Here is a 137,891-nt window from a genome sequence, read left to right as displayed (position 1 = left end):
CTCTGCCTGCTCATTGACCCCCCAAAACTCTTTTAGCCACCATAACAATTTATTCATCATTTCTTGTGAATGCCTTGCCTTTTCACACCTTCATGACCTTTCCCAAACCTAGAGTGCCTTTCTTCACCTGTGTGGCAAATTTCTTTGCATCTTTTAAGGCCAAGGTAAAATATCATCTCCTCTGTAAAAATCCTCCTTGATTTCCCAAGTCAGAACTATCCTCGTTCCATGAACTTTATGCATATTTTTATTATAATATTCATCACTTTGAATTGTGGTCATGGTCTGTCTCCTTCACAAAGTTGTAAGCTCCTCAAGAACTAGGACTATGTCCCATTCATTTTTGTACCCTCAGCATCTAAAAAAGTGCCTCATATCTAGGTACTTTAATTTTTTTAGGGGTTGTTGAAAGTCTCTCAAAGGGACTTCAGGGTCAGAAGGGTGCCTAGGATACTGTTTTTCAACTGTCAGTTCGTTGACCTGGGTAGGTTAACCAGTAATTTTGTGCCAGTTCGTGTAAGACTTAACCACCCTGATGTTGTATGAAGATTATACTCAACTGCGGACTGGCAGTTGAAAAACATTGGCCTAGGCTATCTTTTCTCCCAATTTGCTACTTAAAACACAGCAACTGTACTGATATATGCTACAACAGGGGTCCCCAAACTACGGCCCGTGGGCCGCATGCGGCTCCCTGAGGCCATTTATCCGGCCCCCACCGCACTTCCAGAAGAGGCACCTCTTTCATTGGTGGTCAGTGAGAGGAACATAGTTCCCATTGAAATACTGGTCAGTTTGTTGATTTAAATTTACTTATTCTTTATTTTCAATATTGTATTTGTTCCTGTTTTGTTTTTTTACTTTAAAATAAGATATGTGCAAGGCCCTGGCCGGTTGGCTCAGCAGTAGAGCATCGGCCTAGCGTGCGGAGGACCCGGGTTCGATTCCCGGCCAGGGCACACAGGAGAAGCGCCCATTTGCTTCTCCACCCCTCCGCCGCGCTTTCCTCTCTGTCTCTCTCTTCCCCTCCCGCAGCCAAGGCTCCATTGGAGCAAAGATGGCTCGGGCGCTGGGGATGGCTCTGTGGCCTCTGCCTCAGGCGCTAGAGTGGCTCTGGTCACAACATGGCGATGCCCAGGATGGGCAGAGCATCACCCCCTGGTGGGCAGAGCATCGTCCCTGGTGGGCGTGCCGGGTGGATCCCTGTCGGGCGCATGCGGGAGTCTGTCTGACTATCTCTCCCTGTTTCCAGCTTCAGAAAAATGAAAAAAAAAAAAGAAAAAAAAAAAAAAAAAGATATGTGCAGTGTGCATAGGGATTTGTTCATAGTTTTTTTTATAGTCCAGCCCTCCAACGGTCTGGACAGTGAACTGGCCCCCTGTGTAAAAAGTTTGGGGACCCCTGTGCTACAACATGGATGAAACTGGAAAACATTATGAGAAATAAAAGAAGTCAGTCACAAAAGACCACCTATTACATAAGTCTGTGTATATGAAATGTCCAGAATAGGCAAACCCATAGAGACATAAAGTTGATTAGGGGTTGAGAAGATTGAGGAGAAAAAGAGAGTGACCGCTAAGGGTTATTTTTTTTTTTGAGGTGATGAAAATATTCTAAAATTGATTGTGGTGAATGTTGCACAAGGTGTGAATACACTAAAAGGCCTTGATCTTTAGCCAAAATGATGAGAAGCAATTGTATTGTACACTTTAAATGGGTGAATTTTATGGTATGTGCATTGTATCTCAATAATACTGTTATTTTAAAAACAGCTCATCAACATCTCTCACCGATTCTAAGGGAAGCCTGGAATGTGCCCTGCGAAGGAGGAAGGTGGACACAGAGGGGTGAGTGTGGAGGGATATAGGCGGGAGTGTGGCTGTTGAGGGGGTTGGTCTGAGAAAAGAAGATTGTAAGTGGAAATCAGTTTGAGTCCTGATAATGGAATGGCCACAGAATATTTCAGAAGGAGGAGTTCTGGTGAAAACGGAAACCACTTCAATGAAATCAGATTTCAACAAAAAAGGCTGAGGTTAGCTTGAGAAGGAGACTTTACTTTAAAACTGGTGGCTCAGTGTGGTCTCCTCACTTAGCCTTGGAATCTAATTTATTTTCTTTTTCTTCCTTTCCAAGTGAGAGGAGGGGAGATAGACAGACTCCCACATGCACCCTGACGAGGTTCCACCTGGAAACCACTGTCTGGGGCCAATGCACTGACCATCTGGGGCCATGCTTGCAACTGAGCTATTTTTTTTTTTTTTTTGGTATTTTTCTGAAGTTGGAAATGGGGAGGCAGTCAGACAGACTCTCGCATGCACCCAACCAGGATCTACCTGGCATGACCACTAGGGGCCGATGCACTGCCCATCTGGGGCGTTGCTCTGTTGCAACCAGAGCCATTCTAGCGCCTGAGACAGAGGCCATAGAGCTACCCCCAGCGCCCAGGCCAACTTTGCTCCAATGGAGCCCTGGCTGCAGGAGGGGAAGAGAGAGACAGAGAGGAAGGAGGGGGGAGGGGTAGAGAAGCAGATGGGCGCCTCTCCTGTGTGCCCTGGCTGGGAATTGAACCCAGGACTCCTGCACGCCAGGCTGATGCTCTACCACTGAGCCAACTGGCCAGGGCCACAACTGAGCTATTTTTAGTGCCTGAGGCAAAGGCTTCATGAAGCCATCCTCAGTGCCCAGGGCCAATGCACTGGAACGAATTGAGCCATGACTGTGGGAGTAGGAGAGGGGGGGAGGGAGTGTAGGGGGAGAGGGAGAGGTGGAGAAGCAGATGATCTCTTCTCCTGTGTGCCCTGACCAGGATTGAAACTGGGACGTCCACACACTGGACCAACACTCTACCACTGAGGAACCAGCCAGGGTCGGCCTTGGAATCTTTTAAGAGGAAAGAACTATAATCTAGGTAGGGGTTGAAATTCTGATCCACTTACCCTAGACACCCAGAATCCCTGAACAAGGGCCCTCAAAGAAAGAGCTGTTCTCCTTTCCTTGGTTGAGCCCTGCTGAAAGGTCATATGTCATAGTGCTTGGTGTGTGCACTCTGGAGCCAGCTACCTGGGTACAAACCCTGGCTCTGGTACCTACTAGCTGCACTGGCTTGAGCAAATTACTCAATCTCTCTGTGCCTCCCTTCTTTCTACTGTATAATGGGGCCAATGATAATACCTTTCTCCTAGGATCTTTGTGAAGATTCAACCAGATAATATATGAAGAACTTAGCAGTGTCCAGTACATGGTGACCACTAGAAGGCAGTTTAGTGAGTGACAGGATAGTATTTAGAGCCATAAAACTGGTTGCTGGAGAAGTGGCTGACCCCTGCCAGCCCCGAGTGAGGTCTTCAATTCAGGGAAGAAGCAGTAGCTGGCTGGGGGTCGAAGTGGTGACTGGGAAATGCTCTGAAGAGAGCAGTGCCATTGCTCAACCACCAGTGGAGCTCATACTTCCTGCTTTCAGCGTGTGTAAGCCCTGATGCTAGAGCTGCTCATGTTGGAACAAGATCCTTCTTGGCCCCTGGGGGAGGAGGGGGGGAATACAGAGGTAGAGCCACAACTCAGTCTGGGCTGGGCCCCTTAGGTTCACATCATGCCTTTTTCTTCCTAGCAAATTCAGCTCCCACAAAACACCAATGCAATCCTGGGATGGAGGAGTGGAGGGGGAGCCATATAATTGTATGACAATTTACATGGCTTTGTAATAATAGTCACCATTTTTGTGCCTTTACTAGGTGCCAGGAGTAAGCTGAGACATGAATTCATGAATCCTTACAATAATCCTGGGAGGTAGATACTATTGTCTCTTTTACAGATGAGGAAACAGAGCCACAGAGATAGAGTTTTCCCCAAGTCACACAGCTAGTGCTAGAGCAAGGATTCTGGTCCAGGACACCTGACTCCAAAAATCCATGCTCTGAAACCACTGCATCATACCCAATAAGACAACATGCTAGATTATGGGGATTAAAACAGAATACTTTGGGTCTTCACCCTCCCAGGGCCCGTGCTCTAGGGAGCCTCTGATAGAAAGCCCAGGAGACCTTTCACCCCCAAACCCCACTCCGAAAACTGACTGTTCATGCAGAGAACACATACTGACATTTTGAATTTACTGAGCACTTCACATAAACTGGCCAATTGTCTCCAAAAGATATTCAATTAGGGTGCTTATCAGAAACACCTGAGGAGCTTTTCAAACCCACAAAGCCTGGCACCAGTCTTGGCCCTGAATCATAACGTCTGTGGGTGGAACACAGGCATGCATGGTTTTTTTGTTTGTTTGTTTGTTTTTTTTTAAATTTTTTTATTTATTCATTTTAGAGAGGAGAGGGAGAGACAGAGGGAGAGAGAGAGGAGAGACAGAAGCTGGAAGCATCAACTCCCATATGTGCCTTGACCAGGCAAGCCCAGGGTTTCGAACTGGCGACCTCAGCATTTCCAGGCCGACGCTTTATCCACTGCGCCACCACAGGTCAGGCGGCATGCATGTTTTTAAAAGTTTCTCAGGTGACCTGGTTAAGAAACAATGCCAAAACCCATTCACATAGCTGGGAAACTCCAATACTTTGGCATCTAGCTGTATTTGCCAGCCTGCCTTCTATACCCCAGTTCTTCAAAAGCTGATGTTTGGTTCAAAATAGATGCTCATGTCCAGCTTTAAATTCTGTGCCACCTGATCATAGAGGTAGCAATGGCAGGTCACGAGCTCTATAACCATTTTGAGAAAACAGCCCCAGAATCACACACAGCTAATGGGAAATTATGTTTCCTGTTCCCTGAATGCCACAGACTCAAGCTTTGGATCAACAACTTTCATTCATACAGGTGTTCTCCTTGGTTGAGGTCAGCCCAAGAAGTGTTGGGCGCAGAGTAAAGAGAATATGGTAAGGCGAACGCTAGAGGCCCACAGTGCAGTTGTCCAAGATGTGCCCTGCACTAACGCATCAGGCTGAGCAGGGAACTGGAATCTGACACCCAGCCCGCACACCACTTACCAGGCCATGGGCCCCTGGCTTACAGCAGGACCTGACCTACAACTCTCCTAGCCTCTACTTCCCAAAGCCCCAAAGTCCAGAGATGTAGCTGCATAAAAAACTCTGGAATACATGCCACTGTGGTCTTTTTCTACTTTTTATGTTCCCCAACACCCTCCCATATGAGCATCTGGGAAGAAACAATGTTTTCAGAAAAAATCACATTTTATTAATCATCTTTATTCAAAATTACAAAAATAGATATAAATAAAAATAGCAGAATTATTAAATAGTCAGTGTGCAGGAGTGGTTCTTACCCCACTCAGTGAGGATTGGATGAACTCATCTGGAAGGTCAGAAGGGTAACTGGCCAAGAAAGGGACATTTATGTGAAAGTGAAACTGAAGTTTTAATGCTGGTCATGGGCCATGCCCCAGAATGATACATTCATGGGCATCATTTCATGGGAGACACAAGAGGCCCCAGGAGTGTCCCATGACTTCTTCTGACAGCCCATTCTATGTGATATTACAGTTTAGAGTTTGGGGAAATATCTAGATTTACAGTCAGACACAGGAACGCCAGCTCTTACTCACACTGACTACTCACAGCCTGTGCACAAGTGTGCAAACATACACATGCATATATAATATATGCTGAAACATTCATGAAATGTCAGAGCCCTTCCCTCAAGTTATTAGTGTCCCTACTCCCCAAACTACTGTTCCCACATTGGCCAACCTCCCTCAAGAGACCTCAGTTCTGTTACACTTCCTAATTGGGAAATTATTCATTTCCCAACAATAGGCCTCATGAATGCCCACTGCTGGGGGAGCTGCCTCTTCTTTCCATGCATAGGAAATGCTATTTTTATCTCCAGGAGGCTTTAATCCAGAAAAAGTCAAACTACTGGTCAGTACCATTCTGATCAGGACCACCACTCCATCCTGGCCAGAGGGGATCTGGGCGTCCAGCACCCAGGCCTGTAACGGAGGATAAAGCTATTGTTGCTCACCATGGTGGGCAGCACAAGCAAAACCATCTCTGCAGAGCCTATCTTCCTCAGTCTCTTCCTTATTAGAGAGTGCAGATAGACCTACTGCAAAAACGATGGTCAGTGTGGGAGTGTTGAGTCTCCTCCCTTGGCTCCCTGGGGGCCCGCAGAGGGCTAGGCCATTCAGAGGGCTAAGCTAGTCTCTTCACCAGTGTTAGTGCGGATCCAGGACAGGAAGCGTGAGACCCTTGTGTAGACGCCTGGCTTGTACTTCATGGCGCATTCACGGCCCCAGCTCACAATCCCAGTCAGAGTTGGGCGGTCTTGGATAGAGCAGACCATGGGCCCTCCTGAGTCTCCCTGTTAAGCCAAAACACAAAAGGTGAGCCCTGGAAAACGTCAGGAGGGGGCCATTGGATCCTACCACCCAATCAGGCCCGAGAGAGAGCAGGGGGTTTCCCAGGGGCAAAGTCCTTAGCAATTCCCCATTTCCTACCACATCAAGTTCAAAATCTCTGCTTGGCTTTTAAAGCCCTATTATCTGCCACCATTCCATCTGCATTCTCAGACCCTGCCTCGTCTCCCATCCTGGCATATACTGTGCACATGCTCATTTTTGTTATCTTACAACTGAAATGCCCTCCTTTCTTCCCTCTGCCTCCTCAAATCCCTACTGAGTCACATTCTTTTTAAAGCAGGCATCCCCAAACTACGGCCCCGGCCCCGTGGGCCGCATGTGGCCCCCTGAGGCCATTTATCCGGCCCCCCGCTGCACTCCCGGAAGGGGCACCTCTTTCATTGGTGGTCAGTGAGAGGAGCACTATATGTGGCGGCCCTCCAACGGTCTGAGGGACAGTGAACTGGCCCCCTGTGTAAAAAGTTTGGGGACCTCTGCTTTAAAGCCTGCCCTTCGTGACCATCTAGTTGGCACTCACCTCCCTCTCCCAAACATCTGATCATTTATAATTCACACCACACCCTGAACACTGAGCTGTATTATTTTCTGTTGTTTCTTCTTAGTCCCCTCCTTCCCCTACTCTGAAGTGCTTAGCACAGAGATGGGCTGATGACAAATGTTTGGTAAAGATATAAGGATTGGTATAAACCTTCTAAAACTTGAGCTCTGATTCTGGCTTCTTGTGGCTTTGGCTGGAGAGAGGCTCCCCAAAGCTGGCAGAGACACACCCAGAAGTCCTGGAGAGATCTGGGCATAATGGAGCGAGATGCTTAGAACTCTCACCTGGCAAGAATCTGTTTTCCACTGTGGGTCAGCAGCACACAGCATTTTGGTGGTGACCTCAGAGCCGTAGTAGTGGGGCTGCTGACACTCCCTGTGGGAAATTAGCTTCACAACCGTCATTTTCAACTGCTCTGGGTAGAGATAATCAGCTAGGCGGAAGAAACATGGAGGAATTCACGTTAAGATATGTGTCTGTCCAGCCTTCCCACTGGGACTCTCCTGCCAGAAAGAGAACCGAAAAGTTTTCCTACCAGGGAAAGCCTCTATTCTTTTCCCTCCCAAATCCGAGTCTTTAGCCTAACTCTAGCTTTTCCTCCCACCTATTTACCTTTATGGTCCATTATTCCCTAAACAGTGCTCCCCACTCCACCCTGCGACCCATCTGCTACGTCCACAGTGCTCCTCAATCCAGGTGACAACACTCTCCCAGGACCCTCTCAGCTAGCCCCAAAGGTCACTTACTGACATTCTCTTTTCCAAAGCCAGTGATCTCACAGCTTGTGCCAAAACGAGCATCGCCATACATTGGGGGCAGGCAGATGGTCTGTATGGACCGGGATGGCTGCGCACACTGGCCTGAGTTGGAACTGATCTTCAGCAAGGCTAGTAGGGGAGGGGGAAGAGGTCAGAGGGGAAAAATCACCACGTGGTAATCATCTTGCCCTCCAAATGCTGAGGGAGCAGCTGTCTATCCCTAGGTTATTTAGGGTCAGAGGTCATCCTGGGAGGTGTGCTGGTAGGATGAAACAAGTCTCCCTTGTCCCATGCCTCATGGCTTTGTTCCTGCTGCTGACAAAGACTTGGACAGCCGGGGCTACTGCATACAGCCAAATGAGGTTTTTCCTACAAAAAGCCCTGGCTGAGGTAGCTGGGCTGAAATCCAGCCCAGTGCTCTCTCAAAGTCTATGTCCTGGGACAGAGTCTGCATCCAACAAAGGAAGGGGCATCCCAGCCCAAGCCATCTGTCCATAGGGCTACTGACACTCGGAGAAGGCTACCTGTTCGGAAATCAGGAAATATATAGGGGAGCACCAAGCCCTTCATATGTGTAGGTACTCTGAACCCTCCCCACTTCTCCCTTTTTTGTGTAAAGTAGGGTCTTCAAGTTCCCCTACAATTTCCATCTCCCACTTGAGTTTCTTTGAACACCCCTCTCTTGGCCAGCATCATGAGGGCAGAGTTTTCCACTCACCTATATCATTGTGGTGAGCAAGTGTATCAGCACTGTAGTCCTCATGCAAGATGAGTTTTTCCACTCCAAACTTCATCTCCCCGGGGGTTTTGGAGTTAAGCCTTGACCGACCCAAGTAGACAATGTAGTCCTCCTTCCTTTGGTGATTACTGTGGGAGAGGAGACCTGTCAGATAGTCTGATCTCATGATATGCTGTCACTTCCCCACCCCACCACAGTGACCTCAGAGCATGACTTGTCCTCAAGGTTATGGACTACATTGAAGGGCTGTGGGTAGAATGGAAGTGGAATCCTTTGCTGCGAAGGAAAAATGGATGGTTTGGGGTAGGGCAGGAGGGTCCAGGAGAAGTGATAGAGGAACGTACATGAAGCAGTGTGTGGCACTGACCACCCAGCAAGGACTGATGAGACTGCCACCACACTTATATGTGACAGAACCTCCACGATGTCTCCTGTAGATAGCTGCAAACCAAGGCTGGTTCTCAATGTCAGTGAATTCTCCCCCGATAATCTTAAAGCGGGGCCTCAGAGCCTTCTGACCACACTGAAACTCTGCTTTTTCAGGAGAATGAGGACTTTTTCCTGGAGGAGAGAGAGAAGGATGTCCTAGGAAGATAGGTAGGATAAACTGTTCCTCTCCTCATCCTCTGACCTCCCAGTTTTTGGGGGGCCAGACAGGCCTTTATCCTCATCCCTCCTGTGATGGAATATGGAAACATGTGATTTGTCCCCTTTTATCCACTATTCTAAACAGGTTGGTGACACTCACCAAAAGAGCAGTCACGCACAATGCACTCTTGGACAAGCTGCTTTAGGCCAACCTGCACATAGCACCAGGGCTTTTTCTGGTTGTCTGGGTTCCTGGCAACACAGAGAGTAGAGGGTTGTCATTTCAACACAAAATGTCTTTCCTGTGCCTTCTCTCCAAGAAAGACTCAAACAGAGGTCTTGCTTTTCTCATGTTAGAGCCAGCACTCTGGAAGCAGAAGGGAATGTTAACAAAGGCTTCTGTGAGGCCCTGGGGAAGGTCCTGCTGCCCGCCTCACCTGCAGTAATTGTGTTTCCCCAGGCCCAGCTGAAGAGCATCAGGTCTTTGGGCGTGGTATGTTTGCAGAAGGACATTGGCAGAGTGCCAGGCCAGGCAGGGCCGGCCCATGGAATCAGTGTTGGCCTTCCCTCGGTAAGAGTGACCATTTCCTTGATAGCAGGTTTTCGACATATCTGTGGAAGGATGTGAGGATGAGAGAATATCAGAAAGAGGAGGAGGTTCAGGCAGTTTTAGAGATCCTGCCAGGCCTCATGTGACTTCAGGCCTGGCAGAAGATACTAGAAAGGGTCCCCTTCCGTCCCACCTCACATTTGTGCAGCCACAGCTTTACAAGACAATGTGGGTTTATGTGTTTGACTGTGTGTATCATACCACATAGGGATAACTCCCCTACTCCACCTCTAGCTCCTAACCCCTTCCTGCTCTTGCATCCCACTCGGCTCTCCCTGCCCCCAAACCTCATGTGCCTCACCTCCCAGTTAAGAGTCAGGATCCCCATACCTATCTCACAGTGCTCTCCCTGGAATTTCTTTGGGCAGTTGCATCGCCGAATGTTGGAGAAGTACTTGTAAGACACACATGTACCTCCATTCAGACAGCCACAGTTTGCTGAAAAACACAAAGGTGGGGGTGGATAAGCAAGGAGAATGGGAAGAGGGAAGAGGGGAGGCAGCCCTGCCTCAGGGACAGGGCAGGGCTGCCTCCTAAGGCTTCTCCAACATATATGTGCAGCCAGATATTGTGCAAGGGGTAAATACTCACATGCACTAGACACTTGATGAGGGTCATGGCTGCCCTGGAAAAGACGGGGGAGGGGAAAAGTTCACCAAAGGTCCCATGCCCTTGGGACTCCAGGATATGGATAAACTGGTCCCAATCCCTAAACTCACCCCACCCTACAGCTCCCTCTCTCTTCACCCTGATCATATTTAACCAGCCCTCAAATGGACGATCATGGTTTCCAGAGAGGAGAAACGAATTGACTCAGCCAAGCTTCACATATCAGATGCCAGCAGGGTGGGGCGGCTCCAGTGGCTTCTTCCTTGCTTGCAAGTGCGAACTCCCTTGGTTCTCAAGGCCCCCACTGCCACACCTGTCCTATTTCCCTGGAAGGTCTGGCCCTGCTGTGGATGGAACCGGAGGACTCTATGTCCCTACGCAGCCCCTTCCTTTCCCGGCGCTGTTCAGGGGTCCTGCAAGCCCCCTCCCGCCGCCACAGGTCGAAGCAGGGAAGGAGCTCACTTTGCAGTTGCTCATGGTCAGGGCACAGAGGAGCAGGCACGCCAGCGAGACTCTCATGGTGACTATGCTGCGGCTCCAGACACCGGGCCTGTGAGGAAAGGAGAAGTCAGGGGGGAAAGCGGAGGAGCGAGAAGGCGAGCGGGCCAGTAGGTTACTGCAGTTCAGGGCAGAGCCCCTGGGTCATCTGCGAGGCTAGCCAGCGCTCGTCTCTCCTTCCTAGTATGCAGGGGTCTCGGCACAGCACGGACCTGCGCCCGCAGGGGGACGCGCGGCCGCTGCCCGAGAGGCAGCCGGGATCGGGGAGGGTAAGGCCGCAGGACTGGGGGGCGCGCAGCCGCCCGGCGCTCGGAGTGGCCCGCACTCACCTGCAGCTGCGGCGGGAGGGGCGCGGGGCCGGGGCGCTGCGGACAGGTTGACGCGTGGATACTCCGCGGGGTTCTGGGGCCAGAGGCTGCCCGCTGTGCGGCCGGCCCGCCGCGCGGGCCGTATATTAAGACCCGCCCAGGCCCCGCCCCGCCCGCCCGGCCCGGCCGAGCGGGGATCGCCGGGTCCACTCCCTTTCCCTCCTCTTCCCTGGGGCCCGCCGCGACCCGACCCGACCCGAGTGTTTCCACAGCTGTGGCTGAGAGTGAGGAGCTGCGCTGTCCCCGGCGGAGGGGACGAAAGGGGTCTGAGCGGCAATGCAGTGTACAGAGGTATCCAAACCTCCCGCCCTCCGCCCATTCGCCTGGCCTGCGCCCGCCCCTTGCAGCCCGCACCCACCCGCACGCCCAGTTGCGGAGAGGAGAGGCACTCCAGGACTCCTCGAGGCCCAGCTCTGATGCCTTCTCCAGGTCCCCTAAATCAACTCTAATCAACCTTTGCACCCTCGACCCCAACTGCCTAGGAGAGAAGACGAGACCCTGTGTCAGGCGCGCGGAGCCCAGTTCGCACAGATGTGGTGCTTATCTCAACGTGGAAACTCACGTGACACGTGCTCTCAGAACAGACGAAAAACCTACTAACCGGGGCTGCTTCTGTAGCTGGCTGTCCCCAAATCATCAACATAACCAGTGGGTAAGAGAAAGGGAGGCCCTGGCCGGTTACCCCAGTCGTTCAGGCGTCATTCTAAAAAAACAAGGTTGTGGGTTCATCCCAGTCAAGGCACATACAGGAAGCAACTAATGAATGCACGACTGAGTGGGACAACAAATAAATATTGCTACTTCCCTTCCCTCTCCCCTCTCTCTCCATTCCTCTCTCTGACTCCCTAAAAATGAATTTTAAAAAATTAAGTCCTGGCCCTGGCCGGTTGGCTCAGTGGTAGTGTGGCCGGGAGTGTGGAGGTCTGGGGTTCATTTCTGGTTAGTGCACACAGGAAAAGCGACCATCTGCTTCTTCACCCCTCCTTCTCTCTCTCTCTCTCTCTCTCTCTCTCTCTCTCTCTCTCTCTCTCCCCCCTTCCCACAGCCGTGGCTGAATTGGTTCCATCAAGTTGGCCTCAGGCACTGAGGATGGCTCCCTGGTCTCTGCCTCAGATGCTAAAAAATGGCTCCATTGAGCAATGGAGCAACCGCCGAAGATGGGAAGAGCATCGGCTTACTCGGTGAATCCTGGGTTGGCATGCGAGAGTCTGTCTCTCTGCCTCCCCTTCTCTCACTAAAATAAATAAATAAATAAATAAATAAGCCCTAGCCCACTAGCTCCTTTGGTTGGAGTGCCGTCTCAGAGCGAGGAGGTTACAGGTCGGATTCCCTGGTCGGGGCACATACTATCCCGGCACACACAGGAACAGCTCAATGTTTCTGTCTCACTTTCTCTCTTTTTGTCCTTTCTCTCTCTCTCAAAGAGAGAGAGAGAAAGAGAAAGAAAGAGACAGAGAGAGAGAGAAAGAAGGAAGGGAGGGAGGGAGAGAGGGAGGGAGGGAGGAAGGGACAAAGGTGAGATAATTGGTTACCACAGTAAGGGAGCTTGTAAGTAAGGGAGTAAGAGTGGTGATACAATGTTGTAGGATTGTAAGTACAAAGTCTTAGCGCACAAATTGTTGATGCTTGCCTTTCTTTCTTTCTTTCTTTTTTGTTTTGTTTTGTTTTGTTTTTGAGATAGACTAGAAGCATCAATTCACATTGCTTTAGTTGTTCATTGGTTGCTTCTCATACTTGTCTTGGGGAGGAAGAGGAGGCTGCAGTCCAGCCAGTTACCCCTTGCTCAGGCCAGGGACCTTGGGTTTTTGAATCGGAGACCTCAGCATCCAAGGTCAACCCTCTATCACTCTACTACCACTTGTCAGGTTGTTGGTGCTTTCTTTCGAAGCGTTGATGCGTCTTTCAGGAAGTTCCTATAATGAACAATCCATTTATTTGCCTGGGTCAGAATATAGTTAGTTAATAAAGACATTGGGCCTGACCTGTGGTGGCGCAGTGGATAAGGCGTTGACCTGGAAATGCTGAGGTCGCCAGTTCAAAACCCTGGGCTTGCCTGGTCAAGGCACATATGGGAGTTGATGCTTCCAGCTCCTCCCCCTTCTCTCTCTGTCTCTCTCTTCTCTCTGTCTCTCTCTCTCCTCTCTAAAAATGAATAAATAAAATAATAAAAAAAAGTTTTAAAAAAAAGACATTGGGCCTGACCTGTGGTGGCGCAGTGGATAAAGTGTCGACCTGGAAATGCTGAGGTCGCTGGTTCGAAACCCTGGGCTTACCTGGTCAAGGCACATATGGGAGTTGATGCTTCCAGCTCCTCCCCCTTCTCTCTCTCTGTCTCTCCTCTCTCTCTCTCTGTCTCTCCCTCTCCTCTCTAAAATGAATAAATAAAAAATAAATAAAATAAATAAAAAATTGTTTAAAAAAAAAAAGACATTGGATAGTAAGGTCTTATTAATGTAGATAATAAGCTGTAGAGGAGTAAGAAGTTCTGATTTCATCTCAGGATAGGAATTGGGGAACTGGAGGATAAGAATGAAAATATTTATTTTATACTGTTTAAGTTTTTGAAAACAAATCTTTGTATCATCCATTCCAAAAAAGATAATTACAGGCCCTGACCAGTTAGCTCAGTCACTTAAAAGTGTCGTCCGGAAACAACAAGGCTGTGGGGTTGGTTCCCCTGTCTGGGCACACACGGGAAGCAACCAATGAATGCACAGCGAGTGGAACAACAAATGAATGCTTCCCTTCCCCCTTTTCTCTCTCTCTCTCTCAAAAAAAAAAAAAAATCAATAAATAAATAAAACCCTGGCCAGATAGCTCAGTTGGTTGGAGCTCAATGTTCCTGTTTCTCTCTCCCAGCCCCTCTCAAAAAAGAAAATAAAAAGATAATTACAGACTTTTTTTTTTTTTTTGTATTTTTCTGAAGCTGGAAACGGGGAGGCAGTCAGACAGATTCCCTGACTCCCGCATGCACCCGACCAGGATCCACCTGGCACGCCCACCAGGGGGCGATGCTCTGCCCATCCCAGGCATCGCTCTGTTGCGACCAGAGCCACTCTAGCGCCTGGGGCAGAGGCCAAGGAGCCATCCCCAGCACCCGGGCCATCTTTTGCTCCACTGGAGCCCTGGCTGCGGGAGGGGAAGAGAGAGACAGAGAGGAAGGATAGGGGGAGGGGTGGAGAAGCAGATGGGCGCTTCTCCTGTGTGCCCTGGCCAGGAATCGAACCCGGGACTTCCGCACACCAGGCCGATGCTCTACCACTGAGCCAACCGGCCAGGGCCAATTACAGACTTTTAAATGCATATTTATTTAGTGTTCTACTTCATCACAGGACATTGTTTTTAATAAGATAAAAATAATTGCTTATCAAATAAGACCGACCTCCAGGAAAACTACCATGTAGCCTGGCTGGGTAGCTCAGTTGGCTAGAGTATTGTTCTGATATTGCTAAGGTTGTGCGTTCAATCCCTGGGCAGAGCATAAACAAGAGTCAACCGATGAATGTATAAATAAGTTCAACAAACTGAAATTTTTCTCTCTCTAAAATCAATAAAACTCAAAAAAAAAAAAAAGACTGACCATGTATAAAGGATTCAACATGCTCTTCTTGCCTAAGGGGAAGGCAAACAATTGTGTACACACACATATCCTTCAGGCGTACTTGAAGGACCATATGGTGGACTCTGAGGGTCGCTATTCCCTGACCCCTTCTCTTAGTGTTTAGAACCTGGGCTGGGGTCACTTGGATTTTAACCACTAAGACTTCCCCCTTGATGGGAAGGGAGAGGTCTGAGTCCCTATAACTAACAGGGGCCCAAGGCCAGACCCAAGTCTTGGTCCTTCTCCATGCCTAGGCCTACAGCATTTTGCTGCCTGGCAAACCTGGACCTTAAATCTGGGTCTACTGAAAGGGACAATAGGAGGAGGGCAGGGAGAGTGCCAGGAAGGTAGGAAGGAGGAAAGCCTCTTTGCTCTGTTCCAGCCAGAGGTCTCAGGATGCTGGCCTCTGCCTGGGGAAAGTGTAAGTGAACCATCCAGCTTTAGGGACGCAGGTGATCCATCGTCGTCCAAAGAGAGTTTTCCTGTGCTGGGCTATGTTGCCAGCCTCCCAGATGATGGACTGAGTCAGAAGTACTATAGATCTCAGAGCCGGCCTCACTACTTCCTCTAGAGGACTGTGACATGTTTTGTTTGGATTTAAAACCATTAATTGTAAATAAACGTGATCAAAATGTAAACAGAGATGTTGCAGCCTCAGGACTTACCCCGAAACTCCTAGGTTAGTTGTCAGGAAATTCCCAGCCTATTGTCATGATTCACAGATCTCCCCCAGCAGCTCTCATGACTCCAGATTACTTGGCTGGAGGCTGTCATGCTGATTTTTGAGAGAAGGGTGACCTCATTTCCTCCCCGACAAAGAGGCTTGGAGACCGTTATGTAGCATGACACCCCCCTCCCCCCTGCTTCCCTCTGCGGCCTCTTCACCTGGTTGAACAATGCTAGAGCCTCCACCTCTTCACACTGCTTCCTTCCTACTCTGTGATCTTTGGTGCTCTCTGACATCTCTGTGTCCATCTTTTGGTGCCCAGCCTGTGCTAGTCTTTCAAGTCTTTGAGGGCAGAGACATCTTAACTGCCTTTGTCTCTCTGTCAGCATTTGTGAATCCCTGTCCACCACATAAGGTGCTTTATTATGAATGAATCAGTGAACAAGTGGGAACAGAGAGCTTTGGGGCACCCTGGAAGTTTCCCTCCTCTTTGTTCTTTTTTTTATTTTTTATTGCCATAAAAAGTAGTGCTGGCATAGTTTCCACCTTGTGTTAAAAAGCGCTTTGAAACGAATCATTCCTCTTTAAACTCACGCTTGCCTGCCTGACCAGGCAGTGGCGCAGTGGATAAACTCACGCTTGCCTTACGATATAGTTGGGAATCATTATTCCCATTTTGCAAATGAGGGAAATGAGGTGGAGAGAAGACGTATAGTTGATGAGCGGCAAAACCCGTACTAGCACCCAGGTTTCCTGACCCTTGTTCCTGTGCTCTATACCTCACTTCCTCCATAAGAGAGGGATTTAAGACAGACTGCTGTGAAGAGAAGGGCCAGGTGATATTGCAGCTCAGGGGAGTCCTCCTGCTGGCTTTGTAAGTCTCCTTCCAGAAGCACTCCTCAGGCTATGGGCTCTGAGATTCTGGGAAGCCCTTGCTGTATGTATTATAACTTAGCTGCTTGCCTGAGTTCCAGGAACTAAATTGGCGTTCTAGGCTATCTGAAGTTTCTGTCAAGAGTGGGAATAAGGAACCGAATGCGTGTGATTTTATTCTGTTCCTCACTCCCAGAGTAAAGCCACCAGTCCCCTGCCTCTATGTCTCAGGGGTCCAGACCTCCTGAGTCAGATGTGACCATAGAGACTAACGGAGGGTCCCCCTTTCCTGCAGCTGCTCATAAGAGAACAGGCAAATGCCAGGTATTCAAAGAGGACCAGGATGTCCAAACTTAGCCCTGAGACTGTGTCCAGGAAACTGGGCCCCAAAGGGCTATTTTCTGATCAGCATGACCCAAAGGGAAGTTCATGCAAGTCACAGGATGTATTCCTGGGTTGCTAGACCAAGACTATTCAGCATGGTACTATAGAGTGCAATATCTAGCCTCTGCTCTGCCACATCTAAGCTGAATGGCCTTAGGCAAGACACTTTCTCTCTCTCTTTTTTTTTTTTTTTTTTTTTGTATTTTTCTGAAGCTGGAAACGGGGAGACAGTCAGACTCCCGCATGCGCCCGACCGGGATCCACCCGGCACGCCCACCAGGGGGCGATGCTCTGCCCCTCCGGAGCGTCGCTCTGTTGCGACCAGAGCCACTCTAGCGCCTGGGGCAGAGGCCATGGAGCCATCTCCAGTGCCCGGGCCATCTTTTGCTCCAATGGAGCCTCGGCTGCAGGAGGGGAAGAGAGAGACAGAGAGGAAGGAGAGGGGGAGGGGTGGAGAAGCAGATGGGCGCTTCTCCTGTGTGCCCTGGCCGGGAATCAAACCCAGGACTTCCGCACGCCAGGCTGACGCTCTACCACTGAGCCAACAGGCCAGTGGCCTCTCTCTCTTTTTAAAAAAACATTTATTGATTGAGATTTTTAGAGAGAAAGAGATAGAAACATTGATCTGTTTCTGTACATACCCTGAATGGGGATTGAACCCGTGACCTTTGTGCATTGGGACAACGCTCCAACCAACCAAGCTATCTGGCCAGGGTGAGATACATTCTCTCTCTCTCTCTCTCTCTCTCTCTCTCTCTCTCTCTCTCTTTACTGTGTGTGTGTGTGTGTGTGAGAGAGAGAGAGAGAGAGAGAGAGAGAAACAGGGAGAAAGATGAGAAGCATCAACTTGTCATTGCGTCACTTTAGTTGTTCAAGTTGTTCATTGATTGCTTTCTCATACATGCCTTGACTGGGTGGCTCCAGCTGAGTCAGTGACCCCTTGCTCAAGCCAACAACCTTGGACTTCAAGCCAGCAACCTTTGGGGTCAAGCCAGAAACTATGGGATCATGTGGATATTCCCATGCTCAAGCCAGTGGCCCCACATTTAAGCTGGATGAGCCCATGCTCAAGCTGGCAACCTCAGGGTTTTGAACCTGGGACTTCAGCATCCTAAGTCAAGGCTCTATCCACAGTGCCACCACCAGCCAGGCCATACTCTCTTGATCCCAGCTCCCCATATGCAAAATGAGGCAATGCCTGCCCTGCCTGTGCCTCACTTTGCAGATTAAATAAGATCAAACATTTCTCCATTCCTTTATTTACTCATTCAATATTCATCGTGGATCTACTATGTGCCCAGGACAGTTCTAGATGCTAGAGCTAGAAGGATGAACTTTATAAACTATAACTCCTACCTTGAGTGCCTGCCTGCCTTTCTGACTATGGCTGTACTGACCCTGAAGACTGGAGCTATCTTTGGAGTCTATCCCAGGATTCCAGTTAAGTGGGGAAGCTGTGTCCTTAGCAAATAGTTCCAGCAACTGGCCAGCTATGTGTGCTGCTTGCCCCCACAGCCTTAGTTCCTACTCTCTCCTTCTCCTCTCCCTTCTCTGTGGCTAGACACTCCTCTCTCTCCCTCCTACACTTGGGGCAGACAAACTTCTCTGCAATTCTAGGAAGGGGGGCACTGAAAAGATTCCTTGGGTCTGAGGACTCCTGTTTCCTGCAGGTTTAGTGCTGAGGGGGAAGATGCTGTTGTATGTAACTCATAGCAGGCACTAAAAGCCAGTACTTGGGCCTGTAACATGATAGGGAAGCTGTTGAAGCTACTAGCCTCCAGTGGCCTGTGGAAAGAGTGGGGCAGGGGAAGCCACATACTTGCTTCCTTACTCATGGCAAGCAAAGGGCCCAGCGCTGCACCCTGAGGTTATACTCTGTCTTAGCAGCATCATGAACAGAGGAGTCAAGTTGATCCCTCCAGCTTTAGCCTGTGCCCTCCTCCCCTTTCTCACTTTTCCTCCCTCACTGACTCTGACCCAATTCCTAGCCCCACCCAGGCCAGTCAGCTCAGACCTCTGCGTGAATATTGTGGGACTTGGCCAAATTTTTCTTTGTCCCTAACCTAAACCCAGTTACTTCCTAAGTCAGGAACTGACTACCCTAAAGGAGTGTTGGTCATGAATTTCCAGACTTTGGATTCTGAGTCCTCACCAGGAACCAAAGCTAGGCTCAGGCCCTAGAACTTTTGTTCAGAGCTCAGGTTTCCGTGTTGGATGGAATTGGCTGCTTAGCTGGAAACTGAAGGGGGCACCCAGGGACAAAGGGCTAGAATGGGAAACCAGAAACCGGAGGGTTTGCTGAAAACTGCCAAGAAGTCAAGGACATTTAAGGAAACGTATTTGGAGTCAGTGTTCTCAAAAATTTGTTCATAAGAAACCCAACATACCACTCATAGCCTATATGATGTATAATTTCATGTGCTCGTGGCTCTCCCAAGCTGACTTTACATGCTACTCTGTCTTTAAGGCAGGTGCAAGCACTTTTCTTTCCATTACACAGAGAGGAAAATAGAGGGCTAACAAGGGGAAGTGAATCATCTGCATTCATTCACTGAAAATGATGAGATTCAGAATTCACCAATTTTAAGGAACCTCATGACACATTTCCACTGTCTCTCTTCCTTTTCTGAATCCTCACTCCTCCCTTCCTGACCACCAGCAATCCCCACCCTCGGTCTCTTTGTCTTCCTACTTCCTACTTCCTACACCCCTTCTTTTCTCCAAGGAGTTATTTGTAGCAGTGTGATGAGGCAACCAGATCCTGGGAAGAGGTCAGTTTCCTTTTTGAAGGGACCATCGGAGGAAATAGATGGAAGTCTGTGGGAACAGGGAGCAGGGACACAGGAGAGAACCCCTGAGAGAGCTGTATGCTGAGTGAGTGGCAGGGACAGTATGTAGATAATCTAACCAGAACTTTCCTATTTACTTTGAGAGCAGTGGTGGTAGGAAGTGTGACAGGAACTACAGAAAAGAAAAACTCTTCTTCCCAAGGGGATATTATAATCTATCCCTTGTTAAAGATAGATAACAATAGCTGACTTGTATTTACTTTACATTCATTTTCTTTTTCAATCTCGCCAACAACCTTTAAGGAAGATACTATTAATATCACCATTTTATGGGTGAGAAAATTGAGGCTCACAGAGTTGAAGCAGTTTACCCAAGGCCACACTATAGGTTAATGGTAGAATTATGAATCAATCAGACCTAGCTGATTTCAGGGTTCGGAGAACTATCTCCAAGGCAGTACTGTATTCAGTCAGAAAGGTGGGGATACCTGTCCTTATACCTGAGAATCATCCTACTTCTAACTCATGGTGCTATCTCAAGGTAGCCCCAGCTGTCCAAGTCACATCTGTGTTGATTGCTGCCTACCCAGCTTGAGCCAGACTTTGCTTAAAATGTTCTTCCTTTTGCTTAATATAGCCAGCCACTGTTGTGTCTGCTGGGTCTAGTCAGAAAAGTGATCATTGGGTCTTCACATATCTGTGTGGATCCCTGCAACCATCAACAGCTAGTCTTCTTCCTCACAACCATGTTCACCCCTATTAACATGATGGCGATGCCCTAGGGTTCTTCCGTGAAGAAATAAAAATAGCACCTATTTATTGAGCATGCATTTTATTTGGCAGGCATTGGGTAACAGTATGCATCATCCTACTTAATCCTCAGTGAGGGAGATGCAATATTATCCCCACTCTATGGATAAAAAAACTGAGACCCTGAGGGATTAAGGCCACACAGCCAAGTTAATACCTGGTGGGTCAAACCCAGGTTTCTGACTCTAAATACTGTGTTGATAATCACTCTGAGAGTATTGTCACTTTATTTCTCCCTGAGGCGAATAAAAGTACCCTGTCAAGTAGATGCCAGAGTCTGTCACAAGAAATATTCCCCAATGTTATTTTTTCCAGCCTTATCTGATTATAGTAACCACCTGGTTTGAGGGTTTAAAGAAATACAGAATATCAGGTTACTTCCTTGGAAATTCTGATTAAGGCCAGGATGGGGCCTAGGAATCTGATCTCTAAGATGTATTCCAGAGGATTCTTACCACTAAACGAGTTTGAGGGAAATTCCAGCCGGTGCATATCTGGGGAGTCTTGGTTTATTTTTTCACCTGGCTATGCCCAATGAAATTACAAACTTTCTTTCTACTGGGGCTTCTACTCCACCCTCAATTTTGGGATGATAGCCAGAGGGTAACTCAGAAGTGGGAAAGGTCTGGGGCCAGAAGACCGACTTTTAGGCAGAATTTCCCAGACAGGGATGAATCAAGGAGGGATGTACACCTGAGAGCCTTGTGCCAACCCAGCCACCCAGAGGCAACTTTTCTAAAGAGTCTGTTTTCCAAAAGTTAATTGCTTCAGCATCTTTATACTTGTTCTTTTTTAAGATCCTAGCGATAGTTTTATTTTTAAAATGCCAAATGGATAGCTAATGGAGGGACTTTTCCATAGAGAGATAAAAGATCTTGGAAAACCAGATAACCCTCAAGTCATAGCAGTGAATGAGAAATTGGCTTCACAAGACCTCAGGAAAATTGGGAGACACTGAGTAGAGGTGAGAGCAAAGCAGAAGTGAGAGTACCTGTACTTACTAGTACCTTTCCATCCGCGATGCTTCCTCGCAGTCCCTGTGCTGGCCCCCTTCCAAGCTTCAAGAAGCTTTTCTCAAGATTGTTTTTCCCCTCAGGTCTCCTAGTTCCACCTGAATGGAACTGAGTTTCCTTAGCATTGTCCCTTTGCAAGGAGGGTGGAAACTACCTCCAACAACAATGACCCCAACAGTGCGTGGGATAACTACAGCATTTGCATGTTTAGTCAAGAAGCAATAGTGACATTCCCCCATGCACACTGTCCTCAGATGTACTGTATTCAGTCTGTGTCACTACAGTCAGCCTCTTCTGTTGGTAAAGAAAATTCTACCTCAAGTTCTTAAAATGAAATAATTGTGCTCAAACTTTTCATTGTACTCAACCTAAAAATTACTTCAAATATCTTGCACTGTGGTAGGCCCTGAGGGCATATAGAAGGACAGACATGATTCCTGATCTGAAGAAGTTTAAAATCTGCTAAGGAGCCTGACCTGTGGTGGCGCAGCGGATAAAGCCTCGACCTGAAATGCTGAGGTCGCTAGTTCGAAACCCTGGACTTGCCCAGTCAAGGCACATATGGGAGTTGCTGTTTCCTGCTCCTCCCCATTCTCTCTCTCTCTCTCCTAAAAATAAATCTGGTAAGGAAGACTAAAAGAATATACATGAAACAATTTTAAAATCCATTAAACAAGATGGCTACTTTAATAAAAGGCAAACAGAAAATAACAAGTGTCCGCCAGAATATGAACAAGTTGGAAGCCTTGTGCACTGTTGGCGGGAATGTAAAATGATGCAAACTGATGTGGAAAACAATATGTCAGTTTCTCAAAAAAAATTAAACAGACTATCAAATGATCCAACAATTCCACTTGTGTGCTTTACTCACTCTTCTAAAAGAACTGAAAGCAGAGTTTTGAAGATATATTTGCACACTCATCTTATAGCAACACTATTCACAATAGCCAAGAGGTGGAAGCAACCTATTTATCCATTGACAGGTAAATAGTGTAGGGCCAGTAGCCACGGCCACCATCACAGCCACTTGGCCCATGCAGGTTCGTATTTGATTTGGGCAGATTGTAATGAATCAATGGAGCCAAGAATGGTGAGCCATTTTCCTTTATTCTAGATCTGTACCGGCCAACGAGTAGAAACAAACACACGAGGCACCAAAACCCACTCACATGTTCCTCAGGTTCCACAACCAGGAGAATCTTTCCGGTCTTCCTAGAATCACAGGCCCACTGGTCTCAGCCACCTCCTTTCCCCATCTGCAGGCCTCCATTTTGGCTGCCCCCACCCCCTACAAACACGTGGCCTCTCTCCCCTGGAACAACTGGTCTCCTCCTCCTGTTCTAAAATGGCCTCCTAGCTCCTCCTTTTAAAACCTTTGGGTGCGAAAGCCCCTCCTCCAGCACATGTTAGCATAACCAAGCCTCTTCCCAAGCATGCAGGTAATTAACTGTATCAGCTGGCAATGGCCATTCACGTGGGCAGTGCCATCTTTAACAATCAAAGTGAGCAAAACCAAACAACACAAATTTTACAACTTACTTGCCCAACAAATAGCTAATCAAAATGTGGTATATACATAAAATGGAATATTATTCAATCTAAAAAGGAGGGAAATTTTGTCACATACTACAACATGGGTGAAACTGGAGGACATTGTGCTAAGTGAAATAAGCCAGTCACAAAAAAGCAAATACTGTATGATGCACATTTATCTTTAGATATAAAGGTATCCAAAGTATAGTTGTCCCTTTCTTATTCATGTTTCACTTTCTGCAGTTTCAGTTACATGTGGTCAACCATGGTCCAAAAATATTAAATGAAAAATTCCTGAAATAAACAATTCATAAAGTTTAAATTGTGTGCCATTCTGAGTAACATGACGAAATCTCATGCAGTCCATTCCATCCCACCTAGGTTAGGAATCATCCTTTTGTCTAGAGCAGTGGTAGTCAACCTGGTCCCTACCAGCTTTCATGGTGGGCGGTAGCAGAGCAACCAAAGTATAAATAAAAAGATTTAACCATAGTAAGTTGTTTTATAAAGATTTATTCTGCAAAACTTAGCAAAAATCTGACATAAAGTACTTGGTAAGTAATTATATGTTTTAACTTGCTGTGACTCTGCTTTATAAATTTTATAAAGTAAAATTACTTCCCTACTTTATAAATCACCATACCGTGGAACCAGTGGGTGGTTAGAAAATTTTACTACTAACAGAGATATAAAAGTGGGCGGTAGGTATAAAAAGGTTGACTCCCTGGTCTAGAGTCTCCACACTGTATATGCTACCTACCTGTTAGTGACTTAGTAGCCGTCTTGGTTATCAGATTGGCTGTCATGGTATCACAGTGCTTGTGTTCAAGTAACCCTTACAGTTAGGTCAGTATCAGCCTAATTTTACATTACAGTGTCTATGTCATTCACTTCATTCCATCTCATCATGTGGACACTGTGTCATCTCACATCATCACAAGAAGAAGAGTGAGTAAAATAGAGTAAGATATTTTGGGCTTGGGCCTGAAGGGGCTGGGGGGATGATAAACCCACCAGGGCTGGGTGCGTTAGTGGGAGGTGAAAATTGAAATAAGAGGGCACCAGAGGGGAAATGACAATGCAAAGGCAGAGATTAGGACTCCTACAATTGTCTTTGTTCCTATTCTTTGAGAGCTTTTGTTTTTACAGGTCATATGTTTTGCTTTACAAAGAGCTTTAGAAAATCCCATTAAAGGGCTGTACCATGAAATTTATATTTGAAGGCCAATAGCCTCATGAATTGGAATGGGAAGGCTGCTTGCTGGCAGAGAGCCCCACTGCTCAATCCCAGCGACACCTGTCACACACATAGGCCGTACCTCTGAGCATGAGCTGAGAGCTTCTTCCTGAAGAAGAGCTGACTGCCCACGGTGAGGACTGTGGTTTCAGAGTTAGAGAATGGAGCCCTGTTCCCTGTTTGGTTGCTGACTCCATCTGTGAGCCTTGGTGACTCACTTCCCTCTGTTGGCCTCTGTTTTCTCTTTTGTGGAATAAAGAACTTTTTTCCACCTGCTTTTGCAGAAGACAGAGCAGCTGAAGAGCCCTCGCCGGGTAGATCAGTTGGTTAGAGCATCGTCCTGATACAACAAATCAATGCTTCTCTCTCTCTCTCTCTCTCTTCCTCTCTCCAAAATTAAATAATAATAATTTAAAAAGAAAGAAGTGGCTAATGAATAAAATTTACCTCAGGCACCTTTAAGCAAAGGGGTAAGACCTGGGCTGAAGCAAAGCCCAGGACGCCTAAGGATATGGGGCCAGGTTCAACACACCGTGCTCTTGACATCAGAAATCTGAAGAGAGGATGTAAGTATTAAACAAAGTCAACAAATGTTGCTCCAGAGAGCCTGGGTTCTGGGAATATAAACAGGGAATGCTGACCAAAATTCCAGGTCTTCGAGTTTCCCTCATGGAGTCATGAGTCTCATGCAAGGGGTGAATCACCATACCCAGGATCCGGCTTAGAGAACTAAACCACTGAATAAGGACCTCAGCAAAGGAAGGACTAGAGAGGAAGCCTTGATTCAATTAGCTTGGGGATTGTAGCTAAAATATAAGCTGTTCCCCTAAGTCTTGATAAAAGACCAAGGAATAATTTCATCCAAGTCTCTGGATGCTGGTCTGGTTCTGCGGTCAGCAGCAGGTCAAAGCAATAAAGTTGGTCCCCATGGAGTCAGCACAGTTGTCTCTGGTCTGGAAAAATACATGGAAAAAGGAACTTAGAAGTTTGTAAATCTAAAGAAATTGAATTTGTATTTGTATTCTTTACAGAATCTGTATTACTTTTTAGTCCAATTCTCCATAAACAAAAGGTAGAAAGAAGGCTCTTTAGAGTCTGAGGGCCCAGAGAGCCCAGGAGAAAGCAGCATGTTGTCCGCTGATCAGCAGAGGTGGTTTCTCTGTCATGAGGAATGCCAGTCCTCAGAGCCAAGGGAGGAGCAGGCCCTGGAAACCTAGGACAGCTGGACTGTAGAACACGGAGATCTCACATACCACTTCAAACCCATTAAGATGGCTATTATAAAAAACTGGAAATAACAAGTATTAGTGTGGACGTGGAGAAATTGGAACCCTATCCATTGCTTGCTGATGAGAATGTAAAATGTTGCATCCACTGTGGAAGACAGTTTGGAAAATCCTCAAAAGTTAAATAGAACCAATACATGATTGAGCAGTTCCACTCCTAGTTATACACCCAAAACAACTGAAAGCAGAGACTCAAATAGATACTTGTACACCCATGTGCATAACAGCATTAATCACAATTGCCAAAAGGTAAAACAACCTAATTGGCCATTGACAGATGAATAGGTAAACAAAGTATGACATATGCATGCAATGGAATATTATTCAGCCTTAAAAAGGAATGAAATTTCGACCTGTGGTGGCACAGTGGATAAAGCGTCGACCTGGAAATGCTGAGGTCGCCAGTTCGAAACTCTGGGCTTGCCTGGTCAAGGCACATATGGGAGTTGATGCTTCCAGCTCCTCCCCCCTGTCTCTCTCTCTCCTCTCTCTCTTCTCTCTAAAAATGAATAAACTAAAAAAAAATTAAATTAAAAAAAATGAAATAAAATAAAAAAAAAAAACTTAAAAAAAAAAAAAAGGAATGAAATTTTGATACATGCTCCAACATGAATGGACCTTGAAAACATTGTGTTTAGTGAAATAAACCAGACAGAAAAGGCTACATATTGTGATCTTTATATGATTCCATTTATATAAGGTAGCTAAAATAGGCAAATTAATTCAGGCAGAAAGTAGAATAGAGATTACCAAGTGTTGAGGAGGAGGGGTTGGGGAATTATTAGGTTTTTTTGTTTGTTTTTTAAATAAATTTTTATTAATGGTAATGGGATGACATTAATAAATCAGGGTACATATATTCAAAGAAAACATGTCTAGGTTATTTTGTCATTAAATTATGTTGCATACCCCTCACCCAAAGTCAGATTGTCCTCCGCCACCCTCTATCTAGTTCTCTGTGCCCCTTGGTTTTTTTTTTTTTTAAGGTTTTATTTATTGATTTTTAGAGGGGGAGGGAGGAGTGGGAAGCACCAACTCGCACTTGCTTCTCTTATGTGCCTTGACTGGGCGAGCTCAAGGTCTTGAACTGGTGACCTCAGCATCCCAGGTCAACACCTTATCCACTGCACCACCACAGGTCAGGCAGGGGATTTATTGTTTAATGGATACAGAGTTTCTGTTTAGAATGATGAAGTTTTGGAAATAAATAATGGTGATGGTCACATAGCAATGTGAATGGATTTAATACCGCTGAACTGTACACTTAAAATAGTTTAAAAAGTAAATTTTATACTGTGTGTATTTTACCATAATAAATAAATAAATAATTTATAAAATGGTTAAAATGGTAAATGTTATGTATATTTTACCAGGAAATAATTGTCAAAAAAGGGGGGGCAGGTAGAAATTCCATAACACAGGATCTACTAGGCACTGAGAATGAGACTCAGAAACAAAGGACAGGAGAAGGTGGCAGCAAAGATATTCAAAGTCATGAGCTGAGATGGGGAAGGGGGCTGGGATGGAGACAGAGGAACCTATCTAGGAAGGAAAAGATAGTGTGAGAGTCAGAGGTGAAAGACAAGAGAAGTTAAGACTAAAATAGAGCCCTGTTAGGGAATAGGACTAAATATGGAGAAAGAAATGAAGATTGGTAGGTCTTATTTTTAAAATGAGTATAAAGTCTGGATCTTGCCTGACTGATGGTGACACAGTGGATAAAGCGTCAACCTGGAACAGTGAGGACCCAATTTGAAACTCTGAGGTCACTAGCTTGAGTGCAGGCTCACCAGCTTGAGCATAGGGTTGCCAGCTTGAGCGGGGGATAATTGACATGATCCCAAAGTCACTGGCTTGAACCCAAAGGTCGCTGGCCTGAAACCCAAGGTCACTGGCTTAAGCAAGGGTTCATTGGCTTGACTTGAGCTCCTGGGTCAAGGCACGTAGGAGAAGCAATCACTGAACAACTAAAGAGACACAACTACAACTTATTGCTTCTCTCTCCTTCCTCCACCACCCCTCAAAAATCAATAAAACTTTAAAGATTACTTTAAAAAATAAGTCTAAAGTCTGGAATGAGACAGAATAGGCTGAGGAAAATATAAAATTAAATAAAAATAAATAAAATGAATCTAGAGTCAGGATCTTGCCTGACTGGTGGTGGCACAGAGGATAAAGTGCTGACCTGGAACACTGAGGGCACCAGTTCAAAAACCTGGACTTGCCTCCTCAAGACGCACACAAGATGCAACTATGACGAGTTGATGCTTTTCACTCCTCTCCGCCTTTTTTCTCACTTTCTCTCTCTTGGTCTCTCTTCTCTCTAAAGTCAATAAAAAGCCTGACCTGTGGTGGTACAGTGGATAGAGTGTCGGCCTGGAACGCTGAGGTCACCAGTTCGAAACCCCGGGCTTGTCTGGTCAAGCACATGTGGGAGTTGATGCTTCCTGCTCCTCCCCCTTCTCTCCTTTTTGCTTTCTCTCTCTCTCCTCCTCTCTCTCTAAAAACGAATAAATAAAATCTAAAATATATATATATATATTTTGTTTGTTCGTTTTTTTTGTTTGTTTTTTGTTTTTTTCTGAAGCTGGAAACGGGGAGAGACAGTCAGACAGACTCCTGCATGCGCCCGACCGGGATCCACCCGGCACGCCCACCAGGGGGCAATGCTCTGCCCACCAGGGGGCGATGCTCTGCCCATCCTGGGCGTCGCCATATTGCGACCAGAGCCACTGTAGCACCTGAGGCAGAGGCCACAGAGCCATCCCCAGCGCCCGGGCCATCTTTGGTCCAATGGAGCCTTGGCTGCGGGAGGGGAAGAGAGAGACAGAGAGGAAAGTGCGGCGGAGGGGTGGAGAAGCAAATGGGCGCTTCTCCTGTGTGCCCTGGCCGGGAATCGAACCCGGGTCCTCCGCACGCTAGGCCGACGCTCTACCACCGAGCCAACCGGCCAGGGCTTGGTTGTTTTTTATGTGCCTTGACCGCAGGCCTTCAGCAGACCAAGTAACCCCTTGCTTAAGCCAGCGATGTTGGACTCAACTAGATGAGCCCTCGCTCAAGCTGGCGCCCTCGGGGTCTCGAACCTGGGTCTTCCGCATCCCAGTCCGACGCCCTATCCACTGCGCCACCGCCTGGTCAGGCTAAAATATATTTTTTTAAAGAAAAGAAAAAGTCACATATAACTGCCAAATTTAAAAATAAATAATTAAATAAATGAAATCTGGATCTTTTCTTTGGCAGGCACATGGGTTTCCATGTTTAATTGCCACAGAGCTTGTGGTAGGTGCTTCCAGAACCTTTGTCCACTCCTCAGTGGTCAGCTGGCAGTTGCTCCCTGAGGCTTCCTGTCTCCTTTTAGAGCTGAGAGACACCACAGTGAGTCAGTCCTACCAAGGCTTGACTCATTTTTGACCCAGTTTTGGTAATCAAGCACAATACTCTGGAATTTGGCACTATAGCTCAAAAGGTATGGTGGGAACATGCAAGACCCAGGCTCCTAGCTGTTTCCTGTCACCATCCCATTTCTTGGTAAAGGTTCAAGTGAACTGCATTTAAAGTCAGAGAGACTTGGGTTCAAATATTAACTTGTCTCTTACAAGTTGTGTGACCTTGGGCAAGTTATTTAAATGCTAAGCCATGGTTTCCTCATTTGTAAAATGGGGCTACATGAACCCTGGCCGGCTGGCTCAGTAGTAGAGCATCGGCCTAGAGTGCAGGAGTCCCGGGTTTGATTCCCGGCCAGGGCACACAGGAGAAGCGCCCATCTGCTTCTCCACCCCTCCCTCTCTCCTTCCTCTCTCTCTCTCTCTTCCCCTCCTGCAGCAGAGGCTCCATTGGAGCAAAGTTTGCCCGGGCACTGAGGATGGCTCTGTGGCCTTTGCCTCAGGCGCTAGAATAGCTCTGGTTGCAACAGAGCAACGCCCCAGATGGGCAGAGCATTGCCCCCTGGTGGGCATGCTGGGTGGATCCCAGTTGGGCGCATGCGGGAGTCTGTCTGACTGCCTCCCCATTTCCAACTTCAGAAAAAAGAAAAAAAAAAGGAAAAAAAAATAAATTTACCCTTTAATCCTAAAAAAATAAAATAAAATGGGGCTACAGAGCTCTGTAGCCTTGTGGGAGGAGGGGTTAGATGAGATAATGTATGAAATACCTCTTAGCATTTTTGTTTATCACAAAGAAATGGCCCAGTAAGGAAAGGCTATTATTATCACCACTGTTATTAGTATCCTGAAAGCTTTGATTATCTAGGATCACTTTGCCACAAAGACAATGGAGACCTAAATCTGTAGCTTCATAACACAGACTCCTGTAGTCCTGGACTTTTAGAGCAGCAAGATCTAAATCTGATCTGGACTCCCCAATTTACTAGCTGTGTGAGCTTGAGCATTTAAAAATTTTTGTTTGTTGGTTTTAGTAAGAAAGAAAGGGAGAGAGAGAAAGAGACAGAAACATCACTCTGTTCCTGTATGTGCCCTGACCAGGATTGATCCAACAACCTCTGTGCTTCCAGACGAAGCTCTGACCAACAAGCTATATGGCCAGGGCCAGTTGGAGCATTTTTTGCATTGAGTCTCAGTTCTCTCATTTGTAAAATGAGGGTGATTTGCCTGACCTGTGGTGGCGCAGTGGATAAAGCGTTGACCTGGAAATGCTGAGGTCGCCGGTTCGAAACCCTGGGCTTGCCTGGTCAAGGCACATATCGGAGTTGATGCTTCCAGCTCCTTCCCCCTTCTCTCTCTCTGTCTCTCTCTCTCTCCTCTCTAAAAATGAATAAAAAAAAAATGAGGGTGATTACATAGAGTTGTAAATGTCAAATAAAATAATATACATAAAACATTTATAAATAACAACACCAATAACAAAAGTATAAACGTATAATGTACTCAGGATCAAGAGTATGGATGTATCTGGGCCAAAGTTAAGGCCAAGGTGGGAATCAAGGCTGGGATTAGCACCAGGGTTGAAAAACAAGTGGGATCAAGATCAGAATTGGCATTGGGGATAAAGCAAAGTTTTGGGCTAGGCAAAGGAGGGAGTCATGTACAGGGTCATGGGAAGGGGTTGGGTGGGTTCCTGGTTTGGGCTAGGAATCCAAGTGGATAGTGTGCCCTGTCTGAGCAGTGCTGTGCAATGACTCACAATGTGATGACTGTACTGCCTGGCATGAGGCTCTAATCCAGAGATCTTGCTTTGAGGGAAAGTAGAATGTAAGACTTAACAAATCCTGAGAGGCCTGTAGGAGTGCAGGCCTTTAGGGAGACCATCCAATTGCAGCAGTTCAGCTACCTCATTTCCTTCATTCTCCCCCTAGCTGGTAGGTAACTAAGCCACATTAATATCAGCCTATCTCCAGTTGCATCCTGTAAAGCACTGCTTCTCACAGCTCTCCTAATCATCCCTCCTCCATCAACTATTCATCACCCATCATTTATCATCATCCATTCAACAAAGGTTTATTGAGTCCGTACTTACTATGTGCTAGGAAGAACTTTGCTAGCCCCTGAGGATCCGGCAATGATGGAGGCAGGCATGTTGTCTGTCTTCAATCTAGAAGGCGAGACAGATAATACAGTAGATTTGTGTGTATTTGTGGGGGTGGTAGTAAATTCTAAAATCAGTTCAGAGGCAAAGATTGCAAAATTATTCTTGAAAATCTCTTCACTCACCAGGACCTTGGCATTTAGAAGTACAAAAGCCAGGAAGTAACATTCATTTTTTCTTTGTACTTTCGGTGTAATCCTGGGACAGTAGATGTCAAGATCTGGCTTTTAATGGTGGAAAGTGACTTTAAATAAAGGAATTTATTTGTTTCTTGCAGTTTTAGCTGAGTGTGCATAGTTGGGTTTGCACTAAATTGACTGTATTAGTGATGGGAGTCCAGTATAAATACAAATTGCACGAATATGTTTCTTTTCTTTCTTTTATTTTGTGTGAGAGAGAGAGCGACAGAGAGAGGGACAGACAGACAGGAAGGGAGAGAGGTAAGAAGCATCAATTCTTCATTGAGGCACTTTAGCTCTTCATTGATTGCTTCTCATATGTGCCTTGACGGGGGTAGGGGGGCTTCAGCAGAGTGAGTGACCCCTTGCTCAAGCCAGTGACCTTTTGGCTCAAGCCAGTGACTATGGGGTTGTGTCTATGATCCCATGCTCAGGCCAGCAACCTTGTGCTCAAGCTGGTGAGCCCACTCTCAGGCCGATGAGCCTGAGCTCAATCTGGGGACCTTAGGGTTGTGAACCTCAGTCCTCTGTGTCCCAGGCCAACACTCTATCCACTGTGCCACTGCCCAGTCAGGCTAAACCAGTATGTTTCTAATTATTGTAAATACGTTAAGGAGAAATACAATGTACTATGAAAACAGACAGTGAAAGGACATAACCTAGTAAGGGGTAAAAGAGAAAATGCTATGAAAGGCTTCACTGAGGAGGTGACATTTAAACTGAGCCCTAAAGAGTGACCTCAGTGCATCTCAGAAACTAAAAGCCAATCAGGTTGAAGATGTTGAAGAGATAACAAAGGGCCTCCCAAGTCAGTCCCCAAAATGCCCATTCCACATATTCTGATGCCTTGTGTATAACAACATGGAGGTAAGGTAGTCTGAGACTTGGGGAATTAAATAATTCAGAGTACAGAGCTAGAGAAACAGAAATAATCAGTCAACATGTTTTGGAATCACTGGGCTAGCTGCCCTGTAGGATGCAAAGAAGAATAAAAAATAAGTTATTGGAAACAGAGACAGTAAAATTCATAACGGCCCTGGCCAGTTGGCTCAGCAGTAGAGCATCAGCGCGGCCGTGTGGAAGTCCCAGGTTCGATTCCCAGTCAGGGCACACAGGAGAAGCAACCATCTGCTTCTCCACCCCTCCCCCTCCCCTCGTCCCCTTCCGCAGCCATGGTTGAACAAGGTGGTCTGGATGCTCCATGACCTCACCTCAGGGAGCTAAAATGGATTAGTTGCTAAGCAACAGGGCAGTGGTTCCAGATGGGCAGAGCATCCCCCGGTAGGGAACTTGCTGAGTGGATCCCGATCCAGGCACATGTGGGAGTCTTTCTCTGCTTCCCCATCTCTGACTTAATAAAAAAAAAAAAATTCATAGCAATGGTGGAATAGCCTATGCATAGACATAAATCAAGGGTTACAAACGCAAAGGCTAAACAGGCAATGCAGGCTGAGTGCAGGACAATAGGGAGGAGTAGGGACTATGGCACACAGGAGAGTTCTTATCTTGTTTAAAGGGGCAACTGCTATTCAACTAATTGTTAACAAATGGCAAATGAGGACCAGTCTGCTAGATCTTCCATATTGTAGCAGATGCTGTCAGTTCTAGCTTCCTCTGGCTTTTGGAGCCTACTTTTTCCCACTGTACAGCATGCTAGATATTCCCCAGGAATTACCACCACCATTACCCCTCCTCTCCCACATTGTAGGAACTCCCAATCAATGACAATTTGGTGGATAAATATGCCAATGCCTTTGCCTTTCAGTGAGATAATTTTGAAACACGTGTTCTACCTTGTTTCCCCAAGAACCTCAGGAGAATTAAGTTCCAGATGCCTATATAGTAACTTTCTTGCCAAATTACTCTTCTTTTTTTTTAATTGATATTTTAGAGAGAGGTTAAGGGAGGGAGAGAGAGAAGAGACATAATTGGTTGTTCCACTTATCTATGCATTCATCGGCTAAGTTTTGTAGGTACCCTGACCAGGGATTGAACACACAACCTTGTTGTGTTGGGATGATACTCTACCCAACTGAGCTACCTGGCCAGGGCTTGACAACTTACCCTTATTGGTCTCCTCCCTCTCCTTCCCTGCCTACTTCCCAACCTGAGTTTCTTAGGTTCATCTACCAAATAAACTACTTGCAACTAAAGCTTGTCTCAGGGTCTGCTTCTGGGAGAAACATACCTAAGGACAAAAGATGTTTAAAAATATTTGAAATCTAGATTTCTTTTTATGTTAAAACTTCCCAGTTAAGCCTGACCTGTGGTGGCGCAGTGGATAAAGTGTCGACCTGGAAATGCTGAGGTCACCGGTTCGAAACCCTGGGCTTGCCTGGTCAAGGCACATATGGGAGTTGATGCTTCCAGTTGCTCCCCCCTTCTCTCTCTCTGTCTCTCTCTCTCCCTCTCTCTCTCCTCTCTAAAAATGAATAAATTAAATAAATAAGTAAAACTTCCCAGTTAAAATGGTGCATGTCAACAGAAACAGGCTGGAAGGCTGGATTTGGTCAACAAACCATCAGTATATTTGATAGGTGATATAAATTAAGACTTCATCTGTCTTTCTTATAGCAATCAGCCAAGAATGGGACACATTTGCTAAAGAAAAATATTTTTTAAAGATTTGGATGAGAAAATTCTAAAGGTGGAGACTCGTGCTGCATGAAAGTGACAGCTTATAATACAGAGAATTAGCCCTCACAAGGTAGCTCAGTTGGCTGGAGTGTCATCTCAATGCTCCCAGATTATAGGTTCAATCTTCAGTCGGGGCACATACAAGAATCAACCAATGAATGCATAAATAAGTGGAACAACAAATCAATGTTTTTCTCTCTCTCTCTCTCTCTCTCTCTCAAATCAATAAAAATAAAAACCAGAGAATTAGACAGCAGCTGAGCAATGATGAATGCTCAGGTAGAATGGCAGCTCCTACTCATGGCTCACTGCCCCAAGCCTCCTCCTTTGAATCTAGCCTTGGCAGCCACCACTCCCACCAGGGTAAGTCTAAGTCACATCGGGAAGTCTCAGAACCAGGCAGGCCCAGCAGCTGCCCAGACCAAACTGGTTCTGCAGCAACAGTGACAAGTCAGGGCCTGCTGACTGCAGGGTCCTCAGAATCAGACTTTCCTGGTTTCCAGTCCACAATTCTCCCTGGTGCCATGAAATAGCTACTGTCCTGCATGGTCTTAGCCCAGCCTGCCTGACTTTGGTGCAAAGAAAGATCCTAAGAGTGTGGGTTTGAGGAGCTTGTAGGGGAAACTTTGGGTCCCCCCCCCCAACACCTCTAGCCAAGCCAGTTTCCTAGGTAGTCATCAAATCCAGCCACCAAAGTGCTGACAGGCGGCACCGTCATCCTGGTACTGCAGAGAGGAAGACATGTCAGGCCCTGGAGGAGAGAGGGCTGCACCTGGCTAGGACGCCCGGACAGGCCCACAGGTGACCGGCAGCACCATATTCCCCAAGCTTTCTCCAGCAGTGTTTGCAGAGTCTGTACTATTTTAGGTTCCTTTGTCATCACTGCAGGCAAACTGGCCTGGAGGAGTCTGATTAGAAGGGAAGGAACCAGTTTAACAGAACTGGAATGATGGGAATTGCTTCCCCGAGTTGGCACCACAGCGCCAGGCAGAAGGGCCTGGTGTCAATGCTTCTGAGACTCAGGACTGAGTTAGATTCCAGCAGTGGCTTCAGAGCAACTTGTCAGACAAAAGAGACAAAGAGGAGGACTTTAAGGTTCAGAGGTTAGCAGCTATAATTCCTGTCTCAGAAATAATGACACTAATACCTTATAATAAATGCACTTTATAGTATATAAGATCCCTTCAGAGACATGATCTCATTTGATCCTTCCCGCAGTCCTATCAGGCAGGCTTATATTATTCTTCCCACCTAAAATATATGGAGTCTCAGCCTGACCAGGTGGTGGCGCAGTGGATGGAGCATTGGACTGGGATGCGGAGGACCCAGGTTCGAGACCCTGAGGTCGCCAGCTTGAGCCCAAGGTCGCTGGCTTGAGCAAGGGGTTACTCGGTCTGCTGAAGGCTCACGGTCAAGGCACATATGAGAAAGCAATCAATAAACAACTAAGGTGTTGCAATGAAAAACTAATGATTGATGTTTCTCATCTCTTCATCCCTGTCTGTCTGTCCCTATCTATCCCTCTCTCTGACTCTCACTCTGTCTCTGTAAAATAAAATAAAATATATGGAGTTTCAGATACACTAAAGTAAGTGACTTGCCCAAGGTCACAATCTTAGGAGAGTGGCAATGGCAGAACCTGAATCAATCACAGACATGGGTTTGGAAACCTAGACTTGCATAGAAGTCTTCGTTGGTAGAGGGGAACTCAGGGAGAGAGGGGGAGCCTTGGCCTCCTGGTGGCTGCCAGAAACGTGGACTTCGTGAGTCAGTGGTGGAGAAATGGCCCCACCCACAGACTCACAATGGGCAATCACAGCGGGCAACCAGGGCAGCTTCGTCTCCTCTCTTAGTTGGTGGGTGCAAAGGGTTTTTCTGTTCCCCTCATACCGCCCCTGAGTCAGCTCCCTGGCACTGCCCTGGCATGTCCTGGGCCCCACGCCCAGGCATGAAGAGATGCTGGCAGATTGCCCGGGGAATGCTGCTGTCTTAACTCAGGCCAAGTCCTACTTAAGACCCCCTTCTCAGAGGCAGCCCAACAATGGCTGCATTGGGAGCTGTGACTTGTGAGCACAGGTACGTCTCCCTTATTCCTATGCTTCCTGGCATAGGTGGCACTGGGCACATGCCTTTACCTCAGGGCTGCAACCCAGGAGGGAATGCAGGGACCAAATACATTTTATAGACTGGCTGAGCCAGGCTCTCACCCTAGAGCCCCGCTTGGGTTTCTGGTCACATTCAAATAGCAGGGAGGGAGTTGCTTTTGGACAGAAAAGGAGAAAAGAGAGCCAAGACTCCAGCCTGAAGCTACCTCAGCTGTTTCTGGGGCTCTGACTCAGAAGCTGCTTCTCAGGAATGTTGAGCACATGGGCCTGTGAGCCCCGTGTCCAGGCACAGTGGAACGAACAGCTGGGCATGAGGGAAGTGTTACCCTCCCCTCTTGTTTCTGACAATGCCTCTTCTAGAGAAACCCCTCCAAGGGGCAGATCAGAGGTTTATCCTGGAAGGCCCCGCTCACGCTCACCTCCTCCAGGAAGGAAACTCTCTCAGAACACCTCAGCCCCCGATCCACCCTAGCAATGACTGTCTTTGCAGCAACCCACTTGCACTTATCAAATGCTGCATTTCGTGGCTATCTCTCTAGTTATCTCCCCAACTCTATCATAACCTCCTTTATCTCATGCTTCTGGATAAAAAAGAGTGCTTTGAACATAAGATTTGATAACTGTATTGATTGACAGATAATCTGAGAAAAAGGTGAGAAGTAAAAACAGTGAAAAAACCAGCAGTGTGGGTCACACCCCAAAATCTAGGGGATCTGCTCCCTTTCCCAAGCAAAGCTCCCAAATCACTTGGAGAAAAGAAAGCAGAAAAGCCTTGGCGAGGCGCCTGGCACTTCCTTGCCACCAGCACCCCCCAGCCCTAGATGCCTGCAGGGAGCTCTGCAGTGATTCTCCAAATGTGGGTAAATTTCTCTTTTTTTTTTTTGCCTCTCACCTTTATTTCATTTCTCTAAAGCAGGTAGGATAATTTCACATGGGATCATCTTCAGTGAAATGAGATCCAAGGAGAACAAACCCTGGAACAGAAATCATGTCAGCAGCTTATCACATAATATGATAATTTGGGATTTAATTATCTGTGCACTTCCTTAGAGCATGATCCGGGAGGGCAAGAACAGAGTCTTGTTTTGTCCAGTGAGCTAGTCCTAGAGTTTAACACACTACATGGTACACTGCAGGTGCTCAGCAGGGCGCTCCAGGCACATTTGATTTGGCTATTGAGGGGCATCTGGAACCTGCCTGTACACCCCTGCTATTTAGCTACCATGAGCAACTTTTATTCTGGAGCTAATTCATCCCAGGTCCAGGAAGCTGGTGATCTATTGGAAGAAACAAGTTACTGGATACCATAAACTCTCCCTGGGGCCTCGGGTTCTAGGACAAGACTTGGTGTTGGACATGACTCCTGGGGTAAGGTCAGCTAAGTAATCCACAACCCTGTTGGCTCTCTAAAACCAGACCTACTGCGGCCTCTAGTGGACAAGTAGAGTCACTGCCTTTTTTGGGTGGAGGTCCTGCTTCCTCACTTCTTTGCCTCCGGGATCTCCATCCATCCTTGGGCCCAGGTTCTAGAGGGCACCACTAGCAAGATAATGGACCACACAGAACAACAGACCAGACATCCAACATATCACTCCATTAAAAAGCACCCATTATGGCCTGACCTGTGGTGGCGCAGTGGATAAAGCGTTGACCTGGAACGCTGAGGTTGCCGGTTCAAAACCCTGGGCTTGCCTGGTCAAGGCACATATGGGAGTTGATGCTTCCTGCTCCTCCCTCCCCCTTCTCTCTCTCTCTTTCTCACTCACTCTATCTCCTCTCTAAAAATTAATAAAATAAAAATTTTAAAAAAAGCACCCATTATGTACAGTACATAGTGCTTTGATGAAAACTGTGAGGAGAGGGGAAAGGGATATAAAAGTAAGACAAAGGCTCTGCCCTTAAGAAACCTATGATCTAATTGAGAAAGCAAAATGGCATTTTTTTAAAAATTAAACAACCAACATGTCATTAGCCACCAAACATTTCATTTTTTCTTTTTTTTTTTTTTTTTTAATTTATTCATTTTAGAGAGGAGAGAGGGAGAGAGAGAGAGAGACAGAGAGAGGAGAGAGAGAAGGGGGGAGGAGCTGGAAGCATCAACTCCCATATGTGCCTTGACCAGGCAAGCCCAGGGTTTTGAACCGGCGACCTCAGCATTTCCAGGTCGACGCTTTATACACTGCGCCACCACAGGTCAGGCGCCACCAAACATTTCAAGAGGTGAGGTCAGTGGAATCCACATAACCTCTCTGTGCCTCACTTTTCTCATTGTAGAATGGGGCTTATATTTACCTTGCAGAGTTATATGAACATTAAAGTAAGATAATGGGGAGAAAATATTCCATTTTTGTTGTTGTTATTCAGGTGATCTATGTTCATCATTTAAAAATTCATAGAACATATTTAAGGGAGGGAAAAAAACTACACTAATACTACTATTAAAGATAAGTATTGTTGGTTGATCCAACAATGTACATGTTGAGTACGTCTGCAGGAGGAAGGGCATTCTGGGAGTGGTACGAAGTCACAGACCGACTAGAATTGCAGAGAATCTATTGTAGAAAGTCATACGTGAGCATTCATCTTTAACTCTGAAGGAAACAACATCTCAGCAAAGATGTGACCTACTAAAAACGATATTAGTTTTTGCAGCTTTCTGCCCATATGTTCATCTTAGCAGAGGGGCATTCCCTGACCATCCCATATTAAATAGCACCTCAATCTCATTTTCCTGTTTTAATTTTCTTCACAGTATTTATCACCACCTCACATATTAAATATTTGTTTACTTATTGTTTGTCTCTCTCAACAGAAGGTAGCTTCTTGAGGGCAGGAACAGCATCTATTTCTGTCCATTGCTCTTCCTTCAGCACTAAGACAGTGCCCTGAAAAGAGTAGGTGTTCTATTAAGAAAGAAGAAGAGAGAAGGAGGGAGGGAGAAAAGGAAGGAAGGAAGGAAGGAAGGAAGGAAGGAAGGAAGGAAGGAAGGAAGGAAGTAGGGAAGGGAAGGGAAGGGAAGGGAAGGGAAGGGAAGGAAAGGAAAGGAAAGGAAAGGAAAGGAAAGGAAAGGAAAGGAAAGGAAAGGAAAGGAAAGGAAAGGAAGGAAAGAAGGGAGAGAGGGAGGGAAGGAGGGAGGGAGGGAAGGAAGGAAGGAAGGAAAAGGGTAGGGAAGGGAAGGGAAGGAAAGGGAAGGAAAGGAAAGGAAAGGAAAGGAAAGGAAGGAAAGAAGGGAGAGAGGGAGGGAAGGAGGGAGGGAGGGAAGGAAGGAAGGAAGGAAGGAAGGAAGGAAGGAAGGAAGGAAGGAAGGAAGGAAGGAAGGAAGGAAGGAAGGAAAGGGGGGAGGGAGAGAGAGAGGGAAATGTAAATGGAGTTGGCAAAGTTAGAAGAGTTGCTGCAGTAACTCTGGAGAGTAAGGTAGGCCTAGTCGGGAATTGTGGGATGGAAATGAAAAAAACGAAATGAATGCAAAGACATTTAAAGGAGAAAATATACTGGTGTTGGTTCCTAATGATACACAAGATGATAATAACAAGTACCATTTATTTAGTCAGTCATTGAGCCATTCACCTATAAATGTTATCTTTAAATTATAACAGCCCAGCCTGACCAGGAGGTGGCACAGTGGATAGAGTGTCAGACTGGGATGCGGAGGACCCAGGTTCAAAACCCCAAGGTCACCAGCTTGAGTGCAGACTCATCTGGTTTGAGCAAAGCTCACCAGCTTAGACCCAAGGTTGCTGGCTTGAGCGAGGGATTACTCAGTCTACTGAAGGCCCACGGTCAAGGCACATATGAGAAAGCAATCAATGAACAACTAAGGTGTTGCAACGAAAAACTAATGATTGATACTTCTCATCTCTCTCCGTTCCTGTCTGTCCCTATCTATCCCTCTCTCTGACTCTCCGTCTCTGTAAAAAAAAATAATAATAAATAAATAAATAAATAAATAAATAAAATAAAAATTGTAACAGCCCAATAGTGAAAATTAAGACATCTTTATTTTACCACTGAAGAACATGACACTTAGGGAGTTTAAGTAACTTACCCAAGGTCACACAACTAGTAAGTGGCAGAATTCAAACCTGGCTCTGCCCCCTAAGTGAAATAAGGGGTGAGTCAAAGTTGACTCCAAGATTCTGAACCAGGTCATTGGCAGGATAATCATGTCACTGTCAGAGCCAAAGGAACTGGAGAAGAAAACTAGTTAACAGTGGCTTGGGGAATAAAAATAATTAGTATTTATTGAGCCCTTACTACTCAAGGCACTGTTTTACTCTTCTTATGTACTAATACTGGTAACTTACTTTTCATAAAACCTTGTGAGATGAATATTATCATTATTCTTATTTTGCAGATGAGAAAACTGAGGCACAGAAAGTTATAAAATTTGCCAAATCCCACAGTTAGTAAGAGGCAGAACCAGGATTGGCTTCAATGTTCTGAACCACCATGTTATACTGCTCAATTTGATTAATTTGGATTTGGATCATGTTGAATTTGAGGGAACAACAGGGCATTCAATGGAAATATCTGGTAAGTAATATCTTTAGTTCAGGTCTGGGATCTAAGAGCCTTTGGACTTGCTCTGGAAACCGAAATGTTGGACATTGGTCCTTCTTGAGGCCGATCTCTTCTGGGCCTATAAGCCCACCCACGCCAGAAACTATTTACATCTGGATGGTCCCCAGCTTTATGTCCTGTCTCTCCCCTCTCCATACCCTCCCGCAGAATCTCTCATCACCCAGTTTTCCAAACACCTGCCAAGGCCTCACTATTTCAGGGGACCTGATTCACATTCTCTCCACCAGCTATGCCTTACTTTACCACTACTTCCATCACCAACATCCTTCCTTTCCCCTCTTCCATCTTCTTCATGAAGTCTTTTCCGATTGTTTCAACTTATCTGATTGTCCTTCCTTTAGAGTTCCCACAGTGCTTTGCTTTTACCTTCCATGAATTTATTGAGTGCTGTGGAGGAGAAAGAAGCTTTCCTCTACCCTCAAGGTTCATTCTGCCGATCTAGTAATTACATTTTTAAAAAGACAGTAACAAGAGAAAGTGACCAAATTTAATTACATACATACATTTGGGAACCCCACATACATGAGTCAGAGATCTCAACCACATACAGGGACAGAAAATTAAAATGAGGTACACAGGGCATTCTGAACTAAGGATGAAGTAAGGTGACTTGGAGCTTCATAGGGTCATTGCAGGAAACAATGTTCAGAAGTTCAGTAATTAGAAGTAATCTATAGTAATCTACCCTATAGATATGTTAAAAAAAAAAATAAAAAAAAAAAAAAAGGTTATTCTGATCATCTCTTATCATGGCAAGGCCCTAATTCAAGTTCTTCTATGTACTTAAGGAGTAGGGGCAGAAGTTTCTCTTGAGCCCACAGGATCTCAGTTGCCTTTAGCTCAAAATAACCCACTTCCACAGAGTCTCTTTTGGGGTGACCCATTCTGAATCCTTACAGTACCTACTACACCCCAAGCACTTAGATAACGAGGATACCAGCATGAACATAAACAGACACAGTAAAGTGCTTTGAAGAAGTGGTGGATGGAACTTTCAGGACTATTATTGTAAGGATTTGATCTTGTCAAGATGCCAGGTAGGGTTACAATGAGAAAGTGACATCTGAACAGAGAATTGGAGGACAGGCAGAGGGGAAGGAAGCATGATTCAAGCAGCCATTTGTACAAAGATCCAGGAGTTGTGTATCCTACAAATCTTTTGTCTTGCAGCATTGTTTGATTTTCATGCTTATCTTCTTGCCCCTAGTGAGTAAAACTCCTTTAAGACACAGCCCCGCTTGACCAGGCGGTGGCGCAGTGGATAGAGCGTCAGACTGGGATGCAGAGGACCCAGGTTCGAGACCCCCAAGGTCACAGGCTTGAGCAAGAGGTTACTCGGTCTGCTGTAGCCCACGGTCAAGGCACATAAGAGAAAGCAATCAATGAACAACTAAGGTGTCGCAGCAAAAAAACTAATGATTGATGCTTCTCATCTCTTTCCATTCCTGCCTGTCTATCCCTCCCTCTGACTCTCTCTCTGTCTCTGTAAAAAAAAAAAAAAAAAAAAAGACACAGAGCCCCTGCAGCTCTGACAAGTCATCTGAGCCCACCTCCACTACCCTTCCTTTTTTTAATTTTTTATTATTTTTTAAATTTATTCATTTTAGAGAAGAGAGACAGAGAGAGATAGAGAAGGGGGGGAGGAGCAGGAAGCATCAACTCCCATATGTGCCTTGGCCCGACAAGCCCAGGGTTTTGAACTGGCAACTTCAGCATTCCAGGTCCATGCTTGATCCACTGCGCCACCACAGGTCAGGCTCCACTACCCTTCCTTTAAAAAAATGTATTTATTGATTTGAGAGAGAGAGAGAAACATCAATCTGTTCCTGTGTGTGCCCTGACCAGGGATTGAACCCATAACTTTGGTATGTTGGGACGATGCACTAACCAAACAAGCTATCCGGCCATGGTCTCACTACTCTTCTTTGTGATAGCCATTTCCAGCTCCAGGCCTAGGTTTATGTCTTCCCTGGATAAAAGTATCTTCAGGAATGGAGCTGAGGTTTCGGGTCCCATGCCTCTGTAAGCATGAGGCAGCCTGCCCTTGTGGACTCCCTTTGACCTCTAGAATTTGGAAAGAGCACTAGGGTGGTTATGCCAGGACAATAGGGTTTACTAGGGCCTCTGGGTCCTGTTTTCCTACTGCTTCCCACCTTGTCCACTCATTTCTGCCGTACCAGCCTTCTTTCCACCCCTTTAATATACTGTTCGTTTTCATCTCAGGCCCTTGCTGCTGTTTTTTCCACCAGGACTGCTTCTATCCCAGATCTTCAAATGACTACTTCCTCATCATCATTAAATCTCTCTTAAAAGTCACCTTCTGAGAGCAGCTCTGTTTCAGAACTTCAAGACACTGTCTATTCCCATCCTCCTCCCTTGCTCCTTATCCCATTGCTTTATTTTATTTTCTCTGTGGAACTTTCTTCATTCTAAAATGACCTCTTTCTAGGTTCATTGCCTGCTTACAAGAATGTCAGTTCTGAGAGCAGGAGTTCTGTTGGATTGTTCTCTTCTGTGTCCCAAGTGACTGCAACAAAGGAGTTGCTCAATAAAAAAAGTGAAATAAATGAATGTCACCTCTGAGTGCCCGATTCAGGACTGGGACTAGATTGGGATAAATCCACATTGGGTTTAAGATTCCAATATACGCCCTGTCCAGGTAGCTCAGTTGATTAGAGTATGGTCCTAATATGCCCAGGTTGCCGGTTTGATCACCAGAGAGGGGACATACAAGAATCAACCAACGGCCCTGGCTGGTTGGCTCAGTGGTAGAGCATCGACCTGGCGTGCAGGTGTACCAGGTTCGATTCCTGGCCAGGGCACACAGGAGAAGCACCCATCTGCTTCTCCACCCCTCCCCCTCTCCTTCCTTTCTGTCTCTCTTCTCTTCCCGCAGCCAAGGCTCCGTTGGAGCAAAGTTGGCCCAGGTGCTGAGGATGGCTCTGTGGCCTCTGCCTCAGGCGCTAGAATGGCTCTGGTTGCAACAGAGCGACGCCCCAGATGGGCAGAGCATCGCCCCCTGGTGGGTGTGCTGGGTGGATCCCGGTCGGGTGCATGTGGGAGTCTGTCTGACTGCCTCCCTGTTTCCAACTTCAGAAAAATACAAATAAAATAAAATAAAATCAACCAACGAATTTATAAATAAGTGGAACAACAAATTTGTGTTTCTCTCTCTCCCCCCCCACCCCTCTCCAATCAATCAATTAAAATTTCTTTTTAAGATTCCAATCTAGCCTGACCTATGGTAGTACAATGGATAAAGTGTTGACATAGAATGCCGAGGTCCCCAGTTTGAAACCCTGGGCTTGCCTGGTCACTTGCTTATGGGAGTTGATGCTTCCTGCTCCTCCTCCTCCTCCTCTCTCTCTCTCTCTTTCTCTCTCTTTAAAATTAATAAATAAAGTCTTTAAATATATATATATATATATATATATATATATATATATATATATATATATATATATAAAAAGACTCCAATCTAGATCCCATTGATGGTAGGATCACATCTGAATTGAACCTCTATGCCATTTACGACCCCCTTATCTCTTTTTTTTTTTAAGACTTTATTCATTTGAGAGAGGAGAGGGGGTGGGTGGGTGGGGAGGAGCAGGAAGCATCAACTCCCATATGTGCCTTGACCAGGCAAGCCCAGGGTTTCAAACCGGCGACCTCAGCGTTCCAGGTCGACGCTTTATCCACTGCGCCACCACAGGTCAGTCCCCCTTATCTCTTTATATTCACTTCCAATCAATCAATCATCCCAGCTCTACCACATACATATTAGCTATTTGACTTTAGACAACCCTTCTAAACTTCAGTTTCTTCTTCTGTGAAATGAGGCTGAGGTTCCTACACTCACAGGGTGGTGGTGAGGGTTAAATGGAACAGCTTATGTAAAATGCTTAGTGTCTGTGCCTTGCACATAACAAGCTCTCCCTAAATTTTAGCTACAGTTGTGGTGTGTTTTTTTTTAAGATTTTATTTATTCATTTTAGAGAGGGGAGAGAGAGAGAGAGAGAGAGAGAGAGAGAGAGAGAGAGAGAGAGAGAAGGAGGAGCAAGAAGCATCAATTCCCATATGTGCCTTGACCAGGCAAGCCCCAGGTTTTGAACCGGCGACGTCAGTGTTCCAGGTGGACACTCCGTTTGCTGCACCACCACAGGCCAGGCTGCATTCATTTATACAGTAGAGATCTACAATGCCTAAAGAAATTACCAGGTTGCGAGAGAAGTTCCAATTGTGCAGTCTTTAAATCTGGGGCTGTGTGTAGAGCTCGGAGGCGGCCATGGCGGGCCCGCGGCGCCGACGCCCCCCCGCCTGTACGGAGGCCGCACCTCGCCTGGCCTGCCGCCCACGCCGAGTACAGTCGTAGTTTTAATTATCTTCATCACATCTCTTTTTCCTTCATATTTTTGCTTTCCCTTTGCTCCCTGGCAGCACCCTGTGCACCTCAAGTCTGCCCACCAGGGGGCCCCACACACTGCTCTTCCTGCCCCACACTGGTCTTTCCTGCTTGTGCAGGCAGCCAGCCTATCACCTCCGTATCTCCCCTGTTTCTCTGATGACAGCTCTGTCACCTCTCCACCAGTGCTCCATCTTCATCCCAAATATCTTGGCCTCTTGCCCCCAATTCCTCATTCATTCCATAAATATTTACTGAGCACCTACTATATGCCAGGTTTCATGCTAGGTGTTGAGAATACAAGAAGAAAGATCAGGTGCCTCTCTGTCTTTAAGAAATGCAGTCAAAAGGTCATTGGTGGAGAGGGTCAGAGGCAGAGGGAGCCCTGATCTGGACTGGAGGGAGAGTAGGAAGGCAGGAATCAGATTGCCCTTTGGAACCAGCCTTCTAGCTGAAAAATGGAAGGGAGTTCCTCATATTATGTACTCCTACATATCACCTCAAATTCCAAAAAATTTAAGTTCCACGAGGGACTAACCCTTCCAAGCAAACTAAACAAGTCAAACACCTCAGTTCTTCACACCATATGCTTCAGCCCTGTGGTTCTTAATTCTTTTTTTTCAGCTCTTAGACACAGAAGGGATGGGTCAACACTCCCACTAAGGACAATGGCTTGTTTGGGAGTACTTCTCACTGGGGATGGGGCATACCAACTTTTCTGTGCATGCTTGTGCTTTGATGTGTCTTCCAGGGAATAGAGGGCATCCCTCACCTTCTCCTAAGTTTGGGAATTGCTTATTTAAATATTTTCATTAGTCTTTCCCTCTCTTTTCTATTCCGCTCTATTCCCATTATAACATTGTCTCACTAGTTTCAAATGCCTCAGCACAAATATAATTATCTCAGAGTTTTTGGAGAGAGGCCATGCCCTTATCACCCCTAATTCTCCAAAATTAGTCATAGAATTTCAGAGTTGGAGGGAACCTCAGAAGCCACTGGTCCAATGAGTTTCAAATTTCTCTCAGGGACTTTTTTTTTGCCATGGACTCTTTCCTTCAACAAAATCTTATGTGGAACCCCAATAGCTATGTTGAGCAGCTGCTGAGGCATGGCCATATAACTCGCAGGGCTGTGTAAACTATGGATTCATGGGCCCAAGATTGAATTCTCTTCAAATTTATTTTACAACATCCCCTAACTATTCATTTTATTTTCTTTTTAGATTTTATTTACTGATTTTTAGAGAAGATTGAGAGAAAGGAGGAAGAAGCTGGAAGCATTAACTCATAGTCATTGCTTCCTGTATGTGCCTTGACCAGTCAAGCCCAAGGATTCAAACCAGCGACCTCAGCATTGCAGGTCAACACTTTATTCACTGCACCACCACAGGCCAGGTAGCAGGCAACTATTCTTTCTTTCCAAGAGTGTCAGCTCCCTTGCATTTATTATTATTTTTTTTAATTTTTAAAAAGATTTTATTTATTGATGTTAGAGAGAGGAAAAAGAGGAGGAAACGAGAGAGAGAGAGAAGTATCAACTCATAGTTGCTTCACTTTAGTTGCGCATTGATTGAGCCTTGCATGTGCCTTGACCAGGCAAGACCAAGGTTTTGAACAAGTGACCTCGGTGTTCCAAGTTGATGCTCTGTCTGCTCTGCTACCACAGGTCAGTCAGCCCCATTGCATTTAAATACCTCACTTTCAACTGCCCCATTTTCCTCAGGTGTGAAGAATAAGTACCTTAAAAAAAAAAAGAATAAGCCTGACCAGGTGGTGGCGCAGTGAATAGAGCGTCGGACTGGGATGCGGAAGGACCCAGGTTCGAGACCCCGAGGTCGCCAGCTTGAGCGCGGGCTCATCTGGCTTGAGCAAAAAAGCTCACCAGCTTGGACCCAAGGTCGCTGGCTCCAGCAAGGGGTTACTCGGTCTGCTGAAGGCCCACGGTCAAGGCACATGTGAGAAAGCAATCAATGAACAACTAAGAAGTCGCAACATGCAACGAGAAACTGATGATTGATGCTTCTCATCTCTCTCCGTTCCTGTCTGTCTGTCCCTGTCTATCTTTGCCTCTGTAAAAAAAAAAAAAAAAAAAAAAAAAAAAAAAGAATAAGTACCTTTCTGCTTCTAAGTTGCATTCCAAAATTAGGGAGGAAGCTTCTCTCTTTCAGGGGACAGTCCCATGGTGTAATTTTCAAAGCCTTCAAAGAGAAAGATCAGTGGAATGATGGAGAATCCCACCCAGTGGTGCCCTCTGGTGATTGTCAGGGCCTCTATTTCCTCTGTAATTCCCTGTTCCCTGCTCTGTGGGTACGGCCTGAGTGCTGGTGCTGCCCAGAGGACAGATGCAACCGGAACAGCAGAACAGCGCAGCTCCTGGACCCCATGACGTTGCCATAGATACTGGTGCGCAGGAAGCTAGTGAACTCATTATTTGAATGTATCTTCCCTCTAATTGCTGTGGGGTAGCTGGAGGTTGTGTGGGTGCTACAGCAATGGGGACCAAGGAGGGTGTGTATTTGTGTGTGCACACAAAGGTGTGTATATACCTCAAATTGCCACTGCAGCCACATCAGAGTTTGAGCTATTGAGAGAGATAGTGAGGGAGGGAAGGAGAAGTGAAGTAGACCTAGAAAAGAAAAGGGAGAGAATAACTTGAGTTTCCTCCTAATTGTATAAATTCTGATTTTCCATTTTGTCTGGATATCTTACAAACAGGCAGTGTCAAGCACATAGTAGGCAGTTGATGAATTTTGTTGAAAGGAGGCTCCACTTAATTAGCACTATGAGGCATGCCTGAGGCTTCATCCCAATACTTTTCTCATTACTCTACCTTTTACCTAGAAACAATACAAAATGCTTTATATGGTTAGCCTAAAATACCTAGCACAGAGCCTCCCCTGGGAAGATATCCTTCTCACAGTGGGCACGTGAGAAATGTTAGGGATGTAGTCCTGTTTTACGCTATCCCCTGCGAGACCCCAGGGGACTCCATGGCAGCTTTGAGTCAGTGCTTGTGCTTGATCTGACCTCTATCTTCCCACTCTATCTTATGATAATGAATATAAAGATTCAGCGTTTGGCCCTGGCCAGTTGGCTCAGTGATAGAGCATTGGCCTGGTGTGTGGAAGTCCTGGGTTCGATTCCTGGCTAGGGCACACAGGAGAGACAACCATCTGCTTCTCCACCCCTCCGCCTCTCCTTTCTCTCTATCTCTCTCTTCCCCTCCCGCAGCCAAGGCTCCATTGGAGCAAAGTTGGCCTGGGCGCTGAGGATGGCTCCATGGCCTCTGCCTCAAGCACCAGAATGGCTCCCTCTGCAACGAAGCAATGCCCCAGATGGGCAGAGCACTGCTCCCTAGTGGGCTTGCCGGGTGGATCCCGGTCGGGCGCATGCGGGAGTCTATCTCTCTGCCTCCCTGCTTTTCACTTCAGAAAAAAAAAATTAAAATTTCAGCATCTGGCCCTGGCCAGATGCTCATTGGTTAGAGCATCATCCTGATATGCAAAGGTTGCTGGTTTGATCTGGTCAGGGCACATACAGAAACAGATCAATGTTTCTCTCTCTTTTTCTCTCTCCCCCCTTTCTCTCTCTCTCAAAAATCAATCAATAAATTTTTAAAAAGAAAAAATATTTTTTAATTAATTTATTTATTTTTACAGGGACAGAGAGAGAGTCAGAGAAAAGGATAGACAGACAGGAACGGAGAGAGATGAGAAGCATCAATCATCAGTTTCTCGTTGCGACACCTTAGTTGTTCATTGATTGCTTTCTCATATATGCCTTGACTGCGGGCCTTCAGCAGACTGAGTAACCTCTTGCTCAAGCCAGTGACCTTGAGTCCAAGCTGCCAAGCTTTTTGCTCAAGCCAGATGAGCCCACACTCACACTGGTGACCTCGGGGTCTCGAACCTGGGTCCTTCCACATCCCAGTCCGACGCTCTATCCACTGTGCCACCGCCTGGTCAGGCAAAAAAGAAAAATATTTTTAAAAGATGTTGCAGTGCCTGGAGGTCAGGAATCAAGTTGCCTTGAGGGCTTGGGAAGGGCACATTGATGATTAACTCATGTGCAGCCCGTATTTCTGGAGTGCAGGTTAGCCAGCACTCTGCCTTTAAGGTGAATGACAGAAATTCAAGACTTACTGTCATTCCCATGTATACAATCTCACCATCCCATTCTGGGACTTGGAACCCAGGCTCTCACCCCACTGCTTTGAGATAGGAAGTGGCCTTACTGTTCAGCGCCTTACTTCCTGTTGCCCTTGGGAGGGGTGGGGCATGGTGTTCTGTCACCTCAACCCTTTCCTTCTTGGCACCTTCTGCCCTCCTCCCAGGCAACCTGTTAATGTTTTCCTCTCCTATTCACTTTATCGCCCCCACTGGGCAGTCTGGTTCTTAGACTAGCTCTTTGGGTTAAGGATAGGAGGGGATCTTTGCCCCACCCACCCCCTTGGAAGGATGGCCTGGGAGGCTGGCTGCGAGCCTCTCACCTGCCTTCTCCAGCAAGCCAGCCTGCTGACAATGGAGGCCTGATTCCCAGTGGGCGTCCTGCTGTAATCAAGACTGAGCTGCACCAGTTGGCTGAGCTCCACCCTTCCCCATTGGGGCTGGTCCCTGACTTGGGAATATAGAGGTCTGGGCAGGTCAGGAACCTACCCAGCCTGTTTCTCCTCTACTGAAACAGTTATAAGCCTGGGTCCTACCACCTTCTGACACTGGGGGTAGAGGAAGGGATGGTAATGGCCCCTGCCAGGGTCCCTAGGAGTTTATTCCACAAATATGTACTGAGGGTCTGGGACTGAGTATACATAGAGTGGTGAACAAAGTTGGCAGAGACCCTGCCCTACTGAAGTCCACAATTTATTGGGGAGGCAAATATTAAACAAATAATTACAGCTAGCACTGTTCTTGTTAGGTGCCAGGTACTATTATAAATGCTTTATGTGACTTAGCTCATGATCCCATAAGGTAATACTGTACTATTATTATTCTTCCCAGTTTTCAGATAATGTAACTGAAGTTCAGAAAGATTAAGTGATTTGCCCAACATCACACAGCTGGTGAATTGCCCAGAAATCATAGCCAGGCAGTCTGACCCCAGTGACCAGAGTTCACTCTTTAGACAACTTTGCTCTAGCTCTACTGCCTCTCATGCAGTAAACATATCATTACAAAATGTGATGAGTGCCATGAAATTAAAATACAGGGTGGCCTGCAAGAAAACGGGGTATTTTTTCCTTCCTTCCGCTTGCTCTTCTGGCCCACACAGCAAACAACCTTTTCTAATTGTTTCTACTTCACCCCTTTCATTACTGACCTGAGAGAGAACTTCTCTCATCTTTCAGGTTGGCGTGCAGGAAGGCAGAGTTCCAGGCCCGGCCTGGTCTCCCTGAACAAACTGTGCCTGAAGGGTTTTATCTAATAATGGCCCTGATGCTTACTTACACAAGTCTAGACTGTCAGCTTTCCGAGGGAAGGCTGCTGAGAACTGCCTCTGCACAGGCTGGGGGCGCCTCCCGAGTGTGCAGTCTGACACGGGATTTTTGACCTTTAACACTCTCACACGTCGTTGTGAACTGGGCTGGGGGTTTAGGACCTGTGTGAGGGGCTCGCTAGAGAACTCAGTGGTCCAGATCCCTATACACTCCCAACACACACACACACACACACACACACACGCACACATTCACATTCCGAGACCTTGCCGGATTTGCCCCGGGATAAGCCCAATGGTCGCAAACCTTTCAGTCCCCTCCAGGTGGCCGGGTGCTGGAACCCCTTCCAATCGGCTCCCGGGCGCTGCTGGCCCCAACTCCCGAGGCTCCGAGGCGGGGCGGGGCCGGCGGCGGGAGGCCCCTCCCAGGAGGCGGGCCGGGGGCCGGGCAGGGGGCCGGCGGGGCTGGGGGCGGGGCGGGCGGGCGGGCGCGGGGGTGTCACTCCCTCCTTCGCTCTCCCCGGTAAAGTCTCGCGGTGCTGCCGGGCTCAGCCCCGTCTCCTCCTCTTGCTCCCTCGGCCGGGCGGCGGTGACTGTGCACCGACGTCGGCGCGGGCTGCACCGCCGCGTCCGCCCGCCCGCCCGCCCGCCAGCATGGCCACCACCACCACCTGCACCCGCTTCACCGACGACTACCAGCTCTTTGAGGAGCTCGGCAAGTACGGCAGCCCGCCGCCCGCCGTGGCCCCAACCCTGCCCCCGCCGCCCGGGCGCTATGCGGCTCCTCGCCCCGCCCCCCCGGCCCTGCACCGGCCGCTGCAGCGCCCCCCTCGGCCCGCCCCACCCCCAGCCTTTCCCGCCTGCCGCCTCCCGGGCTCCCTCGCCCCAGCTCCCTGCCCCGGTGCCCCCTCCGCAGCTGCCCGTACTGCTGCACCCCGCGCTGCCGCGGGGACTGCAGCCCCCGGACCGCTCTTGGGCGCCCTCCAGCCCCGCCCCTCCCGCACCTTTAGGCACCCCTCAACCCAACCCCGCCAGCTCAACGTCTCCTTCTCACCCTGCTCAGGAGCTCACTCAGCACCCTGTCCCATGTCCCACGCGCCTAGCACCCACGACCCTCCCGGCCCTGCAGCTTCAACCCCGCTGCGGTGCCCGGGTGTGGGGGGGATGTTTGGTCCCCGGCCCCGCCCCCCGCTAGTGCCGCTTCCAGGATCCCAACCCGGCTGCTAGGCTGTGCTGCAGCACCCCCTCCCGTCCCCTCCCCCCCATCCCTGCAGTGGTCCCGGGAACCGCGCGCCGCAGCCGCAGCATCCCCCTCCCCTCCGCACTGAGCTGGCCGCTGCAGCAGCCCGGGTCCCTCCACCCCCACCCGCAGAGCTGAGCCCGGCCACTGCAGCCCCCGCCCTGCCCGCCCCCCTAGACGTTTACAAAACTGGAGTGTGAGTTCCCATTTGGGAGGGGGAGAGTAGAGGAAAATATCATGGGGAAGGGGAGCTATTGATGTCTGAGACCCACAACGGGATCCCCTCTTTCCGTGCTGTCAGTTGAACCGAGATACAGTGGGATGAAGTGGGCTGAAGACGGTTGTGGAAGATTTGAGCCTCACTTTCCTAGGAGATCTCTCTCCCAGGGGATTTTACCCTCTCTCTAATTTCTCCCTCTGCTACCTTCAACTATTCCTGCTGAGAGAAGGGCAGGGTCTCCGTTCCCTTCTCTGGCTCTTTTGCCCCGACCACAGCGCTGTCTGTGTGGTGCAGCAGGTGTGTGTTTTAAGCATCGCCCACCAGCTCCTGATGCACAGCCTGAGGTTGAGGCTGTTGCTTTGCCCAGTGACTAGATGTGGGAGGTGGGAGTGAAGTGGTCCACCCACATCTGTTCAGTGTCATGTAGTGGCCACATTCTTCTGCCCCATGTTGTATAGTGATGGTCACTATGCTGGTGTGTGTGCGTGGTTTTGATTGAAGGTTGATGGGACCATCCCTGTCCTCAGACCTGAAGCATGTGTCACCCTGATGTGCTCGGTGTCCCAGTTCTTTCTCCCTTCTTCCTCCAGGGGTGCTTTCTCTGTGGTCCGCAGGTGTGTGAAGAAAACCTCCACCCAGGAGTATGCAGCAAAAATCATCAATACCAAGAAGTTGTCTGCCCGGGGTGAGTGTTCTCCAGCTTGGCCTCTCCCTGGGATGCCCCCAAGTGCTATGGCTTCTTCTGAGGATGCTCTAGGAGTTGGGGGTTGTACATTTTAGCACTTGGAGAAGAGTTGGGATTTTAGGGTGGGTGAACCTTGAAGCCAGGGAAGGGGTTGCATGGGGAACTGGAAGTGATCAGAGAGAAAAGAGTGAAGAAGATGCAGGAGGTGTAGGTAGCTACAGGGAGGAGCAGCCACTGAATGCTCAAGGGAGCTTGGTTTTTAAGGAGTGGAAGGATATTGGGAATGGTGGGTAGCATGGGATGGAGAGCTCTTAATTTAGGGCGTTTGGCGTTTCTGTGTTTGGGGCAGAGGTAGCCATTCAAGGCCTGCCCTAGTCCCTATGTGCCAGTGGTGACTTAGGATGTAAATGCAGTAAGTGAGCAGTACTGACAAATCCAGCCTCCCCCTGCCCACCAGGCGGCAGAACAGACTCCCAAGGGAAAGGAATCTGTAAACATCAGAGGAGGCTGCTACTGGTGAGGGCTTCTGGGAACAAATCCTGCCAGATGAACTTGATTGCTTTTTTGATCAAATTACAAAGTTGGTGGTGCAGCAGCAGATGCAGTCTGTCCTGGGTGGAGAGTTATGCTCATGGTCTGGAATTCTCAATGGCCTGGTCTGGCTGGGAGCAGCATTGCCTCAGGGTCTAAGGATTATGAAGGGCCAGGCCTTGGAGTCTGATTTGTGAGATCCTCCTGAGTACCTGAGAGTACCTGAGGCGAGGAGGGTCAGGCCCTGTCTTTCACACCTTGAACCTACACTCCCTGAACCTTGTATTGGGTGCTTGCCAAACTTGCCTCATCTGATAGGTATAGACTCAGCAATGTGTGAAGTGCTCTGTGAACAGGTCTAGTGAGTACATAGGTATGTGGATAGGTTGGGTCATCGAGGGCTACAGGGTGCAGCAGGGGGACAAATTTTATGAGATCCAGAGAAGGGAATTAGGGCCGTAAATACATTAGAAGCCAGGACAGGTGCCCCAGGAAGACAGGCTATAGCTAGTAATGAACCAGACATCTCTGGGTTAAGAGATGTAATAGATGTCCCCAAGCATTGGAGAAACTATAAAATTCCACAGAGATGACAGTGGGCTTCTGTCTTGTTGACAATTGTTCTGGGACCTATTTAGCAGGGTATCTTTCTCCTGACTGGGAAAGCATCTCTCCATCCCTACAAGTAGAGCTTTTCTTGCTGTCTCCAAGCCCCCGTTTCTTCTTGTTCTCTACATTGGCTATAAAGTTGACTTATTTGTTTGTTTTCTTTCTCTCTGGGTACCTTGAATTGGAGGCGATGGTTACCATAGAGATATGTGGGTAGTCAGATGCACTCCTCCCCTGGGGAGTGGGGGATGGGGGTGCAGCACAGTGGGCTGGGCTCTTTCGCAGACATCCTCTGGCCAAGGATGCTGGGGGTAGGCAGAGATGACAGTCTGAGAGTGCTCACCTTCCCATGTCCACACAGCATAGCCCTGGTGCGTTAGAAATGGGGCTGGTGTCTGGGGTCTCCAGTTAGTCATGCAATTACTTTGCTTTTCCTCATTTCACCAAGTGTCCCCTGACCCAGGGATGAGGGACAAAAAGATAACTGGGAGCCCGACTCCAGGGTGAGGAGATAGCTGGCGAGGTGACTTTGTAGAGCTGCCTGCCTTAAGCTGTCATTTTCTACTCCCTGCCTACCCACCTGAACTTCTCTGACCTGTGTAATCATGTCTTTTTTCCCGTCATCACCTCCTCTTGACCTTGTCCTGTCTTTCCCAGCTGATAATCACTCTTGTGCTGCCCAAACTGGGTGAGGTTTGATTTCTCTTTGATTTTTTTGTTTGTTTGTTTCCTGAAGAAGAAAATTCTTGTGTAAGATCGTATGCTTCAGGCATCAACTCCCCCTCTTTTGAGATGGTTATGCCAAGACTGGGGCTCTGTTGTATGGTTTGTGTGCCAGGTGACTTTGGGACAGAGGCCTGCTCCTGGATGATAGGCAAGATGTCAGCAAGAGGGGTCAGGAATATGTAAGTGCCAGTACTCTTTGGATGTGGGAGAGTGGGAGGGTGTTGTCTTGGAGATGGATGGAACAAGCCAGGGGCTGTGCTGGAGGTGTGGGCGAAGGGGATGTGAGTTTTTGGAGAGGGTTGTGCCAGGGGGCCCACTAGACTGGTGCCCATGGGGTTAGGGAGTGAAGGCCATGGCTTCCTGCAGCCTCTCAGTTTACACTGTATATTTTATAAAGGTGTAGCAACTGCGACTGGGTTTCACTCGTCGCTGTCTGTCTGTCTAGGGCTCTGCAGGTGTTGGGTTTCTGTGTCTGGGAATGTGGTGGGCCCACCAGGGTCATCCATAAGGGTCTGAAGGGGCTTGTTGTTTCTGCTGAGTCTCCCTGCCTGTTTTCTTTCTTGTTTGTGATTCTCAGTGCTGCAAACCGAAAGGAAAGAAAGAGCAGCTGATAGCTGCTTCTCCTTGGCATTCATGGTAAGGTGGCCCTGGAGGCACGAGGAGAGATCACCTGGCCTTCTGGGGGGTGGGATCTGGATGGAATCCTTCTTTTGCTCTGTTGTTTCTTGTCATTGTGGCCTCAGGCCCACATTGGTGGGTAGGTTGCAAGTAGGGAGTTCATTTGGCTGTCAGTTGAACACTGTCTTTGTCTGTGGGCCTGTCTACATAAAAGTCACTGAAAGTCACATAACGTCACTCCATCTGCTTTGGAACAGCAATAGGTTTGGAGTTTGAGCTCTTAAGGGAAGCCATGGTTCCAAGCTGAGCTCTCTGCTAGGCTGAAGGAGGCATTTAAAATAGGCTTGGATGCAGGAGCTAGTGGGCCAGGTGATGGCAATGATAAGTCGTTATTTTAAGATTTAAGAGCACCCTCTTAAGGAGCCTGAGCCCTTATGTCTTTTTTTATTTTTAAATCTTCATATTCCCTTCTTTATTCATATGCATATAGATTTTCACCTCAGGGAGCATAATATTTTATATCCTGCTCTCTTGCTTACATCCAAAACGTTTCCCCATATTGCTACAGTTGAGGGGTAGATGGTCCTTTTTTCTATATAGTTTAGGATTTATTCTTGAGACAATTAGCAACATAAGAAACCTCTGTATTTGGACCATTTATCTACGTCCCAATTGCTTTTAGTATGATGGATATGGGGCCTTACTAAGAGATGCTACTAGAAACAGTATTTGCAATCTGTTACAGTTCTTGATTTATTTAGTCTGTATAACCTATGTGAAGAAATTTCTGTTGAAGCTAAATGTAAGCAAAAGCTTTCCTCTTGCTGAGGACCTAGGAGGTAAGGGTAGGAACCATAACTGTTTCTTTACTTCTGTATGAGCAGGGCCTTGCAAAGTACCCATTACGTACAGAGCATCTATGTGTTGAATGAATAAATTAAAATAACTACATAACCTGTCATGGTTGCCTTTTGGCTTTGGCTCTCAGGAACCTCAGAGCCAAGTTGCTGGAACTCTTATACCCTGGTACTGGCTTGGGCTCCCCTTTTCTGCTCCATGGAGCCAATCTGTAGGCCTGACACAGCTGTTGGGGAGGACAGATGAGACTGAAGAGCTGGGCTTGGAGCGTAGTGCCGGTGGGAGATGTAGGAAGACAGTGTAGCTTATGCTCCCGTCATTAACGACCTTCTAGGGCAATGTTGGCACTTCTCAAAGCAGTGATTTTCAATTTTAGTGTGTAAAAGGACCACCTCAGGTACAAATTAAAATGCATATTCCTGGGCCCTACTTACAGAGATTCTGCTTCTGAGGGTTGCGAGTGTGGTTCCGGAATCTACATGGCAAGTGATCCCTGAGCCACACTTTGAGAAAGACCATCTAAAATCAGCAACAGTGGTGACAATTACTCTTGCTGTGCTTTCTGAGATTTACCAGACACACCTTAACCCAGCCTTTTCCAGGTAGCGTCTCTGCTGGTATGTGGCCATCTGTGCACATGGGCTGTTCTTTGATTTGGGGCCTCCTTCTGAGCTCCCAGATTGGGGTGTCAGTCTGTGTTCAAGGCTGTGGCAAGCTGAGTGGCTGGAGTTGTGGTATGTTGGCCACCAGAAGGGCAAAGGCTGTCCCTTTCTGGGTCCAGCTGGCCCTGGGGACTGAAACAGGATCCCCTTGGGTGGTGCCAGCTGAGAGGAGTCCCCACCCCTTTAGTGTTGGCCTGAGTAGCCCCCATGACATTTGTGTCCCCTGTGGTATCTCCAAGTGAGGAGATTCTTGTTAAGGATCTGGATGAAGTGTGGGGAGGGTGAAGCAGCAGTGAGGGAGGGGGAAAGGGAAGGGAGAATCCATGCAGCACCGGGACGCTGGGACTCTGGAACCTGAGGAAACATTGAAGGAGGTTGTACGCAACACCACGCTTTCCTCCTAAGCATAAAACAGGCAATTTTTTGTTGACAGAGGAATGGACATCCTGTATATAAGTGACAGAGCTCTGACTCTTCCTTCCAAGTGGTTGAGGAAGCAGCCTGGAGGTCCCTTCTCTGTGCCAAAGCTTATGTGGGGCCAGTTTCATATAGTCATGCCGTGAGCTGTACTTTAGCTTGCACAACACTAGCCTATCACCTGGCCCTCCCATTCACCTTCCCAGAGTGACTTTGGGTGCTGGCATCATGGGGTGGGGATGGAGGTTGGAAGATGATCCCATCTCATAGAAGAGGCTCCTGCTTTCTTCCCGCTGCTTGCTCTGGTCCTTTGGCAGAAGCTGTGGCTTCCAGCTTCAAGGCTGTGCTGGAACCCTAGCGGTGAGCAGCTGACCCCATTCTCTGCTGAGGCTGGAGATGGGGCAGGAGAGGAGTGGGTGTGATAGGCTCCTGCCCCATCCCCTTGCCTGCTGCTCTCTGGACAGCCTTGGCAGGCCGACAAGTGCCTGATCCCATGGGTGCCAAAAGGGTGGTGACAGGAAGAGATGGGCACTTGGCACTTCTTGAGTGCCTCTCAGTGAAGGCCCTTTGTCATCTCCCCATGGCCAGACAGATCTGCTCCAGAGCCACTGGGGAAACCAAGGCACGAAATGAAAGTTTTGTTTGTTTTGAGCCATAGATATGGCAAGGATTTTGCCAGTGTTCAGACCCCAGCATCTTTAAGTGGTGTGGTCTTCGCTTACCTCTTGGCTCCTCCCTTTAAAACACAGATTCTGAGTATTTTGTTGCTGTGATGAATCCTGATATATCACTCCACACCTCTCCAGAGCTCTCAGCCCAGTGGAGCAAACGTCTCCTTTCTGCTGGCTGCGGCCTTGCTCTTTTCTGTACCCACCTCTCTGGGTACAGCCCCTCTGTGGTGAGGAGATTTCCAGCCACTCCCCCCAACACCATCTCTACTTCCTGGGCCCCAGCAGCCCCTGGAGCTTCCCATCTGCTCCCCTTTTTCCCTCTCCCTTACTTTCCCCTCCCCCCTGCTTGCTGCTGCCCTGGGAGGAGCTATTTTTAGGGGCTGCTTCCTGGGATGTTTTACTTGGGGCTGGTTACCATGAAGGAAATGTCACCAAAACAGTGGGCAAAGGCTGCAGGCACCCAGAGCCTTGCTGGGGGCATGGAGAACTCAGTGGCTGACCCTGTTCTGGCTCTTAAAAGCGGCCAGAGTGCCCAGAGGCAGAACCTTGCCTTCTTGGGGCTTGCTAGTGACCCCATGGGGATTTTCTCTGTCCAAGCTGGTTTGGGAGGCTCTTGCTGTGGGGCACTTCTTGGTACCTCTCTCCTTTGCTTCCTTAGTTAAAGCTTCTATTGTCTTAAGATCCAAAGACCAGCCTGACCAGGTGGTGGCGCAGTGGATAGAGTGTCGGACTGGGATGCAGACGACCCAGGTTTGAGACCCCGAGGTCGCCAGCTTGAGCGCGGGCTCCTCTGGCTTGAGCAAAAGCTCACCAGCTTGAACCCAAGGTCGCTGGCTCCAGCAAGGGGTTACTTGGTCTGCTGAAGGCCCGCGGTCAAGGCACGTATGAGGAAAGCAATCAATGAACAACTAAAGTGTTGCAACGTGCAATAAAAAACTAATGATTGATGCTTCTCATCTCTCTCCGTTCCTGTCTGTCTGTCCCTGTCTATCTCTCTCTCTGACTCACTCTCTGTCTCTGTTAAAAAAAAAAAAAAAGATCCAAAGACCAAAGCAGGGGCTCAGGTTTTTATGTTGCTTGCTTAAAACTGCCTGAGTTCAGATTGAAGAGAAGGGGAGGATTACAATTTAAAGGACAGAGCCTTGGTGTTCACGTGGTTTTCACATGGCACGTGTCAGGCCCTGTCCCACTGTATGCAGCCCTCAGCTAGTTCCCGGTTATGTGGGTGTGAAGGAGATAGAAGCCTTGCCTCCTGCCCTTACTTGGTGGATGGACTTTCCTTTTTTAATTGGAGACTCTTTGCACCTTTATAGTGAGATTCAAAGAGGAAGGAGTGTGGCGCCGCAGTGTCAGGGTGAGGGCAATGGGACTGTGGCTTGGGATTCCGGCTGGTCAGTGCCCAAGGCCAGGGGCTGTTTGTAAGTGGCTGGAGAACTTGAATTATGACACCACATCCCTCCAGTGCCCTTGTTTCTACCCCACAGAGTGAGGCCTCAGGAGGCTTGCAGGGGCCTCTGCTGCTTAGGAAGGAGGAGAGACACTGGGGAGAGCAGCAAGTGGCAGTCGCTCCACACTGAACATCTGAAATTGGTGGGGCTGTAGGAAGCTTCTCATAAACATTTGAAATACCCTCTGAAAAGTCAAGGGTATCATCCAGACTGGATTGAGGAGGGTCCTCATAGCCAGAGTTAGGGCTCTGTGTCCATTCCCAATTGCAGAAGGTTGTATGTATAGGTGGCAGCGGAATCTTATATGAAGCTAGTGCTGACATTTGTGGTTTTACAGAAATGTCATTAAATCAGCGGGCACATCCCCATAGGGCTGTGTAGAATCAGTGGCTAGCCTTTCCTTGTCCCTAATCCTGCGGGGGAAGGAAAGTGCATTTGGTGTAGGCTTTTCTCCTGGAGTCCGAGGGGAAAGATGGTTCTAGCTAGGGCTCTGCATTCCCCTTCGCTGCATGCTGTTTCTTTACTGTCTCTTTCCTGCCTCCCTTGACACATCTGGCCACTCCTTGCTGCCCTTTCTGTGAAGAGTACCTGTCTTTTGTGGAGCCCTGGCCCAAGTCTTGAAGCCCTTGGGCAGAAGGTGGGAGAGGCAAGGCCTCCAGGGGCCTTTGGTTTCAGGGACTGGCTCTGCCCTCAGTGGGCTGCTGGGGAAAGCCTGAAGTCGGCCCCTGATAACATCTGCTTCTGCTTTCTGCTCCTGTTGCCACCTCTGCTCTTGAGGGGGAAAACCTTGCAGAGGGCGGTGGTTGGAACTGGGCTGAAGGCCGGCAGGGGTGGGCCTCTCCATGGCAGTAGCACACAGGCAGGCAGGAAGTGGCCCTGTGCAAAAGCGGGAAGTGGCTCTTGTCAAACAGGAAGGGGGGTGGGTAGACCATGGGGAGGGGCGGGGACAAGCCTGGTGGAAAGGTGGGCGGGAAGAAGGTCAGCCTTGGAAGGGCTAAGCTGCTCCCTAGGAGCAGTGAGCTCAGTGGTCACTGGGAGGAGGTGCGTCTCCAGGAAGAAGGCCACCTTTGTGACAAGAGCAGCTGCTGTGTTACCACCTTGGGGTGTTGAGCCAGGGCCGGGACCTACCACTATAGACCGTGACAGTCCAGGGGCCTCATCCCTTTTAGGGTTGGGGATGCTACTGTGTTTCGCTGGGACAGCTCTTGCTGTTGGGAAACAAACCACACTTGTTCCTGAATCCTGCTGCTGCTGGGGCGGAGCCCTGCTGTTTCCTAGACAGGGACGAGTTGTGGAGGGGACTAAGGACAGAAAGTGTGTGGGAAAGGGGCAGGAGACAACACCTGGAGAGGCTGAGGTGCTGGCTGGCTGTGCATGGCGGAAGGAGGCAGGGGCCAGTGTGGTAGGCAGAAACCGCACAGCTCGTTGAGCAGAGCTGGATGGCTGGGTGCCACAGCTGGCGAGACTGAGGCCAGTGAAGAGGAAGAATCCCACGGGCAGCGGCACTTCCTGGGCAACACTCTCTCTGAACAGCCCTCGCTACTAACCTTCACCTGCAGGCTGTAGACACCAGGGGCTGAGGAACAGCCTCACGGCCAGGAAGGCTGATGGAGCTGGGTTGGAGGGTACAGTTGGTGTGTTGTGTACTCTGTGCCAGTCCAGGCTAGGGGAGAGTAAGTCCAGCTCTCTCCTTGTTCCTGCTAATAGCCATGGCCACAAAGTCCCATCTGGTTGGCCTTGTCCATCTTATCACTGGGCCCTTTGATAGGAGGTTCTTCCTTGTGTGCTAGGCACCATGCTGAGTGCTTACCCAGTAACATTTAATTCACAGATATTGCGGCCTCCACTTTATTTTATATTTATTGAGTTTTAGAGAGAGAGAAACATCAGTTTGTTGTTTCACTTATTTATGCATTCACTGGTTGATTCTTGTATCCCCCGACCAGGGATTAAACCTTCAACTTGGCATATCAGGATGATGCTCTAACCAACTGAGCTATCTGGCCAGGGCACTGCCTCCATTTAAGAAGTGAGGACACTTTTCCCAAAATAATGTGGCTGGCTCACTGTCTCACCTCCTTTGTGTCCTAATCGGATGTCACCTCCTTGCTGAGGCTTTCCCTGACCACCCTGTATCCTTTCCCCCTTCCCTGTTTGATTTTTCTACCCAGCACTTGCCACAGCATCTATTGTGCCATCCAGTTCTTACTGTCTGTCCCTTCCCTCAGCCCAGCCCCAGAGTATTAGTTCCATATAAGCAGGGATTTTTGTCTGTTTTGTTTAGTCCTGTGTCCCCAACATCTAACATCTAGAACAGTGCCTATCACATAGCCTCTGTAATATATTTTTTTTTAATTTATTTTTTTTACAGAGACAGAGAGAGAGAGTCAGAGAGAAGGATAGATAGAGACAGACAGACAGGAATGAAGAGAGATGAGAAGCATCAATCATTAGTTTTTTGCTGCAACACCTTAGTTGTTCATTGATTACTCTCTCATATGTGCCCTAACCGTGGGGCTACAGCAGACCAAGTAACCCCTTTGCTCAAGCCAGCGACCCTGGGTCCAAGCTGGTGAGCCTTGCCCAAACCAGATGAGCCTGCGCTCAAGCCGGTGACCTCAAGGTCTCGAACCTGGGTCCTCTGCATCCCAGTCCGACGCCCTATCCACTGCAACACCGCCTGGTCAGGCTGTAATATTTTGAATGAATGAATGAATGAGGCTCAGATGGGTTGAATAACTTGCCCAACATGGCAGTGCTGGGACTCAATCTGGGACTGTTTGACTCTAAAACTGATGTGTTAATGGTGGGACTCCATGGCTAAGGATCAGAGCAAGGACCAAGGCACAGCCCATGGTTTAGAGAAGACATAAGCTTCGCCTAGAATGTAGAGCTCAGTTCCTTGGAGTTAGGGTCGAACTAAGTGACTGACACGAACTCTCTGGATGCCGAGCAACTCCTTTGAGGAGCCAGGAACCTGAATCTGTGTCTCTCCTCTTCCCACCCTGAGTCACTGATAAAGCTAGAGCACCCTTATTTTTAGTCCTGTTGCTGTTGCGAGGTGTAACCATTAGCCAGTAAGAGACTTAGGGAGGAGATAAACATTAATCTTCTGGGCCTCCCCCTCAGCTGCCACCTCTGTATAGTAAGATGCTGTCCTGCACCTGCCCAGGCAGCCAAGCCCAGGGCTGGGGGTTTTCGGCTGTTCAGGTGAGCGGTCAGAAAGAAGGCTGGCACGCTTGGTACCATCAACCCCAAGTCTGGGGGCAGGAGGAAGGTGGATTGGCTCTGACATCCTCCCAGATCTGGAAGACACAAGTCCCCCTGCACCAGGCAGGACTGTTGCTGCTTCCTTGACTACATCACCTTCTGCAGGTCCCTGGGACAGGACTGGGGGTTCTGGATTATATGGGAACGTGGGGCTTCCTGGGGTTCTTCTGGCTACATCCTGGTCAGTGGTCAACCCAAGCCCGAGGATGGGCAGGAAGGCCTGACCCAGATCTTTGGGCAGCTGGGATGGATTAGCTGGACAGCAGGAACTAATCTCTGCCTGCCCCTACCTCCTACTTCCACAAAGCAGAGCTGTTGTTAAGAGGGAAAGTTTAGCACAAAGCTGGGGGTGGTTGGTGAAACAATAAATGAGTTTGTTCTTGTCTATAATCCCTACTTATCTCAGACTACGTTACCTCAGAGAGACCTGAGTTTGAATCCCAGTGCTATCCCTCTACTGCTGTTAGACCTCAGGCAAGTTATTTGACTTCTCTGGGCCTCAGTTTCGTCATCTGTGAAGTAGGGACAGTCATAGCACCCACTCATATTGTGACGATCATGGGAGGCTTTACAGAGGCTCTTTGCTGTTTAAGAAGTCAGGTGGGCAGAAGCCCCTAGCAAGGGAGGCAGGAATCACTTGGTAGGTATAGATGTGAATGCAGAATGCATCTGCCTAGGCCTAGAGATATTGGGGTAAACTTGACTGTGTCCCCCAAAGCCTAGAGTCTTTACTTGATGCTCTCACTTTTCTTTATCTTGTCATCATAGCATAGCAATGGAGAAAGAGGGTTCTAGGCTCAGACCACCTGTACCCACTGTTTGTGTGACCTTGGGCAGTCACTTTAACTGGTTAAGCCTCAGTTTCCTCATTTGTAATGGAGTGGAGTTAATTAATTCCCTACTTCACAGGATTTTTTTTTTCTTTTAAGTGAGAAGAGGGGAGATAGACAGACTCCCTCATGCACCCTGACTGGGATCCACCAGCCAACCCCATTTGGGGCTGATGCTTGGGTCAACTGAGCTATCTTCAGTGCCTGGGGCCAATGCTCGAATCAGTCAAGCCACTGGCTATGGGAGGAGAAGAGAGAGAGAAGGGGGAGAGGGATGGGGAAAGAAGCAGATGGTCGCTTCTCATGTGTGCCCTGACCAGGGATCAAACCCGGGACATCTGTACACTGAGCCAACAACGCTCTATCCACTGAGCCAGCTGGCCAGGGCCATTCACAGGCTTTCTGTGAGGATGAAATAAGATAATCCATGCCTCTACCTGGTATGTAGTAAATCCTTAGTAAATAATAGTTATTACTACTACTGTTGATGTTACTGATAAACCTTTATTAAGCCCCTATTATGAAAAGAACTCTAGAAAGCACCACTCAGAAAGGTCTCTTTGAAGAGCTTGTGACTGAAAAACTGATATATGATGCTGAGGATTATAAGAGATTCCGTGGTAGATGGGAGAGTTGTCAAAGGGGAGAAAGTGATGTCTACCAAGAGAAACAGGGACAACTTTGTGAAGGAGGTAATTTTGGGCAGGATTCCAGCAAGGGGAATGGGGAGGGCTTCTAGGCCACCTTGCTTTGAGTAGCAGTATCGTCTTGTTCTACGTCCTGGAGTTCTGCCTTCTGGAGGACAGAAGTGACCATGACCAGCACAGCTCTCTTGGATCTGGGGACTCTTGATTCTGGTCATTTCACCAAAGTAGAGGAACCTCAGAGTCTGAGTGCCCCAACAAGAGGTGGTCAAGAGGGTCCTGGGGAGAAACAGGATTTCTGTAAAATGGGCATCATAGTAGTACCAACCTCATTAGAGTTGTTATAAGGATCAATTAAAAAATGTATCTTGCCTGACCTGTGGTGGCGCAGTGGATAAAGCATTGACCTGGAACGCTGAGGTCACCAGTTCAAAACCCTGGGCTTGCCTGGTCAAGGTACATATGGGAGTTGATGCTTCCTGCTCCTCCTTCTCTCTCTTCCTCTCTCTCTTTCTCTCTCTCTCCTCTTTCTCTACAAATGAATAAATAGAATCTAAAAATGTTTAAAAAAATGTATCTGCCTGGCGTAGAAGTAACCTCTCAGTAAATGTTACCTATTATTATATTTTCAAATCATCATCATCTTTGTTGTCGGCACCGTTATGTCTTGGCGTTGCTGTGAAGACTAAAGTAGACAGTCCTGCGTGTGCCTATGGAGTAACCTGGAGCTGGAGACAATGGCCAAGAGCAAACGAAAAGGGCAGAAGCCCAGGAGTGTGTTTCAAATAGCCAGCTAGAAAAACTTTAAGGGTAAAAGTAAAGCAAAACCAGTTACCACTAAGCTTAAGAAGATAAACATTGTGAAGGATGAGAAGGTTCATATATATATATATACAGAAGGAGCTCGCCCACTTCTCCAAGGCCTTTCCCTGGAGCCTCTGCAGAAACAGCGGAGTCCTCAGCAGTGTCATGAAAACAGATCAGTGAATGTTGACGAAGCTACAAGATTAATGGCTCAGTTGTGATGCGCTGGTGATTCCCCCTAAAACCAGATTCCCCCCAAAGACCAATAAAGTCATGTCTTATACAAAAAAAGACTAAAGTAGAGAATATATGCAAAACTCCTAGCACAGTGCCTGGTCATATAGTCGATGCTCAATGAAACGTAGCTCTTATTAGTAATTCTTACAAGAAAGAGAGTTTGGACACCCTGGCCCAAAGAAATCCCTGCAGTAGTAGAAATAGAGTGCCAGAGTTTAGTTGAAGACTTGGATTTAAATCCCGGCTCTGCCACTCACTACCTTGAGGTGCTTTCGTAAGGTATTTCCTCATCTGGAAAAGGCGGTCATAGCACCTGTCTCCAGCATTACTGTGACTTGCTGCATTAATTCAGCAAATTGTAAACAGTGCATAGTTGTTGCCTAGGAATTGAAGGAGTATGAATAGCCAGGTGGCCACAAACCGAAAGGATGCTTGATAGCTTTTGGTTTCTCTCCTCTGCTTTAGATCACCAGAAACTAGAACGTGAGGCCCGGATATGCCGACTTTTGAAACATCCCAACATTGGTAAGTGCGCTGGTCTAGAGTGTTTCTCGGGTGTTTTGTAGTGGGGGTAAGAACAGAGATCTGCTGCTTTTGTATATGAGACTCCTGTCCCTTGGCCTTTGCCTGATGTCTTGTTTTTCCCAAGTGGGAAAGCAGCGGTGTCTTCCTCAGAATTCTGGGGCATTCTGGTTTTGAGACCTGGGTGTCCCTGTGCCTGCAGTGCCACCTCAGGGCTGGGATGTGAAGTATCAGAACAGGCTTCAGACTCCCTTTCTTCCCTGCTCCTTCTGTCTTTGGGCTGAGGTCCAAGGTCCTCAGCGTGTGAGTCTTGGGCTAGTAGCCTGCCAGCGTTCCTCACCAGGGGCCTTCCATGACTGTCATAAAAAGGTCCAGATTTTGTTTCTGGACTTGAAAGAGTTTTGTTCCTGTCGCAGTGTCGTGCACACTCTGGGGGTTTCCATGGTGCTCCTGTTTGTATTCCCCAGAGCCAGGAGAGCAAGCTGCCTACCCGCCTGGCTTCTCTGGAGAAGGGATGGCAGGAGCCTCTCAGATGGGGAAGGAGGAAAAATGAAGAGGATTTCTCCCTGCTCCCACCCTGACTTGGGGGGACAAGAGCACATTGTTGGTTGTTCTAAAGCCCGAGGAGGTTTGCCTGCCACAGCCCACTCGGCTCAGTTTTACATTATTCAGCTGAAATCGTCTTTGCCAAAAGCGTTGGCCCTGATTTGGTGCTTCTCGCAGGGAGGACAGAAACGGTGCTGGCTGCAGTGTCTGAGCAGAAACCCAGTCTTGACTTGAGGCAGAGCAAGGAGCATCTCCTAGGTTCTCCCTGAAAGCCCTGAACCATCATGAAAAACAACATGTGTTCCCTGCTCCTCGGGCATGGCCTAAATATTGGGGCTCCCACAGTGCCCCAGAGGCCACCCACTCTACTCTGCTGGCGGCCGGGGCTGGGAGGTGACTTGCTGAAGCTTGATGCTTCCTCCAAAGCTACTCAGCCTCTGGCTTCCCAGATCTCCGACTAGAATGCTTCACGTGAGCTATTACGTGGGAGAGCTGAGGTCGCACTCTAGCCCGAGGGGAAAGGAGCAGCTCTGAGGTAACCAGAACCCCAACCATGCAGGGCTTTATAGATCACAATCAGCAGCTTGGATTACAACCGAAGCAGATTGGCATAGCCAGTGCTCAGCTCTGCCTGGTGCAGTGTGTTCCATGGAGCCAACACCTCTCAGCCGACAGGTTTTGGGCTTGGAACTATGGAGGCTCCTGGGCAATCTCCTGAAGTTAGACTCATGCCTGCAGACAGCACAGTGGGGACCAGGGTTGCCTTGCCTAGGAGAGGCCCTACACAGAAGAACACCTAGAACATTCACAAATTCTGGCGTGTTTGATCTGGCTGGCTCAGTGGTCCAAAAGTATTTTTATTATTCGCCAGTAAGTATTTAAAAATGAGATTTCCCATTTTGAAAGGAATTGTTTCCTAGTCTTTCAAATCAGAAGGCTTGGTTCTGCTGAGCCCACTCTCCACATGGCCAGAATCAGCTGGGGCTGGACAGTGGCAGCTCCTTGGCCCACTGGCCACTGTCCTGTCCCTCCCTATTCTCTCATGCTTGCACTGCCTGTGTGGTGCCTGTAGGCTTTGGGAGCTGTGACCTCCGACCTAGAAGCTCTAGAACACGGAGGAAAAGCTTGTGGGGAACTAAAGCCATGCACAAACACGGAGGCATTTATTTAGTGTTTAGTTCTGGGTCTCGGGTCTGAGGACAGCAACCGCCTTTCCTTATGCTGTGTGACCAGTCTGTACAGCAGTGATAGGGGAGGGAGAACAGCGGGGAGATGAGGCAGGAGGCAGACCGGGTCTGCATCACCTGCTGCCCAGCTGTGGATGACCACAGGATGGTTGGGGCGAGATGAAGACAACTGAGAAACTACCAGAGGGGACAAAAAAATGGGATTCTGACAAAATAAGTTCTAACCTTTTAAAACTTTTATTTATAGAAATTAAATATATACTTTTTGACCTTTTAGACTTGACTTGGTTTGTTAGCTGGCCCTTTCTTTGTACCCTCTGCCCCCAACTCAGACTTAAGGCAGACAGAGAGGCCATCTGCCCTAGCCCCCTGCTCTGTTAGGGAGACAGCAGGACCCAGGAAAGGCCAGCAAGTCACACTCACTTTGTCAGGACCTGATTGCCTGGAACTGTGCTTCCATCTCATGTCTCTCCCAGATCCTGCCGGATGTTGGTCTGAAGCCCTGTTCTGGAGTCAAGGGCAAGGAGAGGAAAGGGTGAGCCAGGACTGTGTCCTGGGAGAGCCTGTTAGCCAGGCTGTCTGCTTCCAGTGAGAACCAAAGCTCCTGGAGATACGACAGAGCTATGGGTCCAAGGAGGCCGGGGGTTACCATGGATCCTGGCCTGGCTTGTGACTGGAAAGGAGGCAGTTTTGTTCCCCTGATTCAGTATTTCTCTCGTCTCTCCACTGCTCCGTCCTCAGAGCTGTGGCCCTTTTGGCTCCGCATCTTTAACTCCATCCCACAGGGAGGCAAGTGGACCAGTTGAGAGTAGTGCAGCGTTGAGGAAGCTGAGCAAAGAGCTCACGGTCAAACCCTGGCTGCTGTCACACTCACACAGGTATTTGGTGCAAAGCAAGGAGCCAGGTGTCCCCAGGTTTATTCCCTAATAGATATTGTCCTGGTAGCTAAAAGCCTGTTGGAAGAGTGGACTGTAATGTCAACTGTGGACTCTGGGTGACACTGATGTATCCGTGTAAGTTCATCAATTATAACAATTGTACCAGTCTGGCGGGGGATGTGGATAGTGGAGGAGGCTGTGCATATGTGGGGACAGAGGGTATGTGGGAGCTCTGTGTACTGTCTGCTCAGTTTTGCTGTGAACCCAAATTGCTCTAAAAAATAAAGTCTATTAATTTTTTTAAAGCCTCTTGGTTGTGAGGCATACTGCAGAACCTAAACCAGCCCTAGGAGAGTGGCCAGAGGTGTGGAGTTGAGCGGAGAAGACAGCCGGAGTGCTGATCGTAGAGTTTGAATGGAGTGTGTCCCACCTCTGATCTGCTTGCTCCCTGCTCTGAATTCCTGTGATGAATAGACTCTGCCTTGCTTCCTGCTGAGCTGCTCCTGCAGTTTCAATCGTAGTCTAGCCTTGTGGTTCAGACCAGCACTTCTCAATCTTTTCTGTGCCCACAGATGACCTAGAGATCATGTTAAGATTCAGATCTGCCTGACCTGTGGTGGCACAGTGGATAAAGCGTCGACCTGGAAATGCTGAGGTTGCCGGTTCAAAACCCTGGGCTTGCCTGGCTGGTCAAGGCACATATGGGAGTTGATGCTTCCAGCTCCTCCCCCCTTCTCTCTCTCTGTCTCTCTCCTCTCTCTCCCTCTCTGTCTTTCTTCCTCTCTCTCTCTCCTCTCTAAAAATGAATAAAAAAAAAAAAGATTCAGATCTGATTCAGTAGGTCTGGGGTGGACCTGAGCTTCCTCGTGTCTCCAAGTGACGCTCACCATGCCGGTCTGTGGACCATGTACGTGGAGAAGTCAAGGTTGGTGGCTTTGGTGTCAAATCCAGGTTTGAATTGGGGACTTGCTGGTTAGTAACTGTGACTTGCGGCACATTATCTCACCCGCCTGTCCCTCCATTTTTTCCTTTGTGCCTCTTTATGGAGTTGTTGTGAGAGAGCTCATCAAGCAAAGGAGGCCTAGGAAATAAATGAAGATGAAAACAGATTCCAACTGCCAGAAGTGATCTCTCTTAGGACCCCCAGCCCCAACTCGGTTCACGAGGTATTCCAGCCTAGGGCCCCTTCAGGTACCAGTAAGTGTAGCAAAAATAGTTGCAAAGGAAAAGGAGACACAGTTAGATCATGACCAGACAACTCCTAAATCCCTGCCCATCACTCTTGGTGGGGGCACCCTCAGCCCCCCACTAGCCCCTGGCCACAGGACCTCTTTCCTGCTGTGCTTTTTATTTATTTTTTTTATTTTTATTTTTATTTTTTTCATTTTTCTGAAGCTGGAAACAGGGAGAGACAGTCAGACAGACTCCCGCATGCGCCCGACTGGGATCCACCCGGCACGCCCACCATGAGGCGACGCTCTGCCCACCAGGGGGCGATGCTCTGCCCATCCTGGGCGTCGCCATGTTGCGACCAGAGCCACTCTAGCGCCTGGGACAGAGGCCACAGAGCCATCCCCAGTGCCCGGGCCATCTTTGCTCCAATGGAGCCTTGGCTGCGGGAGGGGAAGAGAGAGACAGAGAGGAAAGCGCGGCAGAGGGGTGGAGAAGCAAATGGGCGCTTCTCCTGTGTGCCCTGGCCGGGAATCGAACCCGGGTCCTCCGCACGCTAGGCCAATGCTCTACCGCTGAGCCAACCAGCCAGGGCCCTGCTGTGCTTTTGCTGCAGACATTAACAGTGATATTTTCCGTGCTTTATGACCAGAATTTGTTAGTAAAATATGACATATTGTTGGGTGATTTTTAAAGAATTGGAAATAGCCACAATATTTGGGTTGTGGCTTTTTTCAGTCCTTAAAGGTATGAAACATCAACTCAAAGTGTTTGGGTGTTTTTTTGGGCCTGTACTTCCACAGTTTGTAAAGAACAATAATGAGGCTTATGTCTGTAACATAATACACACTCTCTCCTTCCCCGATCTTCCTAGACTTGTCTGGCCCTCTTTGGCCTTCACGCCCTCTCGTTACTGTGGAATGGGCTGAATACTGTGGAATGTATGAGATTATTTCCTTGCACACATCCATAGCATCCTTTCCTTCTCTCCCTCACAGCCCTCAGCACAGTGTTACGTATTTGCATAAGCGCTGGTTTAAAGCCTGTCTTCCCTGTTCACCTGGAAGCTCCGCCGTGGCAGGGCCTGATTTCTTGTCTTCACAGCCGAATCCGTGGCATGTACAGCCACGCCTGCTTCAGAGAAGGTGCCGAGTGGACGCTGATGAGTGAATCAGAATGGCCAGGGCTAGTGCGGACAGGTTGGAGCTCCTTTGCCTAAGAGGATGGAGAAAGTGACTCCCTAATGGGCAATTCTGCAATATCAAGGATCTTGATGTCAGTTTGTTGTGGCTTCAGGTCTCAATTCTGCCACTTGGTATGACCTTGGGTGAGTTTCTTTGGAGCCTCAGTTTTCTCTCCTATTAGATAGGGGTTATTACCTGTCCCACAGAGTTAATGTGAAAGTTCAGTAAAATAGCATGGCACAGTGCATAGCACATAGAAACAGCGCGTTAGTTCTTATCATTTGGATCATTATTATTAAGAACCTGCTAGGTAGGCACTTAGAGTGATGCAGTCAAGTTTCTCCTTTTGTTCTCAGTTCCCTGCTAATTTTCTTTACAAATGGGAAAAAAACAAAAGTGGTAGCAGTCTTGTTCGGATATGGGCCCTGCGCACCTGTCCCTCCTTGTCTCAGGGGAGCCTTCTCTGGGCAGGGTGGCCTGGGATGGTGAGTCTTCCTTTGCTGTTTCTTTCCTGATTCCCTGCCCGGCTTCCTCCCACCTGGGCTCTGTGTGTGGCCTTCCTGGAGAAGGGCAAGTGCCAGTCACTCTGTCTGGGTGTAGGCACGGTGCCTGCACTTTCTGCTGTGTTGTGCTAGGGAGGGGGTGGGGGTGGCATTCCAGGAAAGCAGGATGGGCAGCAGGACTGCCCAGGAGTGGTTGTTAGCACCATACTGCTCTTCCTGTAAGCTTACCATCCTGCTGCTGTTAGTCACCTCCCTAATGAAGCTGGTTTTTAGCTTCTGGGACAGCTGATTTCCAGGGGATTATTTGTATTACACACTTTAATGCTTTTTAATAGCAAATTTTTAATTAAGTGGAAAGTCCTTTTGAAAGCAAGGGAGCAGCAGCTGCAGCAGCACTCAGCTTGCCACACTGACTTAGGCCAGAGGAACCCAGGGAAGAAGGAGGTGGCAGGGCTTTGGGTGCTCGCATCAGCATGCTGGGTTAGTCAGGGCGGGAAGGAAGCAGAGGTCTGGCTGTGGCTCCTTCCGTCCATCTTCTGCAGACCTTGAGGAACCGGGGCTTGTTTGCCTGAGGACAGGACAGAATGGTTTGAGGAGGATCTATTTTAGAAGTACCACCTGCCTTTGAGCCCTTTTGTGAGTCACAGAAATACTGAGTTTGGGGTGGAATTCAGGGTTGAGTAAATGGATCAGATCAAACAAGGTAGGCAATAGGAAGTGTAAACAGCCATTGGGCCCTGGTTCAAACGCTGGCAGGCCTGATTCCTCATTTGTCAAGTGAGGGGAAGCATGAGGCACTAGTGATGGCTTAGTGCCTGCGTTTTATGTTCCAGCTGATGTCGCTTTGGTGGGGAGGGGATGTCGGGAGGCACCGTGGCCCTGATGAAACACTCTGACACTGGAAATGGAAGCTGTTGTTCAGGGCCGTTGGCAGCCTAGGACGCGCCAAGGAAGAGAAACGGTGGTTTTTTTGTCTCCAAGAACTTCACTGGTTGGTTTGGTGTCAGGCCATTCCTGAAGTGCTCTGTGAGGTGCTCCTGAGACTGCTGAGGGTTGGCACAAAGGTCAAATAGAGGAAGCCCTTTGGAACAGAGGTTTTCCCATCAAGAGGGTTCAGGTGAGGGAAGGGACAGGAACAGCCGACTGTCAGCCAAAGCATTGAGTTGTGTTTGCATTAGAATGATGCTCAGAGCTTGGCATTTAACCCAGAGGTGGCTTTGTGGGCAGAAGCTTGAAGAGAAGACCTCAGAAGACACTAGGTTGGTTTTTTGCCCAAGAGCTCTGGAGGCAGGGAGTGAAGGGATTCTGCTTCCTAGCCTTTTCTTGCAGTTGGTGAGTTGCCATAGTCTGTTCTGTGCTGTTGTTCGGGGCCTTGCAATGGCCTCCCAGACCCATCTGTGATGCTGTTGTAGGAACATTCGTGAATGGTTTCTCCATTATTTTATTGCCTGGGTGTGTGGGCCACTGCACACATCTTATAGGAAGCAGGGGTGTAGACCACTCTTTGGAGACAGAGCTAGATTTACACCTTAACCCTCCAAATCTTTGGCCTTTTGCAAGATACTATATGTCTGTGAACCTCCTGTGTCCTCACCTGTAGAGTGGGAGTAATAATCATCTCATGGTTGTCATCAGGAATAATGAACTCCTTGAAGGCAGGCACTATGTCTGGCACATAGTAGGTACTCAGTAAATGCTTGTAGAATAAGGAATGTATACAAAGAGGCTTACACAAGGTCTGGTGCATAATAGGCACTTTCTATAATTGTTGTTATTGTCTTTGCCTGAATTTGCGAGCTGTCTCCCCTGCTCACCATCCATCATTCTCGCCCCACATGCCTTCCTGCTGGGCTCTGCCTCTCCCACTTCCTCCCCTCCCTTTAGTTCTTCTGTTCCCATTTACTTCTTTGAAAGAGCTCTCTCCTGTCTTGCCATTCTCTGTCCCCCAGTGGTGCGCATCACTAGATCCTAGGTCACACATCATGTCTGGCACTAGCCCCTCTGGGAAGGTTTCTGCTTTTCTCTGTCTTCTTAGCTGTGAAGCTTCTCTGTCTTGCCTTGTCTGAGGCAGTCTGATGTGGGTGCCAGAGCACCAAACCTGGGGTCTGGTTGTCTCTCTGCTCCGTGGCTGCATAACCTTGGATTGGGGAGTGCTGGGCACCCTGCCACTTGTCACTGCTGCTCCTTCAGGAGAGCACCCAATGAGGCTGACCGGGTGGGCGGGGGTGGGACTGCTGAGGAGGAGAGGAATAGAATTTCCAAGTTTTTTCTCTGTTAATGTCTGTCCCGTCCCCTCTCTTGCAGTGCGCCTCCACGACAGTATTTCTGAAGAAGGGTTTCACTACCTCGTGTTTGACCTGTAAGTGCCACTCTCCGAGGGTGTGGGGGCCTCTCCCTTCAGCTAATTCAGAATGAAGGCTTGGAAAAAGGCCTAAACTAGGTCTTCAGCCTCTGCCAAGGGTCCCTGTCCTTTGCCTGGGGAAAGGCTTGGACTCTGAGCTTCCTCTGGTAATGGGCCTGTGGCTGAGGGGTCCCATTGCTCACCCTGTCTCCCTGGCTCTGACCAGGGAGGTGGTGTTGCTGTCATATGTCGGTCCAGCAGCTGACCTTGTACAGATACTTTCTTCTTGTTTCTTGATGTGTTGTTCTTAGAGGAGAAATAGGGTATAGCTTTTTACATGACCTTAAAAGTTCTGAGAACTCAAAAGTAGCTTATTTTAATAGTTGTAAACTGGGCTCTAATTGGTCTCTTCTCTACTTTGATTGTGGTTTAATACCTTAAAAGTGACTCTTCTCCTCCTGGAAATGCCCCTTTGGCATTTTCAGGGTTGGGTCTCTGTCCTTAATCTCATTATTTTTCAGTTTCAAGTAGTAGGTCTGTTCTTTCTGGGCAACTGTATCTCAGTGTTTCTGTTGGTCTCAAATCGATGACTTTCCGAGTAGGTCAGTTATTTTCTCTTAGGTCCTTGTATATTCATCTTAGCCTGAGTATTAGCTATCTGTAGGTTATAAAAACAAACGTGCAGAAGGGAGGGAGGGGCCATGTTACCTAACGAGAAGCCTCATATCATTAAAGAATTCACTGTGTTCTGGGCTCTCGGATGAAATGCATATGGAGTTAGGATTTCTTTAAAAGCTGTTCTACCGTTAGCTGTTGGAAGCTGGGGTTGGCCAACTGACCTGCCTCCTCTAACCCTCTTTATTGGTTACAGTGTTACTGGCGGAGAGCTGTTTGAAGACATTGTGGCGAGAGAATACTACAGTGAGGCTGATGCCAGGTGAGATGAGAGCCCTATAGTTCAAGTGTGAGTCTTGGCCATCTTAGGGGGCCAGGCATTGTGTCTATGTGGTGAATCGTCTTTGGGGACAGTCAGAAGAGCTTTTGTCTGGATAAAGATTCTACAGAGCTAGGCTCAAGTGGCATTCTTTTTTTTTTTTTTTAACAGAGAGAGGGATAGACAGGCAGGAACAGACAGAGATGAGAAGTATCAATCATCAGTTTTTCGTTGCAACACCTTAGTTGTTCATTGATTGCTTTCTCATATGTGCCTTGACCGTGGGCCTTCAGCAGACCGAGTAACCTCTTGCTCAAGCCAGCGACCTTGGGTCGAAGCTGGTGAACTTTGCTCAAACCAGATGAGCCCGTGCTCAAACTGGCGACCTTGGGGTCTCGAACCTGGGTCCTCTGCATCCCAGTTCAATGCTCCATCCACTGCGCCACCACCCAGTCTGACTCAGGTTGCATTCTGTGGGCAATACAAAAAGTTAAAAAAGACCCTGGCCAGTTGGCTCAGCGGTAGAGCGTTGGCCCAATATGTGGAAGTTCCAGGTTTGATTCTCGGTCAGGGCACACAGGAGAAGTGCCCATCTGCTTCTCCACCCTTCCCCTCTCCTTTCTCTCTGTCTCTCTCTTCCCCTCCTGCAGCCAAGGCTCCATTGTGAGGATGGCTCCATGGCCTCCGCCTCAAGTGCTAGAATGGCTCTGGTTGCAATGGAACAACATCCCAGATGGGCAGAGCATCGCCCCCTGGTGGGCATGCTGGGTGGATCCCCATCGGGCACATGCAGGAGTCTGTCTCTGCCTCCCTGCTTCTCACTTCGGAAAAATACCAAAAAAAAAAAAAAAAAAGGTTACACACTTGAGGATCAATGTTTTTTTGTTTGTTTGTTTGTTTTTGTTTTTTTTTAGACTTTATTTATTCATTATAGAGAGGAGAGAGAGAGAGAGAGAGAGAGAAGGGGGAGGAGCAGGAAGCATCAACTCCCATATGCGCCTTGACCAGGAAAGCCCAGGGTTTTGAACCGGCAACCTCAGTGTTTCCAGGTTGACGCTTTATCCACTGCGCCACCACAGGTCAGGCGAGGATCAATGTTTTTGCAAAGCTCTTAGAAGTCTTCCATCACCCCATCACCCTACAGATACCTTTCTTTTGCACTATCTGTACTTGTAGGCTTGCTCAGGGACCCTCCCTGTCCCCTTTCTTTCATGTGACAAAATCTGTGTATATCCTGGGGATGATCCAGAGAAGAGAGAAACATGGTTTATGTCCCAAAGGGTTAATAATCCAGCCTGGGAACCTTTCTGGGAGATCTCAGCCTTCATTACGTTGTCTCTTGACCACCATGAGCAGCCCCGGTGTGGAGCTCCTCAGGCCGTGAGGACCATCCCTCTGTCATACTTCTCAGCTCCAAGCCCTCCGTGGAGGTCCTGGCAGCTCCTGCGTGTGACACAGCAGAATTCCTCCCACACCACAGCTCTGGGCGCTTGTTTGGCCTGCCTTGCCTTTCCTGCCTGGGCTCCTCCCCCAGCCCTGAATTTTCTCTGAGGGTGCTGTCCTTACAACCTGGTTTTGATCATCCTGCCTGCAGCTTATCTGGCATTTGTGACAGCTCTAGCTGCCTCTGGAGAGTGGGGGAGTCAGCTTCCTCACAAATTTCTCAACTCTGAGAGGCCAGTGTTTGCTGATCAACTTCAGATGCTTCAGCCTCAGGAAAAATTCTCAAATGGGGAGATGAATTCCAGTGCCAACAGGGGAGGACCAGGCTGTGGGGCGGAAGGAGGTGGTGATGATAGCTCAGGGAGTCTGGCAAGGAGGAGGGAGAGCTGGGGGGGGGGGGGTGACTGTACCAGTGGGCTTGGCCTGGCTCTGCTGGGACACTTCGCACTTTTGCCATTTTTGGCCAGAAGGCTCTCCCTGCTAGCCTGGCTCTGTTCTAATTATACATTTCTGTGGAGACTTGCCTCTTCAGCTCCATCTTCCAGTCTCTTTGGCCTACTCTTGGGCTGTGTCTTGTAGGGAGTGCTGAGCCTCCAGGGCCCTCATAGCCCCTTTGGCTCTTGTTGAAGCCCCAATATCAGATTTTAGGAAGGAGTATTAAGTCCAGATCACCAGCCCAGCATCCCCAGACACTACACACCTGCCCTATATACCTGGGAGTGCCTGCCGGCCAGGGCTCCCTTCTCTAGGCCAGGGTTCTTCAACCTTGGCAGTACTGACACTTGAGGCCACATCATTTTTTGTCGTGAAGCCCACTCCTGTGCATTGTAGAGGTTTAGAAGCATGCCTGGCCTCTACCCTCTAGATGCCGGTAGCACCCAACCCCCCAGTTGTGACAACCAGAAATGTCTCCAGGCATTACCAGATATCCCTTGGAAGGCAAAGTTGTCCCCCAGTTTTTACCGCTGCTCTAGACGTCATCACTGCCAAGAATTTGACTGCAAGTGAGGGAGGATGGTTTTGAAGTTGGGTAGCCTAATTTGAGAATCGGCATGAATGTGACTCTGTCTTATTTTGCCTTTATCTATGCAAAATCATGATCAGAATTGCACCTTAGTTACTCTGTTGGGACCCCTCTTGAAAACATTGTTTCTTGCCTAGTCTGTTGTTGCGCAGTGGATAAAGCATCAGCCTGGAATTCTGAGATTGCCCAATTTCAAACCCTGGGCTTGCCTGGCCAAAGCCTGCATGGGAGTTGATGCTTCCTGTTCATCCCCCCTCGTATCTCTCTCTCTCTCTCTCTCTCTCTCTCTCTCTTTCTCTCCTCTCTAAAATGAATGAATAAAATCTTTTTTTTAATTCTTAAAAAAAAAAGTACATTGTTTCTTAAAAGTGTATATCTACTCATTTTATTTCCCCTACTGGGTGAAAATCCCCTCGGGCAGGCACTGGGCCCTGTTCTTCTTTATAGTTTGTGTGGCACCAAGCACAATGCCTGTAGACACTCAATAAATGTTTAAGTAAACATGAGTGTATCCACCCCAAGACAACTTAGGTTTAGCTGGACTCTCCTTCCTCAGTTGCCACCACAAGCCTCTTCTCCTAGAACAGAGTTACTATAGGGGAAAGAGAAGAAAGGGGGGCTGATGGTTTCCTCTTCTCAGCGGTCTGGGGTGTCTCCAGTATCTTGGAAACAAACTGGGTTGTGTTGGGCCTTTAGGGGTCATGGTAGAACCTGTTCTAGTTGCTCCTTTGCTGTTATCTAGTGGGAGACTCTGGACAAACCACTTAATCTTCCTGGGACTCAGTTTCTTCTTCTGTAAAATAGGTTGAACTACATGATGTCCAAAGTTTAATGTTCTAACTGTACTTTTCAGTGATTTTCTGTGAACCTGTGATCCAGTTACATGCTTTAGTCCACAACATGTGGTTGTGAATGAGGTGATTTAACCTTGCCCTGACATTTCTTTTTCTTCTGCTTTTGTAGCCACTGTATACATCAGATTCTGGAGAGTGTTAACCACATCCACCAGCATGACATTGTCCACCGGGACCTGAAGGTAATACTCAAGTTCCCCCTTGGCCTCCTGCTTGTGAAGTGTTGCCGCCACCTGGTGCCAGATGGTGGTACTGCGAGGGCCCACCCAAACTAAGCTCCCCTCTGGACCTGGGGATGGGTGCCTCACAAGGCTCTATCTTTGCCTTATACAGCCTGAGAACCTGCTACTGGCAAGTAAATGCAAGGGTGCTGCAGTCAAGCTGGCTGATTTTGGCCTAGCCATCGAAGTACAGGGAGAACAGCAGGCTTGGTTTGGTAAGAGTGACCCTGTCTTCCTGGAATGCAGCCCCTACCCTTCCTCCTCTTCCTGATGTGCCTTCCTCTTTCAGAACTAGAAGCCAGACCCTTAATGGCCCTGGCCTCCTCAGAGACTGGAGGAGAGGGAGGGTGCAGAGCTCCCCACTAGCCCTATGTGACTCAATACAGTGAGTCTAGCTGTTGTCAGCACTGCATTTGCTGCCCCAGGGAGGCCGGGGAGTTCCTGGTAGGCACATGGACTGGCCCTCTGATTTAGATTCCGGGCACTGCAAGAAGCTGCGCCTGTCATCTCTTGCTGCCCATGTGCTGAGAGTTTATATAGCAAAAGCATTAGAAGTGAGAAGGGACTTGGGGAGATTGCTAATGCAGATTTAAAGAGAGATGAAGTGGGTTCAGTGTGCCTCTGCCCTCTCTTCTGCTACAGGTTTTGCTGGCACCCCAGGTTACTTGTCCCCTGAGGTCTTGAGGAAAGATCCCTATGGAAAACCTGTGGATATCTGGGCCTGCGGTAAGCCCATTCCACACTCTCAGCTTTTCGGTGTTAAGGGCCCTTGACTTCGAGCGAGAAAGAGGCATCGCTGTTCTTTGCGGGTCCCACAGATGTCTGGTACATGTGAAATCACGATGTCTGCTCTAGTTAGTGCCCCTGGGACGGCTGTTCCCATCACACCCTCCTCCCCAAGTACTTTCTGTATTCTAGTACATCCTCCTTGAAGAGGGATTTGCTCACACCTCAGAGGGTGGGTTGTACCTAAAGGAATCCCTGAGGGGCTTGGTACATGGGGAGGGAAGCAGAGCAGGGAGGGCCAGCGGCACAGCGTTATGGGCTCTGTGCACGCCTGTCTCTGGTGTGGCCCTTGACCTTGGGTGGCTCTGAGCCCTGTGTGGCTTTGCTGATTCCTCAGCAAAGTAGGTGACTCACCCTAGTGACCTCTGTCCTGTCTTGTAGGAGTCATCCTGTATATTCTCCTGGTGGGATATCCTCCCTTCTGGGATGAGGATCAACACAAGCTATATCAGCAGATCAAGGCTGGAGCCTATGATGTAAGCACCGGTTTGTTTTTACCCCTTGGGCTCTGTCCAAGGGAGGGGGTGCGATACAAGGATGGTTGGGGACTTTGAGGACCCAGGAACAGACATACAGGTCTCAATTCTTGCCACCTACTGTTCCAGGGAGCAACTTTTAAGCATAGCTATTCTTGGTATCTGTAAAAATCAAGCAGCCCACTGAAACCCTTGGGCATGGAGGTGTGGTGTGCTGCTTAACATAGAGATGAGAAGTCTGGCAGCTCCCTCCACTGCAGTGGGGCTTTGGGTACATTGCTGAATCACTGCTTCCTCCTAGTAGATAGACAGGGCTGAACCAGATGTTGGAGTCCCCTTCTTGCTCTGATCTCAGGTTCTGTCATTCTAACCATGATTGCTCTCTCCTCCTTTCCTAGACTTTAAGGCAGTGGTTCTCAAAGTGTACACCAGGGCGCACTGGTGCACCCTAGAAGATTTTCAGGTGCGCCCTATGGTATTCCAGAGAAATATGTGCCTGTTGGGGACCAAAAAACCAACAGGGTTTTTGGAGTTTAGATTTTTGGGGGACAAAGGTGTGGGCAATTGGCTGTAAGCTGACAGTCTGCCCAACCCCCCACCTCACTTGCCTGATTAGGTTGCAAAAGGCTATTAAGCTGTGGTGCTGGATTGTTTACACTACCCCCCATGTTCCCCAGAAAGACTGGAGGCAAGTTTCTTCTATCCTTTGTTTGGTGTAAAGTTAAGATGATATGTATGGTGGGGTTTTGGATTGATGATTACACATAAGAAATTGTCTCTTGAAGCCTTTTGGATGTCTATAGAAGAAGAATATGTGGCAATATCTAAGAAAGCTTTGAACCTTTTATTGCAATTTTCAACATCCTATTTATGTGAATTAGGATTTTCTATCCTCAACACAACAGTAAAAAGAAGAATTCTTCAATATATTGATGAGGAAATCAGAGTTTGCCTTTCAAATATATGCCCAAACATTGAAGAAATCACTAGAACACATCAGGCTCATGTTTCTCATAAACACAAGAATGAAAAAACTTAACACATTCATACCGGGACCTTCTGAGTTTACTAAATCTTACTAAGAATGTATCTATATATATAAAAAGATAACTTTTTGTCATTTTTAAATTTTTTAACCCTTTTTATGAATTCTAAAAAGCATAACTCAAAAAATGTAACGTAAAAATGTTTTTTAATGTCAGAATAAATTTAATTTTGTATTTATTTCATTTAATTACCATAAAAGCACATTTGGACTTTATATATTTTTTCTTTAATATTTGACTTAATTATTATAACATATTTTTCAGAAATTTGTATATAGTGTGCCTACAATTATTTGTAGGATTTTGAATGCGCCCCGACTTCAGAAAGTTTGAGAACCACTGCTTTAAGGTGACAGGTGCTGGGATACCCTGGGCATCATCTCAGGCTCTGCAGGCAGCTTTAGGTTGTGTAGAGTATCCCACTGATGGGAACTGGGAAGATAGAGCCTACCTTTCAGGGTGTGAAGCTCACAAATTTTATATTCCTCCTCCCCCTGTTTCTGTTCCTTAGTTCCCATCACCAGAGTGGGACACGGTGACCCCTGAAGCCAAGAACTTGATCAACCAAATGCTAACCATAAACCCTGCAAAACGAATCACGGCTGACCAGGCTCTCAAGCACCCCTGGGTCTGTGTAAGTGTCTTCACCCAACGTGAAGTTGATCAGGAGTGTCATCCCTCTGTGCCCTGAGAGGGTGGGGGACTGGATAGGGCCCAGGGTCAGTAAGTGTCACCAGGAGGAATTCAGGGAGGCAGATGGAGCGAACTGGCCTCTACCTGTCCCTCTCTCACTCACTGGTCAGGTGTGATTTAGTTCTGATCTTGAATGAGGGCTCAGGTTGACTTGTGCAGAATAAGTAGTTGATGATGAGAAGCAGCTGGCACAACCCAAAGTGAATTGCCAAACTTAAGGTGCATATTCAGACTTCAACTATAATACAACTAGTGGAAGTGTAAACAATACTCAACAGAAAGAAAAAAGGCCTCAACAATGAAAAAGAGCACCCTGAAGTTCAATCATAAAGTTCACCATAGGAGAACCCTGGCTGTCAGTGTGGATTAATATACTCTATGTTTTCATATATAATTCTATCAAACTGGAATGTCTGTTTTCAAGCAAAGCAGAGGGTCTACTACAGTTAGGCTTTCTGACAACCATGATGCGTTTATTATTCCTGTGTTCACTGAATACCTCTTTGGTGTTGGTCACCATGTGGGTGCTGGAAATACAAAGATGAATGAGGCATGGTCCCTTTCCCCAAAGATCTCAGAGATTATCTAGGGAGACAGGCATTCAAACAGATAACCATTCTGCAATGTGACAAGTACATAAAAGAATCTAATGAGTGCTTTGGCACACCTACTGTCCCTGATAGGTGATGGTATTACTGAAGGCTGGGTGGAGGAGGTAGGTGACCTCTGTCCTGGTTCTTGGCGGGTGACTAGGAGTTCCTCAGGCTGATAACCTGCAGACAGGCTGATAACCTGGGTTAGCTTGGCCCAGGGTGAGAGGCCTGGGGAAATTGTAGCAAGTTTAAGGAATGTTAGTTGGGTTATAATATGACTATAGAAATACAAGAGAATGGATCCCTACGAGTTTCTGCCAAAGGAGTTAAGATTTGATTCTGAAAACATAGGGAACCATTTGTAACTAATAAAGATCACTTTGCAAGCTGTGTTGAAAAGAATTAAAATGGAAAGGGGCTGGGGGCACAGAACTCAGGAAGCTGTCCTAATTGTCTAAGCAAAACCAGGTGAGGTCTCAGCTAAGGGTAATGATGTAGTGGGTGGTGTAGCAAGAAGAGGACATTTTGAGATATTTTGGAGATAGAATCAAAAGAAGTTAGTAACCTTTTGGATTTGCGGAGTAGAGAGAGGAGGCTGTATGAAGACTGTTATGTTTTGACTTGATAACTGATGGAGGGTTGTGCCTTTCACTGACCCAGAAGACACCCAGAGGAAGAGCCGCTTTGTAAGAAAATGGGATGGTTTCGTATACATTGAGTATGGTTGGTGTCTGAGGACCTCCAGCTTGAGGCATTCAGTGGGTAGTTAGAAATACGGTCCTAGAGCTTAAAAAAGTTAAAAATTGGAAATGCAAGTTGTAGTCATTTCTGTATAGGTCAGGGGTCCCCAAACTACGGCCTGCGGGCCACATGCGGCCCCCTGAGACCATTTATCCGGCCCACCACACTTCCGGAAGGGGCACCTCTTTCATTGGTGGTCAGTGAGAGGAGTAAAGTACGGGGTCGCTCATGTATAGTACTACTTCAGGTGACGTGGGACGTATGCGTCACGGCTCCGGAAGCGCGTCCTATCACTTGTTAGGGCTAGCAGTGACAAATATGGATCTGGACATTGACCATCTCATTAGCCAAAAGCAGAACCATAGTTCCCATTGAAATACTGGTCAGTTTGTTGATTTAAATTTACTTGTTATTTATTTTAAATATTGTATTTGTTCCCGTTTTGTTTTTTTACTTTAAAATAAGATATGTGCAGTGTGCATAGGGATTTGTTCATAGTTTTTTTTTTATAGTCCCCAACGGTCTGAGGGACAGTAAACTGGCCCCCTGTGTAAAAAGTTTGGGGACCCCTGGTATAGGTAGTGTTGAGGCTGTAGAAAGAGAGGGTTACTTTGCTAATCAGATTTGTACTGTGAGCTTGAATAAGGGAAGAGATGGCCACGAAACACCAGCATTTCATGACAGAGCTAGAGGAGCCTGCCAAGGGGACTGAGAATGAGAACTTCCGTTGGAGGAGGAGCAGGAGCAGGAAAACCTAAGAAATGGGAAGTCTCTGTGAGGGAGCATCTGTAATAAGACGCTTCAGAGAGTCCATGATAAAGACAGAAAGGAATCCATTGGCTCTGACTAGTTAAAGGCCATTGTTTCCTTATTGTACCACTAGAGGCAGTGGAGTGAGAGAATGAAGAGGCCTGTTTTGGGGGAGGTGAAGAGCCCTGGGCTGAAGGGAGAAAGAAATGGTGCTACTTAAAGAAGATAGATGGGTTAGGGGAGTTTTTAAATTTTTGTTTAAAGAGAGTCTTAACTATAATGTATAGACTAGTGGTTTTCAATCGCTGGTCCGTGGACCAGTGCTGGTCCGCCAGAAATTTTGTGCCAGTCCATGAAAGAGTTAACCACCCTGATGTTGTATGAAGGTTAATCGAGTGGTATAGACTGCAGAGCAGAGTATAATCTGGAGTAAAGGGTTAAAACTGATTGAGGAAGCAAAGGTTTTGCTAGCTAAAAGAGAGAGGGGCTCCCAAGCCCAGGCTGAGGGGTCAGCACTGCACGTGAGGGATGATGCTGCTGAGACCCGTGATGAGGTTGCAGGTGGGTGCAGGTCAGCTGGGGGGTGGGGGGGGCTGAAGTTGAGCTTCTTTCTTGATGAGTTCTCCTTTCTGTTTGTGGAGAAGTGTACACTCTGGAGGAGGAGGCAAACTAAGAGAGAAGGTTGGGAGAGCCGCTTTGGGAACCAGGAAAGGGACTAGCTGTGAGATGAGGGGAAGGATTGCAGGGTGGCCCTATGGGGTGTGGGCACCAGGCTGCATGTGGTAAGATTTATTTGTCTAGCAGGCTGGTCAAGACAGCAACAGCAAAGGGAGGTGGTAAGCAACTTAAAATGCAGACTTAAGAATTGGGAAACAGGCCTGACCTGTGGTGGCACAGTGGATAAAGCGTCGACCTGGAATGCTGAGGTTGCCGGTTCAAAACCCTGGGCTTGCCTGGTCAAGGCACATATGGGAGTTGATGCTTCCTGCTCCTTCCCCCTTCTCTCTCTCTCTCTCTTCATTAAAATGAATAAATAAAAAAATTAAAAATATATATATTTAAAAAAAAAAGAATTGGGCCTGACCTGTGGTGGCGCAGTGGATAAAGCGTCGCCCTGGAAATGCTGAGGTCGCCGGTTCGAAACCCTGGGCTTGCCTGGTCAAGGCACATATGGGAGTTGATGCTTCCAGCTCCTCCCCCCTTCTTTCTGTCTCTCTCTCCTCTCTCTCCCTCTCCGTCTCTCTCTCTCCCCTCTAAAAATGAATAAATAAATAAATAATTTTAAAAAAAAGAATTGGGAAACATTATATTCTGGGGGTCATTTTGCGGGCTCCACCCTCCACTATCCAGTGTATCTCAGTGGCCTCCAAGGACATCACTGTACTGTACTGTGCAGTAGCTGATTCTTGTATTGCTGAGCCTAAGTCATCACGGAGATGTATATCATGCCCCATGGCCTCTGTTTAAGGAGGAAGGAAGTTAGCAGTGATACAGTGAAGGAAAGCCCCTTCTACAATGATAAAAAATATTTGATGCTTCAAGGTAAAGAGCCTTAGCTTCTCGGATCACAGCTTTCTTCAGGCCTTGGAAGGGATCTGTTAAGAGGAGTTCCCTGAAAGGAAGGAATGTTCTGTGGAGAGAGCAGGAACCCCGGCCTTTCCCATGGCTCGGAGTCTGAACTCAGGAGGTGCTCAGTAACAGTTGCTGAAGGAGTGTGTGCACAAGGGTCACAGCGTGCAGGGCACTGTCTCCGTTCCTCGCCTCTGTTTCCTGAAGTGGATGAGAGTACTCTCCTGGGCACCCTCCTCAGACAGCATGGTGTTTTCATGTTCAGATTCTTGTCCTTACATAACCTTGAGTTTTGGATAGTGTTTTTAATTTAAAAGCATTTTCATATCTATGACCTCATTTTATCTTTTGAGCAACTCTGGGGTGGCTAAGTGCTTGGCCATCCATGCTGGGACTATGGTGAGGGTCAGAGAATCTGGCTGGGGGCTCACAGGACTATCTTTCTGACTTCCAGCAACGGTCCACAGTGGCATCCATGATGCATCGTCAGGAGACTGTGGAGTGTTTGCGCAAGTTCAATGCCCGGAGAAAACTGAAGGTGAGTCTTGCCTTCCAGGCTGCCAGTGCCCTGAAATCATACCTGTTGACAGTGTACCCCCTGACCCATCACAGAAGGAAGCTTTCCTTCTGGCTGAGCTGAGCTATAAAAGTTGTACATAGTAGGAGTCCCGGAGACCTGGTGTCTTCAGGCTCTAGCCAATACCTGCCCTCTGCCTGAGACCAGGCGATGCTTTTTTCGGGTCCATTTGAATTCACAGGACACTCTTCTCTCCCTAGGGTGCCATCCTCACAACCATGCTTGTCTCCAGGAACTTTTCAGGTATGTTCTCCCAGCCGTGCACTTTAATTCTACTGAGGTGAGTGGGTCAGAACAGAGTGTTGCCGTACCCTGCGGTCCTAACGCTGGGTGTCTCAGGCAACACCTCGACCGTGACGATGAGGATCCTGCTGCTGCTTCTGGGTCCTAGAGCCTGGTATTCTGGGAGATTTACTTGGGTTCCACTTTATGAGCTCTGTTCCCTGGAATCTCCCAAGGAGTAGCCTGCCTAGCCTTCCATTTAGCTTTTCCCTGGGAATTCTTATTTAATTCTCTGAAGAACTCTCAGCAGTTTCAGGTGTGAGCCCATCTCTGGAGTGTTGGAAGATGGGCTAAGGAAAAGAAAGAGATGAAATGCAGTGAATCTCCTCAGTTACCACCAGTAATTTGCAGACTTGGATGATCTCGACTTCATTGTGTCCAAGTAGAGGTGACTAATAGAAATTGTTTCAGATGTTGAAACCTTTTACAGCAATTATGCTTAAAATATTCTCTGTGGTAGTCACTGTTACAGTGAAGAAATAAAGACTAGCGGGATGGAGTTGAAGAAACCTGCTTATGTTTGCATGAGGAATTGAGAAAGTTGGGACCAGTAACTTGTAAATTGCACTTGACATTTCTTTTTAAGTTGCAAGACATTCTACCTCCTCCCCACCTGGCCCCCACCTCCGTCACTGTTTGCTCTCAATGGGGAAGCACAGTGGCTTTTCTGTTAAAAAAAACAATTAATGTCAGGACTAACTGAAGATGGAAGTTCTCTTCTCTGCTTGCCTTTTTCCTCACCCTGACCTCCAGCCCCACTGTTTTGGTTCAAGACCCCCTTCTCTCGTTCTTATAACCAGACTTGCTCCCTTGCTTTCCTTCTACACTGCTCTGTAGAGGAGGTTGTATGGGAGGTTTGGGTAGCAGCCGCTCTGGACAGAGGCTGCTCCCTTGAGCTGGAGTCCCAGTGGCCTCGTCCGTGTTGGTTCCGGGTAACCTAAAGCCCTGGCTCTGAGGAAGCTGCCGGTGAGGGGACATGGGGCCTCATGAGCCCTAGCCCGAGTGAGAGCCTCAAGGACTTGGGACTGGAGAGTGAGCTGGGAAATGTCCCTCCTCAGGCCATCCCCTTGACCCTGGTTTGGGGCTTGTTGTTGTGCTGTGGACACCCACAAGGGGCAGTCTGTGGTTCTGGACTTACCTCTCACAGATGCAAGCAGGAGAGCACCGTTGGCTGCCTCCAGCAGGGATGGAGCAGAAGTCCCACATCGTGCTTTTTCTAATTACTTGCAGCTTCTACTTTCTCAGTTTAAGAACCTTTCTTTAGGATGCTCACAAGCATTCCTGTGCTGACCCTACCATGGTGATCTGTTCTCTTTCTTAGTGGAAGAAATGTGAAGACAGCTCCTGGGAGATAGTAGCATGTGCCCCATCCCATGGCCTCAGGCCTCTGCTCAGCCTCTCCCCACCCAGTTCAGGAATTCAGTGACCTGGTCAGGAAATCGGTCTCTGTAAGAACAAAGCACCTTCACTAGTCCCTAAAGAGCCTCCTGTCCTTGCTGCCCAGACCTCATCTGGCCTTTGTATTTACTTTGCCCTGGGTCAGAGGAGACAAAGAAAGGAAAAAAATACCGCAAGCTCTCCAGGATGACCTCTTCTGCCCTGACTCTGGGCCAGGTGAGGACAGAGCCTATCTCTAGAAGCTTCTGCAGAAAGAGGTGTGCACAAGTAGACTCAAAGGGGTTACCTGTGTGTTTCTTTAGTAGTGAGCTAGGCTCTTTTCTGAGTTGATCCCGGACAGGGGTGTAGTTCAGCCCAGAGCTGTAGCAGTTGGCTAATGGTGAAATCGGGGCTTCCTGAATGTGTTGCTTCAGCAGCCTTTGTTTTCCTTCTGGGGCCTTGTTTCTTGGGTACCTTTACCCTCGGAACACTGAAACACAGGCCGAGAAACACGGCCTCCCTGACTCCATGCCTAAAAGAGGGAAAGCGGCCTGTCTCTAAAGAAGGGGCTGTGGAGCGTCAGTGACCTTAGCTGCACATGGGCCGTGGGCCCTTCGTAGTTCTGAGTACCAGTCTCTCTACTGTTTGAAATGTGGCCAGAGGAAAGGGCTGCCTCTGTTCTGGGCTCTCTGAAAATGTCCTCATTTAAATCCCCGAGGGAGGAAGGCCAGAATGTGGGGCTCAGTTTCCTCACAGCCTTACGCTTACGCCAGGGCTGGACTACCTCCGAAAGGACACTGCCTTTCACCAAGTCAGGCTTTTCCCCAGACCGTCCTCTGAGGTGGTCGCAGGATAGGTGCTGAAGCCATTCCACGAAGTGGAGCCGGGGCCTTCCCCACGGCCCTTCTGAGCCCAGTCCTCTCAGGTCCCCAGACTGCTGCAGGGCTGGCTGCTCCTGCTCCTCAGCCTGCCCCCGGCACCTGCGCTCCCCCAGCTGGCTGGCTTGGCCACGCCGCCTGGGCCCTGCTGCGCGCGGGCGGGCGGCCAGCGGTTCCTGCGCCTCGCTGGGGCATGCTCGCTGCTGTCGCCCCCGTGCCTTTGCGGAGGCTCTGTGCACTGAGAGACTGTATCCCCTCAGTTGGCAGGCAGAGCTCCGCCCCCGCCTCGCCTGCCGCGAGCGCCGCCGGCCTGGCCGGGCAAGGTACGTGGCATGAGTCCTCCCCGACCGCCTGCCTCGCCTCCCTGCCACCCCACCAGGAGGGCCAGCATGCCAGGCCCACTCACCAGGGAGGCGAGTCCCATGCTTGCGGGCTGAGATGGGCATGCCGGATGGACCACCTAACTTGGCATCTGCGAGCGCCTTGGTGTTACAGAGCTCCCTAACCAGCCATGCATGCTGGGCGCTTGCCAACTCTCAGGAGGCAATAGCCTGGGGACATGGAGCTGGGCAGCAGGAGGCTTTCCTCCAGGTGGCCTGAGAGCCCGGCCTCCCTGGGAGGGCTGCGGCGAAAGGTGAGCCCAGCCACATTCCTGGGGCTCCAGGAGAAGGCTTCATCCGCACTGTTGGAAACCCCACAGAGGGAGCCACGCCCCTCAAAATGGTGAAGTCTGGCGTTTCAGGCCGTCAGTCTGAAAGGCTATCGAGTGCAGAAGCTGCCGAGACAGCGTCCCTGGGTTTGGATCCTAGCCCTGCCACACCCTGAGCAAGCCGTGTCAGCTCTCCCAGCCTTAGTGTTCTCATCTCTCCAGCGGGGCTAACAAATATGGTGATGACTAAGGTCATGTATGTGGAAGGCTCTCGACCCTGCCTGATGCTGAAATTCCACCCCAGACAAATAAAATCAGACTCGTAAGGGCATGGGATAGGCATAAGCATTCTTCAAACTACCCAAGTGATTCCAATGGGCAGTTGGAATTGAGACTCTCATATATGTAAAGCACTTAACACAGTAGGTGGTCAAACATAGTATAGTAAATACGTTAAAAACATAACTTTTGAATCGTTCCAGTATGACTAGAGGTAGAACCAAAGGCCATTTTGGGGGGTCAGAATTCTTATGATGGAAGGACCCCTATTCTTACCGTAGAGAAATGGACCTGGCTGTGTCTGGATGACCGCCTGAAGGCGAGAGCGGCAGCAGCAGCAGTGAAGCAGCTAACACTTCCTGAGTATCTGCTGCATGCCCAGCACTCTGCTTCGTGCTTTCCATGCATGATCCCATTGGATCCCCATCACTGTGCTGTGACCCAGGCCCTGTTTTATTCCATTTTGTAAATTAAAAATTTACAAAAGGAGGTTCAGAAAGGTTGAGTAACTCATTCTAGATCACACAGCTAGCAAGTGGTAGAACTAAGATGCAAACCCAGTGAAGTCCAGTGGATCAGACAGTTGGGCTGATTCCCATCTCCTCATGCCTCCCAGATTCTCCCATCCAATGTCTGCTACCAGCCTTCCTGCACAGAGCTCACACTGTACTGGCTAGAATCTGTTTAATACTTTGTTATTCTGCCCAGTCCTTCTGCTCAGTGGGTTCAGAGATAGACTCTGAGGAAAGGGTGGCAGACAGGACCCAGTAAACCTGGTAAGGAACTGCCCAGTCAAGGCTTCACCCCCTGGCAAAACCCTCCTGTAGGTGGTCCTGGTCTCTGTGTCTGTGTCTGTCTGTCCTCACGTCTGGTCTCCTTCGTGAACTGTGACACTCTCGTTTCTTGAGAACACTCAGGAGATGTCTTGCATCCTTCCAGCTTGGCCATCCTGAGAATCTCCATGGCGTGTAGGGACGGAGCCCTCACCTTTCACCCTGGCACTCTGCTTCCAGGCCTGGGTGGATGCTGTCGAAGGCAGAGTTTCCAATGCCCCAGGCAGCTCCAGTACTGAATGTGGTTTCTCCTCCTAAGCACAGTGTGCCCCTGTTTCTGCTGAGCCCTCTTCCCTGGCAGAGGAGATCCTGGGGTGCCACCCTGAGGGTCTGACGCTGCTTGAGATGTCCTTCGTGCTTTGGGGCCACCAGGCAGGGCTTTGTTTCCAGGGGTTTCAGGAGACCCCTGGCCCCTTCTTCAGACACAGCAGTCTCTTGTGGATCCATCTGCCAGATGTCAGGTTGAAGAAAGAGTACAATGCAAGGGACTTGATTTTCCTCTTTGTTTTCACAGCTGCCAAAAGCCTATTGAACAAGAAGTCGGATGGTGGTGTCAAGGTAGGTGTCTCCACCCTTCCAGCCCGAGACTGGCCTCTCTCCACTGCAGTCATGTGCGGGAATTCTTGCCACCTGTTCCGCCTTTCCCTGGGAACCTTCCTATCCTTGCTTTTCTGCTTTAAACTGGAAGCCTTTGTGCTCAGAACAGCAGGTTCCACTGGCCTGAGAGGGCAGAAGGGAGATGTGTTTCTCCTCACCCTACCTGATTGGAAAGACTCAGGGGAAGTGATCCAAATTATAGTTTACTAGAGTTGAATCCTGAGCTTGACCTCCGGACAGGCGCCTCATTCCCAGGGCTTGACTCTGGTGTTTTTAGTCATTTGGTTAATTTCTTTTTCTTTTTAAAGCACAAACCCTTTTTTATCAAATAAAAGCAAAGTTTGCCTGGTTGACTCGGTATGGGGCTTTGAACCTGAAGCCACTGTCCTTTTGGTCTTTCCTTATCTCCAAGCACTTCCAGAACCCAGCCCAGATACCACTAAGTGAAAGTATCTTAGACTGTCTCGAGGCATAGGCCCCTCAGAAACAGGTGAGGAACATGGTGCATCACAGCTTGTTCCCACTGGGGAAGGGAGCTTTTCCTGTGGGGTCAGGGAAAGAGGAGGGAATAGGGGCCTGCAGGGACCAGCAGGAAACCCTAGTGTGAGTAGTACCTTGGCCAAGGTAGAGGAGAGGTGGCTGGGGGCCCTCACAGGGCCTAAGGTATTCTGTAGATGCTTTGGGGACAGAAAGGGTCCTGGGCTAGGGCATTGGTTAGGAGTTCATGTTATATTGAAGCCTACCAACTTACTCCATGGAGAATTTCAAACTGTGAAATTATCCAAACCTTTAAATTCCAACAAAGTTTATATTAGGCCTTTCCCCAGGATCTTATGTCCCCTCTGAGATACACACGCGTGCCCCATTTCCTTCTCCCCACCCCTTCCTCTTCTGTCATTCTCTGCGTGCCTGCTTCTGTGTGCTTCTGCCCCAAGGAGGGGAGCTTGGGCTCCTCATACACCTGCTCCCATGGAACTGAGGTTGACCAGCAGCACTCCCTTCTGCACCCCCTGTTACAGGGACGTGAGCTAGATGGCTGGAGATAAGATAGGAAAGGTGGCAGGGTTTGTTGAAGAGAGGTTTTGCATATTTCTGTTTGGGGAAGAAGCTAGACTCAGTCAACCTTTACAAAGCATTTAGTGAGCACCTACCTAGCCTAGTGTCACACTCAGTTCCAGGCCCACAAGAGGTCTAGGAGTGATGCTTTAGCAAGAGGTGGTGTTTTCACCTAGCTTTAGGAAGTTGTGAGGTTAATGAAAATGGACATACCTGGAATCTGCTGAGCACTAAATGGTATGTGGTACCAGATCCTACGTGAGATGGTTCAGTTCAAGAAGCTTCTGGGGAAAAGCTTGTTAGAGAAAGCTTAAGGGTGTGGGAAGATTGGAACCAAGTCAGTAATTGGCTGTAGGAGAACAGAGTAGGGGAACACACCTTCTGTTTTTTTACTCTGTACACATGTTTTCTTTACTATATTGTGAGAACAACAAAAAATATGTTTATGGTACTGTTATCCATACTAATGTTTTCTGCTCAGCTGGAACCATGGGGTTTGTGGTAGAGGGATGTCAAAACTACAGCTGGATTGGTCTGGGCTGGCAGAGGAGTTGGAAGTTTATATGTTAGACCACAGAAAATGAACACTCAAGGCCACTGAGCAGAGAAGCTATGGTAAGAGTGATGTTTTTGAAAATTTTGGCTAAGAGTGTAAGGATGAATAGAAGAGTAGAAACTAGACATGGAGGTATCAATTAGGATTTGTTATAATCTGGGTGCAGGGTGAAGAATAAGTGATTGGAAATAGGAAGGGTTAATGTGATTAGAAATAGGAAGGGTTAATGTGATTAGAAATAGGAAGGGTTAATATTCAAAATGCCCACTGGAGAGTATAGGCACCAACAAATCAGAATAGGTGTCGCCCTCAGGTTATTGGTGTAGCTGTACCTATGAATGCTGGGGTCTGACTAGATACTAGCTCTGGTTAGAGGTGTGTGAAAGAAAGGGCGATTGAAGAAGGATCCATGAAAGATAATTTCAAAGTTCTTGAATGTTGAAAGAATTGGTAGTGCCTCTACTAGAAATGGGAGTAGTTGTGAAGAAGTGCCTGGCTTCGATGGAGAAGTTTTGTTTTGACCATATTGAAATTGAGAGACAGGTGGAGATCTGGGTGTAGAGATCTTTAAAGGTGCTGGGAAATACCTGGTGGATTGCAGGAAGGAGGTCAGCACTGGACATGAAATGGGGACTTGCGTGAGTGAATCACATGAGTTCACTCACTCAGCCAATTCTGTGCCTCAGGAGTTGAGAAGGCAGTGACACAGCCCACCCTGTAAGTGTAACAGTGGGAGAGAGACAGGGAAACCGCCTGCTGCAGCCTGGTAAGGTAAGGGAGGGAGGTGTGCATCGGCAGGCGCTAGGGGCTCAGAACAGGAAATTTGCCTGAAGGAGATGGCCCATGAACTAAGTTTGAAGGATTAGTTGGATTTTGCCAGATTAAGGAGAGAAGAGGAGAAAGAATATTCCCTACAGAGGGAATAGCATGGCCCTGGCCAGATAGCTCGGTTGGTTAGCATCGTCCAGAAGCTCAGAGGGAATAGCATCTGTGAAGATTCAAAAGTGTGATCAGGATGATGGTTCTGGGGACTTCAGTACCTTCTGTATGGCGGAAGCAAAGGGTGATTAGCACAAAAGGAGCTAATTAAAAATATGCACATTCCAGGGTCTAACCTAGAATTCAGATTCAGGAAGCCTTGGGTGGGAGGTAGAATCTGAGTTTTAAGATTTTCTGATTAATTGAGAGATTGATTTTTAGAGCGGGGTTAGAGAGAATGGGAATGAGGAGCCTTGTATGTGCCTTGTCCAGGCAAGCCCAGGGTTTTGAGCCGGTGACTTCAGCGTTCTAGGTTGAAGCTCTATGTACTGTGACACCACAGGTCAGGCTAGAATCTGAATTTTGATAGTACTCTCTTTTGCCCACTTGAATCCAAAGCACATGAAGGATTAACAGTCTGGTAAAGGCAGAATTTGGGGGTTATCTGTTATTAAGGGGCTGGAAAAGAAGAGGAATCAACAAAGAAAATGCAGAAAGAACAAAAGAGGTAGAGGAAGAACAGAGGTATGCAACAATGTTGGACCTTCCAGGAACACAGAAGGATGAGGTCTAGGCAAACAGAATAATTAAATTGCTTTTAATGAAAACATGTGTGGGAAACCTGGCTCAGTGTCTGATCAGTGTGCTCAGTAAATGTGTCTGATTCTAGAGAAAAGACTGAATACAGTGGTACGGCCAGAAGCTAAGACACAAGTGTTTAAGAAGAGAATGACCGACCAAAATTACAGGGCCAACAATAGACAGGTTGGGGAAAATAATCACAGCTGGTGAGAGGGAAAGAGTTAGATTCTCTCTAAGACCCAGCAGATGATAGTCAAAGAAGGTGAACTATCTACCTGGCTAACTGACAATCTATCTGAAAAAGAGGAAGTAGAATTGGTTCACAGATGTGGGTATTTAGCCTCACTAGTAGCAGAGAAATACACGTCGAAGCAGAGTTCCATTTTTTCTATTCTTAAATTATTGCTAAATCATAACAACCTTTTGTAAAACAGCCTGTGTGTCAAAAATCATAAAAGTGTTTCTACCTTTTTTACCCTTTATTTCTACTTCTGGGAATTTATCCTAAAGAAATAATTCAAAATATGAAAAAACTGAAAGCAGAAAGATGTTCAGTGTGACAGTATTTGTAACTGAAAAAATTGGAGGTGATCTCAAAAGCCAGTAAGATAATGTCTAAATAATTTTGAGAAATCCTTAATAGACCATTACCAAGTTATTAATTGTCATGACTGTATAATGACAGATTTTTTTTAATGACAGATGTTTTATATTAAGTGGGATATAAAGCAGTACATACTCTACTATCTAAATTTTGTTTTTAAAAAACAATGTGTTCATAAGTTATATTTAGTATATAATATATGGATAGAAAATGAACTGGAAGGAAACCCAGTGAAGCGTTAATAATAACTGGGTGATGGGACTTTGGGAAACTTTTATTTATTTATTTATTTTTATTTTTATTTTTTATTTTTTGTATTTTGCTTAAGTTGGAAATGGGGAGGCAGTCAGACTCCCGCATGCGCCCGACCAGGATCCACCCGGCATGCCCACCAGGGGGCGATGCTCTGCCCATCTGGGGCGTTGCTCTGCCACAACCAGAGCCATTCTAGCACCTGAGGCAGAGGCCACAGAGCCATCCTCAGCACCCAGGCAGACTCTGCTCCAATGGAGCTTTGGCTGTGGGAGGGGAAGAGAGAGACAGAGAGGAAGGAGAGGTGGAGGGGTGGAGATGCAGATGGGCGCTTCTCCTGTGTGCCCTGGCCAGGAATCTAACCAGGGACTCCCGCACGCCAGGCCGACGCTCTACCACTGAGCACTGAGCCAACCGGCCAGGGCCTTGGGAAACTTTTATTTTATACATTTTTCTGTATCTTCTGCATTTTTCACCTACATGGTGCATTACTTTGATAATAAGAATACAAATCATGGCCCTGGCCGTTTGGCTCAGTGGTAGAGTGTCGGCCTGGCGTGCGGGAGTCCCAGGTTCGATTCCCGGCCAGGGCACACAGGAGAAGCGCCCATCTGCTTCTCCACTCCTCCCCCTCTCCTTCCTCTCTGTCTCTCTCTTCCCCTCCTGCAGCCAAGGCTCCATTGGAGCAGAGTTTGCCTGGGCGCTGAGGATGGCTCTGTGGCCTCTGCCTCAGGTGCTAGAATGGCTCTGGTTGCAGCATAGCAATGCCCCCTGGTGGGCATGCCAGGTGGATCCCGGTCGGGCGCATGTGGGAGTCTGTCTGACTGCCTCCCCATTTCCAGCTTCAGAAAAATACAAAAAAAAAAAAGAATACAAATCAAAATACTATTTATTTTTAAATTAAGCATAAACTTGTATACAGCTTCTAAAGGTTTCCGGCTTGAGTACAGTCTTATCTGGCTTGAGTGAAGGCTCACCAGCATGAGCACGGGGTTGCTGGCTTGAGCTTGGGATCTTCAACATAATCCCATGGTTGCTGTCTTGAACCCAAAGGTCACTGGCTTGAGCAAGGGGTCACTGGCCCGGCTGGAGCCCCCCAGTCAAGGCACATATGAGAAGCAATCAGTGAACAACTGAAGTGACTCAACTGCAAGTTGATGCTTATCTCTCTCCCTGCCTGTCTCCCCTTCTTTCAAAAAAAAGAAGAAAAAAAAATAGACTGGCAAGAGTAATAAGATTATAGATGTTTTCTCCCCCTTTTCTCTTTTCCAAATTGCTTGTAATATGCCTGCAGTCCTTTTATAATCAGGAACAAGTATGTGACAATTAATGGTGTGGTTGGATGAAAGCAAGATGTGTGGGGTTCAACTCTTGTAGGCCTTCTTGAAAGTTAAGGTGATAACCTGAGTTAGGAGGGAGGTCTCTGAAGTCACTCAGAAGGTCCTGAGCTATTGCATCTTGAATCTTTCTTTCATACTCCATCTTCTTTTCCAAGTTCCTCCTTCACAATTCCTGCTGCCTAAGGTCCATAGAGGGCTTTTCTACTCACTGCCCAGAAGCTTCCGCAAAATGCTTGACTGTTATCATTTATTTAAGCCGTGAGTCTACTTTGTGGCCTTGAATTTGGACACTTCAGGTACTAGTTATGTTTCTTTGGATGTGGATGCTAGTGACCCAGGGTCTATGGAAGAGTGAGAGCCTCTTGTGAGGACGAGACTTGAGGGGCCACACACTCTCAAGATCCCTCAATGTCCTTAGTTGAGGACAACTTGTGTGTTCTGCTAGCTCTAGGCCAGAATGACCATCTAGTATTTAAAAAGAAAAGATATAGTTGCTTTCTTAAATACTGTTTGAATACTTAAGTATAGAAAGGAGGCTTGAACCTTTTTCTGGTTTAAAATTTTAAATAAATATTTAATTTTTAAATAGAAGTGAGTATAGCTCTTTAGAAATGATCTGGTGTTTAAACAGTGCTACAGCGTGCTGGTTAAGAAGGAGCCCAGCTGCGCATGGCTGAGGGCAAAGCCCTGGAGGGATGGAGAAAGGAATTGGAAGGATTCCGCTTGCCTAGCAGAAATGGACTGAGTAGAAAAGGATGTTCAGGACAGTTTAGGAAAAAGAGGGCCAGCTAGGATAAAGTTGGAAGTCAACTGAAAGTGCTCTCCCTAAGGCAAGGATCAGGGAGAAGCAACCTGTAATATAACCTTTGATACAAGCCCCTGAAAAATCAGAAGAACCATTACTGGGCCTCATTTGTGCTTCTGCAGAGTTTCGCTGGCAAGTTAGAAACCTGTGCTCTGCTTTTGCCTGGGAAAAACCAGTCAGCAAACTCAGTTCAACTCAGATAGTATTTGTTGGTTGTGTGCTAACTTTAAGACATTCTGCTAGGCACTGTGAAGATTACAAAGATAAATAAAGATAAGGACTGCTTCTTTTAGTGTTAAGGTTCTAGTCTCACACTGGAAAGAGATGAATGAAATGTAGCTCCCTCCTTTTGAGGGATGATTTTGGAAGTAAAATCTCATTCTATTTGGCACATATGAAAGGTTAATGCAAAGAGTACTAACTATATTTAGGCTTTCTTTTTCTAAATTATGGACCATTCTTTTAAATATTTGTAGCCCCACCCCCTTTTTTGAATACACTACATTCCCAAAAATGCTTTCTAAAATAGAGAGTCAGGATATCCAGTCTTTCAGCCTTCAGCTCAGAGAAGGCTTAGATGCACCTTTCTTCAGTTGTCCTCAGTCAGGGTTCGTTCTACACAGTTGCCTCCACCATGCCACAGAAGTCTGAACCCAATAAAATCAAAGTTGTATACCTGAGGTGTGCCAGAAGGGAAGTCAGTGCTACAGCTGCCCTAGCCCCCAAGATTGGTCTTCTGAGTCTGTATCCAAAAAAAGTTGGTGATGACATCGTCCAAAGTGATTGGAAAGGTCTGAGGATCACACTGAAACTGACCATTCAGAACAGACAGACCCAGATTGAGTTAGTACCTTCTGGCTGTGCCCTGATTATCAAAGCCTCAAAGAACAGCCAAGAGACAGAAGCAAAAGACATTAACCACAGTAGAAACACCACTTTTGATGTGATTGTCAACCTTGCTCAACAGATGCAGCACTGCTCTTTTCCTAGAGAACTCCTGGAACCACTAAGGAGGTCCTGGGAACTAACTACCCAGTGTGTGCGCTGCAGTGGTGACGGCCACCACCTCATGACATCATAGATGACATCCGTAGTGGAGCCGTGGAACACCCAAGTAGTTCAGAACTACAAAAGAAAATATTTCACTTAGAGATCATTTGACAACAAGAAAAAAATAGTGTCAGCCTACTGAGGGCAGGAACATTTATCTGACATATTCACTGTGCCTTGAACAGCCCCCAGTGAGTACGGATATTGTTAAGTGAATATGCAATAGTCAAACAGCAGACAGACACGGTCCAAGGGGACTTCCTCCTTCCAGCAAGCTAATTATAAAATTCTTAATTACCTTTCACCCCTCAGACATAGCCTTCTGAGATGCACTTTCAGTGTTCCGTGTGGTCTTTCTTTTATGCTATTGTTTCACTCCTGAACATCAAGTCCATGAGCATCTGGTTAAGGCTGAGAGGTTATGCTTTCGGCATTCCCCCTGGTTTACTTTCTGTGTCTTTGTGGTCACTGTCCTTTTAATCATCGGCACTCCTTGTTTTCCATTTCCCACTAATTGCAAAATGCAATAAAACATTGAAATCTTATAAACGAGGGTGGCCATACTGATAAAGAAAGGGATGCCAGAATTTGTTTTTCATGATTTTCAAAAGCTCAACATCTTTATCTGAAAAATGACTTACGGGGGCAGCAAAAAAATTAAATGTTATTAATCTGAGGGTGGCCTAGAGTATCTTTTGCTATCCACGTGGTAGCTGCTTACCAAATTTCAGGCAGACCTAGTAATGAGAGAAAATAATTAACCTTATTGATGAGCAAGCTTTATAAACCCAAACCTATATATTTGCAGCAAAATGTTACTTACTCTTATAGACTTGTGACTTAATTTCAAGAAGCTTTCTCTGAGTATACTAAAGCTGTGTTTGTGAACCTGACAGCAAAGGAGTCCTTCCTGTCCCGGGGGCTGGAGGCCCCTGTGTGCCGGACTCCAGGTCTCCTCCTTCCGCTCTTTTCTCCTGATGCAGAGCCTGTGCTGGCGCACTAACCTGCAGCGTCTCTGTGCTTCTCCTCTTACCTCCTCTCTCCCGTTCTCTTTCCCTTTTGCTGTGGTGTGTCCAGAAAAGGAAGTCGAGTTCCAGCGTGCACCTGATGGTGAGCCTTGCCTGCCCACCCATCCGCCTTCTCCATGCTGCCTGCGCCCGCCTGCCAGCCACGCAAACCCGTCCTGCCATGTGCGTGTGCTTCACTCATCCTCACTGCATGTCTGTGCTGTGTGGGCAGCTGTGGCCTGTCCTGCCAGGCGGGGGCCATTGTCCGAGGTCCCCCGGTGGCGTAAAAAGTGGGCATTGGAACGAGTGGTATGGCACCTCCTGCTGCAGAGCTCGGATTGCCTCCCACAGCCCAGGGCAGGAAGTGAAGCTGGCAGCAACTCAGGACCAGGTGACAAGCATAGGAAGAGACCCTCCGTCACTGTCGCTGAGGAGGAGAGGCCCTGTTCCCTAGGCATGCACAGCCACTTGCTACAGACTGGCAGCTGAGGGGCGTCAATGTTGTGGGCAGAGGATCTGGTTAGGAGCTCATGGCTTTGAGCCTGGCTTACCTAGCCTTTTCCCCCATGCAAATGCCTATTAGCAGTGCCCAGTGTTTCAGCCTTCCCACCCAGCCCTCAGGGAATAGCTGAAAGATAACAGGGAGCACATCTTTCTCATGGGACAAGGGCACTAAGAGGAACCCAGCCCTCGGGGAATAGCTGAAAGATAACAGGGAACACATCTTTCTCATGGGACAAGGGCACTAAGAGGAACACCGCAGCCTGAATCATTATGAAACCGTCCATTAAAGCCAGAGGTGGAGCAACCTCGGTGACATCCCAGCCCTCTACTGATGTGACAGGTTTTACAAACACCCTGGAGTCCTGGTACTGTGCCGGAGTCTTTGTCTCAGCTGGGCTTTGCAGGCAAGACAGCCTTATGCAATGGGCCCCCCAAAGGAGGTTAGTGTCAACAGCTGAGCTAAGAGGGCTCTGCTCCTTCCTGGCGGGAGTGAAGTGGAGCAGAGCTCACGTGAGTTGAGACCCAGGTTCTGACTACTTCAGGGACCCTCCTCAGCCTGCAGAGTTCAGTGGAGTCTTGTAACACTCGGTTCCCGGCTTGAGGTTCCACACCTAGCTCTGGGTTTGGGGCTCCCTCAGCAAGCGTAGGGTGGACGGCTTCAGGTTTGGTTCAAGGGGCTGTAAGAGGCCTCCTGGCTAGAAGAAAAAACAGTCTGGGTAGCTTCCTATGTGTGTCCTCACTTGCACCCTACACAGAGATGGTGACCACACATTTGTCGGTGCCTGTTGAACTTGCAGGCATCAGGCTGCTTCTCGGTGGCCAACAGTTCCTCTGGGACTCCCGTGAGACTGAGTCCATTGGTTAAGGGAGCGTAAGAGGCAGACAGCACTGATAGAGATTGGCCTCCTTCCTTCTTTGACGTTTCCTCCCAACCTCCCTTGCTGTGCCACTCAGTATAACATTTTGAAAGACAAGGAGATGCCCTGGTGGTCTGTGCTGTAGGAATGTCAGCCTGCCAGTCAGCCTGTTCTTTCCTGGGGTTAGGTTCTGGGACTGCAACCACAGCCCCACCTGGATTTACCTGCCCCTTCTTGGAACGCTGCCCTTGCTGCCAGCCGACTAAATCCAAGAGTTATTCCAAGGCAGGAATGCCAACAGCGTGGTCCTGTCTCTGCTCCCTGGGGTCAGTAGATGCATTTTCTAACACAAGCCTTTCCTCTCTGGACACCATCTTCTGGGCCAGGTTTTCTTTCTCTTGTTCCTCTTCTTTTCAGAGCAGGCTTTATGCTGGTGTTTTAAGGGAAGGAAATGCAGGTGGCAGGTTAAATGGGCAGCAGAAGATTGCTCACAGATAGGAGACCCAGAGTTTCTGAATTTTGTTCTGTTTTCTTATAAACCACCTTCCTTTTCCCCTTGTAAAATGAGAGAAAGATCCTGAATTTCTTTGGGTGAAGAATGTGCAGTAACATGGCATTTAGCATAAGCAGAGATTTCTGGAGAGATGCTTCAAAACAAGTCCATGGGCTGGTCCCACCTTGAGGATGCTTCCAGAGCTAGGTCTCTGGACCCTTCCAGGTACTGCTCTCCTTTGATCATCTCTCCGACCATTGCTCCCATTTGCATAGCATTATGGAGACCACTTCAGCCCTAGCTCCCCAGGCCAGGCCAGGGGACAAGGGAGGTCTGGGAGTCAAACTTGAGCTGCTTTGGTGACTCTAGAGGAACTAAACCATCTGTTTTCTTGTCTCAGCCACAGAGCAACAACAAAAACAGTCTCGTAAGCCCAGCCCAAGAGCCCGCGCCCTTGCAGACGGCCATGGTACCTCCTAACTACAGCTTCTCTGCCCCTGCCCCTGGCTGCCTCCTGCTCCTTCCCACTTTCTGTACTGCCCTCCCCACCAGGCCGCTTTGGTCCTGTTCCTTTCTCAGTCCCCGTAGAGCAGGCTGCTTTGGGTACTGCCCCCCAGGCCCCTTCTCCCTCATTGTCCTGCTTGACCATGCTCCTTCCTGCATGGCAGAACTGCTGTTCCTGTTCCTTTCACTGTTGGGGGGAAGAGTGATCAGGGATTTCGGCTAAACCTCCCTCCCCAGGCTGGGCCCCAGTGGGTCTGCTGTGGGGGCTGGGAAGGTGAATTGCTTATAAAGGGAGAGGGGTAGGAGCTTTCTTGGAACCTGTACCTCAGTTCTTGGAGACTGCCTTTCCTTTGCAAAGCCATGAACAAGAAGGAGGGTTGGGGTCCCCCACCTCTGGATGAGTTTCTGGAGAGCCCCACGCTGTTTCTGCTGCCAGAGTTCTCTCTGTGCTTGTCCAGGGGGCTCTGTGTGCTCTCAGAGCTCTCTGCTAGTGATGGCTAACTAGAGTTAGCAGGTGGATGCCTGGAAAGAGGGGGTGTCTTTTTGCCTGCTACTACTTGCTGTGAACCCTCGTGCTGCCTGACATGGTGATATAGGGACAGGAACGCTAGGGAAAGCAGTGGGTGGGTGAGGCAGGCACCCTCGGTCTTTCTGGGAGACCTTAATCCACTCTCCCTGCTTCCTGCATACCCCTTGACGAATACTTTTGGCAGGGTCCAGCCCATTCCCTTAGACCCGTGGCTCCTCCAGTGTACTTGTCCTGTGGGGAAAGAAAACTCAGAACTAGCAGGAATCGGGGACGGAGGTCGTCTTCCTCTCAGCCTCCCTGATACCTGCTTCTGTTAAGTGCCAGGCCTCTCCTTACAGCCAGTGTTGTCCCTTACGTCGGGCTACCCAGCTACTGAGGACCATTAAGTCAGGTTATTTTGCCTTGTGAGAATGGCTGGTGGTCACGGCTCAGTGGGTCATCATAGAGGTCTCTAAGGGTACTGGGATAGGGATGGGGGGCCCCTCGGGGAAGAATAGAAGTCTGTCCCCAAGGTCAAGAGGGTAATTTTCACCTTCTCTCACAGGAGCCGCAAACCACCGTGGTGCATAATGCTACAGATGGGATCAAGGTGAGTGGGTCCTGAGCCTGTCTGCTGCTTTCTGTGTCAGCAGGAAACCAGTGAGCTGGGTCACAGGGTCTGAGTGTACCTGTGGATGGCAGCCTACAGGCTGTACATCAAGGCCAAGGTGTCGCAGACTCTAGGCTGTTAGTTCATTCTTAGTGATTCTGAGCTCATGCTCTACAGTCCGACAACCCTGGGTTTGAATCCTGGCCGTTGGCCGCTGGACAAGGCACGCTACAGCTCTGCATCTCAGTTACCTTATCTGTAAATTGGGGACAATAGTAATAGAATTTTCCTCCATGACTTGTGAAGTTTAAGTGAGAGTACATGTTAGCTAGAAAAACAGAACAACAAAATAATCAGACCCTGGAACCTTCTCCTTGGCCTCATTTGTTATGCCCTCAGTAACCCTTATCTCCTTTTCACTACCAGTTGCAGATATGTATTGAGCCACAAACTGTCCATGGCTCTGGTTTACAGAAGTGACAAGACAAAATCCCTCTCCACAGGTGTGGGGGAGGCAGATAATAAACCAAAAACCAAATAAATAAGAAAATCCAGTTGTGATAAGTGCTGTGGAGAAAGTGGCACAGCGTGAGGAATGAGCAAGCAGGGCCTTTAAATTGCGTGCTCAGGGAAGATCTTCCTTCGGGAGGTGACATTCGAACTACACAGCAGGAACAAGACAGCCAGGCAAACTCTGGGACCAAGTGCCCTAGACAGAGTGCAGGGGTGTGGCATATGTGTACGGAATGAAGAAACAGAAGAGAAGAAATCAAGCAGAGCTAAAAGCACAAAAAGCAAGGAGTTGGGGGCTGGGGTGGCAGGAAGGTGATGAAGGCGGAGAAGCGGTGGGGGGCCTGCTCTGTGGGACTTCATAGGAGTTTGCATTTTTTTTCCAGCAGCAACAAGAAGCTGTTGGGAGGTTCTCAGCAGGGGAGTAACACTGTCTGATGGACTCTTTTTTTTTTTTTTTTTTTAACTTTTTTTTTTTTTAATTTTTTTATTTATTCATTTTAGAGAGGAGAGAGAAAGGGAGAGAGAGAGAGACAGAGAGGAGAGAGAGACAGAGAGAGAAGGTGGGGGAGGAGCTGGAAGCATCAACTCCCATATGTGCCTTGACCAGGCAAGCCCAGGTTTCGAACCGGCGACCTCAGCATTTCCAGGTTGACGCTTTATCCACTGCGCCACCACAGGTCAGGCCTGATGGACTCTTTAAGAAACCACTGTGGCCATACCATAGGCAAGGGCTGTAGGGAGGAGGCAAGCATGGAAGCAGGGAGACTGGGAAGTAATTGTGGTAATTCAGGTGCCAGATGTTGGTGGTAGCTTGGACTCAGGTTGTAGCTGTGCGTTTGAAGAGGTAAGATGGGATTTATTTTGGAAGTAGAACTGACATTTGATTTTAGATTGCATAAATGAGATGTGAAAGAGAAGAAAAACCTGAAGCATTTAAACTTAAGAGATGACTCTAGGTTTTAACCCAAATAATTACACAGATAGTGCCGTTTATTGAGTTGAGGAAGACCGGGGAGGGAGTTTGGGAATCCAGTTTTGTAAGATGGCAAGAGTAGAAATAGAACTTTCTATGATTCCTCCTTGCACCTCCTATAGGAGCACGTGCTCTGCTTTTGTTCTGTTTGGTTCCTCTGGTTTTCCAAGGGCCTGAGTATTTAAAAACTTGTTCCTTTTGGCCTACAGGGCTCCACAGAGAGCTGCAACACCACCACAGAAGATGAGGACCTCAAAGGTAGGTGCTGGCCCTTGGTGGGAAAGGGACGCCAGTGGTGTCCCAGGTACCTCAGTTCCAGTGGACCACCTGCCTTGTCTGCCACCAGAACCGAGATTGGTGGTTCCTGGCCCCCAGGAGAGGACTTGGCATAAAGCTGCTTCCCACGGGCCAGGGTATGAGGCCCTTGTCTGGTGTGGCCGGGCTAGGCAAAAGGCATGTCTCTTTGACCCCAGGTGTGGATTTCGCTAAACTAGAGCTTTTCCTAAGTCTATCCAGGACCAGAGCTCAGAGAACTGTTCCTGTTGCTGATGATGATGTGACATCCCAGAACAGGGACACCTTGAGTCCCTGCAGAAGTGGCCTGCAAATGTCATGAGTCATTAGTAGGGTGGCCAGTGTCTCAATTTCCCAAGATATGGAACTTTGTGTTCTAAAACTGAAAACAGGCCTGGGCACCTTGGGATGAGTTAGTCACTCTCATCACAACGCTTTGGCATGAATAATGAAGTCAGAACCACATTTGGCTATGTCCTGATGACATTGTAAGAATCACCAGCCAGCCTGGCCAGAGTGCCAGGGGGTGTGGGAGCGCCGCCAGGCCAGACCACTGGGAACCTCTGTGCTGCTGTTTGGTTTGGCCTCCTAGAATTGTTCCCTTTGCCTTCAGTTAGTGACCTTAGGCCAAGCTTTCAGGTAATATGGAGAAATGTTATAGAACAAGGCTGAGAAAGCACGCACAGGAATAGTAAGGGCACCAAAACCTTTGGGAACCCCCAAAAGAGAAAGCATAACGTAGAAGGCAGTAAAGAACAGTAGCTCAGGGCTGCTGGGATGGAGGTCACATCACTTCAGTTCTGGCAATGCTGGCAGAGTACATGACTCCTTCACTGCTGGGCTCTTGACCTCTTAATTTAGCCCACTAGCACATCTTCCCTGGGAGTAGGGGCCCTTGTACAGGCTATCTGAAGGCTCCTCTGGGAACCACAAGTCCAGGTCTGTGCACTTTCCTTGGGCTCTTGGCTGGGAGGCCTCTCTGGCAGAGGCAGCGGCGTGGGATGTGGTCCAGTGTCCACAGCAGCCCGAGGCATCACCTTGCCCCGGCTCTGCACCACCACAGGCTCGGGTCCTATTCGGCTTGCTCGCTCACCTGCCTTGTTCTGTTTGTTTTGGCTGCTCTGCCTTGCCCTGCCCTGCCCTGGCTGGCTAGCTGCCCCGCTCCGCACTGGGAATGGCAGCTTGGTGCCTGAAGGACGGAGCTCCCGGGACAGAACAGCCCCCTCTGCAGGCATGCAGCCCCAGCCTTCTCTCTGCTCCTCAGCCAGTAAGTGTGAGGGAGGCACAATCTGGCTTCCATTCCCTGGCTCGTCCTGAAGCCCCTCAGGAATTCCCCCCAGAGCTAGCAGCCGTGCTCAGCTGTCTCTTTTAGAAAGCTTTGGGAGCTCGGCCCCTGCTGGGTGGGGGAGCTAATTGGAGGCGCTGTTAACTAGGCAGGGGCCCCTAAGACCAGGGCCCAGAGACAAAGAATGGGTGGAAGAACATCGCATGGTGGGAAGGAGAAGAAAGTCCCTGGGATACGCAGTGGGCCTTGCCTCAGCACTGAGCCGGAAAGAAAGGCCGAGTCAGAAGTCAGGCCAGAGATGGTGGGAGCTGGGATGATAATGAAATCACAGTTGCTGAGAAACCATGTTGGGACAAGGGGTTTCGTGAAGCTCAGCAAATCATATTAGGAGCGTGGGCCTTGGGTGAGATATTCCTGAGTTTGAATCCCAGCTACACTACTTTTAAAAATGTGTGGAGTAAACCTCCCAGAGCTTGTTTTCTAATCTTTAAAGTGAGACTAAAATGACCCCTACCTCATGGCACTGTAATGAAAAATACATGAGGCAGTAGAATGTCTCGATATGATGCCTTGCTCGGTTAATGGTAACTTGTATTTATATTTTTAGTTGTATCTGTGTAGATTATGCCTTTGTCTGCTTTTTTTCCTCCTATTGTCTATCCTTTTAGAGTTTCTAAACACAGTCCTCTTCACCCCTAGGGCCCCAGTCAGGTCCTATGGATGCATTTGGTGGAGCTGGAGAGGCTGTGTGTGTGCCTCTAGAAAGTGGATAGAGCTCCTTGGTTTCCTTAACTTGCTGCTTACTCACCTTGAAGGTGCTGATGTCTGTGGGCCCCACCTCGGCTGGACCTTTGGCTGAGCTGCCATCTCTCAGCTATGCCCCTGGGCTGCGCTATTCTAATGCTTGCATTTGTCTTGCAGCCTCTCGCTCCTGTGAGGAAAGGCTTATGGCCTGGGCCAGCCCAGGGTTCTGGTCAGGGTTTTCCTGAGCTCAGCCTGAGCCCTCCCTTACCCTATCAGCACCCCCTGGTAATAGTGGTGCTCCCTGTAAATGATCTCTCGAGTACATGATGTCATCAGGGGTCCTTTGGCTTGGGATGGGTGGGGACTCTGAGGGTACCAAGTTCTGCCTGCCTGTCAGTCTGTGCCTTGTCATGGTTTTCCTGAGGGACACATCCTGGCATGAGAGCTGGTATGAGATTTAGAGCTTTTCCGAGGCTGGTACAGGGTAAACGGAGCTATCTTTCCAGTGAGAGGCTCTAATGTTTAAAAAGAGTGTTTATAGTTCCAAGATCCTTTATCCCAGAAGAGCCTTGTGGAGGAGATGAGCAGGGTGAAGAGAACTAAACATTCATCCTAGGGCTCTGTTCATCCTTTTGGAGCCCTCATCCCTGCCTAGGTTCTGCTCTCAGGCTGGCTGTTGTCCAGGGATTGCTTCTGGACCACCGAATGAGGCCGGGGGGCGTGGGGGGCATGGTGATTGAGACCTGACTGAGCCCCTTCAGGTGACAGACATGAGCAGGTGATGGAAACAGCCTTATCAGGAGATGCTTCTTACAGAAGCTGAGCCTGCGGGAGACGGTTACATAGACTCTGGGCAGAGGATTCCTGATGTGCCAGGCCCCTCAGTTGTTAAAGATGTGTTTTCTGCATCCTGGTTGTTGACTGAGAGGGAGACAAAGGCCACCATAACTAATGGGTGGGCTTCAGGAGGAGGGGGTCGTTAGTTCTAAAGACAACAGAAGAGGGATGGAGAGAAAGGTGGGCTCACTCTTCCTACAAAGGGTCTTAAAGACAGAGAAGAGGGATGTCTTTGTCAAGGAGATCACAGGGGATTCTTGAAGGATTGGGGAGGGCTCTCCACCACTTAGGAGCATCCCAGATCCACGCAGGTAAATTGCTGGATTTTTTTTCCCCACAGTGCGAAAACAGGAGATCATTAAGATCACAGAACAACTGATTGAGGCCATTAACAATGGAGATTTTGAGGCCTACACGTGAGTAGAGATCCAGTTCCTTGAGACTCAAGTTTCTCGAGGCCTTTCCCTCCCCCAAAGCAGCTAGGACCCTGGGAAAAGGGAAGGCTGGGCCCATGGTACAGAGTTTGAGTGCAACCCCAGGCCTCTGGGTTGGGAGCCTGGGAGCCGTCCAGGGTAGTTACGCTGTGAGTGAACCATTGTGTGGTTGCTGATGGGGGGGGGGGGGGGGCTGCGATGCTTAGCAGGCAGACCCTGGAGATCGTAGCCATCTTGTCAGGCCTCACCCACAGCTAACCTACTGCAGGACAGACACCACTGATAAGGAGGAAAGACATGTAATTCCCATAGAAGACTTGACAGGCTACTTTTAATTTTCTGCAGGAAGATTTGTGATCCAGGCCTTACTTCCTTTGAGCCCGAAGCCCTTGGTAACCTCGTGGAAGGAATGGATTTCCATAAGTTTTACTTTGAGAATCGTGAGTGGGTTCGTGCTGCTGATATACTCCTGCCTGACCCTTCACCCCCTTTACCTCTGTCCCTGCTCTTCCTCTCCTCTTCCGAGTTGCCCGCTTCTCCTTATTTGACCTGCCTGCTGTACCCTGGTCTGTGTGTTTGCTTCCTTGTACCCTGAGAATGGTCTTAAACGGCACCTTTGAAGGCCATGCTCCAGAACCCCACATGCCCCTTCATTCTGTAGCTGCTCATTGAAGTGCTGATTGCCACAGTCAGGTCTTTAAGCCTCATCTCTTTCCAAGATGATTGGAAACCATTTGAGATGAGGTCAAGACCTTCTCAGCAAGTAATAATGTAGCTCTGTGTCTACAGATGTCACAAAAGAGGAAATTAAGCCAAAATAAGAATGTGCAAGCAAGTAACAGGACAACTTGTTGTTGGTAACTTGTGAGCCCAGAAATTGTGGCTAGCTGTCTTCCTGAACATTGAGGGAGACAGGAGTCCTGGCTGGGTGTTACACACTGGACAGTCCGCAGAAGGCCCAGGGATGAGAGCTGAATATCTACCTACTCCCATCTTTCTCTCTGCTCTCTTAAGTCCCTCCCTCCCCTTTATTTTTTCTTTTGCTTCCCACTTTATCCTGGGCCTTCTCCATCCTGCCCTGAATTTTATTTTGTCACTGTTTCACTGTTTTCTCTACTAACTACCATCTTCTCCATGTCTCAGCTGCAAATGTAACTAGGCTATCTAAGTAATTCTATTAGCCAGAAGCAATTCCAGAGTTTATAGAAACTCTAGGGAAGGTTCATGTAGCCCCTATTTAACATTTGAATTGAACTAATACGTGAATCTCAATAAAAGTAACACAGTTCAGTGTTTGCTGATAATGGCAATCTTTTGGCTTTCCCCCAGAGGATCCTGGGAACCCTAGAAATATCCTGAGCTTGGTGCTTTGATGATTCTATTTTAGCTTTGCACCTTCTTTTTTATTTTTTAATCACAAATCAATTTTGAATATTTTAAGTTCTTGATTTTGCTCTACAGCCCTAAATAGGAACAAGCCAACCCTTATGAAATCTAAGCATAAGCCAGCAGAGTAGAAAGATCATGGGCTTTAGTTAAGAGTAAGATGGTCCTGAGTGCAAACGTTGTGTGATTTGGGGAAATCACTTAACCTCCTTGTGCCTGTCCCCTTATCTTATAATGAAGAAAATAATATCACCTAAGGAATACAGCTTATACATTTAAAACCCCCAGCATGTCTGATTAAGATAGTAGCTGCTATTATCATTATTCCCCACCTTTCTCTTCCTGTTTGATAACTGAGATCAATGAGGTTTCCTGGCCTCTGAAAGCTATATGGGGGACTTGGAGACTCCCAGAATGGTTGCTGGAGAGAGGGTGAAACTTGAAAATACAGGCTGGGAGGAAAATGGTGGTGCCCAGGCCTGACACCCTTCTCCCTACCCCACCTTGCCCTGCTCCCTGCAGTCCTCTCCAAGAACAGCAAGCCCATTCACACCACCATTCTGAACCCACACGTCCATGTGATTGGAGAGGACGCAGCTTGTATCGCCTATATCCGCCTCACCCAGTACATCGATGGACAGGGTCGGCCTCGCACCAGCCAGTCGGAGGAGACCAGGGTCTGGCACCGCCGGGACGGCAAGTGGCTCAATGTCCACTATCACTGCTCAGGGGCCCCTGCCGCACCGCTGCAGTGAGCTCAGCCACAGGTGCACCTGGTGGGGAAGGTCGGGAGGGGCTAGCACAGGTGGGGGCAAAAGGGGAAGAGGTGGTTGAGAGGTGGCATTGGGGGAGGAGATATGGGTCACCCCAGGAATGGCAAGGACTGGATAGTATAGTTGTTACAAGTTATGCTCTTAAGTCAGAAAGACTTGGGTCTAGTTCCAGGATTCCAAATTGGGTGACCTTGGACAAGTTACTTCCTTTCCTTAAGCTTTCATTTCTGTAGCTGTCTTAAAAGGGGGGGGGGCCTGGCCGGTTGGCTCAGTGGTAGAGCGTCGGCCTGGCGTGCAGAAGTCCCAGGTTCGATCCCCGGCCAGGGCACACAGGAGAAGCGCCCATCTGCTTCTCCACCCCTCCCCCTCTCCTCCTCTCCTTCCTCTCTGTCTCTCTCTTCCCCTCCCGCAGCTGAGGCTCCATTGGAGCAAAGATGGCCCGGGCGCTGGGGATGGCTCCTTGGCCTCTGCCCCAGGCACTAGAGTGGCTCTGGATGCAGCAGAGCAACGCCCTGGAGGGGCAGAGCATCGCCTCCTGGTGGGCGTACCGGGTGGATCCTGGTCGGACGCATGTGGGAGTCTGTCTGACTGTCTCTCCTCGTTTCCAGCTTCAGAAAAATACAAAAAAAAGGGGGGAGGGGTGCCTATCTCATTATGTTGTGAGAATTAAATAAGACACTTATAAGTAAAGCATTTAGTAAGTGGTCAGCAAATGTGAGGCAAAACTAGCTTCTTTCCCATCCTACCCCTTCTCAGGTAGGCCTGGCCACATGTGTAGTGTGTTTAAGTCCCTGGAACTCATCTGTGTGTTTATCGTCGTCTCTTCTGTTACCATGTCTATCCTGTTTGACAGGGGCATTAGGAAATCCCAGCTGGAGGTCGAATCTTTGCAGCCAGTGGCTCTGGAGGGCCTGAGTGACAGCGGCAGTCCTGTTCGTTTGAGGTTTAAAACAATTAAATTACAAAGCGGCAGCAGCCAATGCACGCCCCTGCATGCAGCCCTCCCGCCCGCCCTTCGTGTCTGTCTCTGCTGTACTGAGGTGTTTTTTACATTTAAGGGGAAAAAAAGAAAAAAAGATTGTTTTAAAAAAATGGAATCCATACCATGATGTGTTTTAAAACCACCAATAGCCCTTGGGCTGGCAAGAAAGCAGGAGTTTGGATGATGCCTATCCTGGCATGAGCAGCAGCTCACTCACCAGCCCTGAAGAGGTGAGCTTGGCCTCTGGCCTCCATGGACTTAGGAGACCAGGCAAGAACTCAGACAAAACTTTGGGGGCCATGATGTGATTGCAGCCCCTGAGGTGGCCTGCCTGCTCCAGGTCTAGGAATGGACTTCTTCAGAATTTGCATAGGCACCTAGAATGAGGCTGATGAGAAGAACATCGTGGCCAACAGACCTACTTGAGAGAGAACGCAGAGCTCCCAGCCTGCTGTGGAGGCAGCTGAGAAGCAATGGCCTCAGGACTAAGGGCCTGGATGTTGCTGTACTGTTCCATTTAGTGTAGAGGGAAGAGAATTGGTGCTGCAGAAGTGTGTCCGCTACGAAGCCGATGAGAAACCTCGTGTTAGTCTGACATGTACTCACTTACTCATCCATTTCTATAGGATGCACAATGCACGTGGGCCCTGATATTGAGGCCCAATCCCTGCATTGGGGAAGGGGTAGGGGTTGCACTTTGCTTCGTGTTTGTTTTCTTATAACTTAGCGAGGAGAGAGCCAGACCTTGGTCAGGGCTCCCTTTGCTGCCTTTGGCAATTCTATTTCTGTGCTGATTTGGACCATCTTTGTCTTGCCTTTTCATGGTGGTGGTCCCCGTGCTGACCCTCATCTGGGCCTGGGCCCTCTGCCAAGTGCCCCGGTGGGATGGGAGGAGTGAGGCAGTGGGATTGAGTAGATGGTTGTTTCTATGCATTCAGGCCGCCCTGAGGGTGCCTCTCTTCTTACTATTCCCTTGCCACACGCACGTCCCATTGCTTTTCCTGTCTTTGAGATTGACCAGACTGCTTTGGCAAGAAGAAGAGGTACCCACTTTAAGAGGTCTCTTTACTGACCAACTGAAGTATAGACTTACTGCTGGACAATCTGCATGGGCATCACCCTCTCACCACCTGCATGTACCCAAAAGAGGTGTCCAGACAAGACTCCCACCTACATTCATTGTCCCTCTCTGTGCTCAAGGAGTTCCATTCCAGGAGGGAAAGTTCTATATTCTAAGCAGATAGCAGAGAATATAATGGAGGAGCAACTGGTCATGACCTTGGTTTCCCCAAAACAACTGTGCAAACTTGTCTGCACAAATATTTGCACTATTTGGGAGGGGGAAGTGGGTAGACCCCAGCTGCCTGGACTACCTTCAGGAGACAAAGCTACAGATTTACCTTGGAGCCAACGAGAGAGCAAACTCACAGGTGCTGGTGCTTGAATTTAGCCAGGCTCCTCCAGAGCACCTCATGCATGCCCTGGCCCCTGGGCCCTAGCCCTTTCCTGCCCTGCAGCCTGCAGTACCAGCACGCAGACATCTTCACCACAGGGTTTGGTTTTGCTGGCTTGAAGACAAATGGTCTTAGAGTTCATTAAGACCCATAGCTTCATATGGCTGCTCCAGCCCCACTTCTTAGCATTCTTACTCCTCTTCTGGGGCTAATGTCAGCATCTATAGACAATAGACTATTAAAAGAAAAATCACCTTTTAAACAGGAAATGGAAGGCATTTGAGGCAGAATTTTTGCATGATGACATAGAAATAATTTAAATAGTGTTTGTTCTGAATGTTGGTAGACCCTTCATAGCTTTGTTACAATGAAACCTTGAACTGAAGATATTTAATAAAATAACCTTTAAACAGCCCATTGTGTTTCTGCTGTTGGGGACTTGCGACCACAGGCTTAGATTTTAGCAGCCCGGGTTATAAGGCTTCAGATGGAGAGATATGTCTTCCCCCACTCCCCTTGGGCCCATTTTGGAGTAAAACTTGATAAACTAATCAGCATCCACACAATAAGTTCACCGGTCTGCTGAGGCGAGTTTGGAATAGGGATAAAGGATTTGGGCCCCTCCACCCACCCGTGGGCCGGCCCGGCTCCCCCTCCGCAGGGAGGAGTGGACGAGCCCGCACCGTCGGCCCGCCCCTGCCCGGCGAGCGGCGGCGCTCGACGCTCGGCCGACTGTGCCAAGTTGCGGGGAGGAGGGGTGCCTCTGTGCGGGTGGGGCTTGGAGCCCGCCGTCTCGGAAGCCGAGGCTCGGCGGTGGCTGCGAAGGACCGTCGGGCGCCCGGCATCCCGGCCGCGCAACCGCCCGGCCCGGAAGCGGCGGGACCGGAGCGACCCCGCGAGCGGCGGCGCGCCGTCTCCCCCCTGGTCGGAGCGGTGGTTGGGCCCGGCTGCCGCGGAGCGTGCGCTCGGAGATGGCGGAGCCGCCGCGCCGCGGCCTGAGGCCCCGAAAGCAGGGAAGCCGGGCAGCTCCGGGACTCGGCGGAGCCCGGGGACAGCGGGGACGCTGCCCTGTCCGCCGGGTGAGCTGCCCTTGAGGATACCACCCCGCGTATGGTCGCCCGCAGTGCCTCCCCTCACAGACGACCTCTGTTACCAGCAGAACCGCCCGCCGGTCGTCCCGGCGGCCCCTCCGCGCGGCCCTGCACGTCCCGCCCCGTCCCGACCTTTCCACCGCCTCCCCGCGGGGGCCCCGCTGCCCTCCGCTGGCCCCTCAGTGCGGGACTCCTCCTCCCTCAGCTCCCCCGGCAGCGTGCCGGCCTCGGTGTCAGCCAGACTCGGCGCGCTCCTGCCCCTTCGCCCGCGGGGCTCCGCAGCCGGTGCTCCCCTCATTGCCACCTGCGCCCCGCCTCCCCTCAGCAGGGTCCCTCCATCTGTGAGCCTGTGTGCCAGCCCCCGCGCCCATATCTCTGCTTGTCTCCCTGCGCGGGGCCCCAAGCCCCGTCGCTGTTGCTGCCTTCCAGCCCGGGCCGGGGTGGCCCCTCTGGGTTGTCCCTAGAAAGCCTCCCACTGCTGCACACACGTACAGCACTCCCACCCCGTGTTCCTGCTTTCTCATGCCCTTCCCCCCACACCCTACCCCAGGACTCCCTCAGCACCCCTTCCCTAAAGACTGCTGTTTCTTCCAGGTATGAAGCCAAAATGCAGTGGTTCAGAGCACGGCCTGTGGGGCTTGACAGGCCTGACTTAGAATCCCAGTCCTCCTCTGACTGAGCTGTGTGATCCTGGGCAAGTTGTTAAGCGTCTCTGTTCCTCAAATTACTCATACGGAAAATGGGGATAATAATATCTACCTCTTATCTTCCTCTTAGGGCTGGTGTGAGCATTACATAGATGGAAAGCTCTTAGAAGAATGTCTGGCAAAGAGTAAGCTCTTAATAAATGTTAATTAACTATGATACCCAATTTACTTAAGTATCCACTTCCCCTCCGTGACTTCTCACAGCTTTGTTTTCTCCGAAGTTTTCCAATCCTTAGGATTCACCCCTTCCCGTCATCGTTTTGATCTTCTCCTGTTCTTTTTTCATGTCAATGAGTTTTACCCAAGCCAAAGCTGAACTACCTTAAATTATCTTTCTCATTTCCAAAAGAGCCTGTCTCTGCCTCATCACCCCTAAGATGTGGGTGTCTGCCAGTGGCTGGGAGAGAGGAATTCCCACCATTGGCCTTATAGGAGTGGCTTAGGTGGGGGGAGTGACCATAAAGCTTCTAGAGGGTCAGTCTATTTAAGAAAAGTTTCTAAAATTAGGTCTTTTTTTTTTTTTTTTTCATTTTAGAGAGGAGAGAGAAAGGGAGAGAGAGAGACAGAGAAGGTGGGGAGGAGCTGGAAGCATCAACTCCCATATGTGCCTTGACCAGGCAAGCCCAGGGTTTCGAACCGGCAACCTCAGCATTTCCAGGTCGATGCTTTATCCACTGCGCCACCACAGGTCAGGCAAATTAGGTCTTCTTAAAACAAAAATAAACTGGTTTCCAGTCACACTGACCTTATTGCTTTGGTCTCTTTTATTGGTTGGATGTGACTTATTTCTATCATCCAGCCCCACTCATTTTTCTCTGTTTTTTGGGGGTGTTTCTTTTTTCTTTTTTACAGGGACAGAGAGAGAGTCAGAGAGAGGGATAGACAGACAGGAACAGAGAGAGATGAGAAGCATCAATCATCAGTCTTTCGTTGCGACACCTTAGTCGTTCATTGATCGCTCTCTCATATGTGCCTTGACTGCAGGCCTTCAGCAGGCCGAGTAACCCCTTACTAGAGTCAGTGACCTTGGGTCCAAGCTGGCGAGCTTTTTGCTCAAGCCAGATGAGCCTGCGCTCAAGCTGGCAACCTCAGGGTATTGAACCTGGGTCCTCCGCATCCCAGTCCAATGCTCCATCCATTGCGCCACCGCCTAGTCAGGCTTTTTTCTCTGTTTTTAGACAGGACTAACTCTGTCATGTCTGCTAGCTGAGGACTTCTAAGCGTTCATAGATGAGTGTATCATACCACCTAGGCTAAGTTAGGAAAGAGAAGTGGTGTAGATAGGGAGAGAGACTCTGTACTCAACTCTCTGGCTTTTCTTAGGTCCCAGTGATGTGGCCTGCTCTTGGCTACATTTTTATCATCTCTTCTGACACTGGCACAGGTGGGGTGAAAGGCATTGGATGAGTACTTTTTTATGAGCAGTGGAAAAGAGAGTCCCCAGTTTCTGGGTTTGGAAACTAATAGAATGATTAGCTAGCAGCACTTGCATTCTCTTTCACTGGAATTCCCCACCACAGTGTCCATCTGGCTGCAAGTTTGTTTATTCTGTTAGTCTGTGATGTTGGGTGTGATTGATAAAGATTAACAGACTCATGAGTTTCCTTTCATGTGATATTTCGTTGGAGCACGAGGCTTCTAGGGCTTTCTGTCCCTTCTTCACAGGAAGACCAGAACTCCTGCTGGCTTGGTCATGGGCTGGGAACTCCTTTCAGAGCAGGTTCATTTTCAGTTCCCTGGTCTGTTTGGCTTTTTGTTGATGGAAGAGTGCTCCTTTCCAGTCCTTGAATATACTGTTCCATCTCAGAGCTTAGTTCAGGGAGGAGAATTTAAACAGTATTCTAAGAAGGAAAGAACCTCTGAAATTAAGATATGAGACTCGGATTGTGTTGTTCTTCAACAGGAGTTTTTTTCTGGGAAAACAAATCATCCAGTGAGCAGAAGGTAAGAGAAATGGGGTGAAGAGGGTAGTAGATTAATGACAGTTCCAAAAGGAGAAATAACCCATCAATTTCTGTCTTACAGATAGGAAGGGCAGAGACTGTGAACTTTGCTGACCTCTGATGTGAGGAGCTCAAGCAGGACCAAGAGTGGAGCCTGGCTAGATTTGCATCCTGAAGCTATGGGCCAGGGGGCCATGGTGACCTGACACCAGTGGACTCTGTCCGGTTGACCCCGTTTGCCCCTTCTACTTCCCCTACCCTATACTAAGGGAACTTGTCTCACCTCCTCAGGGAACTGACCCTGAAGGAGTTTCTTTCACCTATTTTCCTATTCTTCCACCTTCCCAAGAGAGCCCTAGCCTCTAGAACTCTTTCCTCCCATCCCTTGAAGTAGTCCCCGTCCCTGCCTCCCTTCCCCCCGCCATGCTCAAGCTGTGGAAGGTGGTATGCCCAGCTCGGCAGCTGGAACTGCATCGCCTCATACTGCTGCTGATCGCTTTCAGTCTGGGCTCCATGGGCTTCCTGGCTTACTACGTATCTACCAGCCCCAAGGCCAAGGAATCCTTGCCTTTGCCCTTGGGAGACTGCAGCAGTGGTGGGGCAGCTGGCCCTGGCCCTGTATGGCCTCCAGTCCCACCTCGTCCTCCCAGGCCTCCAGAGACAGCTCGAACCGAACCTGTGGTCCTTGTGTTTGTGGAGAGTGCATACTCACAGCTGGGGCAGGAGATTGTTGCCATCTTGGAGTCTAGTCGTTTTCGTTATAGCACTGAGCTAGCACCTGGCCGAGGGGACATGCCCACACTGATTGATCATACCCATGGCCGCTATGTCTTGGTCATTTATGAGAACTTGCTCAAGTATGTCAACCTGGATGCCTGGAGTCGGGAACTATTAGACCGGTACTGTGTAGAATATGGTGTGGGCATCATTGGCTTTTTCCGAGCCCATGAGCATAGCCTACTGAGTGCCCAGCTTAAGGGCTTTCCCCTTTTTCTGTACTCCAACCTGGGGCTCCGGGACTACCAAGTGAATCCTTCTGCCCCACTACTGCATCTCACACGCCCTAGCCGCCTGGAGTCTGGGCCATTGCCCGGTGATGACTGGACCATCTTCCAATCCAATCATAGCACATATGAACCAGTGCTTCTTGCTAGCCTTCAGACAGCTGAGCCCCCTGTTCCAGGACCAGTACTTCGCCGGGCACGGCTTCCCACTGTGGTACAGGACTTGGGGCTTCATGATGGCATCCAGCGGGTCCTCTTTGGCCATGGCCTTTCCTTCTGGCTCCACAAACTTGTTTTTGTTGATGCTGTTGCATACCTCACTGGCAAGCGCCTTTGCCTGGACCTTGACCGCTACATCTTGGTAGACATTGATGACATCTTTGTGGGCAAGGAAGGTACCCGCATGAAGGTGGCTGATGTTGAGGTCAGTCTTTTTCCTTAGAAGTTGTTTCAAGCTCTGACCTGTCAGACTTCCCTTCCTTGATTCTGAGCTTGCCATAGGTGTACTCCCTGCCCTTTCCAAGTAGGAAGAACACTACTCATTTTCCCCCTGCTCAGTCTGCTGTCTCCTGATTCTGTGTCCCTGCTACTCTTCCCAGGCTCTGTTGAGCACCCAGAACAAGCTCAGGACCTTAGTCCCCAACTTCACCTTCAACTTGGGCTTCTCGGGCAAGTTCTATCATACTGGTGAGCTAATTCCCCTGCTCCTTTAGCATATCAGTCTTAGTTCAATCTCTCTCTTCACTGTCCCTTCTATCTGGGTAGACAAGTTGAAGAAAAGGGGCAAGATTGGGGGTCAGAGTGCTGTGAGGAGCTAGTGGTGGGTATGAATTTAGCTTAGCGTGGGTGGCCAGAGGGCAAGTTGAAGGGTGGCAAATAGTCTTAGATGGGAAGATGTTGTCCCAAAGATAGAAGGTGGTCAGTGTTGTTACAGAGAAGGGCACAAGGGCCAACTGGCTGTGTTCAGTGGGCAGTATGTGATCATAGGGACAGAGGAGGAGGATGCAGGGGACGACATGCTGCTGAAGCACCGCAGAGAGTTCTGGTGGTTCCCGCACATGTGGAGCCACATGCAGCCACACCTGTTTCACAACCGCTCCGTGCTGGCTGACCAGATGAGGCTCAACAAACAGTTTGCTTTGGTGAGACCTTTAGATCTCTTCCTCATAACTTTTTCCAGAGATAATGCTTTCTTTTCAACCTTCCCCTTATGGGGTATCCTTTCCATACCCTTCCAATTTTCTTTTCTGTGGAGGCATCCCCACCCTCTTTACCCTTTACTCCCCAAACCTCACCAGGTCCTGGTGAGAGTCTATGCCATTCCCAGGAGCATGGGATTCCCACGGATCTGGGGTATGCTGTGGCTCCCCACCACTCGGGCGTGTACCCCATCCACACGCAGCTCTATGAGGCCTGGAAATCTGTGTGGGGCATCCAAGTGACCAGCACTGAGGAGTATCCCCATCTCCGCCCTGCCCGCTATCGCCGTGGCTTCATTCACAATGGCATTATGGTGAGGGATTCCCAATACAAACTTGAACTCCCACATTTTGACATCCTCCAACCTGCATTGATCCATCTCCTGTCAACTGCCAGTTCAGTTCACATAGTAGGGGGTAGAATGGTGAAAGTCATAACACATTGCAACAGTTCTATTGCTATAACTTCAGACTAATTCCTCCACAAACCCAGGGAATCCTAATACCTCAGGACTTTTATCCATCTCCTCATTTTGCCTTTCAAATCTCATCTGTCCTTGTTTCTTCTTTTCCCTCCAGGTGCTGCCACGGCAGACATGTGGCCTCTTCACTCACACGATCTTCTATAATGAGTATCCTGGAGGCTCTCATGAACTAGACCGGAGCATCCGAGGTGGAGAGCTCTTTCTGACAGTGCTGCTTAATCCGGTAAGGTGCCAAGAGGAAGGGCTAGAAGATGGAGAGTCATCTTGTCTGTAGGCTGGAACCTTTGCTCACCAAGCCTGATTCTGAGGTAGCTAGGCTCGCTAACTCTGATATGCAGGCATCCCTTTGCAGATCAGCATATTTATGACCCATCTGTCCAATTATGGAAATGATCGACTGGGCCTGTACACCTTTGAGAGCCTGGTGCGCTTCCTCCAGTGCTGGACACGGCTGCGCTTACAGACCCTTCCTCCTGTTCCTCTTGCACGGAAGTACTTTGAACTCTTCCCTCAAGAGCGAAGCCCCCTTTGGCAGGTATGAGTGGATCTCCAGCTGACCAGAGACATGGTGCAGGTGGTGGTTGAAGAAAAGATTAGGCCTCATCTGATTCTCGGCCTCACCTTCAGAATCCCTGTGATGACAAGAGGCACAAAGATATCTGGTCCAAGGAGAAAACCTGTGATCGGCTCCCCAAGTTCCTCATTGTGGGACCCCAGAAGACAGGTGAATCATCCTGTTGCTCTTGCCCTCCCTTAAGCCTAAAGGATTCTGTGGCCAAGGAACTCTCTTCTCATAGGCACCCCACATTAATCCTGTCTCTTGAGACAGTGATTCGTTTTTATTTTATCTTTTCATAAGGGAAAGTTTATTTAAAAAGTTACAGAGGTAGTAGAAGGGCCCTGGGAGGGAGGGAAGGCACTGGCATGCCCTGGGGAAAGAAAGGGGTGGGAAAAGGTAGGTGTGCTCCATAGAGCCTCTGACACCGTGACTCTTAACTCTGGTTGTATATCAGAATCTGTGCAGTTTTTCTTTTAAAAGATCCACAAGTAACCCTGGTAGGTTTGCTCAGTAGATAGAGCATTGGCCCAGCATGCAGACATCCCAGGTTCAATCCCCAGTCAGGACACACCTGAGAAGCGACCATCTGCTTGTCCCTGCTCCGACTCCCCCTTCTCTTTTTCTTCCCCTCCCCCTTCTCTCTTCCCCTCTTGCAGCCAGTGGCTCTATTGGTTCAGCCCTGGGTGCTGAGGATGGCTCAGTTGGTCCGCATGTAGGCCTCAGGCACTGAGGATAGCTCGGCTGATTCAAGCATCAGCCCCAGACGGCAGTTGCTGGGTGGATCCCAGTTGGGGCACATGCAGGAGTCTGTCTCACTGTCTTCTTCTTCTCTCACTTAAAAAAAAAAAATCCATAAGTGATCCTGTTGTATATCACAATCATCTGTAGTTTTTGTTTTAAAAGATCTACAAGTGATTCTGACACAGTGATAAGAACCACTCTTTTAACCCTTCCCTTGGCTTCCCTCAGACTTTCCATCTCACTCTAATTTGGCCAAAGGGATGTTACTACCCAGAGTGGTTGTTTTCTTACCTTTTTCAAACTCATGTTGTTGAGCTGGCTTCTCTCCCACAATGGCCTGTACTTTCCTGTTTAGGGACCACAGCTATTCACTTCTTCCTGAGCCTGCACCCAGCTGTGACCAGCAGCTTCCCTAGCCCCAGCACCTTTGAGGAGATTCAGTTCTTCAACGGCCCTAATTACCACAAGGGCATTGACTGGTGAGACTGGGACCCATTGGAATGCTTCTTACAGGAACACTCCCTTCCCCCAAAATACCCTATTTCACCTTTCACTGCATAGACATCTGGCCCCTTCCTTTTGCCTCTTTTTAAACTGAATTTATCAGGGTGTCTATTTAACAGTATTGTACAGGTTTTAGCTGCCAAGTTCTGACACACCTCTGTACACCGTATTGTGTGTTTACTCCCACAAGTGAAGTCTTCACCTATCACCATTCTGCATCTTTTCTGTGCAACTTCCTAGGTACATGGACTTCTTTCCTATCCCTTCCAATGCGAGCACTGACTTTCTGTTTGAAAAAAGTGCTACCTACTTTGACTCAGAAGTTGTACCGCGGCGAGGGGCTGCCCTCCTACCACGAGCCAAGATCATCACTGTGCTCACCAACCCTGCTGACAGGGCCTACTCCTGGTACCAGGTGAACCTGAAGCTAGGGACACATTAGGGCTTGAAGAAGAGAGGTGGTGACTTCTAGAAAGAAGAAAGGAGTAAGGGTAGGGAAATTAAACTAGTACCTTGAGGAGGGGTGCCTCTGCTATCTGTTCACCAGACCAAGAATAGGGCAGAATAATTCCGTCAAATCACCAATCCCTTGTCTTCCTGTTGTCCTTCAGCACCAGCGAGCACACGGAGACCCAGCTGCTCTGAACCATACCTTCTACCAGGTGATTTCAGCCTCCTCCCAGGCCCCTCTGGCACTTCGGTCCTTGCAAAACCGCTGTCTTGTCCCTGGTTACTATTCCACCCATCTGCAACGCTGGCTGACTTACTACCCCTCAGAACAGGTACAGGTCCTCCGTATCTCCCATTGGGGTCCCCCTTCCCTACCACTCCCCTTCAGCCCAGAGACTTCTAATACACATCCCTGTTCCCAGCTGCTGATTATAGATGGGGAAGAGCTACGAACCAACCCAGCTGCTTCAATGGACAGCATCCAGAAGTTCCTGGGTATCACACCCTTTCTGAACTACACACGGACCCTCAGGTGGGAGAGGATGACCCAGGGGAGGAGGATTATGGGGGAAATGGGGAAGCAGGTTGACCATGTCTGGAAGAGACATGAATTTACCCGGTCTTGCAAGGGGAGACATGTTCCTGTGGGCTGGTAGAGGTAGTGTACATTTGTGGGGTTCAGATTCCTTTTCTCCCTGCCCCCAAATGGCCTCTTCCTGTTGAGCAGGTTTGATGAAGGTAAGGGATTCTGGTGCCAGGGACTTGGAGGTGGTAAGACTCGCTGTCTAGGCAAGAGCAAAGGTCGGAGGTACCCAGATATGGACACTGAGGTAAGTAAACTGTGGGGCAGGTTATCTCTGCACCTTTAAGTTCTGACATTTTGTCCCACTCCTTACCGTTTCTGCCTTCATTTTTCTCCTGTCAGTCCCGCCTTTTCCTTATGGATTTTTTCCGGAACCACAATTTGGAGCTGTCAAAGCTCCTGAGCCGGCTTGGACAGCCAGTGCCCTTATGGCTTCGGGAAGAACTGCAGCATTCCAGTCTGAGCTGACGTCCCAGCCTCCATACCAGCAAAAAGCCCTGTTTCCTAAGGGGCAAGCCCAGAACAGGGTCCACAAGGGGGATTTGAGTGGCTTGGCCGCTCCCCCTTCTACCTCAGTGGCCCCCAGGCCTGGGATGGCTAAGAAGGGAAGGGCATCCCTTGATACCCCACATATGGTACTAGTCACCTTTGACCCATGGTCTTGGACAGTAGGGTGGAGTTAGAGGCAGGGTCTAGAGGAACATATTAATTGATTTCCCTCTTCATCCCCAGAGTAGCTATACCTGGCTATAGGAGGGACCCCTGTGGGATTAATGGGATCTACCTGTGGCCTGGCCTCCCTAATGTCATTCACATTGAATGGGGATGAGGTCTGACAGTGGCTCATAGAGCTGAGTATGAGCCCTAGCTGTGGGCTAGAAATGTCCCTAATAAACATCCTTATTTTTCTGTTTTGTCTACCTCACTGGAATGGGAGAAACCTAGAATAAAGCAAGATCAGACTTTTCCCCTACCCTAGTTCAAGGTTCATCTGCTCATGGAAGGAAAGAAGGGAAAGGCCCAGGCAGACTAGAGTAAAAAAGGAGTTTATATATTTATAAATGCCAAATAAATACCAGAGGCCACCCAACGCCCCCTCCCAGACAGGGCTGTTTCCCCCAACCCTAGGTTTCTAGGGTCTGAGACATCTTGGCCCCAAGCTACAGCCCAAGAGCAGCTGCCAGTCTGGGCTACCAGGGAACTGGGTGGGGATGATCTTTCTAACAAAGATTCACTCCCCCTGTGTGAAGGGCCCCCACAGCCACAGGCTTGTGTCCCTGTATAGGGACCCAGATAGGCCAGACTCAGGGGGAGAAGGTGGTCATCTCGAGTGAGACCCGCTGCCACAGCTCCTTGGTCTGTTTGCTGCGCTTGAGGTTCTGCAGGATGTCGTTGAACTGCATCATGCCCATTGGTGTCAGGCAGAAGGCGCTGCGGGCACTGCGGATCGCGTTCACAAAGTCGTCGTAGTCGGCAGGGGTCAGGTGGATCAAGCGGTGGTGGATGTACTGGAAGAGGATGTGTGGAGGATGAGCCACTAAGCACAGAACCAGGCCCCTGTGCCTTGCATGCTTGGTGATGTTCAACCTCTGTTCCATAATTCCTGGTTTATCACCTGCATGTATGCCTGCTGGCAGCGCTGCACCAGTTGGTGGAAGGCCGGGGCACGCAGATGGTTGTGGGCATGAGCAGGGCTCAGCCGCTGCAGCGTCTCCATGACGATCTCCTGCAGCACAAACGGGCTCAGCACCCCCTTGGCTGCCCCCACACAGAACTGGTGCACGTAGTTCACTCCTGGGGGGCAGGGGGAGGGGCATGAGACGGAGGTGGCCACCCCTGCCCTAGGGACCCATCTTTTATCTCTCAGCTCTGGCCTGGCAGAGAGCCTCCCTCCACCCCAGGAGCTGAGTTAGCCCCCCACCCCCCGCGCACGCACACATACCCGACCAAGGCCTCAACTCTGAGCAAGAGCTAGGAAGGAGGTCTGGGATAGGAAAGTGGGGAAAGCAGGTGGGGGCGGACAATGGTCCTGGGGAGGGGAGGTGTTACCCAGCTTTGCTGCCAGCCCCAGCAACCATTTGACATCATCAGTATAAGGGGGGGAGCGGGAGAAGTTGTTGGGGTGATCGTTGTGTGCCCGGCGACCCAGCATCTCCAGTGCCAACATTCCTGGGAGAAAAGAGTGGGCACGTGGTGGAGGGGCATCCTCTTCACCCTCTACCCTAATCTAGTACCTAACCCCCCTGTAAACTAATTAAGAGCTATGAGATAGGGTTTTTCACTGGAGACCCTCTCGCACAACTGCAGTGGGGGTTCAGAAAAGGACCTCCTCTCACCAACACGGTAGGCAGCGTGCAGGTGGTGTAGGCTGTGTGGGTTGACAGGCTGAGTGTGCGTCTCCTCCTCGGGTGGTGGAAAACCCCCGCTCACCAGAGGGCTGGGCTGTGTGGTCAGGGCAGGCAATGAGGCACCCTGGATGGCTGGAAATGTGGATGCTGGATGGACACTGCTCACTGAGGGATGAAAGCCATGTGAGGATCTCAGCCCAAAGAGGGGCAGAGGGAATTTCCTCCCTACCTCCCCTGCCCAGTGTACCTCCCCTCCATTCACCTGTTCCCTGTCCCCACAACTCACAGGCCACACTGGTGGGCAGTGGGAGCCCTGGCTCTGTGTGATAGGGATGTACTGTGATGGGTGCCATGGAAGGGACGGGGAAAGACACAGCAGTGGCAGCAAGTGAGGGGGGAGTCACCGAGTAAGGGTACTGAGCCCCCAGGAATGCAGGATGCACACCCTAGAGGCAGAAAGAGGAAGAAGGAAGACACTAAATTGCATTAAGCTATAACTCTCCCCCTTCATCCCACAACTGGGCATCCTTACATTTCTTTCCTTAGTTGGGCTGGGTCCCCCAAACTCCCATCACCTCATCTAGGACTCTGGATAGTTCTCCCAGGGTACCCCACTCCAGCCCTCCACAAACTCCTAATGTTTTCCCACATGCCCAACCCCTACACCCCTCCAGTAGCACACTGGTCTCACCTGTGGGTATGCAGAGCTGGGCACAGGGAAGACGGCTGGCCGGGGCATATGAGGCATGGGGTGGGCGGGGTGAGCTGGGTGGGTGAGGTATTGAGGGCTGCAGGGCAAGTGGGGCTGTAGAGCAGTGTAGGGGTGCAGGCCAGGGGAATGACCATGCCCCAGTCCTGGACCTGGATATAAACTGGACCCCACTGAGATGACTGGCACCACTGTGGCTGCTGCTGTCACTGCTGCCGCTGCCACTGTAACTGGCTCAGTCCCTGGGCCCCCCCTGCCCTCAGGCAGCCCCCGCCCAGCCTCCCCAGCTGCCCTGATCCCACTGGCACTACAGCTTGTAGCCCCTTCCCGGGCTGTGGATGAGCCACCTGCTGTTTGCTCATATAGCCAGAACCACTGGTGAGCAACCTCAAACAACACTTCAGGGTATACACCCCCACCCTTAGCCGCCTCTTCCACTGCCATGCAGGCCTTCTCCAACATCAAGTTATCCTGGAAGGGAGGGGCACAAAAGATTAAGAGGAAAGAGCTTTACTCAGGGATAACATTCAGTCTTCCCCACAATTGGCTGGTTCCCAAGGAAGCATGAGAGGTCAAGGCCAATACTCCGAGTCTGTCAGAGCAGTGAAAGCTTCACACACACACAAAAACTGCTGACTAGTAAAATCAAGACCTGAGTTATCCCAGTTCCAAATTACTTGAGCCACTCCAACCCATCCAATCCCATTCCTTAGCATTCCATCTTGGTGCCTACAATATAGGCCTCTTAGGCACCATTTCCTTATTTGTAAAATAGGAGCAATCCTAATCTCAAAGATGTAAGGTAAAAGAAGTAATGGCTATGAAAGAACATTAATATGTCAAGTGTCACCACCAGAGGACAAACAGGATAGTTTGTGAATTTCAGAATATGGGAATCAAGAACTAAGCCATCAGCTTTCCCCATGCCCAAACTCCCTGCCCAGATTCCCCAAGGAAGTTCCCCAGATTGCTTATAGAAATACCTGCTCCTTGCACTGCACCAGGGCCCTTTGGATCTCATTGGGGTTCAATGCATGGGCATGAGGCAGGCAGCTTAGGGCCAGCTCGGCTGCTGCCCTCACCATATTGGAGTCTCGTGCCCGTGACGCCCTGTCAGCCAGGGATGCGACCTCAGGAGGTGTCAGATGCCCATCCCAGCATTCTACCAGTATAGTCAGGGCTGCACTGCCAATTTCCATTGCCTGGCCTTGGAGGAAAGGAAGAAAAAGCAGAGTGGGGTTAGCATGGAGAGTGGGAATGATGTCTTATCCAATCAGTAACTCCAAAAGGATAAGGCCCTTATCCCCACAAATTAATCCCTTTCCCATACTCTAATCAAAACAATGGATTTACCTGTAATCCAGGAAACGTGGGAAGAATAGGTACGTGAGAGCCAGTTGGGAGAAACAAAGTTGTGCAGTCCAAGGGCATAAAGCCCAATCTCGAAGGCGCAAAGGTGCAGGTTGCGGTGAGGACCCTGGTGGCCCCCTGAGGAAGATGGATGTGTGAAAATGGAAGTGCTGCTGTTGCCCCCTGCCTTGATCAGCACTGTCTTCGCCAGCTCGAAGTAGAAGTGTGCAGCTGCCTCTGATGGCTGATTGGGTACATGGGGGGCATGACTCTCGGGACGGCGACCCTTGTACCTGAAGGGGTAACGGGGGAGGGACGGGGATTGGGGTTTCTCTGAAATGGGTGTCCAGGTTGATTGGGAAAGATCAGGGTAAGTGAGGACATTGGAGGGACAATATTTGGATTACACTAGGAATGTGACTCTGAGGGTGGGCCAGATCAGTGATAGGTGTTTCTTCTCACTGACCTGCCAACTTCAACTGTCTTCGCCCGGGCCCCTCCACTGGCACTGGCCCGGCGACTACCACTGGAAGACGAGGAGCCCAGGGAATCTGAGGAAGAGCTGCTAATGCTGTCACTGTCCTGTCCTCGACCCCAAGAGGTGGGGGCCCAGCCCCCTCGAAGCGGCCTCCGGCTTAAGGTGGGGGAGCTATCCGATGTTGTTTCAGGGGCACTGCTGTCAATGCTGGCCATGCCTAACCACCCAAAAGAAAAGTTAATCTCAGAAGTTCCAGAAGTCAGAACTCAGGAATCTTTCCCACCATGTCATCCCATGGGCTGACATACCTGTATGCTTCTTCTTAGGCCGTCCTGGTGAGCCCCAGCCCCGTCCATTGTAGCCTCCACGACTGCCAAGTGCCAGACGGCTGGGAACCTTCCCTTCCGGTCTTGGAGTCAAAGACGCCTCAGATGGAAGACCCTCACAGGGGGAATGTGGGGAACTCTCTAAGTGGGGAAAATAGGACACTGGGATTAACCCAGGAAAGAGGACCCCAACGTGATTCCATTACCATTCATCCCCCTGCCCGGTGCCCCCACCTCACCAGGCACATTCTTCTCTGTGAAGCCCTCAGTGGGGCCTGGCCCAGCCCCTGCCACACTCCCTGGCTGAGCAGACCCTGAGGTCAGTGGTTGCAGAGCCCCTGGGGCAGATGGGCCCCCATGCTTTGAAGGAGACCTCTGGCTGGCTGTGGCTGGGCGGCTGGAAGAGTAGAATGAACTCAGTGTCTGTGGCTTATGCGTCTGGCTCTCTCGGTCCAAAAGCTTGTCTAAGATCTGGAGGACAGAGAAGTGGTGACAGGATACCCTTTACCTCCCAACTTCTATGACTTTCCTTTCTCCTTGAAACATCTTAATACTCCCTCCTAAGAAAGTCTTCCCCAGTTATAAAGATATAAGCCCTCGGAACAGCAACTTTCAACCTTTTTCATCTCATGGCACACATAAACTAATTCCAAAATTCTGTGGCACACCAAAAAATTTGTTTTTGCTAATCTAACAAAAAAAAATAGGCATAATTTTGTTTTACTCACACTGATGGCTATTGTGTTGGCTGCTGCCACTTTTTTTTTTTATCTGACATTCTTAGGGAAAAAAGGTCAGTGCCCTTGACTTAATAGTCAGGTATTACAAGTTTTAATTTTTTTTGTTTTTATTTTAGAGAGAGTCAGCGAGAGGGATAGACGGGGACAGACAAGAATGGAGAGAGATGAGAAGCATCAATCATCAGTTTTTCGTTGCACCACCTTAGTTGTTCATTGATTGATTTCTCATATGTGCCTTGACCATGGGCCTTTAGCAGACCGAGTTAACCCTTGCTCGAGCCAGCGACCTTGGGTCCAAGCTGGTGAGTTTTTGCTCAAACCAGATGAGCCCGCGCTCAAGCTGGCGACCCCGGGGTCTTGAACCTGGGTCCTCAGCATCCCAGTCCAACGCTCTGTCCACTGCGCCACCACCTGGTCAGGCAGGTATTACAAGTTTTAAAAACTTGGAGCGCACCAGTTGAAAATTGCTGGTTTACACTACCATGAGGAAAGAGCTATTCTGCCCATAGGAGATAAGTGGGAAATCTTGGGAACACCTCATAAAGAACAAGAGAAACCAGTGGTTCTCATAGGAGGACTTGGGCAGGAGGTGAAAGAAGAGCAGAGGGCATAAAGTCATTCATTTATTTGTCTCAGTCCTTATTTTTTTATAGATTTCATTTATTCATTTTAGAGAGAGAAGAGAGAGAAAGGTGGGGAGAAGCAGGAAGCATCAACTCATAGTTGCTTCCTATATTATATGCTTTGACAGGGTTTCAAACTGGTGAAAGTGCTCCAGGTCAACGCTTTATCCACTGCGCCATGACAGGTCAGGCGCGGTACTTATTCAGTATCAGTATACTTACTTAGCCCTGTACACTAAGTGTTACAGAACAGTGTTTTTCAACTGCCAGTCCGCATTTAAAAAACAACATCAGGGTGGTTAACTTTTGTACAGACTGGCACAAAATTTCTGGCGGACTAGTACTGGTCTGCAGACCAGCAGTTGAGAAATACTGCTGTAAACCCCTGAAAAAGATGGTGGAATCTTCTCTTTGACTGTCAAAATCCCAGTATCTCAGTCCCTTACCTTTTTGAGCTTTGCCTGATCATCCTTGTAAGTGATCATTAGTGCCAACGCCAAGTCACCCTTCTCCCGACGTGTGCCTTCACACAGGAGGGGATGCTCTGCCTCACTCACTGTTGTCTTCATGCCTGTGAGAAGGAGGAGTTCATGGGAATTGAGAATGGCCATAACTCTCAAGACAGCAAAGGTAAACGGGCCAAGGCTCCTCAGCCACCAGCATGTAACATAAGGCGTCTGCTCCAACCCCCATCCCCTATGCAAGGTCCCCATTGCCTTTTATACCCAGCCTTGCTAAGCTTTGGTCTGTTTTTTTTTTGTTTGTTTTGTTTTTTTTTTGTTTTGTTCCCCCCCCCCCCAGAGAGAGAAAGGGATAGACAGGGACAGACAGACAGGAATGGCGAGAGATGAGAAGCATCAATCATTAGTTTTTCATTGCGCATTGCAACACCTTAGTTGTTCATTGATTGCTTTCTCATGTGTGCCTTGACCGCGGGCCTTCAGCAGACCCAGTAACCCCTTGCTGGAGCCAGCAACCTTGGGTTCAAGCTGGTGGGCCTTTTGCTTAAACCAGATGAGCCCGCACTCAATCTGGCGACCTCGGGGTCTTGAACCTGGGTTCTTTGCATCCCAGTCCGACGCTATATCCACTGCACCACCACCTGGTCAGGCTGCTTATATATATATTTTAGATTTTATTTATTCATTTTTAATTTTTTTTAATTATTCTTTTTTTTTAGAGAGGAGAGGGAAAGACAGAGAGAGAGAGAGGAGAGACAGAGAGAGAGAAGGGGGGGAGGAGCTGGAAGCATCAACTCCTATAATGTGCCTTGACCAGGCAAGCCCAGGGTTTCAAACTGGCGACCTCAGCATTTCCAGGTCGACGCTTTATCCACTGCGCCACCTGCTTTGTTTTTTAAATTGTATTTATTCATTTTAGAAGAGAGAGAGTGAGAGGAGGGGAGGAGCAGGAAGCATCAACTCACATATGTGCCTTGACCAGGCAAGCCCAGGGTTTTGAACTGGTGACCTCAATGTTCCAGGTTGACACTTTATCCACTGCATCACCACAGGTCAGGCTGGTCTGCTTTTTAAGACCTTCATAACTTGGCCCATTCTACCTTCCCAGCATATCCACCACTTGAGGGAAGTTGGGCTCCTCACTCACATGAAGACTTGACTTCCCCTATATCTTTTCTTCATGGTATCTTGCGCCCTCCACTTAGAACTTAACTGATCTTGTAAACCACATTCCATATTCTACCTCCTCCCTGAGGCCTTTCCCTAGATTTGTTATACTGCCCTTATAACACTCAAAACCTACAGCACAGCCTGACCAGGCAGTGGTGCACTGGATAGAGCATCGGACTGTGATGCAGAGGACCCAGGTTTGAGACCCCAAGGTCACCAGCTTGAGCATGGGCTCATCTGGCTTGAGCAAAGCTCACCAGCTTGGACCCAAGGTCGCTGGCTCGGGTTATTCGATCTGCTGAAGGCCCGCGGTCAAGGCGGGCAATCAATGAGAAAGCAATCAATGAACTAAGGTGTCACAATGAAAACTGATAATTGATGCTTCTCATCTCTCTCCGTTCCTGTCTGTCCCTATCTATCCCTCTAACTCTGTCTGTAAAAAAAACCTACAGCACACATTTTTGCCCTAAATTTGTAACTGTCTCATAAGCACTCCTTGGCTCAAACAGGTCACCCTGACTTTCCCATTACCACAGAGCCCCTTTGGAACAAGGTCTATATCTCATGCCCTACAAGGTCTAGGTCAGGCTTAGCTCAGATGTGCTCATCAAGACCCTGACATACTCACCCAAGGCAGCAACTGCTGCCTCAAATCCTAGCTCCTCATCCCCAGGCATCTCATTGTTCCAGTTGCGACTTGGGGGCCGGGAACCCGTGGGAGAAACCACTGGATGAAAGTTGGGGTTAGTCAGGCAGACAGAAATATCATGGGGAAAAAAATAAAAGGAAGGCACTCAAGACCCTCATCATTCCAGACCCTCCCATGAAGCAGCCACATGGGTTCTAGGCAATTCACAGCCTTGGAGTGCTTGATTTTTCCTTAGAGAAAGCGACCCCTGCCCCAGACTTCCCTACTTGATGTAGAGTCAGGCACCATACCTGGAGCACAGAGAACGTCAAAGATGAAACTGGCCAACATGAGAGGCAAAACAGGCCGATAGTCACAGAGTGTCCCCTCCCGAAGCTCCTCTGCCCGGCACCGCATAGTACTCATCTCACTTGGACCCAAAGGAATCTTCTTGAGCAAGGCAGCCACCTCAGATTCCTGGTATGCTAGCTTTACCTGAGGGCAAGGAAGGAGCTCAGACCTCTAATACCTCAAAGGAGATCAAGATGTAAGGCCCTGAGGAGAGTGCAGTGCAGGGCTCAGATAGAACCTCTGACCTCCAAGGCCTTTGTAGAAGCTGGGGGCCGCTGTAGCTCCAAGGCAAACATGCCAACTCGAAAGGCCAGGTTGTGGTGCTCTGGGCGCTCACTTAGCACTGTCAACAGGAAGGCCGCCTTGGTCAGGGTGTTGGTAGCCACCCAGGTCTGACGACTCGTAGATACCTTATTCTTCTTGCCCTAACAGAGAAGCACATGGAGGCAGGCAGATGAGTCTGACTCACCTTGGTGGAGAGAGAAAGTTCTCACTTGGAGTGGGGCATGAAGAGGGATAGGAGTAAGTGGGGCAGGCAGAGGAAGGGGGTCTCTCTCACCTTGGCAGGGGGTGGCTCAACCTTGAGGTCGGGTGGGTTGGCTAGCAGGTCCTGGGCAAGCTCTACGGTGAGGCGGGAAGCCTCATTGCTGTAGCCGTGCGCATGCAAGGCCTCAGCACAGGCAAATAATACCTGGAAAGAGGACATGGGCACCAGACAAACTGAAGTCCCAACTTCCAAGGGCAGGACACCATATTCACTCATTCAGCAAATATCCCATAAGCACTCATTATATATGCTCGGCCTTACGCTGGTCCTGGGTATACCACAGGAACACAGTCTGGTTATAGAAACACATGAACCAGTGTGAAACCAGCTACTGGGAAAGGTCAAGTGGGGTGCAGCTACTTCATTGGGACTAGGGGCAGACTCAGGGAAGACTTCCTAGAGGAAGTCATCTCTAAGATCTCTGCGATCTAAAGAAGAAACAGGCTAACTCCAGGCAGAAAGGCCAATCTGCAAAAGCACAGATGCTAGAGAGAGCATGGCAAGCTACAAGAATGGTTCAAGTGACTGAGTTTAAAGGACAGTGGCTAGATGAAGCTGGAGAAGCATAGATTAGACCAAGGGAAGCCTCATGAGGCATACCAAAACTTTCATTTTTTAAACTTAGGGCAATGGGAAACACTGCAGAGTTTTAAGCAACAGTGACCCAAGCAGACATTTCAGGAAAACATGGAAGCAGTGAAGAATGCACTGTTGGCAGGGAGGTAGTTAGGAATCTGCTATAGGTTTCTAATAGTCATGCTATGGTCCTGACATTCACAACTCAAGCCAGATGGCCCCCTCTCTCAGCTGTGGCTCAGTAACAGCTTCAGAGTGCCCTCACCTCCATGCGGCTCTCCTGCTCCAGTGGCTTCAATCCGGCAAACAGGTCGTGCTCCTCCCCAGCCCCACCCTCGGTCTTCTCTTCCTCACCCCCAGCCCCATCCTGGGCATTCAGATAATATGCCTGGTAGTCATCATCCTCCTCTCCAACTGTAGGGGCTGCCTCTTTGGTTTTGGGGAGCCCACTGCGACTCTCATCTGTAGAAGGGAGGTCGTCCCGGGTACACACCTCCCCAGCTAGTAGGCCAGGAGGGCCAGCAGAGGTTGTGGGAGGCTCAGGCCCTTCTGAGAAGTACACACCACCATCTTCTTCATAAGTATCTGGGGGTTCAGGAAGGAAAGTAGAAGGGCCTCGGGAACCACCAGAGGAAGGGCAGGGTGGCGGGCTCTCAGGGAATCCACCAAAGGTGCTGGCCTCTGCACCTAGGGCCAGGCTGCTGTCATCCAGACTCATCTCCGCCAAATCTGGCTCCAGGGAGCTGTCTTCACTGCTCAGCCGTCGCTTGCTCCCGCTGCCTGCTGAGCCCTTGTTCCCACTGCCAGCCCCACCCAGTGCCTTGGCTTTGCCCCCACCTGGACCCATCTTATGAAGAGCCTTATCTCCCCCCTCAGCCGAAAGGCGGCGGGGACCCCTCTGTGATGAGGGGATCCCCTCACCCAACCCCTTGCGCTTGGCCCCAGGCTCCTTGGGCCGCACAGCTGGCTCAGTAGGAAGAGGGCGGGCCCGTTCCCGGGATTCCTCCAGGCCCCCAGATCTGAAGGCACCCGGCCGAGGGGGCAGGGCTCGGGCCCAGCACAGTGCCAGCTTCCGGTCAGTGCCACTGTAGGTGACACCAGGAAGCGGGTAGGCCTCTTCCCAGTTAAAGTAGCAGGCCTCCACCGCTGGCCGGAAGCCAGGGAAGAGCCGCTCCAGGGTCTTCTTGTGCTGTCCCCGCTTCACATTCTCAATCACCTTCAGTTGCCACTGGCGGAGCTGTGCACACAGTTCCCGGCGGCTGTGGAAACAAAAGGGCAAGGTTGCTGGAGCTACACCTGCACTGAGAAGGGATGGGGGTGGAGGAGGCATACATCCCTGAGGAGGGCACAGGGAAGGACTCAGCCTCATAGACATCACTCCAACAACCAGGGACTTTGGAAAGTGCTATTTAGGGGAGGGAAGGAAGAAAGCCTTTCTTTAAAAGAACTCGTAAGTCACTAGGTAACTCTAATGCTCAGCACCTCCCATTTGCCTAGGACTAGAAGAATGGTACATCTGTGTATGTACAAGGAGATGAGGCTTGGTTGGTCCAGGATTGCCCCAGTCTTACAGCTGTGGTGAGCATGGGAGGAGACTCACCGCTGGGGGCTGAGTGCAGGGTCCAGCACAGCCAACCTCCACAGTGTAACCATCTCGTCACACATGCTGGCACATGCATGGGCCGCCACCTCTGACTGCCCATTGCTACGACCTGTGTGCCCACTGGCGCTGCTGTGTGAGGCTGAGGTGCGCACGCTGTACCACCAACCTGTTATCTGGAAACAAAGAGAGCTCTGAGATGCACCTAGTAGCTTGGAGAAAGATAAGAGTGGCCCTCTCCAGTGTCCCTGTCAGCAGAAGGGGAATGAAATTAAGGGAAAAAGAAAATGAACCATCATGGGGCTACCCAACTCTGGGGGATTACCTGTTCGTAGGTGAGGCACTGGTCAGTGAGGATTTCCAACAAGGGGGCAGCATTGCTGTCCCTCCGTTTGAACATCTCCCGCACAATGCTCAGCAGATTCCAGACGCCCTCAGGCTCGCGGCCCCTCAGAGGGCGCAGAAGACATGCCCATTCCGCAGCAGCTGGAGGCTCCGTGGAAGACAGATACATGGAGTTCACATCACTGTGAAAGTAGTAGAGTGGAGAATGATGACCCTAAGATGGGCTGAATAAAGCAGAGGAGAGTGCAACAGGGCTTTGACACAAAAGGGGCCCTGACCCAAAATACAGAGTACATGGTAAAAAGGATGTCCATGACAAAAATTCTCAATCTCTCTCTACTGTTTCCCAAACTCTCAAAGGAAGAAAAATAACTCTATCTAGCTAAGAATAGACCACTCTATAACTATATAAACTTATCATCATCCACTGATTCACTAGTAACATTTTCTGTGTGCCAGGCACTGTACCAGTGCAGGGGATAAATGGTGGGAGGCACAGGCATTAAATAGAACAAAGGATCTGTCAACAGCCTGAGGAATGCTCCCCTTCCACCACAGATTCAAGGATGAAAAGATCCATTTACCTGAAAACAACTGGGGAGGGCCCACAGAACTTGTGTAGTGTCTTCTTGATGTTGTCAGTAAGTGTCGACTCATCCAAATACCAAGTACTCTGGTCAGAGGCTGAAGGCCCTGCTGTGGGGTCTGGGGGTAATAGGCAATCAGTCACCTAGAGATAGGGGCCTGGATTCGCCTGACAACAGCAAGCTTTAGTAAGTGGTGCTCTACTTTCTCAGCTTTCTATCTGCCTACTGCCCTTTCTCTCCACACTCACCTGGGGCTCCACACACTGTATTGATGGCTGTTGACTGGGAGGAGAGGAGCTCATCCAGGAGACGCTGGGCTGTGGGGAGGATCTGAAGGGAAAAGGAACAAAGGCATAGGTGACCCAAGGAGACCTGGGCCTAACAGGAAAGCTGAAGAGGCAGCCCTGGAGCTAGATGGAGGAGGGCGAGCCAAGCTCACTCACCTGCTGAGGGAGCTCACTGATGAGGTACTGAGCAAACTTCTGCAGCTGGTCCCTCTGTAGCCGAGACAGGGACTCTGAGACTGGGGCCCGGAGGCAGACTGCAGAAGCCTGGAGGGAATAGAGAGAAAAATAGAACAATCTGAGAAAAGGCTTGTTGATGCTGGAACTGGGGCTAATGAGGCAGAGTAGAGGAGGCGAGGGGGCTCACATGGTGGCCAGGCATGCAGCAGAGAAGGGGGGGATGGAGCGTAGGATAGGGCCAGGATAAATTGGGAGGGCCTCACGTTGTGGATGCGGAAGAGACAGAGTGCCACGACATGGGTGCACCATTTGGCCCCAGCCCCACAGGTGCAGCTGCAGGAAGTGACCCGGCAGCGGTCAAACATCACAGCCACGTTGTAGGCCCCTTTGGGGGGAACCATCTGAGGTGGCACCACTGTAGCACTAAGGTGGAACCCTGGGGAGAAACATGGGTATGGTCAGGAAGACCATCAAGACATAAAAGTCTTTGCCTTCAACTCTAGTCCTGCAGTTATTCAGACAACCTATTCCAGCTTCTTGCAGTAAGTCCATAAATTCCTAACACATGGGATGGGAGGAGCATGGAGTGTTACAGGGCATGATGGGACTCCTACCTATCTGCAGTGGGTCCTTCACAGCCCTCATGCGGAATAGCTGATCCCCTCGCTGGAACTCATCTGCACTGCCATTGGCCAGGCATGAATACAGCCTAGGAGAGAAGAAGAAGATGTAGCCACAACTAAGCAAATAACCTCTACACATCACAATGTCCTGGGTGCTTTCTCCCCAGTATCACTCCCTCTTGGGAAAAATCCCAGGCACTCCCTCCTTCCCTTGTCTTCTTACTACAGCCCCAAATACAGTATTTCCTTATTTATTTATTTTATTTTTTTTTTTGGTGACAGATAGAGTCAGAGAGATGGACAGATAGGAATTCTTCGTTGCAGGACCTTAGTTGTTCATTGATTGCTTTCTTGTATGTGCCTTGCCTGGGGGGCTACAGCAGACTGAGTGACCCCTTGCTCAAGCCAGCGACCTTGGGTCCAAGCTGGTGAGCTTTGCTCAAACCAGATGAGCCCGCGCTCAAGCTGGCGACCTCGGGGTCTCGAACCTGGGTCCTCTGCATTCCAGTCCAATGCTCTATCCACTGTGCCACCGCCTGGTCAAGGTACAGTATTTCCTTTGTTCTGTAGAAAGCCCAGCACACTTTGTGAGATATCAGGACCCCACTCCCCACCAGCAGTCCTTTAGTCTCACCGAATATCCTCTTCATTCTCAGGGAAGCTCCAAAAAGCAATCCGGAGCTGTAGCTGCTCAGGCACTGGAGGGTAAACTTTCTCCACCACTTCAAATGGGATATGAAATGCCACCTGCTTAGCTGACAGTTCCACCAATGGGATCACTAGTCCATCTTCGGTAACAAAGGTTGACGTGAGGGGAAATGAAAAGAGCCATGATTATTTGGCATTGATGCCAGTGCCACATCTTGGGCCCCACCTTCACTATGAAAGAAAGGGGAGATCTGGATGAAAAATCCTGTCAGGATACACTAACGCTCACAACTCCATCTGGGGAAGGGGAGCTAAACAACCCCAGCCCACCAACTGCTATCTGAGGTCTAGAACAGAAAATACCAAGGCTATCCCAGAAACTCCTGGTCAAACAGATGTGCTTCGGGACCCTAGCGATTAACACCTTTCACAAGCTTTAGCATCTAATTTCCCATATACCTAGCACTTTAGATTCATATTACATTGTTAATGTCTCTCCGCTGACATGCTCTTCTCTAATTGTTTTTTTACTATCCTTGTTTTTCTAGATGACTATAGGCCTCTATTTAAGGAGAGAGGACAGACGAGAGCCCAAAAAGAGGGACCTTCAGAAGCAAGAGAGGCTTCACTTCCTTTGGCACACTTGAACCCTGGCTTCCCACAATGGAAGTCCTAGGGGGAGGAAATAGAGACAGGTTATTCCAGGAGAACCTAGCTGCTGCTCCTGGAGTCACCCAGAGTAGATGGAGTTACCACTCAAGATTTCCCACTATTTTAAGCAAAAAGCAGTGAAACACTGTAACAGACTGCATATCTCATCAAATTGCTAGTCAGATTAGAAAACACTGGAAAATCATGGAGCTAAAAGGAAATTTAAAAAAAAAAGTTAATCTCCTTATTTCACAAATGAGCAACTAAGGGTAGCCTGGGACAGGAAGAGGTTGGGAGAACCACATGCTTTCCTAGATTTTAACCTGTTAAGGAAGATATCAATATGTTAAAAATCTTCACCACCATGACTCCATATTTCCCTCAAAGTGAGGGAGCTCTGAGCCTCCAGGCCACCCACACATGCAAATATGAAAGAAGCAGAGAAGCCATAGAAGACCCACAGTGAAGCTATGATGTGTGTGTGTGTGTGTGTGTGTGTGTGTACACAGAGCATATGCCCTCTCTCCAATTAAAGTTGAATACCACCTCTAAAAAGTAACACATGTACATTTCTCTCTGTTCCAAGGGGGTGCTAGAAATCTTTCTGAAAGATTTTGGAAAACAGTTCCCTTGGAATAGCCAGAGTAGAATCACCAATCAAACCCTAAGTTGCTGAAACCCTCAGCTTTCACTGAGGCTCAGGACAAAAACTGTGCCCTGAGGAAGGCAGGAGAAGAATGTGGTGAGTCCTGAGTCTATGCAGCTTCTCTTATCACTCTCCTCTCCATCCCCTTTAAAGCAAAATTCTTCACAGCACTAATCAGTTAATTCACTGAGTGACCTAAGAATGAAAGAAACACAGTGAAAAGCAGGAAGAGTGCCCATCAGGAGACTCCAGAGACAATTACCCACGACCCTCCCCAAAGCCCAGATGATGGAAATCTAAGGCACTAATCCAGTGGTCCTTGCCTTGGCTTTTGATAGATGTTCAAAATGGCCAGGAACCAAGCCTCTGACCTAAACCTATGGAACTATGGAATCTCTTCTCACAGATCAGTTCAGCTCCACTGTCTTCTAAGTGAAATCCCTTCCTGGTGCAGCTGGGATCAGAGATCATCATCCTGGATCAAGAAGCTCCCAGTGCACTTTGCAACGGGGTGACACACCTCAAATAGCCACTTCTTCACAATAGAGCCCCCACTCACGTTTCCCTCTGTCTACTTTCTGGCTTGCCTTAGGCTAAACTCGGTAAGTATTCCCAAGCCCGAGAGGATATTCTTTCTTATTCATCTTTAAGGCAAATAAACGACGAAAGATCTCCTTTCTGTCGCTAAGAATCCTATCCAACCCAGGATTTCCCAGCCATCATGCCAAACCACACACACACAGGCAGGTGTGGAGAAGCCACCCCAGAAAGGCCAGAGGAGCGAGTCCTGAAGTCCGTTCAAAGCTCAGGACAGCTCCGGAGCAGGGACAGCTCCCGAGCAAGGCCGGAGCAGAGCCTGCCCGCGCCCCTCCCCCGCTCTCCCTCACCTCGCATTCTGGTACCGCCACTGCCACCTCCGCCACCACCGCCAGTGGGGGAATTGGGCCCCGCTGACTGTTTGCGCCATCCCCGCCAGTTCTGGCAAAGGCTCTCGGCTTCGGAGATGAAGGAGCAGAGCGAATCCTCCTCAAAGCGGTCCGAATCCTCGAATGAGAAGCGCTCTCCGTCCTCCCACTCCGCGAACATCAGCTCCATGGGGCCCGCACCCCCCGGGGCCGGGTCCCCCCCCGCGGATCCGGGGCCTGGGCCGCCGGCCGGGGACTGAGGGGAGGCCCGGGGCCTGAGGGGCGAGCCGGGGCTGGGGGTGGCCGGGGCGCTCAGGGCGGCCGTACCGGGCGAGGATCTCAGGCCTGGAAGAGATACGGGGCCGGACCTCGCTCAAGCGCGAGGTGCGAACGGGGATCTCAGCCAGTCTCCGAGACTCAGGGCCCGGACGAAGCGCTAGCCAGCCGGGGCCTCTCGGTGGCTGCGGCGACGCCTCCCCCATCAGCTGATCTGAACTTCCGGCCGCGCCGGCCACCACCACTTCCGCCCTCGCGCCCTCGGGGACGCGACCCAGTACGGGCAGATGTAGGGACCCTGTGTGCTTAATTGCTGCATCGCCTGCTTTTTTCCTGGAGCCCACCCAAAGACACGATAAAAGGAAGCCAACCCCCAAAGGTAAATAAGACGACTACAGATCCCAGCAATAACTCATCGTCCATAATGTCCCCTAGGAATAAACATTCGCTAGGCATGCCGGGAATCGTAGGCTGTCAAGCAACAACACAGGAACCATTGGGTATTGTCCTAACTCCGGATAGGCCCCGGGGCCGCTTCACCTTCTGGGAACTGTAGTCCAGAAGCCTGCATTCCAGAAGACTTTTCTAGGGTCTAATTGGGGAGGCCCCAGGAAAAGAAGTTTGAT

At 48.9% G+C, this 137,891-nt stretch overlaps 5 protein-coding genes, 2 long non-coding RNA genes and 1 pseudogene across 35 annotated transcripts; 5 read left to right on the top strand and 3 right to left on the bottom strand.

The window, feature by feature from the left end:
* Positions 1 to 5,192: 5,192 nt before the first annotated feature.
* Positions 5,193 to 11,774, bottom strand: PLAU (plasminogen activator, urokinase). 3 transcript variants are annotated; one of them, XM_066243361.1, is made up of 12 exons: positions 11,656 to 11,774; positions 10,690 to 10,777; positions 10,210 to 10,243; positions 9,949 to 10,056; positions 9,446 to 9,620; positions 9,169 to 9,260; positions 8,765 to 8,981; positions 8,400 to 8,548; positions 7,670 to 7,810; positions 7,208 to 7,356; positions 6,177 to 6,327; positions 5,193 to 6,072 (listed from the first exon to the last, which is right to left on the bottom strand). In XM_066243361.1, exons 2-12 carry the CDS (start codon positions 10,744 to 10,746, stop codon positions 5,975 to 5,977), a joined length of 1,371 nt encoding a protein of 456 aa, XP_066099458.1. In that variant the 5' UTR covers positions 10,747 to 10,777; positions 11,656 to 11,774; the 3' UTR covers positions 5,193 to 5,974. The 3 variants fall into 3 exon arrangements, with proteins under 3 accessions (XP_066099458.1, XP_066099457.1, XP_066099460.1); XM_066243360.1 differs by lacking the exon at positions 11,656 to 11,774 and adding an exon at positions 11,055 to 11,187; XM_066243363.1 differs by lacking the exon at positions 11,656 to 11,774 and adding an exon at positions 11,055 to 11,185 and having other exon boundaries at positions 5,193 to 6,327.
* Positions 11,230 to 12,350, top strand: LOC136313208 (uncharacterized). The gene is made up of 3 exons (XR_010727110.1): positions 11,230 to 11,384; positions 11,576 to 11,745; positions 12,139 to 12,350. It is a non-coding gene; the product is annotated as an uncharacterized lncRNA (long non-coding RNA).
* A 9,930-nt stretch (positions 12,351 to 22,280) lies between these two features.
* Positions 22,281 to 50,578, bottom strand: LOC136313237 (uncharacterized). Of its 4 annotated transcripts, none has more exons than XR_010727114.1 (6): positions 50,471 to 50,578; positions 48,616 to 48,688; positions 36,641 to 36,722; positions 30,759 to 30,833; positions 29,899 to 30,046; positions 22,281 to 24,953 (listed from the first exon to the last, which is right to left on the bottom strand). It is a non-coding gene; the product is annotated as an uncharacterized lncRNA (long non-coding RNA). The 4 variants fall into 4 exon arrangements; XR_010727116.1 differs by lacking the exon at positions 29,899 to 30,046 and adding an exon at positions 25,640 to 25,800; XR_010727115.1 differs by lacking the exon at positions 29,899 to 30,046 and having other exon boundaries at positions 22,282 to 24,953.
* A 166-nt stretch (positions 50,579 to 50,744) lies between these two features.
* CAMK2G (calcium/calmodulin dependent protein kinase II gamma) lies at positions 50,745 to 111,362 on the top strand. Of its 19 annotated transcripts, XM_066243403.1 has the most exons (23): positions 50,753 to 50,882; positions 52,214 to 52,308; positions 65,099 to 65,158; positions 72,928 to 72,982; positions 73,836 to 73,901; positions 77,329 to 77,401; positions 77,553 to 77,655; positions 78,083 to 78,166; positions 78,608 to 78,702; positions 80,260 to 80,382; positions 84,549 to 84,632; positions 84,872 to 84,914; positions 87,469 to 87,531; positions 89,484 to 89,527; positions 97,867 to 97,899; positions 100,051 to 100,119; positions 101,228 to 101,272; positions 102,968 to 103,016; positions 104,206 to 104,319; positions 106,259 to 106,334; positions 106,698 to 106,792; positions 108,261 to 108,505; positions 109,365 to 111,362. In XM_066243403.1, exons 1-22 carry the CDS (start codon positions 50,818 to 50,820, stop codon positions 108,491 to 108,493), a joined length of 1,767 nt encoding a protein of 588 aa, XP_066099500.1. In that variant the 5' UTR covers positions 50,753 to 50,817; the 3' UTR covers positions 108,494 to 108,505; positions 109,365 to 111,362. The 19 variants fall into 19 exon arrangements, with proteins under 19 accessions (XP_066099504.1, XP_066099500.1, XP_066099502.1 ...); XM_066243407.1 differs by lacking the exon at positions 78,083 to 78,166 and having other exon boundaries at positions 50,745 to 50,882; XM_066243405.1 differs by lacking the exon at positions 87,469 to 87,531.
* Positions 64,326 to 64,677, top strand: LOC136313322 (ribosomal biogenesis factor-like; annotated as a pseudogene).
* Positions 109,691 to 112,502, top strand: LOC136313656 (skin secretory protein xP2-like). The gene is made up of 2 exons (XM_066244149.1): positions 109,691 to 109,723; positions 111,609 to 112,502. The coding sequence occupies exons 1-2, from the start codon at positions 109,691 to 109,693 to the stop codon at positions 112,500 to 112,502; spliced, it is 927 nt and encodes a 308-aa protein (XP_066100246.1).
* NDST2 (N-deacetylase and N-sulfotransferase 2) lies at positions 111,690 to 121,123 on the top strand. 4 transcript variants are annotated; one of them, XM_066243168.1, is made up of 18 exons: positions 111,690 to 112,026; positions 112,633 to 112,732; positions 112,816 to 112,870; positions 113,281 to 113,433; positions 114,649 to 114,689; positions 114,771 to 116,116; positions 116,292 to 116,379; positions 116,680 to 116,834; positions 117,020 to 117,205; positions 117,471 to 117,599; positions 117,729 to 117,911; positions 118,004 to 118,100; positions 119,032 to 119,155; positions 119,421 to 119,595; positions 119,792 to 119,962; positions 120,053 to 120,162; positions 120,358 to 120,460; positions 120,556 to 121,123. In XM_066243168.1, exons 6-18 carry the CDS (start codon positions 115,112 to 115,114, stop codon positions 120,679 to 120,681), a joined length of 2,652 nt encoding a protein of 883 aa, XP_066099265.1. In that variant the 5' UTR covers positions 111,690 to 112,026; positions 112,633 to 112,732; positions 112,816 to 112,870; positions 113,281 to 113,433; positions 114,649 to 114,689; positions 114,771 to 115,111; the 3' UTR covers positions 120,682 to 121,123. The 4 variants fall into 4 exon arrangements, with proteins under 4 accessions (XP_066099265.1, XP_066099268.1, XP_066099264.1 ...); XM_066243171.1 differs by lacking the exon at positions 112,633 to 112,732; XM_066243167.1 differs by lacking the exon at positions 113,281 to 113,433.
* Positions 121,124 to 121,143: 20 nt separating this feature from the next.
* Positions 121,144 to 137,670, bottom strand: ZSWIM8 (zinc finger SWIM-type containing 8). 3 transcript variants are annotated; one of them, XM_066243164.1, is made up of 26 exons: positions 136,972 to 137,670; positions 134,774 to 134,927; positions 134,131 to 134,225; positions 133,780 to 133,952; positions 133,496 to 133,603; positions 133,301 to 133,382; positions 133,050 to 133,170; positions 132,446 to 132,647; positions 132,121 to 132,296; positions 130,786 to 131,779; positions 129,957 to 130,088; positions 129,643 to 129,822; positions 129,358 to 129,541; positions 129,047 to 129,145; positions 127,234 to 127,358; positions 125,664 to 125,895; positions 125,407 to 125,565; positions 125,087 to 125,315; positions 124,624 to 124,913; positions 124,254 to 124,477; positions 123,253 to 123,741; positions 122,848 to 123,007; positions 122,550 to 122,726; positions 122,263 to 122,382; positions 121,829 to 121,939; positions 121,144 to 121,721 (listed from the first exon to the last, which is right to left on the bottom strand). In XM_066243164.1, the coding sequence occupies exons 1-26, from the start codon at positions 137,177 to 137,179 to the stop codon at positions 121,261 to 121,263; spliced, it is 5,685 nt and encodes a 1,894-aa protein (XP_066099261.1). In that variant the 5' UTR covers positions 137,180 to 137,670; the 3' UTR covers positions 121,144 to 121,260. The 3 variants fall into 3 exon arrangements, with proteins under 3 accessions (XP_066099261.1, XP_066099262.1, XP_066099263.1); XM_066243165.1 differs by having other exon boundaries at positions 121,386 to 121,721; positions 121,829 to 122,007; positions 122,824 to 123,007; positions 136,972 to 137,668; XM_066243166.1 differs by having other exon boundaries at positions 121,386 to 121,721; positions 121,829 to 122,007; positions 136,972 to 137,668.
* Positions 137,671 to 137,891: the final 221 nt, after the last annotated feature.

The sequence above is a fragment of the Saccopteryx bilineata genome, chromosome 9 (assembly GCF_036850765.1).
Source record: "Saccopteryx bilineata isolate mSacBil1 chromosome 9, mSacBil1_pri_phased_curated, whole genome shotgun sequence".
In the NCBI taxonomy this organism is placed as follows: domain Eukaryota; kingdom Metazoa; phylum Chordata; class Mammalia; order Chiroptera; family Emballonuridae; genus Saccopteryx; species Saccopteryx bilineata.
The sequence above is the reverse complement of the archived record's forward strand: the minus strand, read 5'-3'. Positions and strand labels throughout refer to the sequence as shown.

What these genes read in the sequence shown, in the direction of transcription:
- LOC136313656 (XM_066244149.1), top strand. Translation starts at nt 109,691, where the DNA reads ATGAGCAGCAGCTCACTCACCAGCCCTGAAGAG. An exon ending in CACTCACCAGCCCTGAAGAG is followed by an intron (nt 109,724 to 111,608) that starts GTGAGCTTGGCC and finishes CCCCCTCCGCAG; the next exon opens with GGAGGAGTGGACGAGCCCGC.
- ZSWIM8 (XM_066243164.1), bottom strand. Translation starts at nt 137,179, where the DNA reads ATGGAGCTGATGTTCGCGGAGTGGGAGGACGGAGAGCGCTTCTCATTC. An exon ending in TGGCGGTACCAGAATGCGAG is followed by an intron (nt 134,928 to 136,971) that starts GTGAGGGAGAGC and finishes TTGTTACCGAAG; the next exon opens with ATGGACTAGTGATCCCATTG. An exon ending in GAAGGACCCACTGCAGATAG is followed by an intron (nt 133,953 to 134,130) that starts GTAGGAGTCCCA and finishes GTTTCTCCCCAG; the next exon opens with GGTTCCACCTTAGTGCTACA.
- CAMK2G (XM_066243403.1), top strand. Translation starts at nt 50,818, where the DNA reads ATGGCCACCACCACCACCTGCACCCGCTTCACCGACGACTACCAGCTC. An exon ending in CACTACCTCGTGTTTGACCT is followed by an intron (nt 72,983 to 73,835) that starts GTAAGTGCCACT and finishes TATTGGTTACAG; the next exon opens with TGTTACTGGCGGAGAGCTGT. An exon ending in CGCCGGCCTGGCCGGGCAAG is followed by an intron (nt 87,532 to 89,483) that starts GTACGTGGCATG and finishes TTGTTTTCACAG; the next exon opens with CTGCCAAAAGCCTATTGAAC.
- PLAU (XM_066243361.1), bottom strand. Translation starts at nt 10,746, where the DNA reads ATGAGAGTCTCGCTGGCGTGCCTGCTCCTCTGTGCCCTGACCATGAGC. An exon ending in TGACCATGAGCAACTGCAAA is followed by an intron (nt 10,244 to 10,689) that starts GTGAGCTCCTTC and finishes CGTCTTTTCCAG; the next exon opens with GGCAGCCATGACCCTCATCA. An exon ending in GGGAGAGCACTGTGAGATAG is followed by an intron (nt 9,621 to 9,948) that starts GTATGGGGATCC and finishes ATCCTTCCACAG; the next exon opens with ATATGTCGAAAACCTGCTAT.
- NDST2 (XM_066243170.1), top strand. Translation starts at nt 115,112, where the DNA reads ATGCTCAAGCTGTGGAAGGTGGTATGCCCAGCTCGGCAGCTGGAACTG. An exon ending in TCATTCACAATGGCATTATG is followed by an intron (nt 117,206 to 117,470) that starts GTGAGGGATTCC and finishes TTTTCCCTCCAG; the next exon opens with GTGCTGCCACGGCAGACATG. An exon ending in GGGCCTACTCCTGGTACCAG is followed by an intron (nt 119,596 to 119,791) that starts GTGAACCTGAAG and finishes GTTGTCCTTCAG; the next exon opens with CACCAGCGAGCACACGGAGA.